At 36.8% G+C, this 144,179-nt stretch overlaps 1 protein-coding gene across 3 annotated transcripts; it reads right to left on the bottom strand.

The window, feature by feature from the left end:
- Positions 1-64,094: 64,094 nt before the first annotated feature.
- On the bottom strand, positions 64,095-127,724 carry GABRG2 (gamma-aminobutyric acid type A receptor subunit gamma2; the record flags this gene model as incomplete). Of its 3 annotated transcripts, XM_079320134.1 has the most annotated exons (10): positions 64,200-66,202; positions 67,651-67,674; positions 69,415-69,620; positions 71,151-71,303; positions 98,205-98,342; positions 99,031-99,113; positions 101,552-101,772; positions 102,476-102,543; positions 104,094-104,242; positions 126,886-126,992. In XM_079320134.1, the coding sequence occupies 10 exons, from the start codon at positions 126,990-126,992 to the stop codon at positions 65,927-65,929; spliced, it is 1,425 nt and encodes a 474-aa protein (XP_079176260.1). In that variant the 3' UTR covers positions 64,200-65,926. The 3 variants fall into 3 exon arrangements, with proteins under 3 accessions (XP_079176262.1, XP_079176261.1, XP_079176260.1); XM_079320136.1 differs by lacking the exon at positions 67,651-67,674 and having other exon boundaries at positions 64,095-66,202; positions 69,392-69,620; positions 126,886-127,724; XM_079320135.1 differs by lacking the exon at positions 67,651-67,674 and having other exon boundaries at positions 64,194-66,202; positions 126,886-127,010.
- Positions 127,725-144,179: the final 16,455 nt, after the last annotated feature.

The following is a 144,179-nucleotide window of genomic DNA, read 5'->3' as shown; positions in this document are numbered from 1 at the left end:
GCTTACCATGCAAACATTGTGTATGGAGAATATCTTTCAGAGAGACCTGCAAGGATGCATTTGAATATATCCAACCATCTTTTTATTTACATGTTCCATTTAAAGCTGCACATTACCATTCAAAGACTGGGATTTTGACTTAATTATTATGATCTCAAATGCTTCATTATGATTAAGTACTTTAAATGAAAGCTCTAAAACAGCAATAGATGTATTTAAAATTATATACAGATTCCAATATTGTACTTCTGATGAGAATTGCTTGCCACAGAAACTGGGATTACATAGAGTTTGGGGTAGCTGTTTGCTCTGATCTCACCTGCATTATCTCTGCTGCAGGTTAGGGTAACCTCTTGACCCACTTGCAACATTCTGTAGTGTGTTCTCTCTAGTAATTTCTGAAGTAACATACCTGAAACCTTTTTCACAACAATTTATATGCTGAGCCAAGGCTAGTAGAAGCCTGTAATAGTCAATTCTGTATCCAAAGAGCTTTTTGGTCAGCCAGAGAATTGTCAGCTAGCCATGTCTGACTGCATTTTTTCTGCTCATTTTCTGAGAGTATAAACTGATAACAGTATGAATTACCCCACTTTATTTTCTGTTTCTCAAACCTGTGGAAAATATCAGGTTTGCAATGCATCACAATCCTTTTTCTCACTCTAGCATGGCACTGACACAGGTCAGATACACAGATTATTGTCTTCACAGACAAGAGACCACTTTACCAGTAGCTGGATACCAAGCACAGTGTTACTGCATCTCTTAGATATGCAGCCTTTAAACAGAAAACTAATTTATAAAGGTGAGAGAATCATTCAATATAACATGTTTGCTTCCATAACAAAATAAATGCCAGTAGAAATTTTGGTAATGAGCAGTTTCTCTGAGAATTGCCTACCTCTTAATTAATAGCTCTACAGGCTGTATGGTAATCCACCTTAACAGGTGTAGCATATGTGGAACTGCTCCTCACAGCCTCTCAACAAAGTCTGAGGGGAAATGAACCAGATTAGCTGAAAAGTCTGTTCTAGTCACTAAACAAACACTCTGCAATTAGAGGCTCACATGTTGGTTTTAGAAAGACACTAGACAGGTGAAGTGACATTCAGACTGTACAACAGAGAGAAATGCAGATGTCATCTTTAGAAGCAAGAAAAATCCTAGTCCAAGAGCTGCAGAGGAACTTTACAAAGCTGTTAGTGCTCAGGAAAGATAAGTAAACAGGGAACTCAGTAAATTGCAGCAGTGTAAGTTGTACTTCACAAGGAGGGAACAAAGAGAAGATCAAATGGTACAGGGCTCTGCAAGATTAGAACAATTAAAATTGTTCTCTTTCTTCTCACAGCTTCATGCAGCACTGAGCAAGAACTGGGCAGCACCTCCTGGGGAGAGTCTCTTTGAGACAGTGCATTCATTATCAAATACTGGGGGGTTGTTGTTCTTTAAAATGACAGTACAGAAACTAACAGAAACCTTGAATGTACATGTTCTAACAGCACTGCTGGTAATTACAAGATACTAGTTTAAAACAGAGAGGGGCAGAACTAAAATAATGCAGCTTTTGTTTTCACCTGAATTTTTTTTTTTCCTTTTAGTGTTCCCCATCAAAAATATTGTTGACAATACTAAAACTACCTTTTTTATTTAAGATAAACAGGATTTGAGAATACCACAAGCCTTCTAGTTCTTTTATCTAGTTTTTAAAAGATATTTTAGATCTAGTTGTTGGTTTACCATCACTCATTTTATTGCAAACTGTCAGGTATTATTGTAGTTCAATGTCCAGTGTACCAGAAACTATGAAATTGAATATCCTTGCAAGCAGAGCACATTCTTACGACTTCTAAACTCACAGCTCTGTCTTCAGAAGAGAATAGGCACATAGAGCTGTGTCACTGCAGCTTTATTGAACAGCATAACTGATTTCATAACGGAAGTGCTGAATTAAAATGTGTTGGTTTTTAGTACCAAATTATTAGATATTTCAGAGTGTAATGTACTGGTCAGATGCTTGAGTATTTGTATTGAAAAAGCAGCATTTCTAGAGGGCAAATGCTGTTCATGAAACCTCACCTTGTTGAGACCTTGGTATGTTTAAGTTCCATTAAGAAAAAAAAAGCCTCCATTGTACATATCCTAGCACCAGGAAATTCTGGTAAGATACTGAGAATCCTGATTAGAATTCTTCTTCCAGTTGAAGAACATAATGGAAAGCAGGTAACGAGAATTCCTCTCTTGCATGTCACTGTCCCTCCTTTCAGTCTGTTTTCCATAAATGCATGAAAGAAATATCAGTAGGTGAGTTTGTTGTGGTAGAGAACTGGAACTATCAGCTAATAAAACCCTATGACTTGCATAAGTGTGAAAAACTTCCATTACAAAGTCCAAAAGTGCAATTTCACTCAGATTTGCAGAGCTATAGAAGGAACCAATACAGACCAATAAAGACTAGCACTTTTACTACCAACATTATTATTTTAAATACTTGACTATGATCAGTAGGAATCATAGTTGATCAACATATCTGAAAATAATGTACTTCTATTTGTATGCTTAAATATGATATCAATGTCTTTCATGACATTGAAAGAACTTAAATTTACAGGCAGGCTTTCAGTGTATTTCTCATATGTGCTTATGTAGCATTTATCTGCCTGTTTAAACACCTAATACTTGTAAAAATATGAATGTGTCTTTATGATGTAAATTCAGGGATCTCAGCAATTCTATAGGAGAAAAGCTCTGATTTTTCTGAAAAAAAGGAAGGGAAGTGCCAACTTGATTACTTGCATTGCCTCTAACCTGTAATTCATCTTAACCTGCACATCTTCAAACACAAATTATTTTGGTTATTTAACATATAACAGGTTCCTGTGCTAACAGAAAAACACAAAGTTGGACCATGGTGCTCCATGGAATCAGCAAATACTGTGTAGATGTTGACACATAATCTATTAAATTCAGTATTAAAGGCAGAGAGAATACAGAGTACCATACACAGGTGCTCAGTTTCAAGAAATAAGATTTCTTTAAGGGTCTGGGATTGTTCTGTCTCACTAGGTAGCATGGAGCATGTTTGAGTGAAGTGGTACAAGAGAGAGCTGCAGAGTGACTTGACAAAATAAAGGGATTGTTAAGGCACTTTTGAGCCTTGTCCCATCAGACCATTAAAACCACTGAAGTGGATCAAATGGTTACATAAAACAGTAGAACTAATGGAGTGATTTTATTTGTACTAGAGCAAGTCCACTACTGCATGCCCTTTGATTGCTTCTAAGTATCTGCATAACTTTATAGGAAAAGACATTTTCTAGCCCTAAAATGTCAAGTGCATGTTTTGTTTTTTTTTCCATATTTTATATCCAGGTTAATTCCTGCATCATTTTATTTTTTAAAAAAATGGAAAGAGTCCTGTATCTAAATTTTCTTAGTTCTAGTGAGTAGGGAAGCAATATTTGCAAAGGCAGCCCAGGGAATTTTATTTTCATTTTCCAGAACTAGGCATGGGTATGGCACCCAAGAGAGAATTGTGTGTATTTTTGAAACAAGTATCACATTGGACCTTGGCACAATAATAAGCAGCTGCCAGAAGGGCACTAACACAAGTAAGGGGATTTGTGCAATGTGAAGATTTCCTTGGAGTTCTGTACATTTTCAGCAAGGTCAGCTGTGCAGCCTCACCTGATGCTGGTTATAGTGGGCAGCAGGCTCCCTCCTGGGGAAATAGCTGTAATCCATTTATGTGAGCAGTGCAAAGTGACTTCTCTTTTCTGAAAGTACTGCCTAGAATGCCTCCCAGAGCTCTAGACTGAGGCCACCACCCTACAATTTTCCTTGAGAGGGATGATGCCAGCTGCTTTATCTCACTATAGTCACACTGTGTAAGTCAGCTTTACACCTTGCACATGGTGTAATACTCATCACTTTAAAAAAATTAACTCTATGAATATTTAGATCTTGATCCTCTTTCCATTGAAGTTACTTGAAATTTTGGTCACTGGAGCAGGTGTGGTTCTTAAAAGGGCATGGTCAGGCTTCAGAGAGTTGGAATTTACCTTGTAAAGACAAATTCTCAGTCCTAGCCCTGAATCTCTGGATGCTTATGGTGGATGCTTCCTGCTCATCAGTCTGTCAGGAACTGCTTTTTCCAAGATATTCCCCAGACAATGTCTGACCTCTTGAGGAATAATGATATGGGTGATTTATGGGGTGTTTCTGATGCATACAAATATTCTCCAATTTGTAAGTTAGAGGAACACCTATATGAGTTAATGGAAAGGGAGAGAATTTAGTATCCAGAATCCAAGATTATAAAAGAACAATATTTATTGCAGAGAAAAATGCAGAGAAAAATACTGATTTTCATGTAGGTCAATGTAGTCTATCTGTCTATCATCTATCTATCTATCTATCTATCTATCTATCTATCTATCTATCTATCTCTATAATATCTACATCTATATCTATAACTATATCTATATCATCTATATCTATATCTATATCTAATCTATATATAATCTATATCTATATCATCTATATTATATATATCTGATGTATATAAAAAAAAAAAAAAAACCACTTTCTCTCTCCTTTGCTTGTTATTTCTTTTAATTACATTCTTGTCTTTTATGGTAGTAGCAGCTTTGCTTGTTCTTCCAAAATGAACTCTTCATGTCATTGCCTGTTGGAACAGTGTTGAGATTTTTTGTGTGATTGAGGGATATTGCTGCTTTATTCTGTAGCATTAAAGATATAAACTATTTTTTATCACAGGTTTTTGGGAAATAAAATTGTAGATTGATGAGTTTTCTTTAGGTTATTATAAAAATTTCCATGCTAGAGGCCTTAAATATATTAACCCATATTTTTTTAGGAAAGAATTTTTATTAATTTTAGTAAAGTGATTAAAAAACTATTTTAAACATTCATGGAAAGGAAGCTAAATGAAGATATCTCATTAGAATGTAGCTTTTAGCTGGGAAAGGGTACCTTATATATACACCCTGGAGTTTTGAAGCTTAATTTGGACCATAAGCCTAGTTCTGAGTTTTGATGTATGAAATACAAGCACATATCACTAGAGGAGAGGTTATTCTTAAAATAAATTGTTTCTTCTTTGTGTTGAAGTACATTAGTGATGTTTTACTAGACATCAAAGCTTGGACAATGTGTTCTCTTATGCTGTGAGCTTGGCAACATTTCTATCAGGCTGGCACTTTGGCTTATTTAATTATTTTAAAAGGAAAAGCAGAAGAAAAATTTTAGCCTTTAAAATATAAATTTAAAAAACATTCTGAAATCTACAGAAGGCCATCAAACCTTGCACTGCTTTGTTGACTTCTGCTGACCCCTTTTGACAAAGCAAAACACCCTTAGGTTACTAAATATGTAGAACATTAAATAATTTAAGTTCTCAAGTTTACTATTCTAAAAAGAGCCAACACCTGCACTTTTTTTTTCTGAAAAGAAATGAAAGCAACAAATCTTTAACATAACTGACAGTAATTATAAAGGAAAAGAACATAATTTTCTTGCTGGAAGGTAGGACACCCTCTCCATGTTGCTGTGTATTGGTAAAAATTTACCAACTTGGATAGTGCTCTGCCAGAATTCTGTTTTGCCATCTGAGAAGCTGGCTTGACAATGCAATACAATGGATCATCAATTCAAGGCTCTCCCATCAAAAAAAGCATTTCTTAAAGTGCCTAAATACACAGAAAACTTCCTGCTATACACACCTCAGTAGTTTGTATTTATGTTTACATTCAGGGCTTGTCAATTTTATTCTTTTCTCTGGCAGTTATTCCTATGGACTGGAAAAGACCTTGTCTGTGTCCCCATGAAAACCCAAACCAGTTGTTAAGCCAGCAGACTATGACCATAACTTGCCTAAAAAAATTACATCAATTCACATACCAACTGTGAAAGCAGTAGTTATGCATTTACCAATGTCATAATCTAATTCGTTAGGACAAAACTTTTTCTTCATATTATCATGCAGTCTGCTTTTCCTCCAAATATGTAAAAATGAGTGGTTAGGTAGAGAACAGACCTACTCAGAGATAATGGTTTCTAGACAGCAGAATATAGCTTAAGCAGCATGTTTACTTCTTGAATCACAGATTTCATATACAAAGATGTTATTCCTTTATTTTATTCTATTTCAGGCACAAAAAGTAGAAATACAGATTTTGGAGTTGTGTGTGACAGTTCACAGATGCAGATGGTTAGTAACTAATTTTAGGGTGCATTTTCCATTCAGATGAACAGATTCTAATGTTAGAATGTTTTCATGATACATGAAGATATAGATAGAGTTTTCTTGAGAATCAAAAGTTATTTATAAAGTTGTAGATCTGCTTTGAATGGAGAAATGCAGAAACACTCTCTTTTCTCCATACTGGTGCCAACACACTAGGAAAAAGGATGTTTCAATTCCAATGCCACCAATGTCTGTGTCGTTGAACACCTGTTTTTACATGGTCCATTTGAAGATTAATTGTGTATTTTTCAATGAAAGCTTCTTGTCTGTAAAACCCCATCCCAAATGCTGCTTTTCCAGATCATTACCTATAATGTAACCACATATACAACCAACTGATTCTTGAGTAACCACATTTAAATACCACCACTCCCAAGGAAAAAAAAAAAAAAAAAAGTTGCTGTAATTATTCTGCACTCACTGTCATTGCTAAATTGACTGTGAAGTGTTTCTTTAATCTGCCACCCATTAGAGCTGATGTACAAATTTTAAGAAAGATGTAATGTAACATAAACACAAACTTCATTAACAACTACAGGACGTCTTGCACAAAAAAAGCCAAAATCTAGGAGGAAAACCAGGCAAATTATTAATTTGAATTTTTGCATTTTGCAGATGCATCACATGTATGTGATACCTTGGTTGCAGTATTTGTCATTACTCAGACAGATTTTTAAGTGCCAGAAGTTTGAGAGCATGATGGGACTGGCAGAGATAAGAACTGAAGGTTTGATTAGAGCAATTGTGATGATTTCAGAGCTTACAGAGAAAATGCAATGAATTTCTTGGCTTTGTCCTCTAAATATTTTCCCACGTGAAAACCTTTGCAGCCTCAAGCAGCTCCAAAAGCAGGAGATTTCTGTGCTCATGCTAAAGTCCTAATGAGAGCAGCCTGGAAGGACACAACTCCATCTGAATGCTGTAAACCTCAGCTGTGCAAAGCAGGCTGCACCAAACCAGTGAAAAGCACTTGAAGCATTTTTATTTCTGCACACTTAAGTGAAACTTTTATTTTTATTTACCTTTGTATCTAGGCTAAGCACAAAAGAAGCAAACTTATATTACCTGCAATGTACTATATTAGTGTGATCATAGTGCTGGCCAAATCTTTTGATCAAGATTGTGTAAAATCTATGTTGCATTATCATAGCAGTTTAGAGTAACATCACTATGTACAGTAATACTCAGTGGTTTTCCTTATGTAATGAAATATATATTAAACTTCTTTAATAAACCAATTGTTGTCCTCTACACTTAATAAAGACATGCAAATAATGCAGATCCTTGTTTGTGCTTTTCTTCTCAGTGTTCAGGTCTAGATATTTACACAGTGTTTCACACCCAGTAAAACACTTTATCAGCACCAAGAACTCAGTCAGACAGACTCTCATTTTAAAAGTTTCATGCTCCTTTTATGAGCATTTTAGGAATCTCACTGTGTCTAAAAAGTGAAGAAATCTTTGCTACTTTCACATCATATCTTTAATCCAGGCTGGATACTTGCTGAGAATTCTTCCCTTGTTTGTTTTCCTGACTACAAGATTTTCAGTCATTCATATTAAACTTTGCTGTGGAGCTCTGTGCCACACCAGGGCTGCAGTATCAAATGGTGAATATGAGAGATTGTCATCTTGGTTACAACATGAGATTACATTTGAAGTCATCTTTAGCTGCTAGTTGCTTTTCACTGAGTTCACTGAGTGGCAGAGCTGAATGTGTGATAGTGTCCTGGTCTGACACTGGCCAAACCCTGACACACACAAGAGTCGTGCTGGGCAGAGGAGAGAGAAAAAAATTAACAAAGGGCTCATGAGTTGAGATAAGGACTGGGACAAAAGCACTCTAAAGGCAAAATGGGTTCAAATATAAAGGTATAAGGTAAATTTATGATTAACAGAGTCAAAGGAGGATAATGAGAAGTAAAATAAGACTTTAAAACACCTTTTTCCCCCCCAGTCCCTCTCAGCACAGAACAGGGAGACAGGGCGGGGAGGTTTCAGTCAGTTTGTCGTTCAAGATCTTCTGTTTGCTCAGGGAGAGGAGTCTGTTCCCTGCCATGCTGTGAGTCCCTCCCACAGGCAAACAGCCAAAGCTGTTGTGCATGGGTCACTTGTCCATGGGGTGCAGTCTTTTAAGGACAGGCTGTTCTGGTTTGGAAGCAGGGCCCTCTCTCTGTGTGGGTCTCCCACTGGTTCACAGCTTTTCTCTGGCATCCACCTATTTTATGTAAAAAAGTTCCTTAGTTCATTCAAATGTGACAAAATAGTGTTTAAACACTTTTTTTTTCATTCGTGTTAGTGAGAATTAATACCAATTTCTGTTTTAGAATTTGGAGTCAATCTAAAACACACATCACATCCCACTAAAAGGAAATCTTAGAATATGGTTTGAAACACCTTTAAAGCTTATTTTCTGAATTCTTTTCTTTTGCCTATAATATGCTAAATGCTTTATAATTAAGGCATATTTAGTGCTTCTATAGTTACCATTCACCCACTCCTTTCTTCAAAATACCAAAACCAAGGAGCTGCTGCCATTGAAAGAATGGGGTCCCATCCTTCCCTTAATGGATCGTGACTTTTTAAAATTATATCCATTGTGGAATGAATTATAATTTTTCTTTTTAAAGAAAACAAACAAACCCCCTTACAGCAAGTGTTAAAACTTCTTTCATGCACAAGTCTTACATCAGCAACTTCTTCAGAGGTGGCAGTTGCCTTAATAAAATGAGACACTTTCTGCATGCTTCTTCTCTAAGTGGCATTGAATTGCTGGGATATTGGCAAACCTGTCCAGCAGAGACTCAGCTTCTCTTCCTCTGGTTCTAGTTCACTTCACCTCTGCTGAGTCTTCTGTTTTCTCTTGTCATTTGAGAATCCCCTATTCAATGAAAACCTCCTTTTGAGACTAATTAAAAACAAGCTAGATATTTTCTTTGAAGCAAACATGCTATAAAGAATTTCACTGTCTCATTAGTAATAAAGAGATGTCTGCCTTGCCAGCTGAGGTTTTTGCATCTGATTTTAGTGTAGTTATGGTATTTAACAAATGCATATATTGAAGATTATTTTTTGGTATTCTCCATGCTGCTTTTCTCTGCATACACCATTCCATACCTGTAATTACTGCTGTTCTGGTAAGGTGATGAACAGGTGCTTGACAGGTGCAGAAATGAACCCTTTCTCTTTTCTTACAATAGTTTAATATACACTAATAGGGCAACAACATACAGAATTTCATAGTCACATTCTGAGTTCCTGATGATGCCATGATACTGGGTGCTGCAGATGCACAGTACTTGCAGGTAGTTACTGTCTAGATTTCTTTGCCTTGTGCTCAAATGTTTAATTTTACTTTTCATTTTCTGGTTTTATGTGGTTTTTGTTTGTTTGTTTGTTTGTTTGGTGGTGTTTTTTTCTTTTTTGGTGGTTGTTTTTGTTGTGTATTTTTTTTTTTTAAAGGGGAGGCTTGTATTATTTTGTTTTACACTAACCTGTGACAAAAGAAAAAATTGCAATGACTGATAACCCACAAGACTGTGCAGGGAGACTGCTCAGCTTTCTTGCATTGCAAACCAACCTGCTTTATTTCCATTATCTCTACACCAAGGATGCAACTCTTTGTAACAGTGAGGTCAGAGGGGAGCTAGAATGTGTGGAGGGCTTCAGGAGACAAGTCACCATAATCTTTTGTTCATTGCAGTATTTCTAGTTGCACAATTTGCATTGCATTCCTTTCTGCTGGCCATTAGTCTAAAATTGCTTGTTCCTTTTGACAACTTGTGTGTGGTTCTTATGATTGCAAAACACTTCTTAGAGCCATTCTGAAAAAGAATTTTATCAATTCTCTGTTTCAGCTGCTGAGATGTTACTGCTAGCATTTTTTAGCAGTAGGAAATCTACATGAGGGAAAGAGGGATTCATATTTAGTAAAAAGTAAAATAAGTAGAAAATGTCAGTTTTTGAGGGAGGATAAACTTTTGAAGCCATGTAAAGCCTGTTCTGATTTGCTGGTTTCCTGAATTACTGTTCACAGAGTGAACAATGATGTGGCATATTTTACTCTAAATTATTCATCACAGTTGAAATGAAAATTCACTGCAAAAAGCTTGAGAGACACTAAGCAATAAGATTTAGTCAATAACAGTTGAGCAATAAACTTGGAGAAATCCTTAAGAAGCACCAAAATGGGCAGTAAATTCCTGTTACCAGACAAACCCAAGATCCCCATGCTGAAGTGCTGAACATGCTGGAGCAGCACTGAAAATACAAGAATATTAGACATTACCAGCTAAGTATATAGAAATAAAATTATTTATGCCACTTTTCTTATAGACAAGGAAAAAGCTTATATGTAATTATGTCAGAACATCTCCAAATTTAGCAAACATATTTTATAATGTTGCTATTTGTAGTTTTCTGATTTTTTTCACATGAAAGCCTGAGCTAACTTTTCCGTAATGGAATACCCTCCTGTTATCTCTCCTTTCCTCATCAGTTCTTCAAGTTTTTGCTGTAAACCTGTGCCTTCTGCCTTTTTATTTGTAAAGTATTTAATTTTTCAATCTACTTGGAACAATAGTTTTTATATGAGGGGCAGTTTGACACAGTGTGGCATTTTCTGCCAGATGGCATTATTCAGTCTCTGCTTTGATCCTGACAGCCTTCTGCAGGCAAAGATGTATTTAAGATGGAAATTTTTTTTAACATACTGAATAGAAGACTATAGTTGAGCAAGTTTAATTCATGCAGGTAAAGAAATCTCTCTTTCTGCTTGTGGTATTTTATGCACATTGGTATTTCCACTGGAGTTTACATATCAATACCTTTATCTGCTTCTTATCTCTAATACAAAAGGAGTTCATCCAGCATGCTTTAATTTGATGCATCATTACAAGTAAAAATCTTGGCAAGTTCATAAATCTGGCAAAGCACCACTCTTCAGGTTTGGAAAAGAATATTTTCCTCTCAACTTTTCGTTTGTAACCAATTAATCAATCTCTCTTGATGTTACAAACTAATGCAGTCTATGATCAGTGGTCCAGGTAACCCTCTTGAGGGAAGAAAGGTGCTGCAGTAATAACTGAACATTTACCTGGGTTAATGTTGCTGGTGACTGAATTCTGCAGTGATTACCATAACAGCAAACCTGCATGCATCCTGTTCTTCCCAACCACCACAATCTTGTCAGGGGAATGTGTTTATCATTCACTGAAGGATTCAGACTGGTTACACTGATTGACTGTAAGATGCTGTGACTAATGAATTCATGTACAGAGGTGTTGGTGCTAGGATGGAATGGGAGTGAGATGTCATGGCAATTCAAGAAGTGCACTTACATCACCAGTGTTTTCTGCATTTAACAGGGGAGACCTACTCCTTTTCTCCCAGCTGGTGTCAAACTCTGAATATTAACTTTATCTTTATGGATTATTAATTGTCACTGAGGGGTGGGCACGACATACAAAAAGGCACACTCCATTTATTACAAATCAACTGTCTTTTATACACTCCACAAAGTTTACACTTTATTCATTGGCTACAGTAGATCAACACAATATTTGTTGATGTAAAACCATCTATGCCTCTGTTTTCCACAAAACTTTTCTAAAAATACTTTTCCCAGCTCAGGTTTTCTTTCTTTTTATCTCCTTTTTCTCTTCTTGGTCTCCATGCCAACAGCCTTGGTCAGAGAATACTTCTCAAAACAAACCTCATTCATTAACCCTCTCTAGCCCACAGACCAGCTGTGGGTCCTACCATAATTAATTTTGTGGATCTGCACAGGTGTTTGTGGGGGATGCTATTGCAGGCCTGTGTTGTGCTGCTGGGGGAGATAAACCTTCCAGTTCTGAAGCTTTTAATTGTTGTGTCCAGCCTTGCAGCTTCCTGAGCTCTAGATCTTTGAATCTGCCTTTCATTTCAGCCTGAGGAGTTGCTGCATATTATATGTCTCTGTACTAATGCTGAATAAATAAGAGCCATTTTTCCTGTATCTGCTTGGATTCTACTTACCATTTTTGTTTCCTTCTCTTCTGAGTTTTCTAGAAAAGCAGAAAAGAGGGTTTATCTTTCCCCCCCAGTCAATGAAGATGCATTCCTACAGCAATGTAGGGTGTAATTAAGGTCAGAGTTGAGTCTTGAAACATCCTCCTATCTTGCCCTCAGTCTGTAGACCCCACTAATGAATGCTGTATTTGTGCAAGCCAGAGGAAGATGAGGAGGGAGCTGCCTGTTGCCCAAGGATGAGGGTCCCTCTCATCCATCTCCTCTGCAGGCTGAACAGGCTTCTCCTGGAGCTGGGCTGGGCTTGCAGTGACTCTTGGCCAGGACACCCATGACCCCAACACATTCAGAGCATGTCACTGATGTAAAAATGGGTGCAGGTAGGAAGAGAACTTTCCAAGTGCTGGACATAAGGTTGTTTTGCAAATACTTCCAAGACTAACACTAGACTTTGAAGGAGTGCTTAAAAACCAAGTGAAGTAACATGTGCACCAGCTGGCACTCATTGCTTTTTGAATTGAACAAGGCCAAAAAAAGACAATTTGCAGCAGACACTTGGCCACATTGTGCTGAGCTGAATGGCAAGTAGGTGGCAGCAGGACATACTGAAAGCAGCATGCCTGAAGGGGCTGGGACTTGGCTGGGTACCCCTTGTATAAATAGCCCTGTGGAGTGGCAGGCCACAAGAGAACATGCTTGTGTTAGAGAGCTTCCAAGTGTTCATTGCTTTTTAATGACTCAAATTTAAAAAAAATGGTTGTAGAAGTTAATATTTGTAGCTTTTCTATGGTGCAGTAACTAGTAGAAAAGCCCCCATGTGGCTAAAATTCCAGGGGGGTTATCTGTCAAGCTTTCTTGATAAATACTAGAGTTTAAAAAATGATCCACAGTGAATTGAAAAAATATAGAGGAAAGGAAGTGAGACTACACAGGTTTTTTAAATCATGTGCACTATTGCTAACCTTTTGGACTTTAGCAACATCTGCACTAAAGAGTCTGATTACTTCAGTTGGAGACTGGAGTCAAACAATGCTGCTTCAACATGAGATGCACAAATGCACACAGTCCATCCAGTCACTGCTTGTGACAGAAATGAAGTTCCACCTCACAGCTGGTCCTTTTGTCTCTGAGTTTGGCTTTAAATGTGTGATCTCTTTATCTTTTGTTATTCAATAGTACAGAGTCTCTATATGTGTCAGGATTAATATTCATAAAGTGCTCTAGGCAAATTAACAATCCACATCACCAAATTGTCATATCTGACTTGTTTCCCACCATTAAAAAGGAGAATTGAGTCCTCAAGATTCGACTCTCCTGAGTTCCTGCTTTGAAGTAATATGATGAACCTATTTACAAGTGGAAATGTTAAGTTTCTGACATACACAGGCACATCCATGTCTTTTTATTTTGTTATTCCCCATATATTACCCTTGTCTCTTTGATTCCTGTAAAATGCAGGCTGCTGGACCAAGATAATTGCTCTTAGACAACCTTGTTTTATTAACATGCACATCAGCACTGCAGTCCAGTCCTGCTGAGGCCTTGCTGCAGTATGTATGAGAGGTACAGAAAGAATAGCAGGAAAAATCCAAAAAGAAGAAGAATTCACATGCCTGTCAGCTTACTTTTTGGCTCTTTTCCTTTTTTTCCTTTTTTTTTTTTTTTTTTTTTTTTTGTTAGGCATGCATCAAAACTCTTCAGTTTACCAAGCAAATGTGAAGCCCTTAAGAGTAGAAGCCAGGGGTGAAAGGAGACTCTTGCACTAAGATTGTAGAAAGGATTTTCTGTTCTGCAGATTTTCTCATCCATGTACATTAGAGAACAGATGTTTTATCCTCTGCCATTGGCAAAGAAATCCACCCTGTTTAATCATATTTTTATCCTGTGACTCAGCAATGGCTGTGCTATTGTATCTCAGCATTCAGCTTGACATTGGCTGCTTAATCTCCAGCATAAAATTTAGCAAGTCTGGTAAGGTCAGCTCTTCTTAAATGAACTTGCTAGTTCTTACAAGTCTGTCTTGATGGGCCACAAGAAAGAGGTGGACCAAGAAAATAAGTTATTTTAACATCCTTTTGAGGGTCTTTCTCAGCTTCTCATTACAGACTTTTGATAAGAGTCTGGAAAAATGAGCACAGACTTACTCTTTATTGTTCTTTCAGATAGCATCAATCAATTAAATAGTCATATATCAGTATGTATCTATATTCTTAGTATGATAAATTTTAAAAAGCACAGATTTAAGAGATGTAATCAGGAGCACCAATAAGCACTTGTTCTGCAATGTTCAGACTGTGGAGAAACCTGCACTGCTGTTTCCTGCAGGATCTCACATGCAGAGCATATTCAAATGAAAGGACTGATTAGTTCAACCAGGATAAGAGTATTGGTCTTACAATGAATAATGGCAGTGAAACAGTATCCTAACATTATTTTTTCATTTCATTATGACCTTTGGCTCAAAATGGCAGTAGGTCTTAAACACACAGCTGGAAGCAACATAAATTTTAAGTGTGTGTGAGAGGGGTTTGTTTAAATTAGGGACTGATAAATATGTAAATCTGGGATCTGAACCTTTTAAAGTTCATATGAGCTCAATTAAAAGTTTGGCAACATTTCAGGTGTGAAATTTTGGTCTAGCTCTTTTTTCAGTGGAACTGCCTTACCAGTTTTTTGCTTTTTGGTTTTTTGTTGTTTTTTGTTTTTTTTTTAATGCTGCACAATGGAATTTAGTGAAAACTAATCCAGTCATTTTTTTCAGAAGTATCACACCTTAATATGGATTCTCTTGCTTTCTGTTAGTGTAGTATTTCTTCAAGTTTTTCTCTGAAATCAAATGTGTTAAAAATGTTTTGACCAAGTTTAAGACTAAGAATAGTGTGATACACAGATGTACCTGGAAAAATCAAAGTGTAAATTATGATTTAAAAAAAGGTATTATTACTCTATTCCCCACCCCAAGAAAGTGAAAAAAAAAAAACTATTTTACAGAGACACCAGCATGAACTGAGTGCCTAGAGAAAGGCAAAGCTTTACATGGTACTTGTAAAGTTCAAGGCTGCTTTGAAGGCTGAAATTTCTTTGATCTGTTGGTTTAGCAGGGAAAGCATTAGCAGCATGCCAGGGTCTGGACAGGCAGAAAGATTTTGTGGATATCAGCTGTACTTTTTAACACAAATTCACTTACTTGCAACTAAAAGAAGTGCCAAAAGACATTTGAGTTAAAGTTTATATTTATTTTAAAAGTTGGTAAAATTGCAGGCGCCTAAGATTTAAGAGCAATTAATGTTAGAACTACTTCCCTTAATCTAGTTCACTTTACTTAATCATGACTAGAAACAGTCACTGATTGTAGCAAATTGCAGTTTGCCAGCATAGTACTTTCAGTTTTGCTGAATCCCTTGTAGGCAGTAATTCCAGTTTTTACTGCAAGTATTTTAGCCATTTCAAAACAGACCTCAGAAAAGATTTCCTAGTTAAATTATATTAAATTATATTGCCTCCTTAATACTTTATATAAGCGAGTATAAATTAGTTGCCTCTTTATTTTATCTCTGTGAATGGTATTCCAAAATGTCTGTCTCTTTGCTTCAAAACCTTCTATTAATCTCATAACCAATGTGTATTAATTAATTTTTTTTTCTTTTAGTTTGGAGGATCTTCTGTCTTTTGCATGTTCTTTTCATTTTATTATACATTATTTATTATTTTCATTTAAGAGCGGCACTGAACTGCCAGCCTGCAGCTCTCTTTGCTTCTTTGTTTCTGCCTGGTAGAAGAAATTTCAGGTTATAGTTTGAGTTAACAGGCTTTTCTATTATAGTATTCAAGATTGTTGGTTTTTATGATTTCACCATTAATACCACTTTTTAATTTGTGGTACTTGTAATGCCCCTTACTCTGTATTTTGGTAGGTTGCCTAGATTTTGCTGACCTGGTCACAGTGAAAGCAGAAAGGGACACTATAGGCTAAAGTTGTCCCTGTAGCTGGTTTGATAATTCTCAGTAGCTCCATAGCTAAACCTGGTGGTACCTGCAGTATTTTGTCTCATGCTTCCTTAGTGTAACCTGATCCATACTTCTGACCAAAAAAGAAAAAAAAAAAAAGGTTTTCTGATGCAGAGGTAAAGACTGTGCTTGCCAAAGCCTGATAGAATGTCATGGATGCAAACAGATCTGCAAGTCTCACTCTGGGGCCAGTGTTTGCAATTCTGGCTGTGGTATCCATGTAGAATTCTTTGGATTTTTCATTCATTTTTAAATCATAAGGCTTGTCAGAGCAGAACACGAAGCTTGCTCAGGTCATGAGCTGTCACTGTGTGCATATGGTGCAATCCCATCTGCAATGCTATATGTGGTAATCACATTGTCACATGAACTGGAAATGATGAGTCCACAGAAAGTACATTCATGTGCTGGAAGGTTCTGATGATCTTGCCTTTTATTACCTTTCTCCTTCTGATGGGCACTGTTTATAAATAACTATGGAAGTTCTGCTTGATCCAGATTGTCATCTGGGTTGGGAAAAATTATTTGAAATGTTACTCAAAATTCAACATTCCTCATATCAAGATAGAAAACTATGCTAACAGTTCTTATTTGGTTTGATATGCCTAATTGCTTCTTTAATTTGTGAAGCTATTAGATGTTGCATTTGAGGCTATAGGAAAGCAGTGAAAAGGATAATGCAACAATTACACAGAACAATTTAGAGTGGCACACATAAGATAGCTGCACAGGGTTAGGTAACAGGTGATGTTTTGTCCTTGATTTACAAAACTAATGCAATTTGAATCTTTCTCATCTACTTTCAGTATGTGGTATTTTGTATGAATAAAAACTAAAATTTAAACCAGATGTTAGTCCAGAGTTAATCTGCACTTGGCTGCTGATTGTTTTATAATCATAGACCCTTTTCTTGTGCAATACTTTATCACCTTACTCCCTTCAAGCTCCACTCTGACACAATATCTTTGATTCAGAAAATGTGATAGAGTTCATCAGAGATATTCTGAATAATGAACAAATCACCTGGACTGATGATTTTAAAATATACTTGTTATCACCATACAATATAAAAACATATTTCTTTTCAGAGTGCTAAATGTAGTTTAGGTTTAGAGTAGAAGGGTAGTTGCTAGCACATCCTGACTGTGCTTAAGCACAAAAGAAACTTCACAGGCACAGTCCCTTAGAGCCTCTAACAAAATAACTCATCAAGAGGGCAAGTGAATCTGTCACAGATCTATAGGTCTCCCTGCACACAGTACCTGCCATAAAACTCATATAATGAATAAACTGGTGGAAATGATGGTCAGAACCCACTTGAAATAAATTTTAAGGGTTCTCACTCCACATGATTCATTGTTAACAATACAGGCCTATCCAGTTAGTGAGCTTTCATGTGAGGAAACAGATATTCTGCAGTAAATAAAATTTCAATTTATTCTTCAACTGGGTCAGTTCCTGGCTACAGGCAAAATGGGTTGATGTTCACTGTGTTGCTATTGTACAGAAGAAGCTGCAGGTTATTACAAATTGTCATATTTGCTCTTGACAGTGATCAGAACTTCATGCCTTATGATTTTGCAACCTACTAGTAAATAAATAAAAGTAGCTTCTTCTGGGTCATAAATTATCATCAAAGAAGGAACTTGTGACACTCCTGAGAAACAGGTAAAGAAGTCTTCACAGTCAAGTTCCTTAAAAAAGGTAGCTTAGTCCTAGATAGGGAAAAGTAACATGAGAAAAGGAGAAGATTGAAAAAAATATTCTTTGCTTATCTGGGCTGGATAGAGAATGAAAGGAAAAAGAAATGCCTGTTTTCATCCATGAGTCTGGGCCAGGTGTAGAAGAAACATTTAAGACTTCTAAAATTAATATACAAATGTAAAGGGCATAAATGCAGTGAAGTATTGCATGGATCCCAGACTGTCCCTGTACACATTTATAGGAAGGTGCTAAGGTTAAGATCCCTTGGTTTCAGAATGGGAGGTTTTCCCTACTAGTGCTTTGTTCTAAGCTCCAAAGATTTTCTAAAGCCAAATCATTCAGAATACCTTATCCACAGAGTGGGACATTCAATCTGGTGCAAGTCCAAAACCCAGATTTAAAGCAGTGATAATTTTAGGGTGGCAAGGGAGCAGAGATTTTCTTTCGAAAAATTTGATGTGTATAACATAAAGTTCTGACCAGGTTATGAGGACAAATTCGTGAGCTGTCATAGTAGATAATTTGTTGTTGGATATTTTCGAATGAGGAATTAGTTTTTATCTAAAAATCCCTCTAGTTATAAAAATTACATCAGAAAACTTTAGGGCCCTTTTATAATGGGATTATAAAATATTCTTTGTAAATCTGTAAATATTATTCTTATTGAATATTTTTATCCTAGAGTGTTTTTTTGTATATTTGATTCTTGATTTTTCCAAAGAAATTTCCTTCTTCATGTGTTTTATTATGTGCAAAAGGCACATTACTGTCTGCTATTTATTCTGTGTACAGTTTGATAGAGATTGGGGAACAGCTCACATGGAAAATGGACAGAACTTTTGCTGAAGTGAGTAAAATACAAAAAATTCTCATTTGTGTTTTTCTCTTGTGCTTTTACATTTACTAAAATGAGAAATGAAAATGTGACTAGTATGGTGTGAAAGCTTAGCAAAGGGTGTTTCAAACCAACTAATTAAGTTAAAGGATTTAATGCATCTGCATGAAAAGCCACCCTTCAGGTTCAATAGGAATTTAAATATGGAATAAAGAACACTCCTTGCTTGGAAAGTAACCTAAACAGATAGAATTATGAAATGAACTAAAATCCTAGGAAGCAAACTAAAATAAAGATACAATTTGGACTAAGAGGATAAAGATGTAATAAAAATATTAATTCAGGAAGATTATAATCTGTATGTTAGATAGAAAGCATGATCTGGTGATACAGAGCTTTTCTGGCCAATGGGATTGATATGGGAATGTGTTCTTAGTTTTGCCTCTATCTACAAGGTGGATGAGGCCTTTTTTTTCTGTCTTTCTTCTGTTACAGGCTGGTGGTAAAATACCAGCTGTAGAAAAATGTGCTGTGTCAAACAATGGATATTTCAGTGTAATGCCAGTAGTAATGTGGAATGAGACAATCAAATGATCTCACAGTGGAATAATTGAGAGAAACTGGGAAAATTTCAAGGGTCTCCAGAGAGACCAGCTTGCAAATTTCTTGCCACAGACCAAAAATAATCTTTTGATGGAGTAATGTGTGTTCCAAACCCATCCTCTACATTAGCAATACCTGAAAGTCATATTCATTTCACGTGGGACTGTCCAAGATCCTCAGCTGATGTTTGGCACCCCATGAAGATGATCTGGTGCCTCTGTTTAGGATTGCTCTCTAGAGAACAGAATGACTGCAGTTTAGCTGCAGTGAATAACATTTAAGTCAAAGCATCCTTTAAAGTAAAAGCAAAAATGGATTTATTTTCCTCCAGTGAAAAACTTACTAAAGCAGTTGTGTTTAGAGACTGTGATGCAGAGGAAAAAAATGAATACTTAGAGCTTTATGGCAGCCTGTAGCTTTTACTTTAAGATATTTTCTAGATTCTCTTCCATTACCTGATTGTCAAATTAAGCTAACTATAAAGATGTTTCACACAGCTCTTCTGGGGTTGGATCCACTTATTTCTAAAGCCCCAATCTTGAGATTCTTATCTGCAAAATAGATACCAACTTGTGATGAAATAGTCTCTTTTGCATTTCTTTTTCTGAGCTGTCTTTCTATTCAATACAAACTCATTCAGGTCCCTGCAACTAATTTAATGGAATCCTGAATTTATGTCCTGCCTGTTGGGTGCTGTCTGGTACACATTCCCAGCTGTCACATATTGGGTTCATATCTGATTAATCTATAAACAAAGCTACGTGCACAATGAAAATATACATCTTTGCTTGGAAAGGTTGATTTGAATGCTATTTGTATCACATCTGAGTGTATGACAGCTCATGTACATATAGGATTTAGGAAAAAGTGGACTTTAAAACTTTTATTTTAGCAAGATATAATTAAGCATATCCACAGGGTCTAGTCATATTAACAGACTAGTTCATTTGAGGATGTGTCTTGGTTTGAGAGAGAGGTGTCTGCTAAGGAAATCAGGAGCCTGTCTTGAAATGAAAAATGTAAACCCCCTCCATCCAAATAATTTTGGTTTTGACATAAAGGATATCTCAGGCAAAGATATGGAAATAGGAATAACAGTTCTTTACTAGGAAAATTAAAATAGAAATGCAGTATCACAAAGAACAAACCCAAAACCCTGCCAGAGTCAGAATCCAAGCTGACACCCATCAGTCAGTCAGGGTGGTGGCAGCAGTCCCATTCCATGGTGGCTGCATCCTCCTGCAGGGGCAGATGTGGTTCAGCTGGAGCAGTGCTCCTGGAGAAGGTGCAGTTTCCTCTGAAGATCCAGGGATGATGTGGAAGGGTCTGGTTTTCCTCTGGAATCTAGTGGAAAGAAGGTTCCTTGGTGTCCAAAATCTCAGTTTTTATCTGGGTAGGAAAGGCTTGGCTCCTGCCCTGGCTGGAGCATCTCCCAGTGGGATGATGGAATTTTATCAGTCATGCACTGGGACTCAATGGCCATGAACAGGAGATATCTCCTGGAGGGAGGATGGGCTGTGGGAAAGATAAAGATGATTGCCCAGCTGGTTTAACAGATGGTGATAGAATACAAAATTTTGGTTACATCCTGCACTGCAACCCAAGACAGGATGTCAAAATCATACACTGCTTGCTGAGTCCAGGGCTATTGTAAGGAATTAGCATTGCATAATTTCGGTTGTTTTCTCACTAAAACAAAAATTACCATCATTGTATTCCTTGTGTTCCAGTTTTGATAACAGGACAATATTACTTCCTCCTTCCAGGGAGTTCTCAAGGTAGTTCAAAAGTTATTATTTTGGTAAGAATTATTACTGCAGATTTATTACTTCAACCCTAAGTATTTCAGAGTTAGTGCAGCAGGATCAACTAACGTAAATTTTCCCTTTCTTTGTGCAAAATCTATAAAGAGATGTTTTGAAACCAGAACACAATCCAGCAGTATGGTCTCAAAAAAGACTCTGCTGATACACTGCTTTATTTTACTGCATTTATTACACCAGGAGCCATTACCCAGGTCACAAAGCCACTGCTAAATATTAACCTCTTGCATTACCTCTATCATACTACTCGTGCCCTGCTTATGAATGTCTATTACCTTTGACTAGACCCATTTCTTTTCTACAAATCATGGTGATATCTAGGAGGTTATTATGGTTATATGCTTTTATTCAGAAAGTCAAATTCCATTTAGAGAGTGCAACATTTATTGTTATAACACAAAGTAATTTATCTTTAAAGGATGTGGTGTGTCACTGTGAGCTTTCTGGCAACTCTAATGCTACCAGCTATGAAGAGTAAAAATTACTTTGGTGAAAGAAACTGAAAATATTTGTATAGCAAGCTTTAAAAAAGGTGCCCAGAAAATAGAAAAAAAATCAGAGTCTAATTTAAATTAATAGAGTAGAAATTTTGGACACATATATTAGATCAGTTTTTATATAAGTTTTTTGGGATCATGTATTGCACAGAGATTTTTTTCTGCTATATATCAAATTATATTTGCTACTCAGGTACATAACAGTAAATGCTATAAATGAGACCATAATCTTTAGCAAAGCTTTAAAAATATTTCTTCCTACCCCCACCCCTTCCAAATTAGTTTGACCTAGTTCTCAAAGCAGCTAGGAGAAAATGTCATCGTTAGAAATTATAATCTCTTCATTAAAGTCTCCAGGGAATATATTTTAAGAAAAACATTAGTTGAATAATTTATTAAAATTGCTTAACATTTATTTCATTTGGAGCAGAATTTGAAGTCTACAGTGTGCATGTGGAGACCTTTCTGTTATTTTATATTCCTTTTTTTTTTATTTAACTGAAAGAAGGAGAGGCAGGAAAAACTGGACCACATCCTTATCAGTACCTTGTCTTAAAGATGTTTGCAAGGTCTCTCAGTTGGGTACTCTCCAAGGGTGTTCTCTCTCACTTTCTTTTTCACATTGTGTAGCACTGGACACTACCAAAGAGTAGGGAACAAAATGTCCTTATAATAGATAGGAAACTATTTATAATGTGCACTCTCTTGGTTATTCTTTTACCCCTAAAGCAGAAAGAACTGAAGCCTTCAACTCCTATTTAAGAAAGTTTTTTAACTTTCTACAATTCTAAACAGAATCTACCAGAAGATTTCTCAGACGGTTTTCAAAATATTGACACTAATTCTGGAAGTTTTTTAGAAAAGAATCACTCTTGTAAGGTCTAGATGTATTTTTTATATGAAACAGAAGTGGAAACAAGTATTGTGGAGAATAAAACAGAGAGTACAATGGAATTGATAAAGGAGCTTGGTATCTTAGGGCTGATGGAGCAGAAACCATGGGAGACAAACACAGATAAATGCTCCCTGGGCAAGAAGTGACCAAGAAACTTGTTGTGAAAATTTGTGATAAGATAATATTACCAGATGATGTGATGTCATGAAGAATATGTAAGCAATGGGAAATCATTGCCAAAAAGTAGAACCCTTTAAAAATGCCACACAAGTAAAACCCTATATAAACACCTTGTATACTCAATAAAATTGGCTTCTGATCCAAACTCAGATGTCTCTGTCTCTCCATCACTGAAAATGTATTCATCAGCAAATCTCATAATGGGCAGTAAATAGTCCACGTGGTTGCTGTGGTGGAAACAATGAGTGAGGTCTGTCCCTCCCTCACTTAGAGAGATTTTGCAACTGAGAATAAGAGACACTAGACTCTGGAATTATCTAGCAGTAATGAGATTGAGAAAGTACCACTGTCATTTTCCTAAAATGTTTTTGCATTTATGCCATTAAAATGAAAAAGGGAAGGGAGCTTTCAAATGTGAATAAATTTAAAGGTCGTTTTCCATCCACTGCCAAAAACCAACTGCCCTTTTCTGATGTCTGTTGACTTTTAAGTTCTCTTGGCAAATTCCATTTCGAATTCAGTTTTCTTCACAAAGCATAAGAAAATTTCACATGTTATGTGGCATAATGAAACATTATTGTAGTTCTGACTTCTTATTACAGCCTGAAAGTAAATTTAGCCAAGGCAAGCAGGCAGAAATCATCACCATCTGATTGCTGCTAAAGGTCATGAATGACAGCCATAGGCATTCCTTTCATTAGAATAACATTGCAGTTGAACTAGAAAGTGCTTTATTTTAGTGCTTGAAAGAAGTATAAAATTCAAGTTGATAATACCTTGAGGACATGGAACAATAGTCCTTGTTCTGCAACTAAAACATCTTGATGAACTTCTGAGCTTCTCCAGCAAAATTCAAGATGTTCATATTTTCATTTTCACTAGCTAAACTTTTTCCTCTCCCACTCCTTTCCTGCAGTCCAAGCCCCTGCTAAAATACCCTATGCTTGACAAACATCATCACTTAAAACCTACTGTGCTGTTACAGGGCACCTTTCTAAACTATTGCAAATACTGTTGATGTTTTCATGCCAGACATTGAAAGTATTATGTTTATATTTTTGTTTTATAAGTGCTCCCAAAGAGCAGTTGACTGTCTCATGGAGTATGGGAAACAGAGATGACCCCTCACAGAGGATACAGAATTGATTATGATGAGATTTTAATTACTCTGCAGCTACTGGCTTTCTGAATCTCCACTGACAGTGAAATCAAGTCCTCATTGAGTAGGGTGAAGCTTCAGCTATTAGAATTTAATGACCACAATCTCTTCCCTTGTCTTTAAATTAAAATTGGTTTAATATTGATAACTTGAATTTTAAGTCTTTGCTCTGCACTGTACTACATTACTGCAAGTAGCACAAGGTGCCCTCTTTCTCCACTGCCCTTTTTATGGCTTTACTGATCTGAGGTGTTGGTTTGTCACCATGTTGGCCCAAACAACATGCTGGTTTTTTTTGGATAAAGACTTCTGTAGCAAAGCAGGCAGTTAAAAGCAAATTGAACTATTTTCCTGTGCCTGCTTTTTCTTTTCCTTAATGATCTTACATTTCTATTGTGTCTAGACCTATCCTAACTCAAGTTATCTTTGATTCAAGGAGAACTGAGCTTTCATTATTTGGTTTGAGTTTTTCTGGGGAGAGGTAGTGTTTCAATGTTTTGGGGTTTTTCTCCCCCACTATATTACATTAAAAGATTTTATGTAAGCTACATGTCTTATGAAAGAATAGACACATATGTCTTGTCTAAATGGAAAAGTCATGATTCTCTTTTTGAAAATGGGATGAAATTTTCTGTGTCACTCTTCCGTCCTGCCCACAACTCCACCTTGTCCAAAACCATTTGCCAAATACTGGACTCAGATTGAGCTATTAGAATAGCCACATATAAAGTTTTCTAAGAAAGTTTTGTCTGATAGGTCTTCACTGTTGTTAGTTTTCCACATAAAAGATTTCATTTAAAAATATGTAAGACACCTTCTCTTAAGATAGAAGTGATCTTGCTGGAAACTGTTTGCTCAGAACTCCAAGTGCCTTTTCTTTTCAGAGAAGTTTCATTGTGTAATAAGTGTAACACAGAACACTAAGACAATTATTTCAGTGTTATCAGACCTCTGGCATTTCATTCTGCTTTTGCTTGCTAGACATTACTTTTAAGTGCTATAACTGCTGTGAGGAAAGAGAAAAGAAGGGTCTTATGGGATGTTAAAATTCAGAAGAGGGAAACAAGCACAGTGTAATAGAGAAAATTCCACTCTTTCAACCTCCAGCTTGTGTGTACAGGAAAAGTCCACGAGGATTTTATTCCTGTGACTCTAGGCAATCATGTACTAAATTTTCTCTGTGCACTAAAGCATGGGGATGGCAGTCTGGAGTGTTTTGTTTTATGAGAGAAAGGGAATACAAAATGTTTTGAATTAAAATGGAGAGTTTGTGACAGGATGTCTAAATAGTTTCCCAGAAACACTGGGCAAGTAAGGTTAGATGAATTCTGTAGGATTCGACAGTATGAGTGCTAAGAGAAGTTATTTCTACTTGTCTTCTCATCCTATAGCAATGATTGGACAATTTTGCCAGCAAAACACAATTTTTGCAGCATAGAGTACAAAGAACACAGAATATTCTGTTCAGTTGTGTCAATCTGACTTTTCTGCCTAGATCTGAACTACAAAATAGATGGATTAATTTCTAACTACATATTTAACCTTTGGCAAAACGAAGATGGAATTGTCAAGTGGGCCATGTAAAGATCTTTTCTGAAGGTTAATTGCCTGCACTATATAACTTCCTGTTTTACTGTACCTTACACGGCTAACCTAAAATCTGAAAGGATTGATGAGCAAGTATAATAGCTTGGACACTAGAGGGGCTTTTTCAGTTTCTCTTCATTAGTGAGGATAATTAGGCTGACTTGGTCTTCCCTATGCTTGCTCCTTCCCTGTGGGGTTTGCCCAAGCAGTAACTGAAAACTTTCTGTCATTTGCTCAGCCACATGGAGAGCTAGTGCTGTACCTAGAGTATTGCTCATTCAGATTTTCTCTGGAGATGTCATGGGGTAGCTGCAGGTCAATAGAGTCCATTGAGCACCCAGATGCAAAAATCTCCAGAGCTTCAAAAGCAGAAAATGCTTTTTTCCTGCTTGCCCAAGGCATTACTTCTGTATGATGTTCACCTAATAAGGTCATCCCATTGGGGTTACTGCTCTCTGTAGAAATGTGTTTAAATTGCTATGGGTGATTCCTATCAGTAAAATCTCATGTAAAAATTCAGTTTCTCTGACTAAACTGTTTTGCATTCATCCTTGCTGCCAGAGAATCCAGTGCACCTACCACCTGGGGATTCTCCCTTGCCACTTTGTTTTTCAGACTCTGCACCTGGTCCCAGGTTGACTGCTAAAGTTTTGGTGTGCCCAGGCCCAGCCAGATGCAGGACTCAACATTTGTGTGCAATACATTTGCACACAAGAACACACCATCAAAATACAGCTGGATGCACAAAAAGGATATCTGCATTAACACACACCATACAGAATCTTAATCCTGGGTCTACAGGCTGATAATCATAGGAACACGGATATTCTGGATACCCCTGATCCTACTCAGTGGCCACAGCAACTTGAACTTCAGTCGAGCTCCCACACCTTCATGTGGGAGTCTGTGCTGGGGTGGATGGTCCTCAGGGACAAACTCAGGTGCTCTGTGTGTGCTGGTGTTAAAGTTGCAGGTTATTGTGAGTTTTGGGTGTACAGAGTCCTGCTAAGGGCTGCCAGCCACAGCCCAGAGTAGGACAGAGAGAGAATGGGGGTGAGAGAAAGGAGTGAGAGAGTGAGGTAAGGGAGGGGTGGTAACAGTGAGAGGTAAGAGCAAGAGCAAGAGAGCAATTTTCCATTTACAATACAATAAATTTTCTTCTATGTTGAATATTCTAGTTTCCACTAACCCATCTAACACAAAATACAAACTCTATAGCATTTACATACAGCCTATAAGAATCATTACATTACCATGGTGTGTTATACTTTAAACTCTACTCCTTGGACCCTAGCAGGGTCTTCTCTGGCTTTTGGACCTGCTCTCCAGCAGAAGGCATTGTTCTATCCAGAGGGGATTACTTTCAGCTGGCCATCCCATTGTCTTCTACTTATTTAGTAACTGAGGTTTGGTATCTCAAAGATGGCTTTCATTTCAATCTCACTCATGGTTTCTATATTCTCAGAATCTAAGCATTCATATTTGTAAGGTTTTCCTGGTTCATCCTTCCCAACACCTTCACACAGCAGCATCTCCCTGGTAGCTGCTCCCTGCCAGCAGCTGCCTCTTGCTCTTCAGACCCACCCTGCCCTGTCCCTGAGCTGCACTCAGAGCTCTGGTGCTCCTTCAACTCTTTTTTCTACTTCTGCTCTGAAGTTTTTGTGCTCAGACAACCTTGACGCTCATAAATCCATTAGATGCCAAGATCATATGAATAAATAAGCTTTGGCAGGCTGTCACCTGGAAGAGACATGATTAGTTTTATTGCTTTGCTTTGGCTTGCACTGAAATTGACCTTGAGTTTGTGGGTGGTTTGGGATACTAGATTCTGAGCCTATGGCTGAGAACAGACAATAAGAAGCTTAATGTGAATTCAACCCAAATTGTATATTAGTTTATGTAAGCAGTTCCCCAAACACTTAAGTTTCCTAGCATTCTGGTTCATCCCAAAATGACAGTTTTAAAGGGGTCTGTTCCATGCTTTGTTGACCAGAATATGCAACATGGTAGAGAAAATTCTCTTTGTTTTCCTTTCTGAGATCTGGATTTGCCAAGTAAATTCCTATTAATTTGCTTGACAGAAAGGGATACTTGAAGACAAAGCTCTGTATTACAGGATCTTATATCATTATGAGTAAAAGATTGACATAACTGGGACTGTTAATAACATAGCTAGATTTGCACTGAACTTAAAATCGTGACATGGGTCAGGCAGAGATGAAATATTTGCAGTTAAATGGAGGTTAGAATCACAACTTCTGAGGTCAAAAAGTATAACAATGCTGGTGGGATACTTCCCCTAGATTGTGAATGTGAGAAAGAAGAGAGTAGGTATCCAGGTGATGTTCTTGCTCACACTTGCTTAACTGAGGAACAGATTAAACCCCGTTAATCTGTGGAACAAAAATGTGTTTAGGCAGTCATATATACCTCTGGCAAATCTTTGTAAATCATTATTCCTAAGTATACAAGCACAGGAACTACCTTTATAAACTTCTCTTTCAGTGGGAGAATCATAATAAAAAACGTTGAGAGCCAGGTCCTCCAAACTGTTTGCTTTCCTATCAGCAAACTTGACTTCTTTATCCCCTTGGAATTACCTCATATAAAATGTGAACAGTTTAGTTCTCTTCAAACTCGACTCCATTAGTAGAACAGTATGAATTGCACAGAATTACCACTTACTGGAGCCAGAAGCATAACTGTGGCCATGGGTAAACTCCTGATTCCACTCAGCACCTTCACTGTATTGAAGGTCTTTCTGTAGATTGGTAAAAGTCTCTTAAAACAACTTTAGAAAGATCATTCACAGACACATTTTCCTTTGGCTCTGCTACAGTCTTCAGGCAGAGATTTTAGCCAAGAACTTCTGACCCCTACTGTTGCTGTGATGGCAATTTTGAAAGCTTTATTCAAGCCCTGGGTGTCTTTGGTTGCACTTAAGTTAATTATGGGCAACTACTGTGTGAAAAAAGATAATTTTCTTCCTTGTTTCTGCACAGCATTTATTGCTATGCCTGGGATGAGGACATGATGGCATATTGAGGTCACTTCCTTGACATAGCAGCTGTAAGCTTAACTTTTAAAAGTTTGACTTCAGCTATGAGTTTTTATTGGCAATTGACAGTAGCTAAAAAATATGATTAAGTTCTCACCCTCTGCCAGCTTGTCTTCCTTAATTTATACTTACTGAGATGAGTTGACAGCAGTTTAAATTCCAAAAAATGTGCTGTCTTGGAATTTCACACACAGTTCACTTAAAAGTGACCTGATTCTGAAAGACTTAATTTTTTGTTCAATGCTAATATCCCTTTTTCTGTCTCAAACTATTTTGCAGAGGTTTGTTTTTGTAGAAAGAAGTTACAACTATGTGTATATTTGGATCTAGTTCTATATTAGTATCCATATTATGATCAGCACATTCTGTTACTAAAACTGTAAAATTCCTAATGAAAAACAAACAAAACAAAAAACCAACAACAATTAATTCTAACCCCAGACATACTTAGTATGTTATATCCATTTTACACTGCTCTGATATTAGATGGTAAATTGAACAAACTCAGCTTTGGCAAGTGTAAGACACCTTGTGGCACCATTCACTAAATTTTCTGTTACAAATGAGCACTGCATATTTTTTATTGATGAAAAACTATTTTTTAATGTAGTGGCAAATATCTTGCAGGTCCCACATCCATGACAGTTGGTTCAATTCTTTTTACAATAGATAATGTATTTGTAATTTTTTTTCATTTACTAGGACAAGACAGTGAGAATGAGAAGAGCAAATACAAGTAACAGAATGCAGCTCTGAACAACAGAGCCCATGCATACAAATAGAAATGCACTATTTTCTGCAGGGCAGCCTTGAGTCATCCAGCAGATGTTGATTATGTACTGTCAGTGAGCAAATAGCAGAGCACTTTTAAAAACAAGTGTATTCTTTATAGTGCATAAAAAGTGCAGAATGTGAGATGAAAGAGAGCTGGGCAGAGAGAATGAAGAATAAACATATTTCTTATGGGATCTACGTGGTGCATTGCTCTTGTTACCTTGCAGGCTTCATTGTCTTGATTTTCTCAGAGACTGAGGGGCAAGAAGGGAGAGAAAACCAATTATTAAGTGGGAGTTGTTGGTAAAGGTGTGATTCTTGGTGTTTTGCAAGGAAGGGGAATTGAAGTAATGAAGGGACATGGCATGACCAGTAATTCAAGCCTCCAGTGAAGGCCCAGGTTTGTATCTCATCTATTTCAGATCAGCAGCCCATACCACACTGACTTTTTGTCAGAGGCTAGAAGGATTTTAGATCGAGTTTTTCACAGGGTAGCTGTAAGTGGAGCTAGGAGTTAGGAGCAAACATTAAGTTTTCAAAATCAAACAGGCTTTTTTTAGTGATGGCTGCCCTGAAGTCCTAGGAAACAGACTTTAGACACAGTGTGTAAGAAGTTTATTTCTAAAACTGGTAGGGTTGAATTCATTTTTAGTCATGTGGCATTAATGAATCCTATTAAATGTTGAGCAATTTGCAGATTCTAAGATAGGAGTAAGTGTTAATCCTCCAACTCAGATTAAGAAAAACAGCCAGGCTATTCAGGGCACCGGTGTCAAAATATGAAGATAAATGAGGATCATGGGCTAACCTAAAAGGGTTTTGCAGCAGGGGCTTGCACTGAACTGTGCACCACCAAGGCTTTGGCTCTGAGCAGCAGGTGTGGGCAGAGCTGCAGTCCACTGGCACTGGCCATTTTGCCTGGACTTGGTCTTCTGATTCTGGACATTTTCCATTCCTTGAGTAACCACTCCATGTTTTACTGCAGTGAACAGGCCTTAGTGCACAGACTGGTGTTGCTCTTTTCCCTTCTTTCTCTTCAAGCTCCCAAAGGTACTGCCTTTGATTCAGTTAGGCTCAAAGGAAATGTGATCTTTGGAAAAGTGCAAGCTCACCTTCCTGCAGCCTGAGCAGCACCTCCATTCAATTCTTAAGCCCTATGGTGACAATTCTTTGTGTCACACTCTTATCTATGTATTCTGTTACTTAGCTGCCAAGGGATTTGCATCATTTAAAAGAAAAACAATACAAATCTCAAAGCTTCTTTAAGACCATGGTGTCTTATCAATTATGCTCAGTAACTGTGTTCTAATTCTAAAGGCAGTTATTCTTCTTGTCTGTAATTCACTGCTTTCCATTATTATCAGTTTTGCTTATATCATTCCTCTGGAAAATGTTTAGTCATAAAATATTCATAATTATAACGTTGGTGCTATGATTAAAGTCACATTAATGCTTCTATTAATAAACCTTTCAATTGCAAGTGGTAAAGTTTATATTTAGCTATAATTTTTCATAACAAGATACAGACACGGAGGCAGCTTTGCAAAATGAAACATATTTTATATTAAAAGATGCTGCCAAGTGGTTTTTATTATTTAACTGTATCCTATAACCATGTCAGTGAGACATTGAGGAGTAGACAGTAGAATTAAACAGCTTTTCTTGTTAAAAGAATATTTTGTTTCTCTTTGAAAACACAATTTCAGAGGCTTAATCTTGGAATTCATTCTCATCTTGGAAAGTCTTTCTGTTTTGACCCTGAGAGTGGAAAGTTTCATGCAGTTCTGGACTCCGAAATTTATAGATAATTGCTATATCAAATGCCATGGTCATATCTGCAGAAGTTGTTTCTGGATTGGGGTACACCAACACACACTCTCACAGTTCTGTAAGATCTCACTACAATGGTCCTGACTATTTCTTGCCCTTCAGGTCTAGAATATCACACTTTGTGTGACCAGGGAATAGATACATTATGTGGCCATGAAGAATCTTTCTTATCAAGTTGGGGGTTTTGGATTTTTTTCTGCTTAAAACTCTGTTTTCCTTTGAAGTGCTTCTGAATAATTTCCTTTCATAACAGTCTATGGTATTAGATCAAATAATGGCTAGACTTTAGTACCATGTATTTCTTTATTTACTTCTGAAAACCCCCATTTGTTTTTCTGTTTCTTTTTCAGTGGCTACTTTGTCAATGGTTTGGAATTTTTGCATATGGAATGATTCATCCTGTGCTGCCTGCTCAGTCTCACACAGGTCTCTGTGATACCTGAGTCCTTCCCCATTAGACAGAGATGCTGAGAACTGGGATAGCCACACCACATTGCACAATTCCTGAAAGACACACAGAAATAACTTCTATGGCCAGAGATAAAAATGAGCATTCCAAAAGCTTCTTTACTAGGAAAAAAAAACCAGAACATAAGCACTAAACCATGTCCCTTTTTTGTGTTGAAAGTTTATTGGACTTGAATTATCCCAGTGCTTTCCACACTTCTGCTTTCACCAGCAGGGCCAGGTTCCTGAACTACTAGAGCTATTTTTTGACATTTCCAGGTATTTATTGACATACACTTATTCTGATATTTTGCTTTTATGTAACAGTGAATCTGCAATATTAAAACAACAGACCCAGGTTTAAATGATGACATAATTCATCATTTCTCTCATGGAAAGCTGCTTTCTGACCAAACAATGGCTACTGCAGTGAATGTGCAAAGTGATCATTATTATGAAATATTCTGGAGGGTAATCACTTTGATATGAGCAATAGGAGCCTGGCTGGTTTCTAGCAATTAATTAGTGCAACACCATATGTTAGCAGACACACAGCAGATGTGTGTGTGTGTGTGTGTACATGGCAGAACAGAGTAAAAAATTCTGCAGTTGGAGTTAAAGCAAGAGAAAAGACTAATATAAGGCAGAATCCAAGAATAGCAACTTGGATTTGTTTTCAAGCAGCTTTCTGAACACTTAAAATGTTTATATTTTTACTGTGTTTTTTCTTAGCTTGTTTCTATTTGTCTGACTTCTAATGTTACCCTGTTATGTGATATCTTTTCTAATTTCCACTGACTGGGGTTGCACATGCCAAAGTCATTGTGTCAGCAATTGTTCCATATGTGTGTCTACCACTTATACTAAGAAAGGAAATTGTCCCTTTAACCTAAGCACTAAAGCACTAAAATATGTTTATTCTCTATGTACTACTCTTAGAGTATTGCTAAACCATTGGTTCAAATGAGACTGTGTTTTTCTTGCTGTATCAAATGATTGTTAATATCTTCCTTTAAGCCTGAAATACTTGATTCTCAAAATGCTGATTATTATTATCTCATATCACCTCAAATACTGCCAAATCTAACTTGTTGAGACAGTCACTCAGTGCCAAGGCAGATCTAGCACCAAGATCAAGTTTAAATTATAAAAGGCGATAATATCACTATCATTCTATTTTGGAAACAGTCTTCATGAAGTGAGTTTTAAGGGATCCATAGGGTTTGTGAATGAATAATCACAGCTTGTGCATTGAGCTAATTGGCAGACTTTCAGCAATATTATTTTTATTTTATTAGAAGTCAGAATTTTAGTTCTCCTGGAAAATTTTAGTGTGTTTTAGGGTGAGGTGCATGGAACTTCCATGGAAGATGCAGTTCCCACAAATCTCTCAATTTATGTTAACCCAGGCAACTGGAAATCACAAGAGCAGGTTTGAAATGGGGACAGAGTATAAGAAAGCAAGTGGTTCATTTAAAGAACATTGATAACAGAACAGAACCTCATGTTCCTGAAATCTTATTCAGTATTCCTCAAATCTTATTCAATAGCTTTTGATATACTAGGTGTTTTTGTACCAGTAGATTTTATAAATTTAAATAAGCAACAGAAAAAGATATCTGAACTATGTGATTAGCATTTCATTTTCAAAAATGACTTGCAAGAATTTCCTGTGTTTAATAACACAGAGTTATGCCATCTCAGTTGATCTTTGGGAAAATTTTGCCTGTATGTTCATCCTGGTGTTGTCATGTTGTCTTACCATTCTGCAGTGAATCTCTTCTCCCTTGTCCCTACCTGGCCATTCCTTTCTCTTCTGTATCTGCCATTCAGCTCCTTCTACACCCTCAGTTGCTTTTCTTTGAAAAAAAACTTCTTGCATAAGTAGCACTGTTTAAGACTATGTAAAAATATGATTGATCTGGCATATAGAAAATTTTAAAGAATATAAGGGGTTTTTTGTCCTTCTTAAAACCAGAAATGGTGTATTTTTCTTAAGTTATTTTCTGGCAAGGTCAGAGAACCTGAATGTTTAATTTTTTGTCTCTTCTTCAAGGTGCCTGTTTATTCTGTTCTTCCTTGGGGGTCTTTTTTTGGTCTTTTTCTGTCAGTGGTGAGACACCAGCAGGGGTTACCTGCTCCCCAGTGTGACAGTGGCTCCCACTGAATGAGACACATCAGTGTTTGCTCAGGGGGTCTGAGGGGCACCAAGTGGGAGAGCAGAACATAATCACTGCATCCTCAGAAACCTGCAAGGAACTGCAAGGAACCAAAACCAGAATCTCTACCAGTGTACAAAGAGCAAGGGTGCTGTGCATGGAAGGGTTTGTGGTTAGTTATGAGTGTATCTTACATGGTTAAAATGACAAAAAAAAAAACAGATAATGCAGAACCACCCCAAGGATAGGGAGCTGCCATCACTTTTGTCACTCACTGAATGGAAATCTGAATGAAAGGGATGTGTGGTGTGGGGAGACTTTAATAAGAATTTTATAACAGAAGGTTAATATGTGTTTGCTGTGTCCTGTGGGATGCCATTGGAAGCAGCTAAATGTGCTGCAATATGGGGCAGGTACCAGCAGAGGCCATGGGAGCAGGAATAAAAGCATGGAAAAGGCTGATGGACTGACAGAAAAGTAATCTGTGAGGGGTAAAAGGTAAGGGCTGCAAGGGAAATCAGACCATCACAGAGACTGGAGTGCCAAGAAGAATGCAACAGCTCACAAGCCTGAATAATATACTGCACTAATCACAAACTTCATAAAAGTGTCACCTTTTCAGAGACAATCAAAGTCATAAATACAAGTTATAAGGTGCATCAAACTCCAGTGCAAAATTATCTGCTAATATAGTGTAACTAAATCATCTCTTGGATGAAAGAATAATTGGGAAGATGTTTAAAAAATTAAATTCAAAAGCAAAGTACCATTCATCCCAATAAGAAATGACAGATTTTTAATAAAGATCAAATTTATATTCAAAGAAAAGCACTCGATGAAGATAAATTAAATTTGGTTATTCAGGCTTCTCTTTGTTTAGTTTCAACATCTATGTATGTAAAATTTTCATGATCATATCTACTAAAATTGTTTTCATTTGGTTATTAACTTATATAGAAATTATTTCTGGAGATTGGGAAGGTTAAGTTTAATTATGAAGCATTTATATTCTATTTATTTATCAGGAGAAACTTTCAAAAGTCTGACTTGTGTAAATATAACAGACTGTATGCACTGTACCATTATTTTTATAGAGGCAAATAAAGATAGATAAGAAGAAGAGATTTCAAGTCAACTTGTTATTGTAAATACTTTGACAACACTTATACAAAAATGATGAGTTTTTACTAAAGTAATGGAGCTTGAACCAGAAAACAGGAATCAAAGAGGAAGAAGGAAAAGCTTACTCATACCTACCTGTGTGGTGTCTTTTTTTCTACACACACACACACACACAAAAAAAAAAAATATATATATATAAATCTCTATGATGTAAAACTGGAATACTTTTAAGTACCAAATGTAATACAGGGCAATTCTCCTAAAAGCCTTTTACATTTTAAATGATACTTGAATGATTTCTGTAAAATGAAGTCTAGCTCCTTTAGAGAAAAATCTTTAGTTTTTACTAAATCTGCTGGAAGAATTGAGCCTGAAAGAATTGAGCCAAACATTTAAATAATGCTCTCTATGTTTTTGGGGCCACATTTCTTTGTGCTTCTAGTTTGGGTAACATTATTTTCAGTCTTATTTACAAATATACGAATTTTATTTTTATTTTACTCATACCTGGAAATGAGAAGTTTGAGGTTTTGCCACATTTTAGTCAGTGATTAGTTGCTGACAAAAATAGTCCTCAATTTTTAATTTTAATAATAGCTAAAATAATATTTATTTTTGATGGAACTGAGGTTGTGAATAGGAAATCTGCATCATTAGAAGATCTTTAGTTATACTATAATAAATATGCTGTATTTTGCTGACACAAGGAAGAAAGGAAGAAAGGATCTAGCACTTCATTTCTACAGTATTTTTTTCAATATACCTGATCAGCCATAAGTGAAAATATACCAGGAGTGTAAAATGAGCAATGAAAATGATCCCTAGAAAACTATTAAAAATTTGTCCTCTGGAATCTGTCTTGTTGAGATAAAGATGGCAGGAGCAGAATGAATTGTAAGACCTTTCAGAAAAATGACAGATTTCAGAGATAAATATGAGTATCTGGAGGGTGGAGAAACTTTAAGTTAGAAAACTTAATTTCTAGCACTTCCTTTTCCTATCTGTGTAGGCAGTATTGGAGTGATGGCAGCTGTCATCAGGCTTGCATACTATAAGTGGCAAAATTTTATGAAAATTAGTATGTTCTGTGACTTCTAAGACTTCTGCTTGGTGTGTCTTTGATCCTAAGCTGTAATTGCAATTAATTATTTTTAAAGCTATACATTTTTAATTATTGCTTTTAAAAAAAAATAATTCAGTGCTTTTATAGTGAGATTCAAGGTGCTGTCTATCAGCACTTGCATAAAAATAATTCTGAGAAACTCAATTGTGTGTCTGGGAAAATAACCTGTAAGATGTGCACTGATAAGATCCAAAATTAAACTTTAGGTATTGCCCTGATCAAAAATCAAGCTTGTCAGCTATTTTAGAGGCAAATAAGTGATCCATTAAAAGGGTGATAAATTTGGCAGTGGTTGATGGAGCAAATCAGGGTGAGGGCAGCACCAAGAGTCCTTAGGGGCTCTGTCAGCTGCTCATGTTCAAGGATCTTTTTTTACTCCTGAAGTAAATAATGCTTTTGCATCCACATCATATGTATCAAAGACATTGTGAAGCAACCAGCTAATTCTCACTTGAATGAATTTTTTTGTGAATACCTATGTTAGGAAAAACAGTGAAGCATGAGGAATGCTGCCTGATAAACCTTGGAATGAGCAGTGGTCAGAGTGCTGTGACTGGAATTATTTTCAGTATCTGTGATGAGTGAGTGCACTCCCACTGCAGCATTACTACAATTCAGTGCAGTTAGTCAGAAGACAGAAATTATAGAAGAACCAGAAAAGTAATTGGAATGGTGAAGAGAAGTTGCACCTATATAAAATAGAGGGTAAATTTACAAACTGTGGATTTTAATTTTCTCCACAGAATTTCTGAGAACAATTTTTTTTCACAAAAGCTACAGTAAAGTACATTTCATGGTCTAAAAAATGTCAGTGAAAAAAATATTACTGCCAGAGAACTGTGACAGAACCTACTGAGATTTTGCAAGATAGATTTCCATCACATCTTGTGATAGTTTTTGGATATAAATTTGAGCAACTGACAAATAATCTATTAATATTAGGGATGTTATATCTGTCTCTCACTCAGAAAAGGTGGAGTCAGATAAAAGTCAGCTTTGATAGATAACATTTATTAGTTCCAGGGGAACCTGTGAGTAGAACCAGAAAAATAATTGGAATGGTGAAGTTGCACCTATTTAACATAGAGAGTAAATTTACAAGCTGTAAATTTTAATTTTCTCCAAAGAATTTCTGAGAACAATATTTTTCACAAAAGCTACAGTAATGATTGTTGCCTGGAACCAGTTGAAAGGATATTTTTTCATTACTTGGTTGGGAATTCTTGGGGAGATGATGGTTAAAAATTCCTTATCAGTTTGTCCTGCTTTGCACAAAGAATGAGTGTTCTCCTGCCTGCATGGTACCATACCCTCAGGGTAGGTTACTGCATGTTACCTTGTGAGGTGTATTCCACTAAATCTTTGTATTAAGGTGGGAAAATAGATTAATTTTGAAGAAAGGACTGTTGTTAGCTTGGAATTTCCCTTCTCTTTCCAGTGCAGCATTTAAAAATGGACCAATTTTGTCCATGCTAGCCAAAACCCTGATTGTGTTAGTGACCAGTAGTTAGTGAGTTCGATGTTACTGGTGAATTGAGCTGTAGAAAGAAGCTCAGATTACTCAGTGACTTAAATTTAAACAATGAAAGCAAGTACAATAAATTGAAGCAAAAGAAGAAAAGATCCACATCAAAGTGGGACGTGTAGCTTCACTTGGCTATTCCTGGAGTTAAAAACCTCCACCTAAACATTAAGGTGATATTTTTAAGGAGTTAAAATAATAGGAATGACAAAAGTACATAACAAGCCAGAGCTAGGCAATGGGAAAAGTAGAGGATCCACCCCAGAGGGGAATGAAATTGGTATGACTCAAATGTCTGATAAACTGAGCTTCGGTTTAAGCTCTAATTTTAATAGGGAAAACAATGACAAGAAGTTGAGCATTTAATCTGAAACATACTGACCTTGGCAAAATTATGCTTATTAATTTGAATGCATGCAGAATTAACCTTGTGAAAAAATAAACATAAGGACCTAAAAAAAGAAATGTGCATGAAATGTTGCCTGCCAGCCTGGTGATATGCAAATGAAGAGGATGGGACCTAGTTTATCAACTTACCATCTCTCTTTGCCACCCTTTTACTATTTAGATCCTTAGTTACCAGATATAATGAAGCAAATTTGTGCTTGAGAAATGAATATTGATGAGGAAATGACTCATGGTTTTTAACAATTTATAATAAACAGCATAGAGGAGGGTGCCTGATTTCACAGAGGAAAATCACACCTGCTCTTAAGAGCTTCTAGTGCTCCTAGTGCCTTTCTCCCTGTGTTTTCACTAAAGTCTAAACTCTGAAATTTAGTTTTTTTCCAGTTATCTATTTGTCAGCTTTGCACTACTTCTGCTTGAAGAAAATAAATAGAAGGATTAAACTTGATACTTGAATTTAATAGCAAAGGTGCTTTCCTTTTGGCTGCTTTGGAAGCAAGTTGTGTAGAAATCCTTCCTGCAATCTGAACAGAGCAAAGGCTTCCTAATACTAACACAGGTGGTGTTTGCAATATCCTGATAGAGTTATTTTTTTCTTATTGATTCTCTTTTTTTTTTTTCCCTTCTCAGGAAACAGCTTTTAAACTGATGTTGCTAAACAAGCAATAGCTTAACAAATTCTTTAACTTTTACCAGCAAGAAGGAAGGGAAAACGAAATTATTTCTTATAGAATCAGAATATATGCCTCTGTTTACCTTAACCCATGACTATGAAAATTCCTGTTATTGACCATTAACTCAAATTTATAGGGCAAACCCCTGGAAGTGAGCACTCATCCATGAAGCAGGCTACTTCCTACCTGACTCATAGTCTGACACAACTTGAAAAAAATCTGCCTTAACTTGGCTCCCTGTCAAATCTCTTGCTTTATCAACCATTTTAATATATATCTTCAAAGCATATTTAGTTTGCAAAGGAAACTGGTGTTGAATTTCTCTCTCAGGGCATTTTAAACCCATTGTTCTGTTCTGTGTGCTAATGTTTTCTATTGGTTATGACAGTCATTTATGTTCTATGAAGTGCTGCATTTATTTGCTTAATGCTATTCCAAATCTTCTCTAAACAGCCCTGACCCAGGCACGGGAGGCTGACTGCCTGGAATGCTGACAAATATCAATGTTCAGGGATGGTCAATGAGCTGTGCACCATCCTGTGTGGAACACACTGTATTTTTGAATGGCATGAGAACAAATATATTTCTCTTTCAGGTGTTCCAGAATGTGAAAGAAGATTTTTTGCTGGCAATAGCAGAAAAAGATTAATTGGCATGACAAATCCAAGCCACATTTTGCTTGAGCTTTGGGCAGGGGCAGAGCAGAACACAATAACTTGTTTTCTGACAGAAAACTCCTTTTGCACCACATAAATTAGTCAATTAAGGCTCACTGATAATGCACCAGAATATATAGGGGGTCTTGTATGCATTATACCTGCCCTACAGCACCATGACTCAACCTGGAATTGGGTAAACTGCTGCTTAACTGTTTATATAAAATTCTTCTTCTTTACTCATGTGAAAGTATTTCTTTGCTTCTTCATTGGTTTCTTTGACTGTTTTTACAGTTGCAGCTCTAATTTGTATTTTACTGGGCAGTGATGATGACTAAGAAATATTTTGTTAATATATTCATTTAATGAACTTTCAGGAGTACCTGGGACTAAAAATGGGTAATGAAGTAGATAATTTAAACTGATAATTTCCTCTGAGATGGTTAGTTAGGAATTTCCTGTGCTTGTCCTGATCAACTCACTGCTTAAAAAAAATCAATATAAAGTTTCTATCTAAAGATTTTTGAGAAAAAAAAAAAAGAAGAAAAATAGGTAAAATAAATTTTAAAATAATCAAATTTTATGAGTTGGCATAGTTGGCATGCACTGAAGCTTTGAGATCAGAATGGTTTGGGTTGCAAGGGACTTTTAGGATCACCTAGTTCCAAATCCCCTGCCATGGGCTGGGATTTCTTCCAGTAGATCAGGTTGCTCCAAGCCCTGTTCATGAAAACTTCCAGGGATCTGTTTCAACCATCAAGACACCAGAGCTCAATGCAGCTTAGAGCAGTCTTCTCCTTGAGAGCAGATGCTCCTAAAAAAAACAGAGAAGGCAGCAAAAGGCACTGGCATGATCAGGTGAAATGCCAACTTTATCCATCAAGTAGTGATGCAGTCAAGACCTGGGTTTGTCAGGGACAGAGGCCACTGAGCTGCACTCAGGGGTATTGGCTCAGCCTCAGAACCATGGGAGTGGCCCTTCACATACTAAATTATTCTCAAGATATCCAAGTTTAAACTAGCTTGCAGCAGGTAATTTTTTTTAAAAAAGAAAGGCTTATCGCTCTTACTATTATTTTTAGAAACACCTTATTGACTTTGCTGCAGGCAATAGGTAGCAGGTAACAGCACTGTGACTCAAGAAAGGATTGTTAGCAGTCAGTTAGAGTAAATGATTGCTGTTAGCATTCAGCTGGAATAAATGATTACTGCTAAGAGACAGCTATACTGCAAGCTCTTCAGCTGCTCTAGTTCAGTGTTGCTGCTTAGAGTTGATGAGCCTTCCAAAATCCTGTATTCAGTCTTCCAGAAGAGTTATCACAATGTGAGATTTCTGCTCTTCTTGGGGAATGAAGGGGGGAAAAAATAAGTCTGTGTTTAATGTTCAGCATAAGGAAAAGGCTGTAGTACCTGCAGCAGCCTGAGAAACACTCCATGCTCTAGATTGTTGCATTGTAAAGCTGCTATCACTTATATGTTGATTAGGGGATAAAAATAAGGTGAGAGGTTAAAGGAGACACATGTTTGCCTGTGAATTTTTGAATGTGATACCAAATGCAATTGGCCACCTACAGACAAAATTCATTAATACAGAATTTCATTTAATGTTGGAACTGCGGGAATTGACTGAACATAACTGGGGTAAAAAATCCAATCCATTTAACTTCTTTCACAAAAAATCTTTCTTCCAAAAGCTGCTATGAATTTAGGAAAAGTGTAGGCCTCATAGTCATATAATGGTGGCCTGTTTCTAGCAAAAAAATACAAAAGAACAAATTAGATCATACTATCATGAAGCTAGAGAGTCACTTTATGTTGTCTCATTTATGTGGAAAGATTCCAGTGAACACACAAAATGTAATCATGTGGCCCTTTCAGCTTCAATCACACAGGTAGAATGCACAGTCTTTTGCAAACTGAATTCTTGCTTCTCAAAACATCTACCTTTAGCTTGGCTTCTAGTGTAGGATTTAAGGAAAGGAAAGGCTGGACAAAGCCAGGGCTATTGAGAGTGGGAAGATGTTTTTCTGTGGAGAATGAACCTGATTTTTCCAGCAGTGTCACCTGCCCAAATAGTGTCCAGCTGCTGCTCATGCCCTGGTGCTGCAGGGCAGAGGCAGACCCAGAGCTTCTTCCCAGAGCTGGAGGGTTTCTGCTGCCCACAGGGCACCAAGGGCAGTGGGATTGTGCTGGAGCTGCAGGAGGAGCACGGAGCAATGCCCTGCTCTGATCTGGAGCCATTCACTGTCTAGCTTCTGTTTCTCCAGCTGTCTGAGCAGGCTGTGATCAAAAAACCTGTGCAGAGCCCTGGGAAGAACTGCAGTGACTTGAAAGATAATTTCATGTTGCAGGAGGAAAGATAGGAGCGAATAATGCAGGAAATCTTTAATAATGCAATACATAAAAACTTCAGTATATGTTTTGATCTAACAAGAATCTATCAAATTTGAGGATTTACAATTACCTCTAAGTGGTGTAATTATTCTTTTGAACTCTGCAAGGAAATAACTGTTAAGTTGTGGGCAGGAAAAAATAACTGTCAGTGTACATGCTCATTTCACCTTCCCTACAAAATAAAATTATACCAGTTACAGCTGTTGGTTTCACTGCTATTTCCCATCTTAATTTCCTGGGGTTTGCCATAAAAGGGGTTTACTTTATTTGAACTTTAAATTATTTTCTAGCCAAAATACCTTTTTAAAAAAAAAAATACAATGAATGTGCTTTTAAAGAATATGTTAATGTATATGGCTCCTTTCTGAAGCTCTGCAAGTATGAGAAAGCTGAACTTTTAGCTCTCATCTCATGCCAGCTCAAAAGCAGGAATAATATATAAAAGAAAAGGTAATAGTTCAAAGTTCAAAGGCCTTTGTGAATGTACAAAATGTGATACACACTTTGTCTTTTCCCACAAAGATATTTGCCAGTAATTCAGATTTAATTTTATGCCACAAGAAACGACCCTTGTTTTTTTATCCTAACAGATAAAAGAAAAAGAAAAGATCAAAGAAACCCCCAATGCAATCTATACTGGTGTGCCCTTCAATAGGTTTTGAGCCCAGCAATTGTTATGCTGAGTGTGTCCTAAGTTTATACCCATGAGCTGAGGAAAGGAGCTAGAGAATGGAAATGAGGAAAGGGTCACAGTTAACACTGGAACCCTTCTTTGTAGAGTCAATTACAGGTAGAAATCTTTTGCATCCTGAAGGCAAGACATCATGTTTGTAATGTGAAATTTAGAAAAAAAAAAAGTTATGGTTTTGTTTTTTTTAAGGTGATGAATTAATAGAAAACCCTCATAAAACCAAAGGTTATGTGGGCATGAAAAACACACTGTGCATTCTTAATGGAGAAATTTCCTGTTGGAATCCAAGTGTCCATTTGTATGTGGGGTCTGACAAAGCTGGCATGGGCATTTCTGGCTGTAGTGGTTGAGTGATCAATCCTGCTTGTGGTACAAACCCAGAACTATGTTAAGATCATACTCATATGATGATGACTAGCATGGCATAACTGATGAATTATCACATTTATTTCATCACTGTAAAAGCATTTTAGGAAGTCTTTCCAGGCCCACAGTTGGCAATGCTCTCTTTACACTGTTTTATGTTTTTATTTTCTTCTGTTTTTAAAGGGATACTGTGCAGTATAATTCACTTGCAATTTACATTTGCAGTGTTACAAAAGCTCATAGTTGTTTGATTTGAGAAAGATTGTACCATGTCCTGTCAAATTTTGTTTCCTGGTCTGTAACCTTCATGGTTGCTTGTTACACGTGGTGAAGCAAGACATTTGACATAAAGGGCAGCCCAAAACACAATGAATCTGACCTTATAAATTAATAAATAGAATACAGATACCAACATGACATCTGTGTGAAATTGTATTCCCAATTAAGAGACTGACTGTGATTTTTTTATTTGTATGTTTTCTATCATTTTCTGGTAGAGATTTTTTTTTAATCTGGAAGTTCTTCACAAATAATAGGTAAAGTCTTCTTGCAAATAAAGAGGAACACAAGCTGGAATGGCTACTGACTCACTTAAATAATCAAATACTGAGATCCAACATTGATAGTACTTTTGAAAACGTAAACTTTGTATTGAAGAGAAAATGTGCCAGCAGGAACTTTGCTGTTTTGGTATGGACAGCAAAATCTGTGAGTGACACATCTCTGCTTCCTCCTGTGCACATCATGAAATAACTTGTAAGAAGTGCCACAGCTTGTCTGTACATGCTCCACAGATATAGATGGGTAGGTGAGGTAAAAACATATAAATCAAAATATTCTAAAGCATCTATCATTTTAAACGAGTTTTTTTTTTTATTATTCAAGATAAAATACAGTGGGCAGGAAGCCTTCAACATTTTTATAAAACACTTCAACTTAATAATCATCTTGGACACAAACTTACTACAACGAATATTCCATTAAGCAGAAAAACTGTAAGCTCTAGAGTGAGATTTTTATAGTGACAAAGTGCACTTCCATTACTGACAAAATGAGAACTTGGCCCTGCCATTAAATCAAAATGTTCTGACTGTAGCAGTGGCCCCCATATTTAGTGAAAGGCTTTTAAGGGAAGTCAAAATAAGCTTTTAAGCAGTTTTCTTGTGTGTTAGTGTAAGGTATGCCCACATTTCAAATTAGATGATTCCATTCTGTTTCTCAAGACTGAATGGTTTTTAATTTTAATTTGATTGTGAAGTGTTTGGATTTAACTTGCCTAGAACACAGATGAGTCTTACAAGTGAGACCTTCAGTAAGGTAGGCTCCTTTCCAGTTTTTTTGAGATGTCTATGGACACTGCACCAGGCATAGATTTAGACCAACTCCATCTCATCTGTACCATCACAGGGTAAAGAATGATGGATATATAAGCTAAATGAGAAATGGCATAAACATGATCTTTTAAGTTGTATTCATATTAGGGGCAAGAGAGGAGAGTGAATATTTTGTTTCTTCACAGGACATTAAAAGAAAAACAATGGCTGAAAGCTTGCAACATCACAGATAAACTTCATGAGGCAGCTGAGAAAGAAAAGGTAGATGTGATTTGGCAGTGAGAGCAGTTCTGTTAGGGAGTTAATTATATACATAAATAGACAAATCCTTACTCTTACAGAGTATTTTATTTTAAAAATATCATTACCTTGTATTTTTCTAGAATAAAATTCTAAAAACTCTTAACAGAAGTAATGAGCTGGGACATAAATGGCTGTTAACTGCACAGCAGAGTTTTCATGTGACAGATATATTGCAAAATAGGGATGGTCCTGACCAAGCAGGATTTATAGCTGTGAAGGTCAGCAAATGTTGTAATAGTTTCTTTCTCATTTGAAGATTATTGTGCTTATCTAGATTGCTCTGACTTTCACATGGATTATAAATGGTACCACTCATTACCTCTTAGGATATTTTAGTGTTGTTAATAGAGGTGTAAAGCTATTACAAGATCAGTATTGAAGATTCTAGAATTTCCTTCCTCATCAATCCCAATACAGATTAAGAAGTCACTCTTTTTACAGAAAGCAGGAAGATCAGGAGGGCAAAACATGCATTGATTTGTTTGAGAGTGTTTATAATGTGTTTGCAATTGATAGTCTTGTTGGCAGCCAGGTTTCTCTCAGGAAATCACAGCCTCCAGTTGCTCTAAGCAGTTTAAAGAAAACCAACATCAAATTACTTATCTGACTGATTGATCAAAATACGAATTTGCATATGCTTCTAAAAGGACCTGCAAGTGGCTGCTTCTATAAGTAAGAAGCACCCAGATATTCTAACTCAGGGCATCACTGGTATCTGAGAATGGCAACTAATCTGCATATTGTTAAATCAGGAGATAAAATTAATCTGGCATGTCCAGATATTATCTCATTATACACCCCCAGGAAGCAGCTAAGGAAGTGCAGGATGCTCTGCTTTGCTTCTTTTGGGAAATTACTTTGTCTGCTGAAACTTTTTCTGCCACCACTGTCTCTAATGGATCAGAAAGAGTGTGGATTGTTGTACTAGCTTTGCCTGGGATGGAGTTAATTCTAACTGTGTTTTGGATTTGTGTTGAAAACACTTGCTATCACAGGGATGTTTCAGATACTGCTGAGCAGTGCTTGCACAGCATCAGGGCTTTTTCTCCTCTTCACCTACTGAGTTTTTTCACTTTTAGACTCCCACTGTCCCCCCTGTCCTGGGGGTGAAGGAGTGGCTGTGTGGTCCTTGGCTGCTGGCTGGGGTAAAACTCTAACAATTACACAGGGAACTGCACTGTGCAGGTTTTCCTTGGGATACTGAGAGCTTTTCTGTGTCCTCCTGCTGGCAGTGACCCGAGGAGCAATGATGACATTCAATCTGGCAACAGGCACATCACACTGCAGCTTTTGGCAGCCAAATCTGCTTGGACTTCCAGGGAATCCCACTGTCCTTAAATTAGGTGCCTGAAAACAGAGTCCAAACTTCTCATGTGTAACCCAGCAGTCTGTTAAGCACAGAACACTGTGACCTTATTCTTCCATTTGGAACATGGAAGATAATGAATTTAAAGACAGAAACGTTACGGTCAGTGTTAGAAGAAAACCTCAACCTAAAACTGTGGGAAAAATCTTTGAAGTCATGGTGAGCAAAAGGCTCACTCCCAAGATCCCCTGTTCAGTTATGTAGATTGCTTCTAGAAAGTTCTCAGTACTATTGATTACTTTTCACTGCAGAAATTATAATATTCTTAATCACTCTTTCCCATTGGAAAAGACCCTGCCTTAACCCCTCCCTGCACCCAAGGGTATAACTATCCCTGCTCTACCATGGACCCTGCTTTTTTCCAGTTCCTTCCTAGTACAGCACACTTCATTAAAGTTATTTTAAACTCTTAATGAGTTTTCACCTCATTAAATTTCTTTTTCTCAACAATCAGCTCAAAGCCATCTCTCTCCATCAAAGTAGCTGGAGCCATTTTATGGGGTAACCACCAGTCAGACTTTCTGGACTTGGACCAGGGGAGTTCACAGAATTATTTCATGATTGTGTAAAATAATGAGGCTTAATATCAGCTCATATAGAAAAAGTGATGGTCCTCCTGTAATTTCCCCAATATGTTTTACAAACAGGACAACTAATGGAGATATTACAATACCACATCATGAGTTATTTTGCTGGGTCTAGTAATTGCTCAGTTATGGCACTGGGATGGCAACAAAGCTGCTTCCTATTATGCATCACCTAAAGAAAAACAAGCAGACTTCTGTACTTGTACTTGATACTGCTTTTTATAAACACTGGAAATAGATTCCTTCCTTTAGAAAAGGATTTCAAGATTCCAGATATTGAATAAGCAGCATAAAACAAATAATACATCTTCACAAAGGATGCTGTTGCACATCAGTTCAGAAACACCCTTACACTTCTAGTGTAAAGTAAGAATCAATTCATCACCTGGAGCCAGCAGGGCTGCTGGTGCCTCGTGAGACTTAGCTCATACTTTTTCTTGCTTATTTTCTTATTTTATGAGAGATTAGTTCCAAATAGGTTCAACAAAATGCAATATTTAAGGCTTGTGACCCATAAACTGCAAGACAATTATAATTTGAATTTTACTGATCTGTTTTCCAAGCACTATGTGAGATAGAACATTTGTTTGTCTATTCCTCATTAGCAATATGAAAAATCTCCTTTTATTCACAATTACAGTCTGAGTTGCTGTACTGGTTATGGAACAGGAATCTTGATTTGTTGTGTGATAAAAACTGCAGCTCAGTAATGAAGTTGAGAAAAAAAGGAAAAAAGTAGAAGAATATTTGTACAAATGGAGTTCCATCTCTACTAGTATTGCTGTTAAAGCAGGAATAATTATATATTAATATTTTTTGAAGAACTGTACTTTTTCCCAGTATTCAGCATTTTTTCCACCCTTCAGTAAAGCAGAGAGGAAGGAATACAGGTAGAAATTGTGAACTAGAAGTGATGATAATGAGGAAGGATAAAGTTTCATACATTAAAATACTTAAAATAAAATGAAATAAATACTTTTCTAGTATGACTTTCCCAAATGACACAGAAAAAAAATTGCAGGATTTTGAGCAATGGAGCTTATTGGGTTACATGGGCTAGATCATTGCAAAGCAGCTCAGAAGTAAACACCTATACAAAGAATATCCCAGGAGTCTTCATGTGAAGTGAATGCACAACATTAAGTAGATTTGGACAAAATCTACTTATATGTAAGAAGCACTAATCCATTATAAGTTTTCTATCCTAAATTTCATTAAATAGGGGACAGTACATGAAAACACCAGAGTCTTATGGTTTGATCTGATCAAAATGTCAGAAAAAGTTACAGAAAAATATTTTTAGATCTTAATTTTTTGCATTTCGTATCTTGTAACTAAAGGTAGCTGTACAGCTGGAGCTCCAGTGGGAGTAGGTTTCTGAGAAAACAAACAAACAATCTGATCTCTGAGCATCCATAGGCAAGAAAACACACAACAAGTCAGTTGTTTTGGTGAGAAGCTTTTTCACTACAGGAAAAGCACAAAACCCAGCAGCTATGAATAACAGGAAGAAGAATAAATCATATTACAAGTTAAAATAGTGCAACTCTATCTGGAATTAGGGATTATACTGCTGTTATTATCTCAATTGGGAAAAAATAAAAATATCTTCTTAATTGGAATAGTTGCACTAGCAGAAAAGTTAGCAACTTTCCAGGAAGCTCCTATTTTTAATGCTTTTTTTTTGTACTTAGGTTTATTCCAGTGACAGTGTTGTATATTATAAATGCTTTATTTTGTTTCATTTCATTAGGTTGTTTTATAGAAAAGATATGCATTTTTATATAGGCCCTCATGAAGTAATTTCCTCAAATTCTTCAAATACCCAGGTTAGGAACCTCCATTGTAGTGAAATATTTAGAGATGAAGAATGACTGGAAAACTTGTTTTTTTCATTAAGCTGAAGGTAGCAGAGCAGGGGTGGGAAGGAAGAACTGAGTAAGCCACCCCTAGCCCTGTAAATAATCTCAATAAATATTAAGCAACAAACTGTTGGATTTTAACCACTTTGTGTTCTTGAATAAGAACAACTGAAAACTTATCTTGAAAGATTAACAAACCCAGAAATACCTCCTCATATTTTAAATTTTTACATGCTGTTTCTTTTTTTTCTGTTAGCTTTTCTCCAATATTCAAGGTAAGAAACTTACTCTATTCTTGTTAGATTAAAAGGCTAAGGCAAAAGTCCACAGAAATACATTTGCAATTGAAATGTAATTTGCAGCAAAAAGAATGCTCTCACTTGAAGCAGTATTGGTTATTTATATGAATCACCTAATCAGAATTTTTTTTAAAATTACATTGCATTACTTAGTTTATTAACACCTCATACATATTTTGAACATGAAGCACTTGTGATAACTGCTCCAAATTGTATTCATGGATTCAGAATTGTCTGCTAAGGGACAGGATAGAACATTTAAATTGATAAAGGGAGCAACAGGGAGCCTGAGAATGGAAAGAGGAAAAAGTAACTGACTACATAGTTCAAAACAGCTCTGCATCAATGGATGCAGATTCTGCACCACTGCCAATCTTTAGGGAAAATTAGATAAAAATTCATGGGAATATGTAGCTAGGCATATCTGAAGGCAGGAGAATAGTCCATTTAACTTAAAGGAATACCTTCTTCCCTGACTGCTAAAATTTTTTTCATTACTCTAACGTAGATTTATTCATTGTTTTCTTTGTTTTGTCTGCCTGAATGAGAGGAAACACACTGGAACATTTCCTACTTTTCTCTGTTCATGCTTAATCTAAACGATGAAATGCTTTTTCTGTTTGTGAACAGAGGCATATTTCTATTCAAGTTTAACAGAGGCTATTTGTCAGTGCTCTAATATCAAACTATAACTTTACAAAAAGGGTTATAAAAATATGTGTTTGTTCAAAGAATAAAGTGTTTAAATGCCTGCCATTGAACAGGTTCTATATAGTATGAAGATGTAGATGGTTTAAAAAGAGACAAATAGCATCCCCTCTTTCTATGAAATGGATAGTCATATTTATAAGACAATGGGGAAAAGATGCTTAGGCTTTCCTATTGATCTGTTTATTGCCAGTAAGTGCATTTTAATGCAAACACAACTGCTCTGCAGCTGGCAGCTGGCTGTCCATACCCTGCTCCAGCTGTGCTCACCTTGGCAGGGGTGGGGAGCTGTGAGTGCCCTGGCAGAAGCTTTTTCATTTGGTAATGAAGTGTAACAGCTTGAGAAAATGCCTTTCTGAGGAGTTGTCTGGACTGAAAACAAGCCAGGCACATCAAAGGACCTAAATCTCTGTCAAGGGGCTTGAAAAATAGGTCTGGGCACGCAGAGGAACAATAATGTGGCAAACATAGCAGGGAATTAAAGTCCCTTAGGACTATCCCATAGGATAATGTCCAAAAAAATGTTTGAGAATGGACACCTCTTTCTAGAATTCTGATATCACTTTGCTGAATATTTCACTTAGAGGGATTTCAGATATTTTCTGTCAACCATTCCTCCTACGCAGCTGCCACTTCATTTATTTCTGGTTTAAATGACTCTCTTAAAAAATACCTTTTGAGATTTAGATTGGGTTTTATTGTTTGCCACCTTCAAGAGAATAAAATCTTTTCATATGTCAGGAAAAGTAATAAAGGATGAAGGGTTTGATTTGGAAGACTGGCATATTTTTTCTTGTTTTCTTAGGAGACCTAAAAACCAGAGCAGATCTAAGTGGACAAGGAAACAAGTAGGAAGAGGTCCAGAGTAGGAAACTGTACTTTTTGAGAAAATAGCTCTAGTAAAATAATCAGAGATTTGGAATTTAGTACAATTTTTGATTAATGTTAGCACATCTTTGTCTATGAAAGCAGAAATGAGGAGCAATGTTTGAATTGAAAATATTGCAACTCTGGCAGTGCAATGAGGAAGACATCTAAATATGCCTCCCTCCTCAAAGTCAAGCTTTAGGAATTGTCTACTCCACATGACCTGGTTTTAAATCTATTTCATTTGCTTGTGCTAGCTCTGGAGAAGTTGAAAAACTAGTCAGAAAATTGACTTGCTGATTTTTGCAGTTGTTTTGATGTGGAGAGGCAAACAGGAGAACTCTCATTGCTAGTCCAGTACATTTTTTTTCAGCTTCCATTTAGATCTACAAGCCCTTTTCTGTCAGCAGCAGGTAGTGCTTTGTTTGTTTGTGCTGATGTTTAAGGGCATTGTATTTAGTTTAGGCAATACAATTTTAAACCAATCTTCTGCCTTTTTAAAGCTCTTTTTATTAAATATCCTCAATGCTTCTTTTCTTGCCTCCCAAAAATCATGCCCTATTCTTTTAATACAATTGTTTTTCAGCCACATCCATTACATTGTAAAAGTATTTTAGGCAACTTTCCAGAGACCTTTTGGGTTTATCTGGCAGTGCTTATTAGTCAAAATTTCTCCAGCATGTTCCTTTCTTCTGTCCTGCCTCAGCAGCAATATTTAATACCTAACTGCTACTGGGCACTTGGCCCAAAACTGGTTTTGGTTCACTTCTAATGACCTGAATTTCAAATGTGAAGGCAATAAAAGTTGTGGTGCTTCTAAGCTAAGACAAAAGCAGGTAACTTGAACATTATTGTCTTGGTCCTTTAGTTGCAAAGAGAATTTGAGTTTTGCATCTGAAGAGCCCTGCAGTGACTGATCTTTCTGGCCATGGTCTGTTTTGCAGTGTGAGTTCCAGGCAGGACCAGCAGAGTTTTCAACACTCTCCTGCCTTTTCCAGCTCACTGACAGCCCAAGAACTTGGGATTTTCAGTCCCTCTCCAACGGATTCATACACAGTTTATTAAAAAGGACCATTTTCCTGGGTTACAGCCAGAGTTTAAAGCTTTCTGAAAAACACTTTTCTGCAGGTATCTGAACTCCTTGCTCCCCAAAGGTGAGAACTGTGAAGTTTGCTGTTCATGCCCAGAGTATATGGTGGCAATGCCAATTTCTATAGGAGTAGCTTACATGAACCCTGGTGTGGAAGATCAGTCATTTGGAGTGAAATGTTAATTAAATGTCTTATACTATGGAGTCCTACTTTTTCTAATGATGGTGCTGATTTAGCTGCAAATTCAAATAAAGCTGCTGCCTGCAGCAGCACTTTCCAAGTATGTCCCTGCATTATCTTTCAGACATTCTGGAGTCAGATTCTTCTATTCACCTAGACTTATTTTTTTCAGTTTTCCAGTGCAAAGTTGCCTTTGAGTTTGAAATATTCCCACTCTAAAGAGGCATCTTGTGTCAGCAAAACACTGTCTGTAGTATGAATCAAGGAGAATACATGCTTAAAACCCTTTAAAATATAATTTTTGGCTTGAAAATGGAAAAGAAAATAGTAATAGATTCATATTCAGTTGTATTTAATTTCATAATAACTGTTTTGGAGATAGAAGACCAAACTGGCTATTCCCAGACCACTGGGTGTTTCATTAGCACCTGAAAAGTCTCTGCAGTGGGAACAAACAATTTGCAGAGAGCCAGAAAGAAGATTTTCCCAGGATAAACTGTTCCCCACTGATGAGTGTAATCCTTGAATAAATTATGATCTTAGTGTAACTCAATGCTGCTACTATCAAGCTACGAATTATGAATTCTCAGAAGATCCTTGTCTTGAACTTCTCCACTCTAAATCAGTCCCTGATATTTCATTTTTCCCAATTAATTAATAATCAGGAGACTCTAGGAGAAGAATACATTACAGAAAGCCTGCAAATGAGATCAGATGCTTTTCCTAAATTAATTCACTAATACATTTGAAATAATTTTTTTCAAAAGAAAGATGTCCTCATTTTCTTTCTTAAGGAAACTAAAAATAAAGAGAAAATGGAAAAACATCATGAGTTTTAAAATGAAACATTGCAAATTTTTCTTCAGAGGAAAATTGAAATGTACTTGAAGATTTGGGGTTAATTTTTAGTGTTGTAGTGCTTCAGAACAGATAAAAATGGGTATACAAAATGTTTAATAGTCACACTTATTGGAGGTCTAAAGTTACACATTGCATAAAAGAATGTACTCTAAATAGTTCACAGGCAGGGACTATACTTATTTACACTTTATATTTTGCTATCAATATAATTTGCAGAATTTCATCCTGAATAATCATAAAGAAAAAAAAAATCATCTTTGGGATTTGGACAAATTACTTCATTACAAAAGTTGGAAAATATTACCTCTTAGCCTTTAGAAAATATGTTTATTTGTTGTTCTCATCCTTTAAAAATTACATGTTTAAAAACTAGGAGGTTTTTTGTTTCACAACCATTTAGAGTCCCCACAGCTTTACAACCCTTGTTCTTAAATTTCTGAACAGCTGTTACAGTAGGAGAACTAGGAAAGAATTACAGTTTGGGGATTGATAATGAAGTCCTACAACTGAATAGGTTTTGTATTTCTGTATTTCTCCAGTCTAAACTTTTATATTTCAGAGGTTTCTAACAAAATTGACTAGTAGGGTAGAGAGGAATGGAAGATACCAGCTGCCTCCCTCCTTTTCTCTAGCACAGTTGCTGCTGTCCTGAAAAGGCACAAACCTCAGAGCAGGAAACAAGGGGTGCATTTCCCTTTCCAGAAAATGGAAACTTGGAGCTTCATGAGTGCAGCTGAAATGTAGAGGGGAAAATTAATTTTTAAATATGTAGACTTTTAACTAGAATACTATCTATATCTGCCATATTTACCCTTCATGTTTTGTTTTGTGTGAATGCTTTTTACCTGCAGTTTTTTATGTAGTACTGATATTTGTACAATCAAAACCCGATTTTAATAACTGGAAATAGTTATAAAGTTGAAATCAAACAATCAGGAACAGAATTAATCTAATCAGAGTTTGAAAAATTAGACAAAGACTGAACACTTGAATAGACAAAACACATTTTGAGAGCTCTCTATAGTCTGCAATGCATAGCATCTAATGGATTGATAAAATATAGAGAGTTTGAGTGAGAAAAAGGGTAAATCAAATTAATTCTCACATCCATGTTTGTGTATGGCTGTTCTGTTCATACTGTAAGTATGGAATTAATTTTATTAATAAGGAAAGAGGTGTATTTAAGGAAAGATGTTTTAAATTTTTTTTTCAGTTTTGATTTTTAGATGTTGCTCCACCAAGATTATAGAAGCTAAGGGAAAAAGGCTGTTGTGATTTAAGTAAATTAACTTATTTAAGAGTTCCAAGCAATCCACTGATGTGCAATACATGCAAATTTCTAGGTTACTCAAGAAATTTAGAGAAGTTAAATAGGGGTAGAGTGTTTCCAGATGCCAGAATAAGCAATATGGATATTTTAATGGGAGTTTGCTGCTAGAACACTGCTTGTTGGTACTGGATATTGGAAGTTAACAAAATAATTAATAATAATGTATAAAATTGTTTTATTGATTTATATTTAAAGTAGCAGCTGATGCCACTTGGTTGCAAGAGACTCAAAGGTTTAGACCCCTAATGGCAGAGCTGGAGGCTCAAAAAGGAGAAGCAGACAAAGCATAATCCACTCATGCTCCAAAATAGAAAGTTAAAAAGGTTTGCAAATTCACATGATGATCTTACTAATAGACCAGATTACTGTCCATGCTAAAAACTTTGAGATATATATGGTCTTTTAGTCTGTTTCCAATTATCCCATTGTAAGCTTAGGATGTTTTGGACTGTTGGAGAATGCTCTGTGTGCAGGGTGATGATTCAGGATCCTGTTTCAACCAGAGACCTGGAGGCACAAAGACATGTGAGTCAGACCACTCTACATTTACTGGTTCAAAATACAATATAATGGAGCAATGGTTGTGACTTGCTGACATTTTGCTCAAGAGAAAACTGAAATCAACTATGTCTGTGCTGTTAGAAACTGATGTCAAACTTCAGGGAGCTGCAGAAATACAATAAGAGAGAATAAAGTAAAACAAAAACCACAGTGTGATCTTGGGATCTTTAGAATTGTCACTTTCAAAATGGAAAGTAGTATTTGAGTAAAAATGGAAGTAGTATTTGAGACAGTGATGGCTAACAAGGTTTTTTCCTGGTTACAGGAGTTTGTGACCCCAATTAGGTGGACAACACAGTGCAACATGTTTTCAAATTCCTGTGGAAGAACGGGAGGGAATGTTCCATGGATCTCAGGCAGCAGCTATGGTTTATTAAGAAAATCTAGCCCTGGGATGCAGTAGAATCCAAACAGTCAGCCTTGCCACCTCTCATCACCCCTGGAGTTTTGTTTTAAAGTGAAGAAACAGCCTGCAGGACCCACTGCTTGGGAAGTGGTGAATTAAATTCACTGCAGACAGAAAATGTTGGCTTGTGAGAACTCAGCTTTTACATTGTGTGGTCACAGCACACGAGTGCCACTTTTATCCACAATAAAACCCCTCTTCTCCATTCCTGCATAATTTGTTAGAGTTCTGTATGACTTTCTAAGAGTAGTCCCAGGGAAAATTACAGGGCCTGCAGAATTTGATAAAAACAACTAATTTATTCAGGAGTATTTGCAGAAAATATTTACTGATCTTCTGTGAGGGATAGTGAGATTTTTCACATATTTCTTATTAAACTGAAAACTTCTGTGTTTGCATAATAGACTGCTTTGCTTGCTTGGTTGCATACTAGTTTTGCTCTTTCTAATTATTTCTATTCTTATGCAAGAATCCTTTTCACCTTCTCTTTGCTCTAAGCAGTTTGTTGTTGTTCACAGTTGTATTTTCCTTGACAGCTTGCTTTGCTGTGTTTTCAGTGCATAAAGAGCAAAACATACACTTCAGTCTCAATGGCTTTCATTTTAGATTAGGAAAGTTGAAATACACAGTGAGAACAAATATAAAATCTTCATGAGAGAGAGAGCAAAGAATCTATAGATCTGCAGTTTAAAAACCTCTGTAAACCTTTTATGTTTAATCCTATTATAATGCTGCCACTGGCTGACAGGCAGGTGGGGAGATTTCCCATTTTATGGCACAGAAAGGACAGGTTTGTGATTAAGGCATAGATTTGGTTTCAAAGGATTCTAGTTCAGTTTACATCTTTTGATATAAACTTTGTACAAGTGTCAGTTTAGACTTCACATTGCCTATATCTTTTTTTCTTTTTTCCTTTTCTCTGTAAGCATAGCAGTCCTCTGTCTACCTAGATGTCATAGTACCAAAAATGTTGTCTTTTGCAGCGGAGCTTTAAATTTTGCTGTAATCTGAAATTTAGGTCTCCAGTTCAGGGATGCAGTGTGCCTAATTCCTGTGGGAAGCCAGACTAACAGAGTATTCAGTGTGTCTCCATACACCCATCTGGTGCTGAAGAAGGAACACATATCAGAGGAATTCAATGCATCAAACAATGCAATATGAAATTGCAAAGAGCAATATGAAATTTGCATAGTACAAATGTTCAGCAAATTTCTGTGTTGGGGATATGCTTATTGCTAACCCTGTACATGCAAAAATGAATATTCATCTTTTTGGTGCTGCACTGGATATTTAAAGGGCAGCTTCAGGAGAGTTTGAAATGCATATCAAAATTTTAAAACACTCTTATTGGAAGCTATTACTTCATTTGCACTTACACTATTAGTCAAGCAAAGATTTCTACACTAACAAAATAAATGAATTTGTTATGCTTTGTCAAGCAAGACTTTTTCCAAGTAGTGAAACTATAAAGTTATTTTTTAATTGCACATCAAGAAACCTTATATGGCTCATAGAGAGCCATCTGATGTCCTTTGCTTACAATTTTAATATTTACAAGAAAGGTGAATTGTGTCTCTTAGTGTTTTCTCACTTTTTCCACAGTCTGTAAAATAGGTCAAGGAGGAAAAAAATCAACTGAAAGAATGGAAAAGTGAGAAGAGACTTGAACAAATGGCCCTTGCATTCACCACTACTCCCAATAGCAGTATCATCAGAAAAGTTCTTGTTAGGAATAATTGCTTGGCAGTGTGAGCCAATTTATCCTGGTTTGGCTTGCAGATCATGGAGACAGAGCACTGTAGGTGGAAATTTCTGTGCAGGTGTCCGGGATTGCTGCAGTCTCTGTCTCCCTGGGACTTCTGTCATTTTGTCCTAGTCAATGCAGAAACTATCCAGTAGATTTACATTCATTTCCTCCTTTTATTCTTCTTCAAAGACAGCTTTCAGAAATACATTTTTTGTTCCTCATTGCCTCCAAATATGTATTTCAGTCATAAATGAATTAAACTCAAGGTATGGGTGTAGAGTCCACATCCTTGGTTTCTATGGTAGCAAACAGAATTTATTCCAAGACTGCCTGCATGAGTTAATGTGAGGTACAATTGTGGGGTGATCACCTAGAGGAGGATTCTGGTTTCTTGAAACTGGAAAACCTTAATTTTATGTAACATCAGTCAATGATTAGGGAATAGTATGGGGACAGAGAACTAAATCCTGGGGTTTACACTGCCCACAAGTGCCCTGCTCTGACATGTGAGATCATATTTTCCTGCTGCTGGTAAGGAACTAAGGTGAATAATTTCATAAGGTTAATAAATAAGCTGAAAGAGCCTGAATGTTGGCTAGAGATCGCTATAGTCTTTGTTAACTTGAGGTAAAGAGACATTTTAGATTCAAAATAGAAGCAATAATGTGGTATATCTTTATATGTCATCCCCCAACCTACACAAAAACACCCAAACTGAAAATCCCTTGAGACAAATGGGTCTGCTTCTGTCTAGAGGGACATTCATAGTGCCTCCCTCCCTAATGGGGCTGGGCAGTTTGCTAGACAGCTTAATAATGCAAACAAAGCTTCACCTGCTCTCCAGGCAGTGTGATACTTCACAAAGAACATTTGGGTGATGTTTATGAATATCATAAAATGGTTCACTTTCTTGTTTTCAATATTTACTGTAAAATATGGTTAAACTGAAGATTACCTTGGTATCCCCAGCTGGTACTTTAAACATTTAGTGGTAGAGAAAACATATTAAAGGTATGAGTGAGATACACATTAATGAATGTTATTGACTCTTTATGCACCTTAATATTTAGATCTATATAAAAAAGTGAACAAAGAGATGATGTATCACTGATGTGATAAGTTTGTAAAATTCTGGATGCACAACCTGAGGAAAAAATATTTATTAATGTCCCTCTTTGGTTCCTCCACCTTACAAGGAGGGATTGCAAATACTGGCATGTCACAGGAAGCAGCTCTGTCCTGTGTCAGTTTAAAGGCCATTTCCCTTGTGTTTTACAGCATACATCAAAGAAATGTCAGCTTTTTCTCTGTATAAGACCAGGAGGAAAAGTGCAGATATGAATTCTGAAGTTCCTATAGATAACTAAGTCATAACTTGCCAAGTTACTTTTTTTTTTTTTTTGGTGAACTTCTCTCCTTAGGATTTAACTGTCCAAATATACTAATGACAGGTGGCATGTGATTTATATTTTTAAAAATTGTGCAAAGAAGGCTTTTGAAAAAAATTGGTATCTTGTGCTGAACAAGAGGAAAAATGCAGATCTACGGAGCTAATTGAAGATCTAATTGCAGATGGTAACTTTACTTTCAGGTGAGGATGTATTCATTGCTAGTTGGGACATAACTATCCATTCTGATTTTTGAATAATAATGTATTCCAAATTAGTGGAAAAATGCAAACTTTAGAATGTTAATTCTTAAAATGCATCTAATAAGTTTTTAATTTATGCTTTCCATTATTTAACCATATTTTCAGGGCTATAGTTCTTTTGACTGCTTTCTTTTTACTTTCATTTCCTATGTAATTATTTTAATTTTTTTCTTAATAAATAACATATTCCTTCAATATTTTAACTCTTTGAAAAGCATGTTTCTTATAACTGGTCGTAATTGCAGAACACCTTTAGAAACTGTTGCTATTTAGAATTAAATTCATTCTGTTCCACTGTGACATGAATGATTTTGATTAGCATGCTGATTAATATTTTGCCTGCTACCTATGAATTGAAAAGAACTTTTCAAGTTAGTTAGATTTTTATTACTAAACCTGAGACAGGGGTACTTTCCTTTTCTGTTTCAAAATGTTCATTGTGTACATTTTCTAGACAACATCAGAATGTCAATCCATTTATTGGAACTGTGGTAAGTGACTCAGGATATAATTATTAAATTTTACTAGTAATCAAAATTACGTAGGGATCTGGTAGTGAATGGTCATAACAAGACCAACAATAATTTGCTAAATAACTATAGTTTGAATTTTTCCAAGATGATTAGAAACACAAATAGAGAACAGAAAATAAGCTGCCAATACTTGTCTCTTTCTGTACCTAGAAAAGTTCATTGCAAAGTAATTTAGAGTTTTTATTTTTTAAAACTTCTGCCCAAATACTACTTTTTAGTTCTATGGTTTTTTTTCTTTGAAGAGGAGCATCTTTTCCCCTTGTACTTTTCCTTTCCACCATGTAGGAATTCAAGAGTACTGAGATCTCATTTCTTCTGGATGCCAGGGAGAGTGGGAGGGAAGGCAGAAGGAGCAATAACAGAGTACTTAGCATTTATTTGGCAAAATCCCCAGAAGAATTTTTACAATTCTCTCAGATGTACATGGGATGTGAACTTGAGCCTGTTTGCATAATCAAAACCCGTGTGTCTGCATTAACTCAGAGTGTTGGCTCTTCCCCTTTGTGCAGCTAGGAAAAACATCCTCTGGACACTAAACTGCATGCTCATGCAATGAGCCGGTATTCAGCTTATCCCCTAGGAAATCTTATCCCCACAGCAAATCTTACTTCAGGTTTGGGATGGATTTTAGTCTTAAATTCTGTTTTATCTTTAAATTCCCTGTAAAGGACAAAGTCGCCAACACAGAAAATAAAATGTTGATCAGATTATTTTCAAATTTCAGAGATTTTGAACAAGGTCATCCATTTCACTATTTTCCCAGACAAGCATCTTGTAGTTTTGTTCACTCTCAATATCTCTAAATTATGCAATTACAGAAGAATTGTGTCATTTACACTTGGGCAATGTTTGATCCCATCTGCTGATACCAATGCTAAAAGAAATTGTCAGAAAAATGTAAAGAAAAGGAAAAAAACCTTCTGTTTAGTGTTATTTTAGGTTTTTTTGGTTGGTTTTGGTCCTTTTTTTTCCTGTGGTATATTTGTATCTGTAGAAATAAAAGGGGAAAAAAAATCCTTTTGTATGACTACATGACTGTTTAAGTGTGTTTTGCAGCAGTTTAATTTTGTGTTTTCATTTTTTAGACTTATTTCTTCTATATGCCAAATGTTTGAGCTGAAGAACAAATGTTTTATCTTCTTTCAAACATAACATGTAATAAATTACCTTCTGTCATGCCCTTATGGTCCCTACCAGTGACTCTTTGATGCTGAGAATCTCCCAAGGGCCATCCAGGATATATTGTCCAGTGTATAAACCTCCAACAGAACTGCTGAAGACTCCTAAGAAACTTGGCAAAGGTACTGGAACCAGCCAAAACTGTTAAGGAAGTGTTACCTGGGGTTTGAAATAATTAATGATGTATTTTTTGGCATGACCATTGTCTTTGCTCTCCAGAAATACTTGGGGAGCTTCAGCAGCATCCTCAGGTGCTTGAAGGCAGCAGGACAAGAGCAGGGCATGGTTTGGGTGACGTTTGTGCCACACCTGGATGTTGTCAAGGGCTGCAGATGGTGCCAGTGTGGAGCAATTATATCTTTTTTAGAAGTAACAGTTTTCAAATTGCAATATTTTTTCAGTGTTGCAATGGAATCACTGATTTTGCAATGGAATCACTGATTCAGGTGAAACTGTGGGGTGGTGATTTTGGGGACAGAAGCATTTGTGCAAGGAAGATCCTGAGCTGCTAAATCAGCAGGAAGCTGTCAAATTCAGGTGAATGTAGCTGAGGGCAAAGGAATTGGAAAGAGCACAAGGAGAGTGCTCTCTTCCATAAGAAATCTCACTGTGGCAGCAGATTAAGAGTTGTGATACAAGCAGAACAAGAATGAGAAGCAGAAAAGCTTTTGAAGTTGGAATCAGTTTGTGACATTGTAGAAGTGCTAAAACTATGTCTAGTCTTTCCCTTCTAATCCTAGGGAAAGCACTGAAATGAATTCTGAGAGTTTATGGATATGCATTGTTTTGTCAATACAAACATGGAGACCTTAAAAAAAAAAAAAAAAAAAAAAAAAGCATGGTAAATTTACATGGGATTTTTTTGTTCTTTAATACAGCAAAGTATCCAGCTATGCTAAATCCTCTCCAGCAGGTGCAAGGCTGTCTGACTTTCAAGCAGTTTATAACATGATTTACTATTTTTATAGACATCTTGTAAATATATTAGATGTGTGGATACCTCTGTGCTTCTGTTTCATTTTAGGAATGAAATAAGTCTTGACTTGGAGCATTTTTGGGGAAGGTTGGTGGCATTTTTGTGGGGTTTTGGGTTTTGTTCCTTTTTTTTTTTCCTATGGGTAAATTAAGATGAGGCTTCTCACAGTAAAACTGAATCTATAGTTATCTACAGGCTTATAGCATATGCTTGGAAATTCTAAAGAGAGTGATGGCAGATTAAATCTCATCAGATATAGGTTTCAATATGCCAGTATTAAAAAGCATGTTTCTGGTGGAAAGATCAATATTTCTAATGTTTTTCATACTGGCTGAATTAAAGCAATATTAATATTTTCTTATTTACTTTTCTCATTTTGATAATCAATATGAATTTCATGTGAATCCAAATGAGAATGCCTAATCCCATCTAATATGCTGTGGTCTGGGTATTTTCCCCACGAGAAAGACAACCTTTTTAAATGTATTTTTGTGAAATAATTTGACATTCTGGCATGAATTATTCAAATGTGTTTTCTGACTTGTAAGCAAGCTTTTAGTTCATGTCTGTTATTCAAGATCTTTTAAAGGTCATCAGCTTTCTTTTACATATTCAACAGGTATGTTTTCCATTGTAAATCTTGACTTTAAAAAAAAGCCCCACAGTGATGTGTAAGTAGGAAGTTTAAATCTTTTCATCTACAGAATCCTCATAAATAAGGAGGGGAAAGTGCACTGGCTTTTAATTTTTATAAATGGAACAATAGCTCTCTCATGAATATAATAAACTGATTTATCTGTGAAACTTTCCATGAGATTTAATTAAATTCTCAGCAAAGCAACTGAAATTTTGTTTAAAAGCCAATACTTACTTTTTAAAATATTATTTTGTCCCCTGGGCTGTAATTAGGTTGTGTTTAGATGGATTCTTCACATTTTACTTTTCTTCTTTTCTTCACTCTTACTACTGGGTTGGCTTTGGATGATGCCTTAGTTTAAGATAACAGGCTTTAATCCTTCAATTGCAGAAACCCACAGACAGCCTTTATTTTTCATGAGGACCTCATCCTGTAGCTGCTAATTTCCAAATAGCATTAGCTTCCTGCCATGGCATTGCTGGAATCTGATCCTTCATGCATGTAGATGAAGCCTGAATCCCCAAGGTACTCTATTAAAAGTTCAGAGAGCTGCAACCTTCATTATTTTAGCCTCGAAAATTATTTTCTGTAGATCATTTTGCCTCTAATTTGCCTTCCTAGCTTGTTGTTCTGGGCTGCCACTGTAGTCCCTTAATGTACAAATTCTTTTTCTTTCTTTTCTACCTCACTTCTCAGCTGCAGCCTGGATAGAGCAGATCAGTTTAATTTGACTTCAGCCTCTGTGCCATATCCAAGCCTCAGTTTCTCCCACATTCTTTTTCCACATTGTCCTGCTTTTTGCTCTGCAGCATGAGAAACTCTTCAGCAAACCTGGAAATGTCCTTTCAATCCTTTTTTTCAGCTCATCTCTACTATGGTCCTACAAACCCCGGATTTGGTAATAAGGCAGATAATCCAAAATAATATTTTCCAAAATATTTTTTTTTCCCTATAAAAAAAAAATGGTATCCACTAAAATTTGTGCAACTAACAGAACTTTCTTGTTCAATTTCTGACATTATTCACTTGCCTAATTATTTTATATCTTTTTCTTCTTCTACATGGTTTAATACTGAACAGCTTTGGGGGCAAGGACAACTTTGGTGGAAGGAGTGTAAATATTTGGGCCTCCAATAGCTGTTGCAATAGCTGTGTCATTGGAACTGGATTTTAAAAGAGACTCCTTGTTCACCTTTTCAGTGTGTGATTTTCTTTATTTATTTATTTTGTTTTGTTTTGTTTTGTTTTTTGTTATTCAGAGGCTAAAATTTTTCCATATTGCTTGGCAAAATATATATTTTTGGGGCTGGCTAACATAAAAAATAGAACTGTTGTTGAGTCATATGATCTCCCTCAATACTAGCTCTTTATTTACAGTCTGGTTTTGTAAATGTTATAAATGTATAAAGATTTATAAATGCTTTGAAAGTGTCCTGTTTTAGTATAATCCCTGGGACAACAGTGTCTTGTCTTGGTCAGGATATTACATGCTCTTGGAATATAAATAGCAAGTAAATAATTGTGCCACTAGAGTATACTTGATAAAACTTCCAATGCCAATCAGAACATCCTCAGACACATACCAGAGCAGTAATATTTATTTGCATTGTGATGAGCTTGAAAACATCTCAGCAGGCCTGGTGCATCAGGAGAGAGTTTCTTCCCTGAAATACAACTGGGAGAGTAAGTGTGTATAATGTATATATTAGCATAATGTTTTCTAGACTATGTACACATAAATGTGTCTCTATAGATGGGTTTCTGGGCATTTTTATTCTGAATAATAGCACTTATTATTCAGAAATTATTTTGCCTACTGTTTTCTTCAGTGTGGTGACAATCTGGCTTTACAATACAAAGGTTTGTTTCTCTACTGAATAGCTAAAATAATCCCTGTTAGAGGAACACTTACTTAGCACTAGATTGCAGTTTGGTGTCAACTTCTTACTGGGAATTATATGTTTCTTCATGAACCATCCTTTTGAATTTCTTCCTTTTCCCCCAGGAGGAAATTACAAATCTACTCAGTACACATGGCAGGAGGTTTTGGGTAATGACTGATTAGAATCTTATTTCCTTTACTTTGTGTAGTGACACATGGTGAGCAAAGTTCACTCACCTCCTTAAGGCAGATGTGGCACACTTTTCCAGTTTGTTTTGCATTATTGAGATGAGGATATATAAATTCTTAACTCCTCTCTTGCTGGAAGGAGAAGTCAAACTTACACAAGTGAGGGATGGGATCATTTGCTCCTCATTATTACATCTGATTAATCAGAACTGCAGGTTTTCTGAGGCACAGGTAACCTGATGGCTGGACTAGAGTAAAGTGCTTAGTGTCACATTAATTCCACAGATCATGACTAAAAAAAATTCTGTATATGCTAACCAAAATGCACTTGGAGTGAGGGCATTAAAGGGTTGGTTTGGGCTGAGTTTCATAGTGATATACATAAAACCTATATGGGAACAGGGAAAAATTGAAACTTTAAGTGTAAAACATTAGTCACTCTTATTAATTGGAAGAAAATAGAAGAAAGATCTTAAATAATTGACTACTGGGAAAAAAAATAGAGATCAGTCTGGTGCCAGTTGAAACACCTTCACATGTGAAAGGTGATTGGCACTAACTCAGATAGTGGAGACTCTCTAACCAGATAAGGGAAGGTTATTTCTCTTTAGAGTATTTCCATTTCAATGATGTTGGTGGTTTTTTTTGGTTTTGTTTTTTTTTTTTTTAAATAAGATAACCTTCAAAAGAGTTAGTCCCCATTCTTGAAAGTTATGTGTGAGCCATTTGACTACAAAATGAGACAATGCAGAGGATTACAAGGATTATATTCACTTATATTTAGGTAGCTGATTAATCCAACTGGTCAAGCAGTCTAGTTCTCAAGCAGGCTTTTAACAAACTCATCACAGAAAAAGTAGAGTTGAGTGCAGCAGTTTTATTGAAAAAGTCCACAGTTGTGTGCAATTCCTTTATTAAAATGTTTCCAAATACATTGGAATAGGAGCAACTGATGATCAAGAGATATTCCTTTTTCAAACATTTTTATTTCCAAAATTATACAAACATTGGAAAACTTTCCTTTTCCTCCATTTCAATTAATAATAGTTCTGTAGTGATTAGTTAGAGGTCTCCCTTTTCAAGCTGAAAGCCCACTTTTCTGTAGGTGGCATTTTGCATCTTTGACAATTTAAAAAAAAACAACAAACCATCAGTCATATTTACATGTGCTTAAGGTTGCATAATTGAGCATCATACAGGTTCTGAAAACCAGTAGTTTTCAAGACTCACCCAGGTGGGTTGAAGGTTTTAAATACATACATAACTGCATACATGTGATTTAGTAGCCAAGACACCCTCTGCTCCCTTTTATTTTCAAGGCTATAACCTCTGTGCTAACCATGGCAAAGGTTTGTTCTAGTAAAGGTACTCACTGAGTGAAAGCAGCACTGACAACAGCTATTGCTGATTGAGGACATGAATGGGCAGAGAACTGTGAGTGTATATACAATAGAAGGACTAATGTTTCAAAATTAACTAGAAGCTCTTATGTAAAAATAATGTCTAGAATAAGCACTATTTCCTGTACTGGATTAAAGAATAAAAGTCCCACAAACACTTGTGTAAGGAAAAAAGTGGAGCTCAACGTGGGAAAAGAACAATAGTAGAAGCACATGGATTGAATTCAGAAGCTGGTCTTGCAATGTATAATTACTGGAGATTCAATTGAAATATAGGAACATTATCAATGGGAAATGAAGGTTACAACTGCAGAGGACACATACATTACACTTTATGAGCTATTATATTGGCCATACAGATTTGTCTATGTTATTTAGTTGAATCCTTAAGGCTTCTCTAATATCTTGCATGACAGTGGTGTCTGCTTGGATCTTCCATGCATGAGGGAGAGGGGCAATTTTTCAAGAAAAAAAGAAAATCGGGTTTGTCCACATTTCAATTACAATAGCACATCCAGAGACACAAAATAAAAGACAAAACTTTATGGTACCTTTTTTCATTATTTTGGCCTCCAAAAGATGCATGCACTAGGCTTTATGTACTATAACTTATTATAATATTTACAGCATTGTACATGTTACAGCTCTTAAAGGGATGGCAAAGGGTAAGGTCTGTTTTCTTCTTGGTGGGAGTAGAAGTTAATTTTCCTTGCTTAATAATACCTATTCAAAGTGAGAGATGACTCTTCCAGAAAGAAAAGCCCACAAGAATAAAGCTATGACATAATTATAGCCAATGTTAATAAACTGTACAGCACTTTACCTGGGAATTCTCCTCTCTCACTCCTGCTTGGAATCACAGGACTGATTCCAAATATCAACTGTTAAGTGATGCTGCTACGCTCCCCTTGCTCTGTCTGCCCAGTTTCTCTCTATTCCAGCAGGTATAGGTGTATATTACCTATTGACATGTTTCATTTTTAAATTATTTTGGCATGTGGAATGGACATGTAACTCACAATAACCTGATGTCAATTTTTGGACAAACGATATGACCGATATTTACGGGATTATGGCACTAAAGAATTCAGGTCACTAAAAAGCGCATCGTAAATACTTCAAGTGGAGTTAGGAAACCATCTCTCTAAGCAATTCAGCGAGTAAGGCTGGTATCACTGACTTCCCACTGCTTTTAGAGGTACAGGTATGACACCCAGTAGACCAGGTTGAACAAGCAGAAGGCGGTGGGGAAGAAGATGCGGGCGTAGGAGTCCATTTTGGCGATGCGGATGTGTATCCTGCCGTGCCGCCACGCCCCCGTCCGACAATCCTCAAAGCAGCAGAAAAAACTGGCACAGTCCTTGCCATCCAGACACTCATAGCCATACTCCTCATCCCTTTCTTGGAGGTGTGTGGCATTGTTCATTTGAATGGTAGCTGATCGCGGGCGGATGTCGATGGTGGGTGCCTAAGGTGGAGTGGCCAAAAAGGAAAAGGTGGTAGAGGGAGAAATTGTTATTATCACCAGCTGGGGGATGATGGTCAACATGTGAATGATGGTTTTGCTACATGGGGAAATGCTGACCTGTTCTAATGGCAATATTACCTTGAACTCTTTAAAATCAGTTGCATCATACCCTTTAGAGGACAGCAACACAAATCAATCTAAAGTTAACAGCTATGGGCAATTAGCAAAGATAAACTGAGTAAACACGAGAGGTTAAATGAGATTGTAATTGTAATCTAGGAATATAATTCATGGTGTTTTGAATTTTTGTTTTTTAGTTTACATAGCTGCTTGATATCTGAAGGCAATTTGTGTATTGCACATGAAAGGAGCTGCATCAGTTGTAAATGCAGGATTTTAAAAGCAGTGGTTCATGTTGAGAAAAATGCAAATATGTATACACAGGAAAAAGGCAGAAACTAGGTCTTTTGAATAAGATTAGGAGAATCTCTATAATACTCTCCAATTATTTGAATATATGCAGCTCACCACCTACTGATGTTCACCAGCTAGAAGGTTCAACATGTTCCACATTTTATATAGTAGCTGTACATGTATATATATATACATATATTTAGAATGAATTGAACAAGTTGAGCATTTAAAGGACATTTAAGCACTGGGTGAATGCTGGGATGATAGGCATTGAAATTTCATGCTGATAGTTATTAGGGAAACATAACATTCCATTCCATAAGTATGGAAATTTAATGTCACTTATTTGGTTTGGTTTCTTCCCTCCCTACCCCCCTGCCTTTAATTTTTTTTTTTTTTTTTTTTTTTTTTTTAATAAAATCTCTGCATTTCTGAATGGAGTTAAGGTTTTGATGTGGAACACAGCTGGATACATTTGCTAATTTTCTAAGTGTGTTGATCCAGTGACAACATTAAAAATCTATATGCATCTTAAACCCTTTAAAAACTCAGATTTTTTTCATAACGAACAGCATTTGATTAATTGATGGTGACACCGAGGTTTTTTTCAGGTCAACATCAGAATAGTTTTGGGTTTACAATTAGGAGTGAAACCACAAAGGTTAAAAATCCAGGGTCAGAGCTGAGTTCTAAAAGGGTGTGTTGGAAGTTTTTAGGATGGCTGGTGCTATTGGATCCCATGGTAAATTGAGAGAGAAGAATCAAAGTGTTTTAACATTAAACTCTCTTAATTTATATGATCCAATAATGTTGGTCACTCTTGAACTTTCAGAACCACAGTGCATTGGTATTTGGGCTGCTCAATCAACTCTACAAATTGTTTAGAAATTTATAACCATTCTACTTAATTAGCAAGTAGCTAATTAAAGGTCTCATTAATTAAAAGACCAAACAAAACACCACTCTCATCTAAGCTCAAATAGTTAAATTCAGCAGTTGCATGCAGTGAATTTCCATTCCAAAAAACATTATACCTTGAAGGAAAACATCCGAAGGAGCTTTCATTTTGTAGACAGAAAAGAGAATCAGAGGGTTGTGGTTTAAATTAAAGAAAGGAAAGAAAGAGACAAAAATAATGCAAATTAAAAATATGTTTCTAAAACATGATAAGTCAAAAATAACTACAATTATAGAAAGATTGTGATTACAGCAATTGAAACAAGTATCTGTAACATAAAATTCCCCACATTTTCAACTTGTCACTGTCTTGTTTACATTTGGGCCAAAGACATAAGATATCAAACTCCTGGTAGATTTTCATATCCTGAGGGGATTCTAATCTTTTGTGCTGGACTGTTTTGAAAGAGACCATTTACAATCTACAGAAACACTTTTTAGAAAGACTTTTTACCTGCAGACTGTGCCTGAACACTCTACTTTTAAGCTTTTTAGACTCTGTGATTAGTATTCAGGCAAACATTTATAGTTCTTTTTCTTCCCAGATGCTCATAGATGAGCAATATAAATAACAAGTTATTTGTCTTTATATGGACAATGTAAAGTGAAACAATTAGGTACATTTAGTTTTGCTCCTTTACCTGACTGCATAAGACCCAAATACCCACAGACAATTTTATTTCCATCTAATACAGGACACATCACTTTATCATTTTACTTTTTTTTTTTAGTCTACCTCTCAGCAGCTTTTAAACTTGAAATTAGAGGAATAGTATGTAGTGAAAGGTTCCTTAATTGCTATTTTTTCTATATTGATTTTTGTGATGCCTTTTAAAACTAAAAGAGAATATCATCAAAAGTCCTTGAATATTTTAGCAGAGCAAATCCAAATTACCTTATTCTTTGTTAGATGCCTGAAATAGAGAGGAAAATACTCTATTAATGTATAACATTTTTCCTTCACATTTTTCCTTTGCTTGGTTGGTTTAAGGGTGTTTTTGTGGTTTCCTTGTTTGTTTGTTTGTTTGTTTTTGTTTATGGGGGTGTTTTGGGTTTGGGGGTTTTTGGGGTTTATTTGGTAGATGATTAGATTAAATGTTTTAGAGATTCTAGACAACACATTAGTCAGTTCAGTTGCCAAAGGCAAGGAAAATTCTGTCCTGTACGAAATAAGTATCAATTTTTTTCCTTTGTGGGCAACAGCCCAAATCACTGCTGAGGGTATTTCCAGAATTTTGTAATTGTTGCTATTATATACATTATTTTTACTACTGGGGAGACTATATCCATAAGTATCATTATAAACTACTGTGAAATCACTTGCTAAGGCAGAGAAGCATGTAAATAAGGTAAGAAATACAAGAAAAAGAATTTAAGGAAACAATGTAAAAGAAACAGATGCTTAAGGGGAAGTTGGAAAAAGCACACACCAAAGTTTTAATATAGAAGTTTAACTGTAGTCCTGATAAGCAAGATAGTCATGTCAACATAAGGTAATGCCATAGAATATTGCTAATATTGCTAATTAGGACGGAGAAACAGATATTTTCTATAAAGAGGTCTATATAGCATAAATAATGGCTTTGATAGTTGTGGTTTGCAGAACACTTCGGTTAAAAAGATCTTTATCCTAAGAAATTAGTTTACCTGGCATCCAGAGAACTGTAATAAATGAGCTTTTGATACTCAAAGTGAATGTTTGCATTCCTATTCTTATGAAGGATGGGTATATATGTAATAGAACATTATGAAAAAAAGAGACAGTTATAAAGAGGGATTTAAATGCTCTCTCTCAGAAAAACTAATTAAATTTTAGACCTTGCTGGTAGAAAGATACATACTGGGTTTTTCTTCTTTTTGTCTTTATCCTTGCTTGGTTTTCTGTTGCTGACAAAGTAATGCAAAGTTCCATATTCCACCAGTGCAGAGAACACAAAAATAAAGCAGACTGACACAAAAAGATCCATTGCTGTCACATAGGAGACCTTGGGAAGAGATTTACGAGCAATTGTGCTTAGGGTGGTCATTGTCAGGACAGTTGTAATTCCTGGTAGGTAGATAGAAAACAACAGAAATAATATTACTCCAAGTAGCAAACTGATTTTCCAGTTACCTCTCTCTGATTGGTTTTGAAGTGTGCCTGGACTTTAAACATACAGCAATGATATTCAGTAGCACATTCTGGCAGTGAAATCCCAATTCAGTGGGAGTTTAGGGGATTAACAGGGGTAAGGTGACATTTTTGCATGGTCACTGACTGTGCTGCTTAGCAGAGTTCTTCAGTTAGATGAATTCTAAGAAATTTTATATAAGGTTTTCGTTTTGTAGTTTACCTCTGGGGAGTCTTTATTTTTATTGAAATTGAATTTTAGGGTTTATGTGCTCAAATGCTTAGAGCAAGAGAAAGATCTACAAAAAATTACTCTGACATGCCTCACCATCCCTTCCCTTTCAGAACATTATTGCATGTACTGTGGTGTGAAAAATGTTAAAAATGCATCAGAACAGTTGAAATCTACCACACTTTTTATGGCAGATTTCATACCATTGGTTTTACCTTCTTAGTGGTGCAAACAGACTAATTCTCAACAGAGGGACAAGTCTGTTTTGTGTATCTAGGTAAAATTTAAAATAACATCTGAATGTCTTTAATAATTTTGTTCTTCTTTAAAGCAGATTTTATAACCTCTTTTTAAAGAGGATGTGAAAAAACTAAAAACAATTAAATGTTTAAAGCATTTTCTTATGGAAGCCACTAGTCCTCTGCAGTTATGTTTATTCTAGTTAGTCTGTAATGAAAATTTTGTCCCCTATTTTACACTCCAGTGCTCTGTGCTATGGTTCTGTGAAGAAATGAAAACACAGAAGGAAAAACTGAAATAATTCTCACTTGGGTGGATTGAATATAGAAGTAGAAAAGGTGTTAAAGTTTCTCTAGCTGAATGCTTCTGCTTTGTTTCTTACTGTTACAGCTGCTTTGCACAAGTGAGATTAATTTGGTCTCTGTTTGTGGGGCAGTTGCTTCTGTAGAAATTTCTAATTCTGATTCATTGTATGTCACATTTTCATGTATAATGTTTGGGTACCACCAAATTAAGTTGATTTTTTTGCCTGAAGTCTGCATTTGATTGTTGGTCTCTAAAGTGGTCATGGTGGTGCATTCTCCCCTTGTTACCCCTTGGACACACAGCCAGATATGTGGATTCCTTCTTGGTAATTATTTAATTTGTGTTCCAGTCACTGTGATATGGAAGCAGAACAAGCAAAAATGACACATCCTGCCTCTAATCCAGTTGTGTGTCCCCATTGTCTTGATGTTTATAAAAAATACTGCTGCAATCAGAAAAAATGCAAAAGCTTTTATTGTTGACAATCTACAATAGTCAGAATCTGGCACTGTCAAAAGGAAGAGATGCAAATAAAGCTCAGTCTGTGTTATTCCTTGGAAGTTACTGCATTGCTCTAAATGAGGAGAGTTCATGTGAAGTTGTCTGTTCTCATATTTACAAGCTGGTGATCTGCAGAGGTGTCAGTTAAACATCATAATGCCTGAAGAAAACAGGAAATATAAACTTACCCAGTGATGTTCTGGCTGGAACTGCATCCTTATTAATCCAGAAAGAGACCCAGGACAAGACAACAATAAGTGTGCAGGGAATGTAGGTCTGAATGGTGAAATAGCCCATTCTCCTGCTCAAGTTAAAGAAAACTGACATGACTACATAGTCTCCTGTAAAACAAAAGCAGATCAAGAGAGAATAATATGTTAGAAAACCAATATAAAATGTGTATGTAAGAGCTAGGGGTTTCCTATTTCACATCTGGGGGTTGTGTGCATAATTATTAAACAGATACACAGGTGACAAATATATGCATCCATCTTCTTCAACTCAGCTGGAGCTCAAGGACTGGTGAATTTTCCACACTAGGAAAATGTTAACAGATTCACTCAGGAAACTTTGCTGTATGATTTCCAGGGTGACCTGCTTTGCATAGCATGAGTTCTACCCAAGCCATTCCTCATAACCAGACCTGCGTGGAGTCATCTGCTTGCAGCAGCCCAGGGTGTGGAGAGTTTTTTTATTTTCCTGAAGATCTTCTGTTGTATTTTTCTCCCCTAAAATGATTTGAATTTACATTTCCTAAGTGACCTCAAAAGCTGGGCTGGAAGTTACTCAGGTGTGCATAACACATCATTTTTATTCAGTTTGTGATTGTCTTTTCAGGTTCTTTTCCCCTCTCAAATTATTAGGTAAATTCCATCTGGGTTCAAGGACATAGCAAAGCTTCAGGTTTTGATGTGGTTTCTTTCTTATTGGTATGGTTTTTTTGTTTTGTTTTGTTTTTCTTTTAGTTTTTTGTTTGGTTGATTGTTTTATTGTTGTTGGTTGGTAGTTTTTGTGAGGTTTTTTGTTTTTCTTGGAGCTTTTTGTTGCTGTTGTTTTTGGTCGCGGTGTCTTTTTATCTTAACTAAAAAAAAAAACCAAACCCCCCTAGTTCTTATCTTTCATTCAGATTACAACACTCCTGAGAAAAATCTAAATAGAGAGGACCTAGACCAAGGCACAGTGCAAGCCCTCCCTCACACACTCTCCTTATTCAAGAGCTGTGTGTGCAAACCCAGCCCAAAGGTGCTGTGGATAGAATATAAATATACATCTGTGTGTGTGAGAGAGAGAGTATCCTCAGTTCTTCCATTTTATGGACCATTTCCAAATAATTTTCTTTTTTTTTTTTTTTTGGTTGGTTTTAGTGGTGATCCCCTGCTGTCTATGGAGACTTGGCTGGATTTTTCCCTTAACCCAAGGAATGCTTTTTATGCAGTAAACTATTACAGTAATGTTTTTACAATATTGTATGCATTATTTAAATTTTTTTTGTTGCTGTTCATATTGTAATCTGTGTAAGACCTTTTAAAACATAAACCAACTTGTAAAAGCCTTAGTCCAATCACTGGAAGTGAAACAGAACTTTGAATTCTCTGTCATCTTGAAGATACTTCAAAAGACAATTCATTCCCATAGAGCATTAGCAGTGTCCACGGGACATTTACTACACAAACTGGAGACACTCTAGTTGTGTCATCCAATCAAACACAACTCCCTCTGCTTTTCTTTTTTCTTTTACTTTTCCCTCTGCTTTTTTTTTTTTTTTTTTTTTTTTTAATTCATGACTTCATAAGCAATTATGTTTAGAAAGAACATCTCCCTGCTAACAGGTTCCAAAAGTTAAAAGCTGACATAATTGAAGGATTTTTCAACCCTCACAGATACTATTGCATATTCCTTTATGCAAAAACTTCCTTAGTTGATACTTGCATTCAAAAAATCCAAAATACTCCAGAATTATATTTGTAGGAAACTCTATGAGTTTCTGATATTTAAAAGACTGCAACATTGTTCTGGCAGACCTTATTTCTCATGCATTGTAGAATTGGAAATGTTTTACTGAAAGCTCAAGGAAATTACATATATATATATGAGAGGTAAGAAATAAGATATATATATATCCCATATACATATATATGCATATATATAGACACGTATATATATATATATATATATATATATATATATATATATATATATATATACAAACATATATAGATTTTATATGAATTTCTACTAATTGAGAAGTTAAATGAGAGGAAGTAAAAACTTCAGTGTCAACTATAACTTGCCAGGCAGTCTGGAATTGAGCAATATAAAGAGTCATTCAGGGATGCATAAATTCTTTTAAATTACATCTTACTTTCTCATCTGAAAGCCTGCTGATGCTGCAGACACTGTTGTGTTATGGAACACTTCACATCCTTACAAAAGAAAGGAATAATATTAATATTTTACCTTGCTTTCTTGGGATTTTGGGAATTGAGACGTACAGATGACTCTTTTTTGAGGTAAAAGTAGGAAAAACAAATGGAATTTAGGAATTGCCAAGACAAAGCAAGTCAATAATTCTGTAATGTACCTAATATCTCTTCTACCCTTGCAGTAATATGTTGTGGCTTTGTCTGGGACAGTGTGCATTTTCTTCTGAGTAGCTGGCACAGGGCTGTGCTTTCATTCAGCATGGGAAGGATGTTGATGCCATACTGATGTTTGTTGTTGCTAAGCAGCTCTTAACCTAAGTTAAGGAGTTTTCTGTCTCCTGCTGTGCAGGTGAGAAGTGGCAGGAAAAGCTGGGAGGATGCAGAGCCAGGACATCTGACCCAAACTGGCCCAAGGGATATTCCATACCCAAGGGTGACCTGCTCAGTGCATAAATGGGCTGGGAGCTGCCAGTGCCTGCTCAGGGACAGGCTGGGCATGTCAGTGTTTGCTTGTGACCAACTGCATCCCCTGCTTCTCTTGGGCTCTGCCACTCTCCCCTTATTGTCACAGTTAGTGTTATTTGCATATTTCTAATAGTAGTAATATTTTGCTTTAATTATTAAGTTGTTCCTGCCTCAGCCCATGAAGTTTACCTTTCCTTCTGATTCTCTTCCCCACTGGGGAGGGGTGGTGGGTAGGGAGTGAATGAAAAGCCATCTGTGCTCAATTGCCAGCCAGGGAAAATTCACAAAAATGAGACAAGGAAAACAGGACTAAGTGCTGGAATGCTCCAGAGAAATATCTTGCTGGGATTGCCAAATTTGCTTAAGTGATGTTGGAATGTTATAACATCAGGTCTTCTGAGATTTTGAATAACAAAAGTACTCTGAACATACAAAATAATGTGAGACCTTGGATGTGAAGTTTAGTACTCAGTCTCAGCTGTCAACACACATACATCCAAAATGTCAAATGCATTAAGTCCCCTGTGGAACATGGACATGACAGTACTCTGCTTTAATCACACCTCTCCTGATGGAATCTCGCCTCAGCCCTGTTTTTATCCAGATTAGGTTTATTGTCTGATTATTTATTCACTTCTCATCTCTTTAGCTGAGACCAGCTTAAATACTCTGTTATTTTCAGATTATATCTGTGCCTCAGGTAATGTTTCAGTCCTGGTGTGATGCCTGCATGTGAAGCTGTAATGTGAAGCACTAGTTTAGTGAAAAATGGCTAGACTTGATGCTCAGCACAATGTCATTTATTAGTCCTCACTTGGCAAATGGACAATTTTTTCATTATTCATCCTCTTTCCCTGAGCTCTGGCTCTTGTTTGTCCAATATTGTCTGCTGCAGCAAGAAAGCTTCTCAGACTGCCAGATTGCTGTTTGGAGCACTAATACACTTTTGGAGTTATCTAGAAATGAATGGTAGTGCAACCTGGCAATATCTTTGTAAGACAACATACTTAAGCATTTGGCATCCTAATTAGAAGATTTAGCCTTTCATCAGAGACCATACATTCCTATCTTCCATTCTGAGGTACATTTCTATTACATGTGTCTAGAAAGTAACACCACTATAATTTTCCATTTTTCCCTGGAAAAAATAATCTTATTACACCAAGGAACATAATAATTGATCCTTCATATATTTAGACCCTTCTTTTCTTTCTCTGAATACACACATTTCTCCTATTCCTCAGTAGCCAGCTGTGTTTCTATCTGCATATAGACAGACATAGTCCTTTTCATCTGAAGATACAATAGCAAGTTAACCAGTTTCTTCATTGACATGTATTTAAATCAGAACACAATCCCTCAGGAAAATGGTATCCAGGTCATATTTATCCTCATGTATAAATGCTCATATCATATTTTCTACTAAGTGCATATTCCTCCCAGTTGTGTTTGGAGGATGAAGAGAAAGATTAAGAGATGCAGAGCAGTGTTCTGAGTGGGGACACAGCATCTTCAAGCTGCCACACTGAATGGGAAGCTGAATATTTCTCTTGGGGCACACAGAGGAAGTGCATGGTTCTTAAAGTCATTTCCAGAGGAGATAATTTGAAAATTAGATTCATGCATCATTATTCAGTGCTTGTGACCTTAGCAAACCCTTGAAAAAGGTTTTATTTCTAGCAATCCTGTTCCATCCTAATTTACACAGACTCACAGCAGTCTGTATGAACTTTATTATGGTTTTCCTCCTACCCTACACTTGTGTGACACAGTGCTTGGAATACTAGGATTCAGGCTCTGTTAGACAGTAGGGGAAGTGAATCCCTGATTTGAGGAACCATCTGTGCATATGTCCCAAAGGTTCCATAAAGGAATTAGCTGTGTCAGGAAGCATAGCCAGGGGAAATGTACACTGTACTTAAGTGATTTAATCAGCACAGTGGGTGTGATCCTTCATTGCTTCCTGCTTGAAGAGTTTATACCTGTGCAGAGTGAATGGGGAATTACACCCATTACTGCTCTCTTTATGCATGTTTAAGTGACGGTGCAAAGTATAAGGTACTGAGGGAAAAAACCTCTAATTTGTATTCAGAAGTGATTTGGAAGGTAGTCCAAATGCAAGAGTGAAGAATGGATTGATAACACCACCAGAAATTGGTGTCTTAATTATAGTTCAGGTAGCAACACTTAGAGCTAAGATTGTCTCACACTTGGTGCTATGAGATTCTTTCAGTTGTTTGAAACACTGCTGGATTTAAATAATTGAAAGAACTGCAACAGAGCTTCAAAAATCATATATTGGCCAGATGGTCAAGTTACTTGCATGTGTTACTTCAGCTCATTCTCAGATGGTTTTTGAGTGGGGAAAATTCAGTTTTTCATGTCTGTTAAGGATATGGAGTTTTGAACAGGGAAATTCAATTAGGTGAAGAGCTGCCTTGTTATGGGTTCACATCATTAAGTCATTCATGGCTAACTTAAAAGCTTTGGAAAACAATGAATGTGTGCATGGACATGTCCATATGAATTAGATTTTTGAGAGTTTATAAGATTTTATTTCTTTCTCTGTTTCTTACAAAGCTACACACCACTCTGAATACCACTGCAGAAACAGATGGACAGTAGAAATGGTTCTCTTATCCTCAAAGTGTGTTTGTTTCTTTATACATTCCACTACCTAAAATCTCCAGGATTTCTCTGTGTTGCTGGGAGTTTACAGCACATGAGCTCATCACCTCATGCTGACTCATATGGGCTCAGGAGTTTCATTGTGGAGCTCTTCTCCCCTAATAATGACAAGCTTTCTATCAGGGTCAGAACAGGATTTTTTTGTGTATTTAGTTACCTTAAATATTTTTGTCAATGTTTAGTATTATAAAAATCAATGTCTGCTTGAGTAATTCTGATGATGTTTATAATGTAGAGCATTTTGTGCTTAAAATTTTAAAATCTGTGGGAAAAATAAATTATGTAGGAGAACATTGGTAAATTAATCAATAATTGCCAGAAAAAGCTACCAAATATCTTTATTATATTCTTTTAAAATTCAAAGTTTTTCTCTACTACGTGAATTTGTTAAACTGCCAAAAACAAGTCAGATAGGAGAAGAGTAATGCATTATCCAAACTTCCCCAGAATTTCTAGCCATCATTTTCTCCTTAAGGACAGATCAAATGACTAAAAACTGGGATTGATGTAAATTACAGATTATGTGGTGTGTAATAGGCACAGTTTTGTTAGTGCAGCAAATAACAACCACATGGTTGTTACCAACCACATCCTACAGACACAGAGATGCACCAGCTGTCCAGATTCCTAATAGGCTTTTATCCCCTGAATTTACACAGAAACCAGAAAGAGAAGAGCAAGCACTTTTTAAAATATTTGTTTAAAAAGACATGTAAAAATATAGATAGAAATGGAAACGTTTCTCAAAATTACTTCATGTAAACAAGTATATAAGTAGATGGCATGCTTCTAGATGGGAAACCCCATCCAGCTCACCTTTCTGGATGGAGTATATATAGGGGAAAAAGCAAATGAAAAATCTCGTGCCACAGGAGGGCACTGTCACCTCAGAAGAGAAATAAGAAAAGCTTGCAAGTCTGCCAGTGGAAAATTGAATCTTAAAAATTTCTAATTATTCTTGCCATTTAGTGTTTATACAGACACTGAAATGGCACAACTGACTTGTGTGGGTCTGTTATTAGAGGAGCACTTTTAAAGACTAAACCAACTCTTGTGTGATAGAAATATCCCCAAAGTAGTATCACCTTTGTGCTACAAGTAATGAGTATAAACTGCATCAATTGTTAATGAAGAACAACTGTGGTGGCAGAATTTATCTTCTTTTCCTCATAAATAGCTAATAGATACATCCTTGTTCTGTCTCTCTTTTACTGTCAGCTTGGCCAGTCTCCTTTTCTGTTAGGCAGAGAACACAGCTACTACTCTTGGTTTATTTTAAAAGAAGGAATAGATGAATGGTAGTTTGATGGAATAGATATGTTTTCTTGGGTTTAGTCATGGTATGTGGAAATACCATTAAAACAGTGGTGTATGATGTCTCTGAACGTCTAAAGGAGCTTCTTAAAAAGTTGTTCTATTAGTATAGACTATAAAAATAATGGTAAATGGGGCAAAAAGGATTATTTTGAATCCTTTTTACATCCTTCTTCATAAAAGAATCGAGTTTGGTGCCATTTTTAGACAGATATTCTGCAGTAATAGAAAATAACAAGTTGGTAAACTTGTGGGGCATTTTTTGTAAAGCAGCTGATTTCCTTCCCACTGTGTCCCCTCCTGTCACACTGAAGGGCAGTGAGGTTACCCTTAAGATGCTGCAAGTGGAGAGAAAATGAAAGAAAAAGAAAATAATATGGACAAGCCTTTTCTCTTTTGTGTCAATTCAGCTGCTGGTACCAGAGCTCTGGTGTATGCTCTGCTCAGCAGGGGCTGGAGGCAGATCCTTCCCCCAGAAAAGGCTGGAAAAGGGGAGAGTGGGAGACAGGATCAAACCTCTCCAGCAAATCAAGCAAGTATCAGACTGTGGATTATATTGTACAGTGCAGCTCTAATCTAGGATGAAAAGTCAAGTAAATAGCTTAAGATTGGTGGATTTGTCCTGATGATCTTCATTTGGCTCTTGTGCCCATCTCTTCTCTTGCCTTGACAGTGTCTATATTTGTAGTTTTTCTGGCATTTACTGTCTTGGTGAGGGTAATGAGTCAGCTGCAGATACAGTGAGATGTCTTAAACTGTTACAGTGGCATAAAGAAAATATATGATATTTGTTCTAAACACACAGTCTTCTATGAGAATTCAGATTTAATCTATTCTAATAATTATCTTGTGTGAAACCTAAAGTGACCTATTTTTATTTTCATTTTCCAACAGATCAGAAATTTCCTAAGTCTGTCAAGTTCAGTAGCAATATACTTCTAAACTGGTCTTTTGTCACGTAGAATAATTATATTCCCTCTTACTATGCAATGTTTATACATATATGGCAGGAAAATAATTTTGGCTGAAGTATTTGTTCACTAGGCACATGACTGAATTCATTTTCATAAAGACAGGACAGAAATTTAATCACGGTACTCATAATAAGCTGATGTGTATGAGATTTATTTGTTCCCACAGCCAGAAATGAAAAGTCCAGGGAAAAGGTAAAACCAGAGGGGAACACTGTTCCCTAGGAATCTGACCATGAGACCTTCTCCTTATCTCATTCTTTTCCAAATGCCCTTTCATTGGTTCTGTCCTTCAGCTTTTTTTTTTCTTTCATTGACATTTTTAGACTGCATAAGGGCCAGAGCATTAAAAAAAACCCAAAAAACAATGAGTCTTCTCCTTTCCAAAAATGCTCAATAATCTCTTTCCCTCTGAGATTTATGACACTAATTGTGTCATAGAGAAGTCATGATGCAAAATAAAATGGTGTAAATATTTAGCCTTTAGGAAAAAGAATGAAAATATGTCATGGCATTGCAGTTATTTGCTTTTGACAAATTTGCACATGGAAGCAGTGCCATTCCCTACCTGATTCCTGGCATTACATAAAGAGTGGGGTGAGCCATGGTCATAGGACAGCACAGCAACACAGTGATTTCCCCAAAATATCTAATAACAGAAATTCTTATTATCCATTTCTAAGCTGTGATTATAGTTTGATTATGTAATGAGGTAAAGCAATATTAAGATTTTTACAAAGTTTGCATCATAGTCCATTTATATAAGATTATCTCTGGGGTTCAGATAGCTGCAAGCCTGGTTTTCAATTTACATTCCAAGGGATGAATCCTAACTTCATTGCACAGTTGGATGGAGGGCTGGGGAGAGGAGGAGGTCTGCTCTTTTTTTTCTTTTTTCTTTTTTTTCTTTTTTTTTTTTTTTGGTGCAGTTTTTAAAAAGTGAGGAAGGTGTATTTCTCTGTGTTAATATGCCTGACAATAAACACCTTGATTTCTTGTGGGACCAGGCAGAAGAGAGCTGCAATTAGTTCATGTTTGTGAAATGACAATCTCAACTGATGAAACTTCTGCAAAATGAGATGAATCATTACACTCATCCAAGCAAATGAAATTTCTTTATGTATGACATGACTTTCTGCCCAACAGTTCTGAATTTTGTTTGGTGCTTGGGCACTCATTGCACTTGAAGTGCTGTTTCTCAGTTCATTTGGCAGAATGTGTGTCATATCTCATTAGTTTCTAATTATAGGAGGAAAGAATGTAATGACACTAGGCAGTAATTAAAATCTATTACTTTTGTCTGCACCTTCTCTTTGAAATTACAAAGCCAAGATTTAGCCTGAGAATTTTTTGTTGCTGAAAGATGTCAGTATGTGGAAATGTATTGAAGGATTAAATATAAACTTAGGTGTGTTTGTTTCTAAGGTTTCATCTGTGAGTGCCAGAAGTCTGAAAGGAAAATGAACATTACTAACTCCATATTTTGCTCCTGATATGATTTTTTCCTGGCTTGTGACATAATTACAAACAAGGGGTTGTTTTGCTTGGTGCATAAGCTATTGCATTAGCCAGCACAGAAGGGTTTTCAGAGTGCAGGATTGTATTCAGATGTGACAGCAGCAAGAGTTGCAACCCATTATGCTCTAGTCTGCAAATAATCTTCAGATTACAGAACCTTCTGCTTTCTCTCCTGTTCCCCCCTTGCCTAGGAAGCATCAGCCAACATCTCATCTCTGAATGCTCAGGAGTCATTCTGGTTCTAAGGAACCTGTTTGACTCACTGTGCTGACAAGTCCATCCAGTTCAGGGATGAGAAAATGTGAGGATGACAGTAAATCTCAAGTATGGAGGAAAAGTAGAGAGTCATAATTTCCAGGCAGCAGCACCAGCTGAGGTGCTGTTCTCTCAGGAACTTTTCTATGCCTGACACATCCTGTGTCCTTGGCTGTTTTGGATATCTGTTCATTATCTAAATACCACAAGAAAAGTTCAAGAAAATTGTGGACCTACAGCAGGACTCTGTACATATTTAAAATAATGACTTGCTTAATTTTGATTATTAAACCTATTGCCATAATAATACAGGTTTTGATATAATGCAATCACCAACATAAACAACTAAAATATGTTTTATTATATTGCATTATTTCAAGGTATCCAGATGGTATAACCACTTTCTGACAACATTCAAATCTGTCTGCTGCAGGGAAAACTGGAAATAACTTTTGTTCCTGTACTTCATGAAGAACAACATATCCCTGGGACTTTAGGTCAAATACATTATCAGAATTATGAAAAGGAGTGGAATGAGGATTGTCAAAATTATGTGAATTTTATCATGGTGAAATTTTCAGCAGTTGGTGTCTGAGAAAGAAAGCACAAAATGGTGAATGTTTTTGTTTTATGGGGTGGCAAAGCACAAGATTGATACCATACCATGGGTCAACATATTTGGATTTTCTAGGAGACTCTGCAAAGGATTTGTCTGAAAAGAGAGTCTGGCCAAGTCCAGGGGTAATAAGAGAAATGCAAGATGTAAAAATGGGAATTCAATAAATGTGACACTCTGAGGTCTAGGTTAAAAACTGCTAATAAAATTTAGATGCAGGCCTATTTGTTGAATGTAATAAGCAAAAAAAAAAAAGTATTTAATAATTTTGGTCTAAACAACAAGTCTTACAGGTGTGTTGGAGAACTCCCTTGAAATTTCCTGAGCTTTGTGCAAGGCCTGGTTGCTGAAACAATTGCACATGACTAATGTGGTTCATAAACACCCCTTCTCAGATTTGTTTTATGTCTTTATGAATTGTCTTACACAGCAGAGGTCATTCTTGAATTCCTCTGAATGCCTTCCATTGGAGGAGAAAAGGAGTTTGAGGATTCAGTACATTTAATCTTTGGTTTGATGTTTTCAGGGCCAGTAGCTCATAACCTGAGGCTGCAATAAAACTTGATGCTTCCTTCTACTTCCTCTCCAGAGGGAAGAAGGTGTGACTGCATGGAGGAAATGTTCTGCAGGGGAGCCACAGATCTCACAGACTCATTCTGTCTGAACACCCCAGCAGAAGAAATATTTATAGAAGGGAGTACCAGTCAAACACCAGCACCTTGCTTGCAGTGGGTGTAGAGGGAGACAGCTGGGAAGACAGTGCCATAAACAAAGAGCCCAAGAGCACTGGGAGGGAGGGATGCATCTGCCTTTATTGCTCAGCTTCCATCACTAGAGAGGCTTTTTTCCTCAGTGTTTCACTTCCATATAATTTTAGCTTCTGTTAAATATTGCATCAGTGGCTATTTAGTTTAAAACCCCCAGGGAACCAATTCAACTAACCAAGAAAAGACTAAATTTCACTTGAGTATCAGACCCTGGGAGGCAAAACATCAAAGAGCAAAAGTTACATAGATCAGACCCAATGCACTCTGGTCACCTACCAAATGTTGGGGGCTCCAGAGAGCTCAGTAAGAAAAGAAAATGTCTTTGAGCACAAGAACCCAACAAAGATACATGGTAAAATGCAAATTGTCCTGTTGGGAAACATCATAGCCAAAACCATGTCAGATAATCAGTGTGGATTATTGACCAGCACACTGAAGCAAGGCAAGAGATCTCAGGTCTAGACCTGATACCTAGTGCCACTTCCAGGATGGACCAGCTGCAGGACAGCTGTTTCTCTTAGCCCATGAAAATCATTTGGAACACATGCACACTGTGTTCCAACATCTGGAGATTCCAAATTTATGTGGGAAAATATAACATGAATAGATGAAAATGGGAAAGCAAGAAAATGATGTAATTACATAACATTACATAACTACAGTCTGAGTAAGTGTATAAACCAGGTAGAGATTACACCATTGAGAGAGACAGTCCACAGTTTTCTGGTTTTTTTTTAAAGTGGCAGATACAGGTGGCAGCAAAACCAAAACACATTTTTAACTTCTTTTACTTGCCTCTGTTGAATCTTGATTTAAAATGAAATCACATAGCAAAGAAATTCAGTTGCTTAAAAATTAATGGGATTAAAAGCTTGAAGAAATCTGCAAGGAATTATCCCAATTAGCTTTCCATGGCTACTTGTTGATGTATTAAGTTCTTCAGAAACCAGTGGTTTACCCAGGTAGGGAGCATGTTCACACACCTTTCTGAGTTCCAATGCTAATTTCCTGTGTAGGGATTCCAGTGGCTATCTTGGTGTTCATCTTCACTAGCAAGTGGACTTGGAAACTGGGTGCATAAGGAGGAGCTGCTGTTTGAATGTAAACATTTCTGTGTATGTATATTTCATGTAACAAAGAAAGGAGAAGACAAACATTTTTGTGAAGCTTCACTATGCATAGATTTGTTGAGGTAGTGTTGTGTTGTTGTTTTGTTTATTAGTTTTTAATTATATTTTCATTGCCATGGTAACCTCAGTACCTGTGTGTAGCAACTTATGGTCCCTTTAAATACCAGGAGAGATATTACCTGACACCCTTCTGAACACACAGCCCAGTGGAGCTCCTCTCAGCATCCCAGCATCACTGCACACTTACAAGCCAGGTTCTCTCTCTTCTCCACTTATATATAATGACATGGGACTGTTTAGGAATGGAATGATTACTTTTCCTCAGACACAGACTCTGTGAATGGCCCTTAGAAACATTTGCCTGACAAAAGCATTCATTTCTTGGGCTATCAAGTACAAGGAAGTTTCCCACCTATGCCTGCAGCCTGCAGTGTGCTGCAGTTTTGAGTTCCTGCCCAGATGCTTTATGCTGACAGTGATGACAGGTCTGTGTAGATGATCTTAGTGTCTTTTTAAAGGTGGATGAAAGTGCACTTGTTTTCCTCTAACTATTAATATATGGCTGCCAAAAGTTGATGTTGAGAGAGCTGTGATAGTTTTTAGCTCCAACAGGCTTCTACAGTACTCAAAAGAACAAAACTATTGCCTTTAATTTGCATGGTCTGCCCAAGGCATGTGAAGCAATACCTTCTTTCTCAGTCACTGCCTGCCTCCTTTGTGAGCAGGACGTGCTGCCTCTCCCAGGTGCATTCACTCCCACATGAGCTGTGCTTTTCTCCTGCTGGATGTGCAAAAGGCTACACAGGAGGAGGCTGCTCCCATTAATGGGCATAACTCAAGAAGGCTTGTAGGATTTAGAGCTGTAGATACATTTTTCCATGAACTGGACTTAATAAAAGGAATACAAATGTTATGTACTTATGTATACTACAGAAATAAATTATGTGCTACATATATTACATACAGCCATACACACATGACTTCTGCTCTTAAAATACCACAAATCCTACAGACAAAAGCTCAGAATGAAAGGAAAATATTTTTCTTAGGATCAGTTGGATCTGTGTTTAGGTTGACTTGTTTGAAATTTACTCATTTATAGCCAACATTTTTGTAAGCATCTAAAATCTGTTAAAACTGTACTTTAAAACCGTAACATATAAAGAGATTACCAAACTCCCTGGAAGAGTTCACATCTGTAGCTATTAAAAAAATATCATTCTTATTGTTGGTCTTTAGAACTACTTAGAACAATTTTTGATAAAAATACAATAAATGTATTTTTTCATTTGAGGCATTCTTCTAGAAGAGACTATTGTGGACTAGTATTTGAGAGGTAAACAATTTTTTTCCTGCTATCAGTTTGCCTGAGGACAAGGCCTGCTCTGTGTGCAGACTCCAAATTGTTTCTGGTTTATTAAGCATTTTGTCTTGCAGAAGCCAGGTGCAAACCTTCAGCAATGTGCAAATTAATCTTGTTCACAATCACAGGTAGCAGCAGTAACATCACTGACAAGGGTAGTGTTGCAAAATTGTCTAAGGTGAGGAAATGAAATGGGAAAAAAAACTAGTTCAAATAGAACAGTTACTGAAATGGAAAAAACCCTAACTCAAATAAAACAGTTACTTATACACTAAAAAAGGAGATGGCAAATGTGTATGGGTATGTTTTTAACCTCTTGAGCTTTTTAGGAGGATATTACTGACATCAGGTTGAAAGTAAAAGTGTTGAAGAAAACAAAAAGCCTTTAAAACCATGATCTCTTTAGCTACTAGAAGGGGGAAATAAAGGATTTCTGAAAGCAGAGAAGAAATAGACACTGAAGCAAAAGGAACTAGGTTATTATAAAAATAGTAAATAAGTGTAGAGTTTAAGAAACATAAAAGGTGTTCAAGAAACTAAAAAAGAAACTATGAAAAATGGCAAACAATGAGAAGATCTAAAAGTACACTTAATATCAAGAGCAAGGGCACAGGCCTGCATGCAACAGGCCTGAAGGGAGGAGCAGAGATAAAGAGGATGCTTGGTTTGAAGATCATCTCTCAAAAGAGACAGCTAGGAATCCTGAATAATTTATACCCAGTACTGCCATTTGAAGTCAAACAGATCAAGCTTAGGACATGAAAAATATCTCTAAAGACTACAGATAAGCATCTTGAAGCTTCAGTTATCAGCTTCACAGGTACAGGTAGAGCTTCTAGGCATTTGTAATCACCGTAGTCCAAATCCTACAAGGTATTTAAATGGCTCCCTCTTTTCAAGAGGAGACCTTTGAAAAACTATTTATTTCTGAAATGGACATAACCAGGATAAAAATTCACAGCTACTACAAAACAGGCTCCCATGGGAGTCCCTGTTCCATGTCTCAGTGTGTATTGCCATCACACTGTATGTTTTCAGGCCTGAAAGTGCAACTTCTTAAAAGTGAGGATACAACAATGTGAATCCCAAGGGTAATATCATTTTAGGATTTTTTTTTGCTTTAACATTTGAAAGCTTTTAAAAATGAACTGGCAATTCTGGATCCAGAGCACTGTGTCATACAGAGAGGGATGCATTGGGAGTCCCACAGGTGGGAGAGCTGTGGATCGAGCTGTACCATGTAGGCTGGGTACACCCTGCATGTCACAATGGAATGTGACTTCACTGGAAGATCTCTGTGGGATCTCCTATATTATTTTTTTTTTTTGACATTTGAGTTCTGTGTTTGTAAAAGAGAAGTAAGGGTGCAAACAAGTGACAGGCATCAGAAAAGATTGATATGCTCAAAAGAGACTTTCAAAGTGTTTTGCATTTATCTTTCTAAGAGGTTACCAGACATCAGGGTGACAGGTTGGATGCAGAAATAACCCAATAGTCATTCACTCTCTGGGACAATCATGCTATCACCTCAGATGCCAAAAAGAGAGAAGGCTACTCAAAGCCCAAGCGGGAAAGCAATAAAATTGCAGACATCAACTCCTCCCACCTAACAAGATATTTGCTTTGAAGGGGCTCATGAGTTTCCAGGAAGGGATGTAGGTATGGAAATGCTATCCATTCCTTCAGGAGACCAAGACTGCCACCAGGCAAATGCAGCACTACTCCTCCCTGGTGCCATGCAGGGTCAGCTCCTGGCTTAGCCCTGCTGGCCACATTCCCCAGGCAGCACTTTGCTGCTCATGTGCAAATACTGCAGCTATGACAGAGTAGCCAAAAGAGCATTTAAAATACTGCTTTACTCTCTTTCACTCTATGAACTCATAGGCTTAATTTTAAACACAACTTTCAGGTTTTAATGTGTCAATGATAGTGATGTTTTTCCCAGCAGCTCACAGGAAGATCAATTTTAAATATTTTTATAATTTCTACAAGTTCAAAAGAAGATGATTTGTTGCAGCTGGCAAGATAGACACAGCTGGCACCATCACCAGCCCCTTATTAAAACCTTTTTATGCCTTCTCTCAGTGGACTTCTCACACAGCTCCACTGGTTCTTCTGCATGACTGGCTAAGCCCAGCTGCCTCACCTGCCTGTGCCCCACACAACATCATCTTCCCTTCTCTGTGCCTTGCACAGCTGCAGGTCCCTTCCTCCCCACAGCACAGCCAGCAGACTCCATCCCAAACTCCAGCTGCTGGCCAGCTAACCCACCCTTTTATAACACCATCTTCATTGGACAGAAAGGCTGTTTCCACTCCTCAGTAATCACTACAGCTATAATTCATTTAGGAAAATTGCCTTCTGCACTATCCTTACAAACCATCCTCCTACAATCACTGATGGCAGTTTTTGAAAAATACATGTTTTATTGATGTAGTTTCCTCCTAACATCTCTATGAGAGCACATTTTAAAGCCAACTGAATGTTGGAAAACATGAATACAAGTGTAAACAATGTTCTTCAAGTAGCTCTGAACACAAAAAAAAAATTTGTTTGTTGTTCATTTCTATTTCCTTGATCTAGAAACCTTGATTGTGGAATTCAATTCTGCTATCATAAGAATTTTATCTCAGAGAAAAAGTGTTTGTATCTCCCAAGTTAACATTTTGAGAGGAAATGGATTAAATGTCATAAAATTAATACTCTTCATTGCCCTTTTCTGAAAAGGTACTTTTTCCTTTAAATTGATTTTTATATTGTATTGTAAGTTGGTTTTTTTCTTGGACCTCTGCAGCACTGTGTTCAGATAGGCATACTAATGATTATCATACACTTCTTTTTGATTTTAGCTTTTTACTTTTTGCACTATTCTCTAATAACAAATTCTTTTGATTAAACTTTTTACTTTTCTTGTCACCAGAGGTAAATTTTTTTTCTCTTAAAATGGAAGGATATCCAAAGGTTTTCCTATGCCTATACTTGAAAGTATGCTAGCCTTTCTCTAAATATGGTCATAGAGTTATTGAAATAATCCTTGTTTTTCAAAATAATATTGGAAGAAAATTAATTTTCTTCATATTCAATAATATTTTTGCTTCCCCCAGAATTTAATAATATAATAGAATTACTCAAGGCTTAGCACTAGAGCAAACTGGAGTGGCAGTATGCTCTCATGAATGCCCTGGTTATTGCTCTTGCATTTGTTAACCAAAGCCAACATCTGCAGTTAGAAAATCCTGCTGTTTCACCTTAGGATTCTGCAGCAGGGACAATGTACTAGCTCTGTTTCCAACCAGAGAGCAACAGATTTGCTACTGTAAGATAAAGGAAATTCTGATGAACTACAAGGATGGTTGGAAGCATTCAAACCTGTTTTCTTCTGGTTTTGCATAAGTATTACAGGGCAGCAGCAGAAGAATATCAAATCAATGCTTAGTCTTTGTTGACTGTGTGTTTCTGTATTTTGCATAAGTAGAGGAGGAGTGTTAAGGTCAAATAGTTATTGCTCTCTGTAATTTGAATGGTCAACAATCAACAAGAGCACATTATTTGCCTTAGTCAAAACTTTTCATAATTTTCTCAATTCTTGGAACAACAGACAAGAAAGAAAAAATAGCAATTACTGGCTAGTTTCATAAACATTTCTAGTCTCTAGCATTAAGACACACAAAGGGTGTTGTGGCACTTTACACATTAAATCTTGAAAAATATTTTCAAATTCTCCTATGTAGGGCATGGTACAAGAAAGTATTATTACATAAATTTCATCCTGCAGCTCTTTAGCCTTAATTATGCAATCTTCTTGAGAGTAGCAAAGAACTCACTTAATAGACTGTATCACTTTTTGAGATAAGTGGCTTATTTTTAGCATCTGTAATGTACATTGAAATGAGGGCAATTATGCCTTGTTTCAAAAGGCAATGTGAAAACACACTATTTACAATTCAGAATTTGTTTGAACAATGCAAAATGAGGGAGTTAATGTTTGAGAAATATACAATGATGGTGACAGCTATTTGAACATTATGACCATGCTTAGTGTTAGGCTATATTATGCTAGAGTACATATTCCTCTGGGAGAATGTGTTGTCAGCATTGCAGGATGGGATTTGGAATTGTAGGTAGCAACTATCTAAAAACATAAGTAAAATATTTTGTGATCATAAGTTGCAGCAGAGTGCTTCAGTAGTTTGTACATCATGTACACCTTTTCATCCAACACCCCAGTGTCTTTTCTTTTTGCTTCTCCCATTTTATTCAATAAAAATAATTAAGAATTAAGCTTGCTGTGAAGGTCACTTCAAAGTTAGTGATGTTAATTTAGTTTTATTTCCTCTTTACATGTATTTTTTAACATATGGCTGGGTTTGAGTATTATTAGCTGCCATAGATGCTGCTTGGCTCTTTTTACATGTGACACAGCCTTATTGTCTTATTTCCAACCAGCCTTTCAATTATATCTATTCAAATACAGTGACAACAGCAAAACAGCATCTTAGATAAGTAGGTTACTAAAAATGCAATGTAATGACAGGGGTTAGAGAAACTAGAAACTACACTTGAAAAATGAAGGGATTTAACTGTGTAAGAACAGCCTTAGAGGAATATGTTTATTATTTAGGACATATATGTGCCTCAGGCAAAATTAAACCTATTTCAAATGAACTATCCCTACTCTATACACATTATGAACAGTAAGATGTCCTCATCTTCCAGCATCTTAATGAATTAATTTTTCTCCACTGAGAAAGGAGGAAGATGGTGAATAATAAAATAAGGCCAAGGGAATTCTCTTATAATCATTGTACTGCAACGTTTTTTGACATAAAAAGGGTCTGGAAGTGAAACCTCAGTACAGAAATTGACAGTCAGTCCTCCACTGCTCAGTTTGTAGGCTGCAGAGATTATAGATGAAAGGATGAAGAGATGCAGATGAAAGGATTAAGTACTCAGGAACCTTCCAGTTTTTCACAGGATTGCTTTAACTTTAGTTATTTGAACAGTGCACTAAAAGAATATTTATTTATGGCAGTGATTTAAACATGCTTATTACCTATTGTAAAAATGCTTAATATTCAGATTTATTTAAATTTTAAAGCAATTGTGACTATACATTGTTCTTCCACTACTACATTACCTGGTCTGATCCTTTTGGACCAAAGATTTCTCCCTGCAATTCATTATAATTCAATCTAGCTGCTACTGGCAAGAATGACATTACAATGATTTTCTCTTGAGATGTTTCTGAAAGTCACTCAGTGGTTGGAGCAGGATGACTTCATTGCCAAACAGGAATTATAGAAGAGAGTTGGGATAATATGCTTTGTCTCAATGAGTCACCACTACTTATGAAATATATTCATAGGGGCATAGCAAGAATTTTTATCTTACTTATGTTCAGGAAGTGTTTCAAAATATAGACTCACCCTCTTAACTTGCTGATTTTATCATAAAATTAAAACCCATCAATTTTTTTTCTTTCCTTTTAGTAATTCAAATAATCTAAAAGATCTAATTATTTTCTTGCTATTAAATGAACAAATATTATTTAAAGGCAGTGTTCTATCATATCTACACAACTATATTTAATGCAAAATCAATCTTGCTTGTATCATCTGTGTTCTGGTAATTACCTAGCAATAAGTTCAGTGAAAATGCTTGTAAGATCCCACATTATCCCTTGTTCTCTGGTTACTTGTATATTACAAGTATATTACTTGTATACAATTCTTTTTATCCTGATCCGATGTTTCTGAAGCTGTTTCAGCTCCAGCAAACCATGCTTTCAGATATGGAAAATCTTACAAAAGAAAGACTCAAAAAAAACCCCTTGACACTCAAGAATCTTTGTTCAGTTGGGGAGTCATTTACAAGGAGGATTTCAGGCCTCAATAACACTTTTCCTCAGTGACAGTCATGATTTTGTTTGGCTAAGGTGAGTTAGTTGGCATAGGAAAAACTGAGTGGAAAAAAAAGGCTGAATTAATATCACTGGAATTTGAAGAAAGTCTTCAACCTCTCACAAAAGATATAAAGTAATCACCAAAGAGCCTTTCAACTTTTTATATGATTAGGTAGAAGCAGGTGGATTTGAATGCCTAAACCTGAATCTCTATAGATACAAATCTGAACAGAAAAGTCAGATTCTCTCGGTCTGTGAGAATTTTAAACATATCAATTCCCCAGGATTAGTGTTCATTTTTTTCCTGCCTATTAAACCAAAAGGATCTAACCCATCACTGTGAAAGAGGTTTCAAAGTGAAGGAGTCTGTGCTCTGCTGTGGGAGTCAGCCTGCTCTGTATTCCAGGTCAGGCAACCATTAAAGAAGACCTGTACCCCAACTGACACCTTTGGAGGCATTTGTTGAGTTGTGGTGATCCCAGAAGGGAAAGTCCCAAGCAGTTATGGGATTGCCCATGTTAATGCCTCATACATATTCCCAACCCTCCTTTTCCAGCTGATCATCACCATTCCCAGTCCCTAGAATGTTCTCCCTTCCTTTATCCCATTGCCCCAGCTGATGCAGTCCCACCAGCCACCCCCACTGCACCCTGCCTTCCCTTACCCCACCTCTGCACCACTTTCCCCTGGACCCACTGCACCCAAACCCCAACTCCCCCCCTCCCCTGCCCCACATTTACACCCTGGACCTCCCTGCACCTTGGCCTTTGACCACCAACTCCTACAAAGACCTTGTCCCCTTGGTTAGTGTGCTCAGATTTTTGGGCCTCATCCCACATTTACTTTCACTCTTATTAAAGTGTTTTATGTTGCTAAGTCATGGTCATCACACTGCTCTTCTTTTATTTTCCCCACGATTGCCCTGATATGAGAAGAACTCCAAAAGTATTTTCAGGGACCACCCTCACCCCTGACACCCTGGGTGTTTTTGCCCTAACTCCACGGGGTGATGTCCCTGCAGTGCAGTCGTGGCTCCAAGGCTGCTGCTGAGGCTGGGTGTCCCTCCCTGCTCCCATCCAGATCCTTCCAAGGAGTCCAACAGTAGGGTGATGGGAATGTGTGTGCAACCACCCTGCCACAGAAACTGGCAAGGTAATTTTATTATGGTCTTACCTGAACACAGAACTGAAACCAGGCAAATCCTGGCTATTAATTATCTGTCTTGCTTGGACCCACAGGCTTTTTGGTTTAATATGTGTTAAATTCCATGGCCTGTGCTGTTAAGATCACCTTGATTTTCCTATTGCTCTGCTGCCACAGGATGGGTCCATAGTGATTTAAAGATGAGCTAGAGAGCAAAGCATGAACAGAGAGGTGTTTGAACAAATAAAGAAGTGTGAAGGCAACTGTGTAGATTTTTAGCCAGGGGTTGAAATAGCCCAGAAGAGACTCAAATGTATGTGCCCTGAGTCCTTCCCAGCCATTCCAGGTCAGGCTCTGTCCTGTCCTCTCTTCATTGTCTGGTGTCCTGGAAGCCTTTGCTTTGTCCCTGTATTCTTGTCTGTCTCTACAGGGATTGTATAGGGATAAATGGTACTAAAGAGTTCTGATTTTGCAGTTCTAAAAAAGATCTTGGGAGTCTGCATGACAGGGAGGATTCAAAATGCCTGTTTACTGAATTAGTTGTTTATTTAAACACGTAAATTTTTATGGATATTATTTGCCACACAACTAACCAATTGAAAAAAAATGTACAATATGCAAAAGGTAGGGAAGTAATTGAATTGTACTTCACTTTTGCTCTTTGAAGATACGATCCTGAAATGTAGGTTATTTTCAGTGAACCAATTATTCAAGTTAAACTTTAGTAAATATTCATTCATTAATATGGTTTGATACATGACTGACCAGGAGGAATATGTGGATTATTTTAGGAAAAAATTGTTGCTCATATTTTAGAAATATCTCTGATCCATTATTCTCCAAAAGAATATATAAGTGTAGCTACCTTACACTATTTTTTGTGCCATAAGAGCAATATCAATCTGTTGTAAGCTGCCACCATAGCTGAATTCCTGCTCACAGAAAGTGTCTATAACCCTTTTCCACGGTATTATATGAAAGTCAGATAATTCAGCTCCTCTTGTGTTTTCTTTCAAATGATGATATTTGGATGCAGTAATGTGGTGGTTCATGCCAGTTGAAATAAGTGAGGATTTTAATAAAGAAAAAGCATTTATAATCAGAAATAATCCCTGTTGACTCTCTTACTAGGATAGCTGGCTATTCATAATGGAATTAAAATCTTAAGGTGTTGTTATTAAGGTGTTTTGAGGTTATCTTAAGGATATTGATTTAGAATTGAGGATTTCTATTAAGGCAGTAAACATAAAAATAGATCTTTCAGTCTTGTGTCTGCCTTCTTCTTTAAATGTTTCACTGTCCTACAGAGACAGTATTCTTTTAGCAAGCATGTTTAAGGAAATAATTTAATATAGCTCTTTCAAAAATAAGGATATTGAGATAAATATCTTCCCATACCATAAAGAGAACAATAACAACACACAACACTTTAATAGTCATCTGTCTTTCAGCTTACAACATTTGCTCCTCTGTAAAGTGGAAACAAATGTGTTTAAATTCTGCCAAAAGCAAGATGCAGCTGGTAGTGCCTTGTTCCCATTCACTAGATCAAAATCTTTAGATAGAAAATGTTTTGTGTTCTCAGATGGATCTCCCTGGCAGGGCCATATGCTATACTGAACCCATCCTAGAACCTGAGGCTGTGTGTGGGGCTGGCAGGGATTTCTAGGTGCAGTGGCAATCCACTTGTGCCCATTTTTAATGTCAGGACTGTTTTCCAATACAGATCTACAAATCTGATTTGCAGCTGTCATATTTTGCCTTAATGAAGAAGCAGAAGAAGACTCCTGGGGTTTTTTGAGCATTATGAAACCTCTGGAGACTGCATATCTGCCAACTGTTCAATTCATTAGGGTATGATATTGAAATAAAGTATAAGAGCCTGAAAATACATTCTCTCCTACAAAATAATAGTCCTGGCTGTATTTTCCTGATAGAACAGAAACCAGATCCAGATTTACTTATGTGATTTAATGGAAGTATAGCAAGATGAATGTTTAATTACCACTTTGTTTATCAATTATGAGCAATGCAGTCTCTATTGCATATCTCTGATTAGCTCTCTAAAACATAGAAAAGGAAGAAAATAGAAAGTATTTATAAATGGTGCCTGACCAGTCTTGCTGCTCCTGTGCAGCTTGTCGAATTGCTATTTATTAATCTTGTAATGCCTTTGTATCTACTTAAAAATTCAGGACAGGCTCTGTAAATAATCAGTAGACAATGTCTGGTCTAAGAAAAGGAACTACCCAGTCATAGAAATGAACTGGGAATACCAGAAAATCCATCTGTCCTGAATAATTACACATTCACAAACTGTTTTGCATAGTACAATATTTTCTATGTTCAAAACAACTGGAATAGTGAGTAGAAGTGCAATTTATCTAGGAGCTGTATGAAATTCATGGAAGCCTATTGATAGAAAGTATTTCAAGATTTAAGCTACTCCTTTCATCTAACTCTGTGATATGATTTCATAAACTCTCTGATTTTATTTTCCTAAATACTCTCTATCAATGTTGATCATTGTTATGGTTTAAAAACAGCATAGATGTTTTTACTCCTTTGATCATCAATAATATTTTCTTCCAGACTTGTTCCTTATTTCCAAATATTTCTATAAGTCATGTTTTCTAAACACTTTTCTTGTTATATTCCCCTGCACTACCCTGTCTTTCTCAAAACATTGCACTTAAAAGTGAGTTTTTTATTAATCAAGCAGAATGCAGCAACCATTTGACATAAATTTTTCATAGAGCAGCACAGTGAATATTTCTCCCAGGTTTACACACAGTGTTGAGTAATACATCCCAGAGGCAGCTTTTTGCAATAATATCATGTTCTATGTCCTTGGTGGACTACTACAGTCCCTCAATTTTTTTTTTGCAAAACTACTGATATTTTTATATTTGTGCAGCTGATTATTTCCTTCCGACAATCTTTCCCTCTTGAATTACCTAATTACAAATTTTGAAATATCCTGTTTTCCTGTTCCCAAAGTGCAACATGTCCTTCCTGATATAATCCATGTGTGCATTATATTTTGCAAATCTTATACTTCTGTATCACTTGTTGCTTTCTTTGTAAGTACTACTGGTATCAGCATGCATCCAAATTTTGCAAGTTGGTGAATCTTTGTTCTCAAGACCTTTACAACAGTTTATCCCATTTTTATTGGAGAATCTCATTGCCATTCAGTGGAAGGGGCCTTACACTGTGAGTAAAAAGGTCACACACAAGAAATGGTAGTTTTTTAATAAGATATGCACTCTGAGCAGTTATTATTGACATACATCAAGAATACAAAATATCTTAAACCCATCTTAGTTTCTAATTGTGTGAATTCAACTGTAATAGTTTATTTAATTCAGATAATAATAAGTCTCAACATGTACTCTATGGGAAATAATCTAAACTAAACCAATGCTGGTTACACAAGGTAGATTTTAGTGAAAAAGCAAAAAATCTATGCAGGTAATGAATATTGACTCTTTAGTTATTTTAATAAAATGTCCATGGACAGAAGGGTTAACTTTTTTTAAGAGTCCTCACTATTACTGGATGGTGGATTCCATTTGCTACATTATTTCTTACTGCTTAGTCAGTGACTTAGGAAGAAAATTGGGGGAAGTTGCATGTAAATGCTCAGTTTGGAGAGAAACAAGCTGGTTAATTCAGGATGACTTACTTCAGACAAGAGAAATGGTTTGTAACATTCCAGCTGGTTTTTTCAGCTGTTACTGGGATTTGCTGGGATTTGCTAGCTAAGGGACAGAATTCTGACATATGGCCCTTTGAGTTAATCTTGTATTCCTGCAGTGTGTGCAAAGGAAGAGCAGTATATAAATGTATTTATCTCAGCATGGCCCTCAGGTCTTGGGAAGCCTACACTGAAACAAGCCTTGTGCTTCTCTGCCCATGACCCAGCCCACAGCTCAAAGGTTCAGCTTTGACATGACAGAGTAGTGGAGTCCAATGGCCAATCTCAGCCATCCTGGTTCCTTCTCCAGACATAAAGCAAGCATAGCCCTCAGGGGTGAGAAGGTGTTGGTTGATGGGAGGTACAAAGATAGAAACAATAATTTGTTTTGAAATTGAGTAAATAAAGACATTTGAAACTTAATCCCAGTTTCAAATGCCTTAACACTAGCCCCAAGATCCTGTTGCTCTCTAATTGTTCAATTTTTTTGTATTTTCTAACACCCCTTCTTGTGCTCTGGTTTCTCTGGAGTTTTTTTCACCCAAATTTAACTTTAGGAAAGATTTTGTGGGAGTGTAGCCCTCTTCCCAAGATCTCATTTACTTTCCATTGCCTCTTCCACTGTACCTCAGATTCTATCCCTACCACAGCATTGGCATTAGTTTGTACTGAAATTCTGCGTTGGAAAGTAATGGCATAAAGCATCAAGATTATTTTAGCTGTATGGGTACTCAAACATTTAACCAGGATACTCAGGCTCCACCTAGGTTGCTAATAAACTTGGAATCCTTTTTATCTTTACTGTTCATGAAACCATTGAAAATATGCACATGCTAAGAGTGTAATTACAGGTAGAGTGTGGGTCTGGCTGAGGAATACTGGATTAATGTAGTTGCCAGCATGCTAATAAGACCCTTTAGCCTCTCCTGGCTTTAAGAAAACACCTGTAGGAAATAGACCAGATTCATGTCAACTGCTATGTTGTTGGTTTTTCCCCCCAATTAGTTAGATGCCATACATAGATCAAAATAAAATCTACTTTCGTATACCTGTGGTTATAAAAACAAGAGGAGTAAGGAAAATAAAACACAGGGTAACTGCAGCAGAAGAAATATATATACAGGATATTTTTCCAAATTTTTATACACAGCAAACCTGTGAAAGCAGCAGCAGCAGGCTGAGTAGGTTTCATGTGTTTTTTGACTTACGAATTGAGTGATGACTTTTCACTGCTTTAAAGTGCATGCTAGCTGCTAATTATTTTAATGCAAATAAAATTGACTGGATTGTGTCATCATATAAAAACTATGGATGCTAAATTATGGGAGTACTCCAGGTGACTACTAAAAGCTTGAATGAATATAAACTGAAAAAAGAAATGTTTTCTTTGCATGAGAAAAAAGAGCAAAAACATCCCTGTGTTTTACTGTTTATTTGCCAGTATGCACCTTGTTCACATTAGCAGAACATTAGAGAATGCTTTTGAGTCACCAGGGCTCTCAATCAGGGTGTAGGAAGTTTGTAGCATGTTAAGATTTCATTATTTTCTATCTCTGGTCAAAAATAAAAAGGGTTGACTAGAGAATGGCTCAAGCAGAAAATTAAAGAAAACAGCAAATAGAAGAAACTCAAATTAAGGTGAAATATAGCTAGTTTTCAACGTGGGCAGGATGAGACTGGAAGCACATTCTGGTGCCACCCTGCATTTGTGCTGTCTGAGGGGAGATGTATTCACTGCTGTTTATATTTTTGCTTTGAGAGCCCTGGGTATTGGCAGCTGTGCCTTGCAAACATGCAGTTCTCATGTCCTCTTTTGCACCTTTATGTTTGTTTTCCTGAGAAAATGAAATAAGTTAAATGCTTTCTTCAATAGTTGACTTGACTTGGCTAAAATGGCAAAAGGCTCCATGAGGCACACATTGCTCCATTCTGGCTTTGCCCTGCTCATGAGAGTAAACACTTCATTGATACTTAATGTCCAGTGACTCAGGAGTTGGAATTTGAATTAATTCTCCATCTCTTTGCTTGTTCTCCTGTGTAATGTACAGCAGGCCTCTCTCAACTCTGATGCATCTCACTTTCCTTTTTTGAATATAACAGCAATTCTAGACTTTTAAAAATAAAATGGGTGGGGGGCTTTCTGAAGTCAGAATAAACACAGATGCCTGAATTTAAATTAAGATATTTGCCAGAACTATAAAGTTAGGTAAAAATTGGAAGCAGCCTAATAAAACCCCAGCCTGCTTACATTTCATTGTTCTTTTTGAAAATAAGAAATAAAAGACAAGAGATATCATGCATGTACAAGAATATTAGTATGCAGTTCCTCTTTACATCCCTCCTCATAGTCACTGGTTTTATTTCCACTGAGAAATAAAACAATATATGTGTATAAAAATATAATTTTTGTTTAGTTAGCAGGATTAAAAATGCATTTTTATTAAGCACTGAGTACTTCTGCTTCCTCATTTATCATTCTAAATTCCATTGCTTGTTTCCAAGGAGATAGAAATACGAAGGGAAGCCATCTGAGACTGATTTGTAAGGCTGCTCTCTTTAGTGAGAGTTGAATGTGCCTTATTTTAAGGAACAAAATAAACTTGGAGCCCCTGTAGTAAAGAGGTTGGGACTCTGAGTTTCATTTCTGTGCAGGCTTACTTTCAGTGTCTGGTAGTGGGATTGTAAAATGTTCAGTGCAGTGTTAGATCATTCTCTAGTGGCTCAGTTCTTTTGTTTTCTGCACTGAAGCACTGCAAGTCCCCTTTATAGTAGTGGCTTTCTCCTGACAGTCAGAGGTTTTTTTGGAGGACAAGAATGAACAGTAGACAATGATGAGTTTTTCTGCCCCTGGGGAGTTCAGAAATGCCAAAGCTGCCATTGCTCAGCGCGCTGTAAATGCAAAGTTCCAATCAGAGATACCTTCCTTGGTTTAGTTCTGTTAGTAAAATCCCAACTGAACCTGGAGGAGAACCCTTCAGTTGTCTTACCTGAAGTAGTCTTCACCACCTCAGTTGTGTTTCTGAGTCCTGTGAAGGCGAACTGGTAGAGCCTCCAGGAGCGGGTGTCCCCCACCTCCACCGAGCTGCGCTTCCACTGGTAAATGATCTCCTCCCTGGGGTACCCATCTTATGGCATGGAAAATACAGAATGCTTGTTTCAGACACACTGCTAGGGTGCTTTGGGGAGCAAAAATACTACTGCCTATTTCTGGAAAAAACTGGAGAAGCATATGGCAAGTAAATTATAGATATGTTTATCTCAAGTTACTTACTACTGCCCTTTATTTAATGTTGGATTCTATTATAAATTATAATAAAAATTTAAATAAATTTTTCAAAAATAGGTTTTCCACTTCTGTTGACCTAATAGGATGCAATTTTGCCCACCCTCCAGACCCATCTGCAGCTGGACCAGGAATTCACACCTTTATTTAACCTCAAAATGTCAAACTCTTGACTCCAACTAGCACAAGAGTAAAACACCCTTGCATAGAGAGAACATAGAAGACCAGGACACCTTGATGCTGAAAGTAAAAGTTTCCTGATTTTTGGTCAGATATAAGCATAAATTTATCACATAGGGTCCAGATATTTCAGATATTTTTCTTTTTTTTTTTTAATTAGCAGTCCTTAATGATATTTGTGAACATATATGATACACATGGTGAAAAAAAATCAAAATAAAAGAAAAAAACAATGGGATATGTCTAATTAAGAACATAACCTTCACTGACTCTAAGTATGGAAAAATAAATTTATAATAAGAAGTTCAGTGTGGGTCAAAAAAAGGAATCTTTGTAAGTATGTTACTTACAGCTTGAAAATTCCAGTGGGCAGGAATGGACATCCATTGGGAAGTTGTGTAACTGTAGCTGACACTCAGCATCAATTGTCAGCCTGAGAAGAAAAAAGATCAGTATATAGGAAATATGCTTGAGAAGTTTGTCCTGAAAACAAAGCAAGATTCCTACCTATATTTTTTTTTTTTTTATATGTATATATATATATATATATATATATATATATCTTTTTAGGTTCATAGACCCTGATCATCTATTTTCTGGACTCTGTAATGGAACAAGGTATTAAAGTTCTGTTCCTGTGCATCTGAAATGGCAGCATTACTCATGACTGACAAATCCATGGGTAGGTAGATATACAGGTCATCTCATGAGCAGTGACAAATCTTTGTGTCACAATATGCCTTAGTGCACTAAAAGTATTTTATGTGACAGAGATTCTATTTCAGAAATGATGGATAGGACTCCAAATTTAGGCATCTGCATCCAAGACAGCCATCTAGACTCCTTTCACAGCTAGTGCAGAGGTGCTCTGAGGATACACTTCCTCTCACTCCAAAATAAGACATGTAAATTTAATCAGAAGGAAAATGTACCAGAAGGTGTTTGTCTCCACTGATTATTAGGAGAGGCTCCATGATAACTCAGTAGCATAGGTGCTAAGCTCAGGTAAAGACATTTACTTTTAGAAATCCCAACTAAGAGGAAATGTACCCTCTGCTAAAAACTCTACCATTTTTCATTCACTCCCAGCCCAAACACGAGCTGCTGGATACTTGGACTTGGAAGAAAGGGAAGAGATGGAAAACAGAAAAGGATGGGGTAAAATGTTTGTTCCACAAGGTCTCTAGGAAAGCTGTTGGTTTCTGGTCTTTGCTGATTCTGGGATGTCTAAATGATGAGCCCTGGTTTGTCTCCAGGTTCCTGAATGAAGGTGTTATGGGCAAATGGCCCTGAGTCTCATCCTGGGGGATGCAGAGACCAGAGACCACCAAGGTAATGGAGTCCAAAGGCAACCTTTCTTCATCAGGGATCTGGGAAGAAATCTGATTTTCATCATCTTCAGAACCGCAGATATTTGATTTCCTGCTGGGTAGGGTGGTTCTTAAACCTAGGGGAGGTGACTGAGAAAAATCTACTAGTCCTTCTGGATCCCTCTTCAGGACAGAATCCCAGCTGTGTGATACTATCACATTTCATTTCTGGATTACTAGAGTTTGAATCCTTGGTGCTTGCTGTGGCTCACCAGCATAACCAAATATACAAGATACATCACTTTCTTGTAGGATAAACCAAAGATTTTGAAAAGAAAGGTTATAAAATCCAAAAGACAGTAGTGTAGCCAAGTACACATTTAATATTTAAAAAGTGGATCTAGGCTCATTTTTCTCAGACTAAGTTTGATTTGCATTGGGTTTCAATTCTGATTATTCTATTATCCCTTCTGGAGATGCAATATGCAATATATTTAAAATACCTATGAAATAAAACTCCTTTTTGTAATTCAGACTGTTGCAACATTAAAAGGTTGTCTTATCCAAAGCTTCATATCAATTAATTAAAATTATGTGTGCTTTTCTTCAAAACTTCATTTTTTGCACCAAATAAAGTAAAAGCAAAAAAATTAACCTCACAAAACACAGTTTAAAACTCAGATAATCTTATTTCTATCATCTTTGATTCTATATACTCATTTGCAAAAATGCTGTGTTTATCTATATTTTACATAAACCAGAATGTTATATCACATGCAAGAAAAAGTATAAAAAGCCTCCACAGAATTTTCACATTTAGGAAGTATCTTATCATCATTTGGAATATCATATTTGAACTGTTATATATGGAATATGCATAACTTAATTATTGTAAAGATTATTTGTCTTAAAAGAAAAACTATATAGGTAATTGAGGAACCTGGACAGGTTGAGCTTATCAAGTTCAGAACCACGAATATTTTGGTGTAATGGGGCATATCCATAGGTTTGAGTTAAATATTCAGTGCTGGGATGGCAAAACCTTATTTGCCTAAGATATTTAAGGAATAAATTGATTTCAAGGTGGAATTTCATCTGGTTAAATTGTAACCAATTCAGAATAATAGGCATTTGATATATAACTCCTTTTATACCATCTACTTAATTCAAGGATATTTCACATTTATCAGTTCAGAACAATAAAAAAGTAAAAGGGAACAAGCCAAAGACAAACAATAAAGCATACCTGAAAATGAAGACTAATTATTATAAAAATGCCTATATTAATGTTAATATGGGAAGGTGAATATTGTAGAGCAAGATAGCACAATCTGTAAGAAGAAATAAAACCTCTTATTGTGCCAATATAAAATAAATTCCATACAATTGATGTCTTCCAAATTCTAAATTCTCAACCCTTTTTAAGGGTTGTTTTCATAAATATGTAGGAAAACCCAGTATTTTCTTCCTTCAGGTTAGTGTCAAATGACCTGAATTCACATGATTTTTCTCTTTGTGGCTTTCCTTAGAAAAAAATGAAATTAAAGTCAGGTATAAATACCTCAATGTGTACAAGACTCTGCCATCATTCCAGATCCTGAGCATCCTGTTAGGAGTTGTTATCCAATGAGCATCAGCCTTCTTGGAATTTCGGAAAAACGTGTCTGGTATCCAGATCTTCCCAACCATGTTGCTGTTTAATCTGAGCACCTTTATGGTGCTGTTGAACTTCAGACGTCTGTCATACCACGTTTGGGCGAAAAATATATCAATTGTATATTCCTGTTGTGTTAACCAGAAATACTGATGAAAAGACAGCACTCAGCATTCCACATAACTCCTGATATGCTTTCCTTAATTTCATATGAAAAAACTGTGAGCTACAGAACTGATAAAACCAACCTCTTTTGGTTAAGTTTTGAGGCATGTTTTACAAAAGATTATTGTTTTAAAACAATTTATTATTTTACCATTGAGGGTAAAACTAATCGAGTGTTATGTAACTCTGTAACACCTCAGCCTGCACCTGCTCAGGTCAGGCTACAATTACTTATTTCCTTGGACCTAGGACAGGAAAAGCTTTAGCTGACTTAATTGCCTTTGCCCTTTGGTTATTCTCAGAAATGGGAAAGTCTCTGTAAGAGTTCTAGGCCTTTTATTTATTATCACTTGGTGGCAAGAGTGGTAATATTAATGGTTTTCTGGATTTTGTAACAGTCTGGAAGCTTGGTTTTACTGGAGTTAAATTGTTGCAAAGCATTTGAAAGCAGAGCACATAAAAATGTTAAAACTATTATTTTCACATATTTTCAGCCCAGTTTTCTGCCTGGTACAGATTTATAGCTCAGAGAGTCCTCCCATCCATAATTAAAATGAGATTTTAAAAATAATATGCTATGCCACAACATTAAGAACTAATGAAAGCTTTGTAATGTAGGAATGATGGAGACTTTGCAACAAGAAAAATGGGCAATCCTTTACCTACCATATTGATAGCATTCACAGGGCCAATGCTATTTACGTACATGTCAGTGTGAATTATTGTCGGTTTAACTGCAAGAGAAACAACAAGAATCAGTTACCAATGAAGGTCAAAATCAACTACATGAAAGTCAAGCACAAGCATGTTACTATGGTATCTCTCCTCTGTGGTTACCCCACATTTATATGTGCATATAAAATAAATACAAATTTACAACAATGTCTTCAGCTTGAAATCAGTTGGAGATATTTTGAGACAAATTCATTTATTCCATCAAAACAAATTCCCTTATGCTATGAGAACAAATACTGAAACCAGTGCTGATAGCTTAGAGAGGCTCATCTGACTGAGAGGATCTACATTTTTTGTCAGGTCACAGCAACACATCAAATCAAAACACTATCAACAAAAGGAAACTTATTTCTCTTATGATGCCTTACATCACTTGTTTTACATTATAATGCCAAATACAACATGACTACTGTTGTCTGCATAGGTGGCTGTAGATAAGTAATAATTTTTTAAGCCCAAAGACAAAATACTTAAGGCTCTAAGGCAGAAATTAATAATAGTTGTTACATTGACTTATTTTGAAATTACTCCATTTCAGCTTTATTCTTCTTAGATACCTTGGCTGCAGCATGATTGTTTTTTTCACCAGATTATTTAGGAATGCCTTACTTCTTTCTGTTTCTAAGAATATAAGTGGTATAAGTGAAGACAAATTCCTCTGCTAATTTACACTGTATACATACACTGTAGGTTAATGACTCATGTTATCCCCCAGTGTGAAAAATTCCTTAGTTTATAAGCCTCTATAAACTTGTTAGCTGCCTTCATTAACCTTGCTGCTCTCTGCTCTCCCCTGTCTGCCTCATCCATGAAATCTGTGCCTTTTTCTATAATCCTATTACTTCTGTATCCTTGTCTGCCTGCTCTGTGCACTCATGGGGCTTCTCAGACTGACTTGCAGAAATTCAGGGAGATTTTTCCCTTCAAGTTACCTCAGTAATCAGAGGAGAGGAAGATTCCTCCAAAATGTGATTCTGTCCAATAAGACTTCCATTCTGAGTCTGGGCTTGGCTCTATACACTCGTTTTTGCTGTGGGGATCATCTGGACAGATGGGCTTTGCTTGACTGCAGTCACCTTTTGTGAACTCTTGCTCTGTGCCCTGGTCTGTCACCTCCTGCCCTGCTGTGTGAGCAAGAGCCCAGGCTGCATCATCTGCTGCTGTTGGAGGCTCTCTATCCATCACATCATTACCAGGATTAGGCTGTATCTTTTTGGGCTTTCTTTCCAATGTATTATTTGTGATTCTCTAACAGCACCTCTTAGGTACAAAAAGAAGAGAAAAACTTGCTTTTTCATTCCCCAGAAGCTGCCTTATTCAGCAAATTATATCATTCTTATTAGATATCTTCAGATAGATTCAGCAATCTTAATTTATGTCAGCTTCCAAAATCATGGCTACTTTACATGCCTCTGATGTTTTTCTGCATTGCATTTTATTCCTGTAACTACTTTGAATGGATTCTGCTTCCTGAATAACATAATATGACATGACAATTCTTTCTCTTCACTGCTTATTCAAAAGTGGTATAAAAACAAAACCAACATACCTCCTATGTCAGGTCTCAATTTGTTGTCATATCCTTCCAGCAAGCCATTTAAAATAAGAGTCACATCACTCTCATGGACTTTGGGAGTCAAAACCCAAGTCTTATTTGTAGTGTAATCTTCATAATCATCATCTCCCTTTTGGGTGGAACTATTAATGAAACAAAAATGAAGAAAATAACAGCCTTGAAAAATACTAATTTGGTGGTATCTTCTTGGGAAAACAGCACACACACATTTTAGATTTTAATAATACTGTAAAAACATTTTAAAAATTTCCCATTTTCAAAATTGGACTCCCAATAAAGATGCCAAATAACAGTTGAGGTTGCAGTTCACTTTATCAGCATTTCCTTTTAATATGGTTGAGATCGCATTCTGTCTGTTCAGAGGAACATCAGTGCTTATCACCTTTGTCATAGCTATTTTTTCTCTCATTGACTCAGGTGGGACCTGTTATGAAACAAATCTGTCACTTAGCTTATGCAACTCTCCACCAAAATATCACTCATTATGTACACACTGTTGTTGATTTACTTCTATCAGAGAGAACAATTTGATGGAACACATTACTGACAAGACCAATAAATAGATCTGCTCAGACAAACTTCTCATGCAGCTTTTGTCCACTCTGATGAACTTGAGTTTATTGTGCATTTGGAAAGCTGAGCACAATTTTTTGCCAAGGGTTTTCATTTTCTCTTTTGCTCACCAGAACCCACAGAAGATAAAAAGTCTGTCTGCTGGGGTTTTTCTGCTACTCAGAAGTATGACAGCAGATCTAATTCAACCTGCTTAGCACAGTAAAAAAAGCAAGTTCGGAGTCAGAAATGTGTAGACTAGTCTTAATGGATGTTTTGTTTTCTCAAAATCAGTGCCTCCAGTTCTAGAGAGGAACATTGAAACTACTTTAGAATATGACATAATCAGATATTTTCATTTCAGAATGTTAGTGGTAATCAGCTCTACAGTGCTAGGCAACTGTGGGTTTTTTGCATAATATGCCAGTGTTCTTCTCTCCTGTCCTGCTTCTGTGACAAAGTCAGAATACTGCTGGCTAGATAGGGCAAATCTTAATGATACTACAAATGTCTTAAGCCAGTGGATAGAGTTTGTATACGAATGGGTGAAAAGCAGAAAAAATAATGATTTTCCAGGTCCAGCCAGAATCTGAAAAGGAGTGGGGAAGAGCCCAGAGAAGCAGATTGTCAGGGGGGCTGGATCCTCTGTGTGGCACACAAGATTAAAAGAGGCACAGCTGGTCATGGCCATGGGTGCAGCAGTGGATGACTTGTCCCAGAGCATGAGAGAACCATTTCACTAACAGCAATCTTTGCCCATCTGAGCCTGTGCCTGCTCTCCTGTACAGTGCTCTCTAAATAAAGTCTTTGCAAACAGAAGGCAGTAGATTATATGTTTTCAAACTATGCAAAGCAAATGAATAAAAATAGCTTTATTTATAAAAAAAAACCCTTATTCCTGTTTTATAGACAATTAAACAACCATTCTCCGAAAAAGAATCTTTTTCTGAATGAAAAAGAAAAATAAATCAAATGTATTTTTTTCACAAAGGCAACATGTTAGTGAATATCAGTGCAATGAGAAAACTTCAAAACTCAAACCAACTAATTAGTAGAGTCTGGTCTGCTAGACAGTGCAAGATTAGAAATATGTTTGTCTAGAAGTTTTCTCAGATCTACAGCAATCTTATTGAACAGCAGCCCACAGTAACTGAAACTTCCATTCCATCATGGAAATTATTTGTATGACAGAAATAGCTGTTTGTTTGCTCATCTCTCATCTCAAGTCATTTTGGCACTCCACATCTCCAAAACCAGCAAATGCTTTATGAATTTTGTGGGAGACAGAGGAGAGAAAACACAGCCAATGTAGCAGGGGAAAAATGCAGCTGAATTCCAGCTTTTATAAGAATTCCACAAGGATCACAAGTTAGCATAGGTATGCAATTGTCTGTCTGTGTAAACCCACATTCCAGCCAGAAAAATCAAAGGTGCTTCTCTCTCTAAATGAGCAGAGCTTTAGTCATGCAATGCCATTAATACAATGAAAATGATAATGACAAAACCCTTTTCATCTCCTTAAGACTTTCAGATCAGTCCTTCTCATTATATGGCTGAAATTTTGCAAGTGCTTTTAACATCCAACCCAAATTTGTTAAAGCCTGGATTATACCCAAATGCATATTGAAATCTATTTTTATTTTTCTGACTGCTAGAAATTTTCAAATCTAGTAATATAGATATGAAAAGAAACATATATTTTCCTATTTGCAGATTAAACTATAATTTTATGAAGGTTCATCTTTCAGACACTGATAAAAAATCTCACCATTTGAGATATTCCCACTGTGATATTAATGCCACTGCAAGATATCTGCAACACTGCTTTACATAAATCCATAAATCCATACATTTCCTTAGCTGGAAAAGAGATTACTAAAGAGGGTCAGAACCCAAGCTTGAAATTTCAAACCATAGAGTAATTAAATTTTGAAGGCACTTTTGGAGGTCATCTGCTCCAGTCCCTTCTCAGTTTGCCAGCTGAGTCTGCATGTGGTGGCTCTGATGGTAATCACTTATATATATATATATATATATAAATCAGGAAGAGGGCAGAAATGACTGGTGCTAATAAGCATTAATTAATTTAAATGTGATTTTCTTCATAATATATGCAAATATCTATAAAATGGTATCTCACTCTACAATTACATAAAAACCTCATTGTGCCAGTGAGATTTTTACTGTGTCAGGGGTTAAAAGGGTTAAATGTTTTTTATCTTTCTTCCTAAAACAAACACAAACTAATCCTAATCCTGCATTGAAGTTGCTACTTGATTTATAACATTTTCATGGCTCTTTTGAATGCTCATTGGTGAGGAGTAACTTTAGCACAAACTGAGGTTGATATACACTAAGTGTTCAGGAATTTATTCTTCAGATTTTAGCCAGTGCATTTGATCCATGCATTTCTTTGCAGTACTCTCTGGGCAGCATTTAATCATTCTTGGTGCAAGTGTAATCCCTGTGGGCAGAGGTGAGCACTGCAGGGGGAGCTGGGGTCACCAGCCAAGGGAAAAAGGATTAATGGAATGATGTCACTTCCATTGTTATAGTCTCCTGTATGGGCCCCTCAGCACTAAAGGCATTATATCTATACTGGAAATACCATTAAAATTGTAGAAAAGGATATCTCTGGAAAATTACTGCTGCACTAGGAAAACAATTTTCATCCAACTTATTGATCTTTCTTCAGAAGACATGGTCAAACTCATTACTTAAATGTTTCATTAATGTGATGTTACACCATTTTCTTAGCTACCCAAAGGCACAGAATTGCACCTTATGGTTTGGTTATTTTTTAAAAAAATTTAAATAGATTCAGCATGATTCTTTTCTGTTTTATGTTTTCATTTCCCTGGAAATGCTTATGTAAAAATAATCTGCACTTTAGTAAACCTTAACAAATAATTATATTCATGGTATATAACTGTCTAACATTATTACACGTTAAGCCTTTTGGCTTAAATTCTTTAGTTCAAAAATTAGTATAAAGCAAAGGTTACCCATTTCAAAACTGCTGTGTTTTAGTTAATTGTTAACATAAAGTCAATACCATAGCTTTGGATGATCTCTGCTGTCATCTCTATATCAAGACACTGTAATGTGATTTCCAGGAGAATCTAATGCTTCTTGCAAAGACACTACCATGTGTTGGTAGAAATAGACCATGCATTATTTGATATCACAGACAGCAGCATTAATTTTGCAGTCTAAACTGGGGGACAGATTTGGCACATCTTTTTTAAGTGGTGAGCAATAACTCACAAAGTTTGAAATAAGATTATTTCCTAGTCCACAAGAACATGATTTTCACAACTTGTTACAAGGAATAGGAGGGAAAGGATACTCTTCTCTGGCAAAAAAACCCTTCCATGGCTGGTCAGTCTTTCAGCCTTCAGATATGAGGTCATATATTAATTTGTGAAAATCTCTGTAATTCTGGTGACTTTAAATGATTGATGCCAGTTTGTACCTGCTGTGGCTCTGTCCTCTAATTTTTCTAAATGTACAAAATTAGTTTTGACCACTACCAAGAATTTTGTTGTGAAGCTTTAGCTAAGAGTGAGTTGCTAATATTGCATTGTTGTTTATAAGCAGAACCAGAGTAGCTACTAAGTGCCTAAAGGGAGAGACCTGTAGCAGCACTGAATAGCTAAAGAATAAATAATTTAAATCTAATTAAAATCTTAATTTTATTTATCAAAAAATTTGGGCAATTTCATCTTTTATACAGAGCAAGCTATAGAGCTTCCAGCAAAGATTTAACAAGCTGCTTGAACATAAACTGATTTTTCCATTGAAAACACCAATATTTTCTACCTCTTAGGGAAGAACTGAAATAAGGCTTGCCAATTCAGCTAACACTTTAACTAGCAGTGTTTAATTAAATGAAGTCAGGTTCAATTCATTTTCTGATGTGCATAAAAAATTACCCTAATCTACAGGTGATACATCATTCATGGTGATAATAATGTCAGTGGGAAGGAAATATGTATTCCAGGCTCCCACTATGGATACAGAGATGCTGTATGCAGATGGGATGTATGAAAATGTGGAGATAGCAGATGTGGAAGAAAATACAGTGTCTGGATACCTAAGAGAGTCTAAATTCTCCCTTGTTGACTCAAAGATATCTTGATTGAAGCAGAAAATGATTTCACAAAGCTGTGCCATGGATTCTCTTGTCCTGTTTGGTTTTGTTTCTGTTCTGTGGATTTGTGTTGTTTAAATCCCAAGGCTATGCACAGGACAGAGTTTCTGTTCTTGCCACAAAAATGGGCACCTATTTTCTCTTTTACTACTAAATGTTCATCACAAATCATTTTATTAGGACTGCAAATCTTATAATGCAAAGATTAATCTCTTCCCAAATCATTTCCCACATCAAAGATGGAAATTTAGATGCTTTTCTTAAAGAGGAGAAGATCCAGTCAGTCATCAGAAGTTCTATAACAGAAAATGAAGTTGAAAAATTTATACCAAGAAATCACTGAGAAACTGTCTTCAGTCCTACTCCTTCACCTAGAATTGTGGTGCTGTTGCAAGTACAATTCTGGATGAAAGTATAAGTTCCAGAAAAGCCTGAAATCCTGGATTCACAGAGTTTTCAGCTAAGCTTGTATTTCTCGTGGCCACAAGGGTGTATAAGCTGTATTTTGGGCATTTGTTGTAGCCATGTAGTAAGGGGGCCTGAGGAAAGAAAGAGGAAAGAAATACAGTTTTGACCTCTATTCAGTGGTTTGGGTGGGGTGAATTTTAGGTAGGTCACCTGTAGAAGATTATTTCCTAGGCACTGCTTCTGTTGCAGATATCATTCCATGTACTACTCAAATCATGTAATGTAGTTAAAATCTTGGCATGAAATGATTATTTAAAACAAAGCAAAGCTAAATTTTTCTGGCATCCCTAAGTCACAGAGGGACTGAAGTGCATATGAAAATAATTATTAAAATAATATTAATGTTCTCATAAATAAACAGGTCCAGCTGAAAGAGGTTGTGGGACTGAGCACACAAGTCTCAAAATGGTTTTTTAAGAGGCAAAAATTACTAGAGGAGCACAAATGAATTCTGCTAGCAATGACTTCTCAGTCATCTTTACTGAACATGGAGGTCCCAAACTGCCAGCAATCACTTATTTCTGAAAACTGTCCCTGCCCTGAGATTTAAAGGCTGTCTGGATTTCTGTAAACATTTACACTGTGTTCCCCTAAAGATACAACAGCTGGCAGCACCTATGGATCATGCTATGGATTTTGCAAGCTTTCCTCTAGTCATTCAGCAACTTCCAGCAACCTCACAGGTGTTTCTCAGCCATTTTGAGTAAAGCAGTCCAGTTCTTAAACCTCTTCACAGACTTCTAAAATATTGGCAGTGGTGGTTTTGTATTAGTGTCTTTTAAACTGTCCATCATAACAGACTGGTATCTTACAGTTCTTCTACATCTTGCCCAAAACATGCACTCACATTACTGCACTGAACTATTATTAAAGCATCTATTTTCCATATTTTCAAATTCACCTGAATTTGGCTTCAGCAAGAGTTTGTAAAAAAGGTATAAAATGAAAAAATTAACATGGTTTATATTTTTTTCATTCCTGTCAGCTCATGAAAACACTTTTTAAAAATGCCCTTTGGAGTGTATTTATTGAGAGTGCTAACAATAAAATTTCTGATTAGCAGTATTTACAGTGTTTTCTAGCCCACTCTGCCAAAAAATTGTAGTGCCATTTTTGCATTGCACAACTGCTTGTGTTGAAGTCATGAGTTACCATGAGAGTTGTTGTCCCTCTTAAAATATTTCTAGTTGCAACAAAATGGGCTCACAGCCAATTGCCACAAAAATTACCAGAAACAGAGAAGAACCAAAAGCTGAAATGTAGCACCCAGTCTAGAATCTGTTTCTTCAGCAAAACATTGAGGTATATTGTTCAATAAGTTCATAAGGGATATACATGCCCAGTTCTATCAGAACAGATTGGTGTTATTAACCAAAGCTGAATTACAGAACTGATGCCTAGAAAGGGTGATGTGGAACAGAGACTAGACAGAGTTAAAAGGAATAAAATAGGTATTTACTGAAAGGCCTTAAAAGGATGAACTTTGGGCAGTATAAGAACCTGGCCAGGGCTGTATCCGGGTTGAATCCAAGATGGATCTGTCACAAGTTTTTCACTTTTATAGGTTTTGGATCATCTACAAATTGGGGGCAGTTTTCCAATTACAGCCCCAGGTTATGATGTCTCAACCCCCTGGCTTGCCCCCTCGACATTGCTTCTGCTTTTTGAGTAAGGGTTGTCCTTGATTCTCTGTCTGGGAAGGGATTGCTTTGTCTGACTCCCCTGTGAAGAGAACTTACTAACACCTAATATCAAGTGGCAGAGTTACACACCAAGCAGCAGAGAATCTGAAGAATATAAAAGCTAAAACCCACGGCATCATTTCCCCCTTTAGAGGCTTTACAAGGCATTTACCTTTACAAGGCTTCACCACAATATAGAACTTGTGGGTGTGGAGAGGAATTGCATGTTACCCTGAGGGATGATAGCAAAGTATACAGAGATGAAGGAAACTTTAGGCCACTAAGGAATAGAAAGATAATTATAGAAACAAGCATAGATCATTCATTTTGAACACTCTGAGCTTGAACTGCAGCATTTATAGTTACTAGAGTTCTGGAGGAGTCTAAGATGTGATCAGGTGATTCAGATAATCCTCCATAACTTAAGATGATTATTTAATTTTTATTTTTTTTTAGCTGGAATTTTGTATGACTATGCTTCTTTATATTTTATTTACTGGAGGTTACATAATCTACTTCTGTATCTGTTTTCACTGTGGTTATGGATATTCATGTTAGCAGTGAGCAAAAGCATTAGAAACAAACAGAAAAGGGAGAAATAGCTATAGCTATTCTTCTGCATCAATCATAGGGTTAGCTTCAGTTGATCTGCTTTATTTGAAACCTAAGTGTAAAAGATTTAATCTTGGAATTATGCAAACCTCAGAAGGTTTGGTTTTTGTTTTACATTCTTCTTTTTGTCATTCCTCTCCTCTCCCATCCCCATCTCTCCTTTTAAATTTTTTTAACCATTCTGTGAATCTCTGAATGTGAAATCTAAGGCACTTGGAGCATGATTTTTGCCTGTTGCTATTACCCAGCTCCTGCAGATTTCCACTATAGCTAGCAAATCTCAAGAGAAAACTACTATTACTGAAATGTGATTTGACTAGGTATGTTTTAACTTGAACTCTCTTCATTTTTTCTGGCAATGTTTTATTGTATATAATTGTCATCTGTTAGTATTCCATGTGATATCTCTTCCCCAATGATGTGCATTGCTTTTATGAATTATAAAATCTTACGATAAATTAAAAAGTTCAATTCTCTTCTTGAGAAAGATTAGGAAAACATAGATGCCCTCCAGCCCTCTATTTAGACAACATTAACCCAAAATCTGCAATCCTATTGCTTAATTAGACCTGACAAATTAAGAAATAGGCCCTTGTTCTGTAATATCTTATGAGGCACTCATATTTGTGGTTTTACAAAATTCTTGCACAATTTTTTTCTCTATTTTGTCTGAATGGTAATTTCACCCAGAAGGAAGTCACTTCTGGAATGAATCACTCATGATGTAGTCATCTTCTCATCACTATCTGTCAGTGTTTAAAAACAAACATGTGAGGTGCTAGAAATGTCAGCAGTTTTGCTTATTGAGTAACACTCCTGAGCATTTTTTTTTAATTTAAAATACTTTGCTTTTTTTTTTTTTTAATTAGTCTACCAGTGTGATCTATAAATTCCAGTTAGGCTGAACATAAATTCAAGTTCAGCTGAATATAAATCCTTGTTTGAATTCAATCAGGGAATGTTTTCATTCTCATCTTCTACATCTCAGTGCACAGAAGAGCACTATAATGAAGTGTTCTGGTGTTGGGCCAGGAGCCAGCAGCATGGAATGCTTACTCCAGCTAAGGGACTAGTGTCCTACTTGCTGTGCTAAGCCAAGTGGTATTTTCTCTGCATCTAAATGTAAACCATTTTTACATCATCAATAAGCACATAAACGTCCCTTATTATTTGTGTTTGATGAAGACTGGGTATGATGTTAAACCATCTCATGATGGAGGAGGAAACAATCCCTAACCATTCCTTAGGGGATGACTTTGCACTGTTCTTACCAGCAAAATTAAAGCCCATATTATTGATAAAGCAAGTGGGTCAGATGAGTCCTCAGTGTTCAGGGAGCCAGTTAAAAATAAATGTGAAACTAGTGTAGGTTTGTTCTGAGTGTATTAGTAATTCTTATTTCTCTCAGATCATGGAAGTATCAATACTGGAATATGCATAGAAATGCATCTGAAAAAGGAGCAGAATGAACAGAAAATAGCTGCTCAATACACATCTTTAATTACATCATGACGTGGCCAACTCATTCACAAAATAAGAGTAAGCAAATGGTGAAAATTAAACTTTTTTGTTATTTCTTTTTTAAACAATGCTTCTGATTTAGCTTCATTTTTAATGCATGGTAACCAATAGTAACCCATGTGTTCCCACATAAACCAACTTATATCATGCAAGACGCTGTTTGCACTCATGCTCATAAAACAGACTGTGCAGGGGTGGATGTGGAATTTACTTCTGATAACAAGGTAGATGTGTGATACACTAAGAATGTAAGTGGCAAACTGAAGTCTCTATGTCAGCTGAGCAGGAAAATCGTCAGCAAGTGTTCTGCAATTCCCCTATGGAAATTATTTGTTTTGATGGACGTTCTTGGGTGGTTAATACTATCAGGATGCTTCAGGGTCTCCTTAATCCCGTGGGACATAAAAGCATGCCAGATTCTGGGTAAGACTGTCAGCACCTCTGCTCTAAACTGCACCCAGGCAGGATCCTCAACTCACCCCACGACAGTTTAACCTGAAGAAAAGGAGCTTTTCATTCCCTCCATCCCCCTGGTGTAGATTGTAGCCAGGTGGGGGGGTCAATCTCTTCAGGGACAGCACAAGAGGATACAGCCTCAGGCTGCTCCAGGGGAGGTTTAGGCTGGATGTTGGGAATCTTCACAGGGAAGGGTGTCAGTTGTTGGAACAGACTGCCCAGGGAAGTGCTGGAGTCACCAGTCTGGAGTATTCAAGCCTTGTGGATGTGACACTTGGGGACATGGTTTAGTGGTGAATGTGGCAGTGTGGGGTTAATGATAGGACTCAGTGATTTTTTAAGACTTCTTCAGCCTTAATGATTCCATGATTCTGTGCTTTACCCTGCTGTGCTGTGTTCTATTGCTCAGTGCCTCTGCTGTTGTAGTAGCCTTCTATTTCTCTGTACTGCACAGTGATGTCAGTAACTCATTCCCCATGGAGTCATGGCTTGTTACTATTTTCTAAATAAAACTGGTTGCACCATACAAAAAGTCAAATAAATTAGCCATAGATGTCTGATCAATTAGATAAATGGCTGTGGCAGCTAAACCAAGTAAAGCAAAGCTGTGGGCAGGTCAAGAGGAGTTCAGACTCTGACAAGCCTCTGTCCTGAGGCCCTGCAGGCTCAGTGCAAAGCAGAGGCTGGGCTGGGTTGCTGGGCTGCAGCTGCACTTTGCACATGGTGCTTCCAAAAAACATCACGTAAATTGTGATGCAAAGCTGCTACATCTTATTTACCTATTTATGCCCCCCTTTTCCAGAGGCAATTTCAAAAAGAAATTAACATTTCAGGGGTCCTGAGCATTTTCTAAAAAGCTTACTTTGGATATCTAGTCCATAGAAAGAAAATCTCACAATTCAACTGTATTCAGCTATCTCACTATATCCAGCTTTATATGCAAGAATTTCAGAACCCTTTTTTCTGAAGAAATGGTCATTTGCTTTAAAGGTCCTAACTAATAAATATTACAGTGATGCAGTAATTTATTTTAGTGAGAGCGAACTGTGTATGGGCTCACTCGGTGTCTTATCTGTTTTCTTTTTCTGTCAATCTCCAATAAGTAAAATGTAAGGCACATAACATGCAAATTCTACCTAGCTCTGAAGTTTTTGACGTTTGAGTGGGCTAGGCATAATGATCACTGCAAAGCCTATCTCCCCATCCCTTGCATTTCAATGTGACTATTAAGGCTCGTCAAAACACCAGGAAAGTAGGAGCAATTTCTATTCCATACAAATACAAACATCTATCTCCCAGAATTTTCTTTTTTCCCCTGCAAATATTTTGGCATGCCTTTTTTTATACTCATCGGCATTGTAGAATTTAACTTTATAAATTGTCATTGCTCTGATTATGGTCAGAGAAGTTTTTCCTTGTAAAAGGAATGAAAGATACTAGAAAGTTCTTTTATAAGTAGATATTATTCAGGGCTAGAAGCTGGATGCCTCATGTCTGTAAAAGAGAGCAAGAATAAGAACAATAACAAATAGAAGCTGTGAGTGGGTTTGATTAATGTGTATAACTGTCTACAAGGGTCAGAAGTAGCATGGATCTAACCACAGACATATTCCAAAAGCATTATTTTGAAACACTGCTTTGGGAGCCAAGTTTATCCAGCACTATTATCAGTTTATTTCTGAATTTTCTGGAGAGAAGAAACCATATTAAAAGCCACTGAAGTAAAACTTTGCATACAATTTATCCCCTTGAGATCCTGGGGAATTTGGCAAACACACCTCAGGATAATTTGTTTAATAAGAAACAGGTGCTATTCTAAGCCCTACAGTTTGCCAGGACAGATTACCAAAGAAACAATTTAGAAGAGAGGACATAAATGGAATACATTTGCTGGCAAACATTGCATTTTTAGCTTATATCTGTCAGATTTTCCAGGATTATGCTTTCTGTACTGCCAGCTGCTCAGTATTCTGACCCTTGTGCAGAAAACCTTGTTGATAAACATTTAAACACAAATGAAAGTATTTTCCTGGATAAAGGCTTGAATGCTCAAAGCCTTGCAAAACTGAAGCCCAGCTTAGCTGCCTCAGCCTGTTTTTCAAGGTGTCACTGCAGACATGGCATCTTTTTTAAAGAAATATATTGTTTACATACCATTCGGAATCATTGCTCATTAACTAAAATGAAAGGTCCTATTTAAAATACACACTGTTTATGATTTGAGGTAATTTTACTATTAAGCTTCAGGGCTTTTCATGAAATCCTTTCATAACTATTTTATTGAGAAGATCAGAACATTGCATATGCAAGTAATGATTGCAGATAACAAATGTTTCTGATTTTTTAGTCTGTATATGTGTTGCATTGAATTTACTCACATCTGTGCTTGTCTACTATAGAGAGATGAAGACAGATAAAGCCTTGGGGATAGTAACAAAAGAATTTATTTCACAGATATATTTCCTCTTTCTTCTCTCTTTTTTTTTTTTTTTTTTTTTTGCCTTCCTTAACAAATGCATAATTAAAGCTGCTAACAATTTTCTCTTCTACTATTCTCCATGAGCCTTCACATATTCAGAACTTTTTCAAAGTTACCATAAGAGCTGAATTTCTTGGTTTCTGGCCAAAGATTAATTTCATTTCAAAGCCTTAAATAAAATCCCCTTTTCAAAATCAGTAAGGCTGAAATAATTCCTATTCCCTTTTAATATCAAATATATATAGGGGTTGTTTTCCCACATATATTCCCTAGATGACAGAATAGTAAATTTTAGAAATAATCCTTAGTAAGAGGTATGTATACCAGAGTAAAAGTAGTTGCCTATTAAGTGCTTAAAATGCATTAGGTGAGTAAAACAGTGATTGAAAGTGGTTTGATATTAATACCAGGTAATTTGGAATTGCTTAATTTAATTTCAGAGCAATGAACTGTCCCTGGAGGGGCTGGTGGCATGTGCTGGGAGGAAAGATACACTGTCCTCACCCGAACAAAATAGCAGTACCTGAGATTTATAACCTCTTGGCATCAAGGAGGCAGAGCTGTGGAACTGCATCACAATAACCAGTGCAAAGAGTATTTTCACCATTTATTCTTCCATATGGGTTTACAAGCCTTGTTAGTTGTGCTGGACATGGAATTTAGGAATTTGGCCCAAAGGATTTGTCATGACTTTAATCTCATGTGCTACATTACAGCCTTATTAAGGTTTTAAGTAATTTTCAGTGCATGCTATAAGTCTTTAAAGCAGCTTAGTGGGGTTTTTTAGCATTTCCTTTAGAAAACAGAAAATAAAATGAGAAAATTCATTGTTAATGTATTGTTGATTTCGCCCCAAAGAGCTTACAAATATCCAATATGTTTATTCAATACAATGTGGTCTGTGATACTGGTTAATTATTTGGATTCAGTAAAAGAGTAGCAATATTTGTAATTGTATTCTAAGGACCTCCAAGTATTTTACAGCTGGTAACCTTCCCCTCTTCCAAATCCTCACCTTCCCAGAAAATAGTGACTTCTTTACTCCATTACAAAACAAAATTTTAATATTCAAACACCTTTGAGCTCTCACAGGGTAGAGGAGCAGAATGCATCATTTAAGTTACATATAAAGAAGCCAAAAGATGTCTTTTCAGTGTTCAAGTTCAGCTACTAAGACAGTTCTTGGCAGTGTATATATTATTACATGGGTCACATGCCCCATCTTCTTTCTGAAGCCACTCTCAGTTTTCTCACTTGTGTTCTTCTTCAAGTGTGGAATGTCTCTGGTCTCTGGCTCCCAAAACACACCCAGGCTGTCTTCACTTCATGCAAATGGTTGCTTTGCATTTCTCACCTTTGTTAATCTGAACACAATAACTCATTTTACCAATCCCTTCACTTGTTTTCTCTTTGAAACATAGCAGCTTTTTGTCACTATGTTAAAAATGTTGCATAATTCTGGTCTTCATAATTCACTTCCAGATCAGGCTCAGTTCTGCCTCTTATTCATAGCAAGTGTACAACCTTCCTGGACTCATGGCTGAAGTCCTTACTCCTTGAATTAAGTAACTCTAAGGGCTATCAGTAATTCATCAGGTGAACCTGACTGTAATTTAAATTATCTATAAATTATTTTGTGGTATTCTTCATTCACTGACATTTGTGTGCCTGTTTGCCTTTCATTTGTTTTATCTATTTGGGCCATGGTATCACCGTTGTCTTGAAAATATTGTCCATTCCTAAAAATAAGAATGAGCTAATGATTTACATATAGAATTATGTTATTGATTTTTAGGGGGTCAGGTGATTATTTTTCTGCACTGAGAGTCAGTTCAAAAGCTTAAATTTTGGAAGAATGGCTCTTAGGGCAGAGGCATTGATCAGGGTAACAGAGGGGAAAAGCAGTTGTAGACTCCTTGATCAACTGTTTTGTTTTGCCTGCTTCAGTATCCACTCAATTGAAGCCCTTTTAATATTAATTCCTAGTGTGAAGTTTTTTGTGTCTTCAGCAATTTTTGGAGAGGAAAAGCAGAGTACAAGCTCTACCACTCTTCCCTGGGATGTACACAAAATGTCCAGGAGATAACTGATCATTGTGTCTGATTATCATGGGCACATCTCATTCTGCTCTGGTGACATTCCCCACCTTTAGCAAATATATGTGCAGCTCAGTAGGTCCCAGAGGTGCATCACTTAATAACATATTGACTCATACATTGATTAGTTTAGTAAGGCTTTCTAGCATTATCTGATTAATTGCTCTTGATGATTCTCTTTCTTGTTCTTTCTCCTGCTATCTCTTTTTCTCTCTCTTGAAAAATAATCTAAGGGAATTAAATGAAAGTGGAATTTAGTGGATAATCCTCAATCTGTTGCAGCAGACAGAGTTCTATTTGGATCTGAAGATATCTTGCTGCAGATTAACAAAAGCTTCATATGACCAGACCATGCTATTTGTGTTACACGGTATAACATTGAGTCACTAGTGAAGAAAACCCTCATTTTCTCATGTCATCCACTTCTTTGGGGGCAGGAATTCTGGCAGAAGATTATTATGGGTATGTATGAGATCCCCCTTAAGCATTTCTCATCAATGTATAGAATCATAAGTATTTTTCAGCAGAACATAGAGCATTCAAAAATTGAAGAAGATAAATAATAGCTCAGAAAGAAAGGTAGCCTTTCATCTCAAAGGTTCACATTAAAGTCCAAGGTGACATTCAATAAAAAATACAATTTCATACATGACTGCATCATACCTGCATCATTTGGAAAGACTTAATGCAAGCATAAAAATAAATAACTTCTTATTCCATTCCTTCCAAAAGTAAATTATAATATTTTATTTATTTAAATAGCTTTTTTACATATATTGAGATTTTATTTCTGGTAATGATTTATGCATGTCAGTTTGGGTATGGTATAAATGATATTTCTTTAATGTGTTGCTGGCTGTCTGCAAACAGATGAAAGTTCTATCTTGTAAGACTAACATTTAGTTTCATGCACAATGGCCAGATTTCACAGCTAGGCCTACACATTGTGTTGTTCTTTACTGAATATGTGTGAAAATGTCCTTCCACTAGATCTGAAAAAAGAGAACTAATCCTGAAGATACAAAAATCTGTTTCAAACAATAGTTATTTTCTTATTAGTGGTGACCTCTTGCACTAAGATTCTTGTATGATTTACCAAATTTCTATTGCCTGCTATCACTTTGCAGTAACCATAGCATAGTCATTACCCTGGGTCACATCAGTGGTGTTTTGTGTCATGTATTTTGCATCTGGCAGCTGCCAATAGCAGAGGATAAGAGCAAAAGATAAGGACAGAAATGTCACTGATAAAATCTCTGCTTTTCCAGAAACATGCAGCTAGAGATTTCCTATCACTGAGTTTAATGGATTTGAAAATATTTTTCTTATCTTTGAATCTATATAAATATTTGGGCTCTGTATCACCCCACTTATTAAAAAAAAAGCATTTTCATAAGTTGTCAGCCAGGGATAATATCATTGCATGCTCAATGCCCTTTATGTAAGAGAGAACAAGTAAAGCTGCTGTAGTCAACTATTTCCATGTTGCTTAGCACATCACATGAAAAAACATTATGCAGCTGAGGTAGTCATTTACATGGGTAGGTATTTCTTACATTTCTGCTCCTCTTATGCAGTCACTGGTGGTTTTCATCAGCATTAAAGCCTCCTTTTTTTGACAGCAGTTGTGTTAAAAATATTACTGTTATATAAATAAGAGGATATCACTGTGTCGCAGGCTGAATACTCAATATTCAGTCTGACAAGACTCACATATTAATTTCCTGTCACAACTATACAAATACCCCAGAATCACACTAGATATAATCCTCAGTATTCTCTCAATAGTGTTCTCCAACCTACTACCTTCACCCCTCTTTTACCTCAGCTTGTCTGAGCCAGTTGGCAGGTGTTGGAACTTCTGAAAATATGTATCTCCCTCTACCCACTCTTTTTTCATGTGGATGAAAAAAATATATAATTCTTTTGTAAATTTCTCACATTGAAGTAGATGGGTACACATTCTGATATAAATTAGGTGCTCACCACTTCATATGAAAAGGTTAAAAGCAAGTTATATTATTTTTTGTTTTGCTATTTCCTTTAGTTTTTGGATCAATGCAAAACTAAATTTCTTTTTAATTAGAAGAATCAAATAAGCAGGTTACTTCTGGACATTAAAATAGGAAACCAGACCAAATTCAAACAGCAAAGCTCCTACTTACAGCATCAGAGCTCTCCTGAGGGAGATGCTCACCTAAATAAAATGCCTGTGAAGACATTACACCTCCACAAGTATATACTCCAGGTGAATTCAGAATCTCACACTCTGCTTTTACAGCATCATGACAATTTAGGCCATAATCCATTACCACAAGGAAGCATGCAGTGAATGCTAAGTTTAAAGTTATCAGAAGTCACTCACCAAACTGAGTCTAAAAAGATCAGTACATCTAAAACAGACACTTTATACTGTTCCTTTGTCTTCTCTCCATCACCTAAAGTATCTCTTCACCCTCCTTTTTGTGTGCTGGACATTTTCCCCAGGGGCAGTTGTAGTCTCTGACTTCATGCTCAATGAGTTTTAGTCCCATTCTATGAGAAAGGATCTTCCTTACCAAATAATAGTTATATTTACCTGACCATGGTAATGGGCTTTTTTTTTTTTTTTCCTGGAATTTATGGCTTTTTATTTGTACTTTCTGAAATCTTTTCATTCATTGCATAAGGAATGCATCTTGTTCTAAGTAAACAGCTTCCTGCTTTGAGCCCAGAAAGTTTACATCTACTTCCAGTGAAGTAATCTGGATGTCCATTTCTAAAATGAAAAGGAATACATCTGTTTCTCCTATATCGTCAAAAAGAGTCGCTGGTGCTTGTTCAGAACTTCCATTCACAGAAAACAGCTCATTTTCTAGAATGGAGAAATTCCTTTTTGTCCAGAGGGCCAGAAAAAGACTTATGTGCTATTTAAGACCAATTTACATTACAGTCTGTGGAGTGAAGTGGAGTATAAAGTTTTATCTGTATAGAATAAAAAAGAAAAAAATGAAGGAAAAAATATTTAGAGGTACTGTGAATCAGGTAGCTAGAATTTAGATTGAGAGCTTTCTGCAAAAGCATTATGCAGTGTAGGAAACACTTTCTGAAGATCTTTACTGAGTTATAATTTAACTTTGGGTGATTTCCCAGTTCTTAGATGAGTACAAAATTACCTGTAAGGATCTAGACTGGGTAAGCCCTGGCTTTTCCTCCTGCAATGACATCAGTGGAACAGGGGTTACTGAGAGGATAAAATGTGGCCTGTCATGTGAGAAGATTCCCAGAACTGCTGAGATTTTCAGCATTAGGTGCTGGATATGATATTTGCTTTTTAGCAGGCAAAACTGGGAAAATGGACAATTATATCTTATCATTCAAGGTAAAAGAAATTTGTATTACAATAGAAATCTGTTTTTAAAAGTACAATACTAAATATGCTATGGAGCACAACAATGAAAGAAACCTCTTCAGTTCTACCATCCTGTGTAAGGTTTTGGGGGTGGTTTCTTAATCTCTGTATTTATATATATGTGTCCAGACCCTTTTAAGTGATGCCCAGCGATAGGACAAGGAATTATGGCCATAAACAGAAACACAAGAGGTTCCACCTCAACACACAGTAGAACTTCCTCATGTTAAGGGTGGCAGAGACCTAGAACAGCTGACCAGGGAGGTTCCAGAGTCTCCCTCTCTGGAGACATCCCAAACCCACCTGGACACATTCCTGTGTCACCTGCTCCAGGTGATCCTGCCTGGGAGGGGGGCTGGACTGGATGATCTCCAGAGATCTTTTCCAACCCTAATGTTTCAGTGATTCTGTGATTTTCCAAGCTTGAATTCACATAAGTTAATCCCCCAGCTTCTGCTTTGTTTTTCACTTTCAATCTTACACAAGTCACTGCCAGTTTCACACAAGCCACCTCTGTTTTTGCATTAGAGTTTTCTGTGAATGGGCTGCAGGTACAACAGTTTGCAAAGCTGCAGTTCAGGCTGCACCAACAGAGAACCCCAGCACACTCCAGTTATCCTGATGAATGCTAAAAAATAAGTAATCAAATTATCAGTCTAATAGAATGTAGGAATATATATGTATGAATATGTATAAAGTTGACAGCTGGAGTAGCTGACAGTCACTGTAACAAGGGGAAGGCTAAAGGGTACTGAGGCAGCTTCAAATGAGCCAGTGCATCTCTGCAGCACAGGGCCAGGTAGAGCTATTGACCTTAAAACTGCCTCTGCTTTGGAGTGTACTTGAATGTGTGTCTACCAGGTACTGTGAAAAATCAACCATCCTGTAAATAAATATGTGCATCTGTTACTTGTCACCTGTGTCTAATGCTTTTTCTAGTAATTTCATTATTCATTATTCATTTCACATGTGAATTCATTATTCAGTTCACAATTCAGTTCTCTGTTGGAGAGAGTGGTGGTCATTAAGTATATAGGAGTTTAATTGTACTGGGACTGACACTTGGAAAGAGTTCCCCTTGACAAGACATTTTCTTCTTTTCATCCATTCACTCCTATTCTTCCCTTTAAAATTTTTGTGCAACTGTTACAGGATTAGTGACACATATCAATATAACAAATGTAGCATAAATGAAAACAATGTAAACAAGTGCAAATCAACAAGATAATTTTTCCAGATTACCATTAATTGTGAACATTTTAAACCCTAAGTACCTTAAAACATGGTTTGGATGGTCATGAAGAAGACATATAATATGAATAATATAGGAAATATTACATTAAAAGAGCAGATTCATTTCCTAATATATTTTTACTGTAGTTCGTTTCTATAGCTTTTTATAACCAGCTTTCACATTTTAGATTTTCAAAGATTCAAACTTTCTGAGAGACAACTAACATGGCTTTCCATACTGGAATATTTTGGAATACATGAGTTTTGGCATGCAGGTTTAGGTGGTTTAGTCACTACAGCAGAAGTTAGTTAAAGCATTTCATCCATATTTCTAAATCATATCTTTTCAAGAAGGGAAAGAGTGACTGTAGTTTTTTTTGCTCCCTATTCCAGTAATGGGACCTCTGGCTCAGTGTGAGTGTCATAGACTGTGTGAAAGTAATGGAAGTTTATGAATTACTAGAGCTGCAGAATTAACACCAAACTGATATTAGCAAGTTTTACAATAATTATAAGTGACTGTCCATCTGAAGGATATTATTTTCATCCTTGTTTTTAAAACTCATCACTTTAGAAGAGTAAAAGAATTTTATTTACACCCATGTTCATCAATTTACTGATGAAAATACATGTACTCACTTAGACACCAGATTATTTTGATGCTATAATGATTGCTTTATTTATGGGGTTTTTTTGATGAGTCTTGAATGTCTTCAATTTTAGGCACATAGCTGAGCATAAAAACATTGCTCTGAAACTACTTGGGCACAAACAAATGAAAAAAAGAAGTCCCACATTTCTCATTTGAATAATAATTTCCACTGTATTATGTAGCTTTTGCTGGCAATTTATTAAAGCTCTGCAAAAATGTCTGATTAAACCCCTTACACAAATAGTGTGCACAGAACAGCTTTAAATAATTTTGAAACTTTGCTGGTGAGTTCTATTACATGTAATGTTTTAAATACGTTATATTTTCAATAAGGACAATAAAATAATTAGTTCCTATTAAACCACATCAGGTGTAAAAATATATATTTTTTTAAATCTTTTACAATTGTCTCTTGATTCAAAGATTTTTTTAAATGTGCCATTTTCAGAAACTGGAAGCTTGATCTGACTAATTTTCACTGAACACAGTTCCAAGTCCATGTGGTGGGCTGCACACACACTGCTCTTGCACTAACCTGAGGGGTAAGATGAGGAGGGAATTTCATGCAAGAAGTTTGAAGTCTAGTCATGAATGTCAACAAACCAACTGGAAGAAGGCACTTCCTTAAACTTTAGTGTGCCCAGTTGTAAGGATGTACTTTGTACATCTAATAAAAGTGATAAAAATTCTGTAAAGCTAAAATACCTCAGTGTTGTAAAATGACATTTTTTCAGAATGAATTCATTATTTACTGAAGTCAATGGTAGAATTTTAGCTACTTCCACTAATGCCTGAGTGTCTAAACTTTCCTCTTCTTTCTTCAGTCTTCTAAATATTAATGATTTTGCAACAATAAATTTCTCTATATAGTAATTTTTCTATTAATAAGGTTCAAACTTCTGCACAGTAATGGTAATCATCACTTTGATCAGATTCTGCAAATACTTAAACTTCTGTGTGTATTCTGGTTGGTTGACATCAACACATTTATTCAGATGTATAACCCAGAGCACCTTTGTTAGTGTTCAGTTGGTCCTTCAGAATTTCAGTGACACACAATGCAATAATATTCCCCTCCTTCTGAAGTGTTTGATAAGTTTTTAACAAAGAAAATCTTTCATCTTGGCTATAAACAAACGGTATGTAAGTTCAACTTTTATAACTCTGTCTTGGTCCTTGAGTTTCCAAAACTAATAGCAAGGTTTCTTCCACAACGAGGAGCAAAATGCCCTGATTGTTAGAATTAAAATCATATGTGCATATTGACTCACTTAAATATTTCTGTAAAGTACTAAGAAAAACTTTGACTTTACTTGTAGCTATTATTTCTCAGTCTATGATTTTTTATTTAAAAATATGAGGTCAGGAAGCTGTCAGAGGAAACCATCTTGGCTATCACATAGCTACAAACAGAATACAGACCTTTTTGCTGAGAAAAACTTTATGTTGTATTATGAAGAGATGCTTTTAAAGCTGATGAAATAATTTTGGCAAATTTAGGCAATGCTTTTCTGAAAGATGAGTGAAAAGAAGGGAGTGTGCTAAAATAAGTATCTGGGACTATTTTAGTGGAAGTTTTATGTCAAAATGATATGAAAGCCCGTGTCATAAGATCCTGTAAAAACTGAATTTTCTATTTCTGTATTCAGGTAGTAACCATAATATAACCATATATACCTCAGACCTGTCTTACTTCCTACACCAAATACCCTCATGGTAGGCTCATAGTTTTATCTCATTTTCTACTCAACTTCCAACCGTTTTTAGTTTCTTCTCAGAGGAATTCTTTACAAAATCCTTTCTGTGTGAAAAAAGTTACTCGAAAACCTAGCAACATTTCATTTCCCCAGCCAATCTTTATGGCCTTTTATTTGGCTTAGAACTAAGATCTTATAATTGCAGGTATGAAGTCTGATTTTTCTTAAATAAAAAGAAAAATTAAAAAAAAATAAACAAAAACAAAACAAAACAGAACAAAACCACAGCAAGAACCCAGTTTTTGGTATGTTATTGTCCAGGTAAATGGAAGGAAGGAGAAAGAAGGTAAATTGGAGGAGCTTGTGTGAATCCAGCACAGTGACAGCAAAGAGAGTGGCACTAACATCTCGAAGGTATTAGTGACAACATGGCTCATGTGGGGAGCAGTCTGTTGTCACCTGAAAGGCCACACACTTCACCGAGCAGAGCTATTTTCTGATCTAACTTGTTAAACGCACCGTGCACCCATTTCTGCAGGGATGTTTGCTCCAGCACAAAGCTTGGCACTGCAGCAATTCTCCCGCCCTCCACTTTCTGCTCATCCACATATGAACTCCTGCTTCCTGTGCTGCTGGGATTTTTACCCCTTTCCATTTAGGCGCATGATGCACGTATGCAGCACACACGGGGTGTCTGCCGGCAGGACGCGCCGGGAAACGCTGCTGGAAGCATTCAGCTCATGAGAACCCGAAAATGATCGCATCCCTGGGGAGGGGTGTGCGGGTCCGGGGCTGTGAGGGGCCATGGGGCTGTGAGGGGCCATGGGGCTGTGAGGGGCTATGGGGGTGTGAGGGGCCCAGAACGGCTCTGAGGGAGCCAGAAAGGATGTGAGAGACCCGGGGGAATGTGAGTGGCCCAGGAGGGATCTGAGAGCCCCGCGGGGATGTGAGGGGCCCAGGAGGGCTGTAAGGGACCCGGGGGCCTGTGAGAGCCCCGCGGGAGCCGCCCGGAGCCGTGAGGGGCCCGGGGGGGCTGTGAGAGCCCCGGGGGCATGTGAGGGGCCCGGGGGGGCTGTGAGAGCTCCGCGGGAGCCGCCCGGAGCCGTGAGGGCCCCAGGGGGGCTGTGAGAGCCCCGGGGGGATGTGAGGGGCCCGGGGGGGCTGTGAGAGCCCCGGGGGGATGTGAGGGGCCCGGGGGGGCTGTGAGAGCCCCGCGGGGATGTGAGGGGCCCGGGGGGGCTGTGAGAGCCCCGCGGGAGCCGCCCGGAGCCGTGAGGGCCCCAGGGGGGCTGTGAGAGCCCCGCGGGAGCCGCCCGCAGCCGAGCGGACCCGCATCCCTGTCCTTGGTGCTGAGCCCTGCCCGCGCTCGCCGCCGCGCTCAGCCATGATGGGGCTGCCCGCTCGGAAAACAAGCGGGATCGCGCGGACATTCTGCCGCAAAACACAGCTCGCCCTACAACTCCATGCACCCGAGCAAGCGATTAATGCAGAGATAAAAGGCTTCATTAACATGGCACCAAATTCCATGAGCACCCCGGCATGTACCACCATCACAGGCACCCGCCGCTCACCCTCCCCGTCCCTGTCAGAGCGACAACAATTGTAAGAGAAATAAAACATTCTAAGATCTCAGCTGCTAGACGCAGATGAATGCGATGCCACTATCCAAACCTCTGGCATTCTCACGACAGCTCAGCAAATTTGCAGATTCTTCACCCCCCAGCCCTCCCTCTCCCCCCACCCTCCCAAACAGAATCAGAAAGCACATCTTACCACTGGATGAGAGAGAGGAACAGAAGTGCCCACACCATCATTTTGAGAGAAAATGCAGGATTCAAGAATGCAGTGCTCCCCAGGATTGTTGGATTTGGAGGAATCATCTCTATTCCAGCCCCCCCACCCCCCCCACCCCAGCTTTTTTTCCCCCTTTCCTCTTGGTTGCAGATGGATCCGTCCCCTTCCTTAATTTTTTTTTTTTTTTTTTTTTTTTTGGTAGTAGTTCTCCCTCCTCCCTACCAGGTCCCGTCAGTGAGATGAGACATTGCGCCCAGCTGCGGGAATTAATATGCAGGGGGAGAGAAATTAGATCTGCACAAGCCCTTTGCAGATATAATCAGAAAACGTCAGCTCAGGCAGCAGGCAGCAGCTTCCAAATCTAGGGAAATAATATAATTGGGAGAAAAGGAAAAAAAATGAAACCCAAACAAAAAGCGAAAATCGCAGACACTCACAGAATAAAAACAGTCAAGGAAAGAAGCACATACACATTTACGGAACTGCTGACACACATGCAGCAAAATCTAAACAAAAATAAAGCAACAAAGAGCAAATGGGAGGGGAAAAAATGCAAGAATAAAGCAATGGAGATTCTGCCCGAATGCAGATTAACTCTGAGGTCAAAGTGGAAATGATGCACTCTGCTGCAGCACAGATTAACACATGCGTGGTGTCAGCCAGGGTGCTTTTTAACCTTTGATTACACATATGCAGGCAGCCTGGATTTTCATTTTGGAGCTGAGAAGGATTTGGCAGGCATAAAAAAGGAGGTTGGAATGAAAAGCTTGCCCTATGCTGCTGAGCATCCTCATTTTTCTAAACAGTGTGGAAATCGTGATGGCAAAGGGGGAAAAAAAAATGAAAGGTGGGATGGGGGAGTGGAAAAGGGAGGGAGTGTTGTTGCTAAGTAACTCAGGAAATGGGGAAAGCAGCATTGGTGGAGTCAGTATGAATGAGGTGATGTAGTGTGTGATAGGATTAGGGGGAATATGCAAGGTTTTTTATCTCCCCTCCCCCTGATAAAACGAGGCTACACAGACACAGGAAACACTTCCTGGCCAGAGGGGAAACACTAGAGGACTACGGAAGATGGATGCTGCCAAATTTTGGAACCAGAATCCCAAGCTCCATTGTCCAAAAATGCAATTTAGCAACTACTAGTGGAGTAAAAAATTCAGGGAGTCTCATGCTTTCCTGAAGTATGAGCACTTTAGTCTAAAATAGGTACTTGGAATATGGCCTACAATAACATCTTTTTTACCTCCCCTATTTTTTCTGTCTAGATCAAAGTAAATATAGACAGTACCCAGCTTACCCAATTACATTTATGAACTGGGAGAATTTAATCATCAGTTTCAAGCCCATTTTTCTAAAACTTAAGGAAGAAATAAATAGATAATTATCGTAAAGAAAACTTAATTGATGGGAAAGTGAAATGTTCCCAATAAAATAAAAGCATCAAAATTTCCCTCTAGTCTAGTTTGAGCCAAATTTGACACTTGGATTTTGCCCAAACCTTCTGATACACTTGGACAATTGGTTAGTTCCCAATGTTCAAAAGCAGAATGAAATTGATCCATCAGAATTACATACAGTAGTTGCTGTCTCAGAGTCTCTGAAAACATAGATCCAGCCCTCAGCCATCAAGTTAATTTTTTCTGTTTCAAAACCAATGCGTTTGACTTTAACAGTAATCAATAGATCAATATTATTAGTTGAATTAAATACATTTTGGTTCCTGGATAGTTCAATGATTATTGGAGTCCGTATCTAACACAGTCACTATATTTTTATCAGATTTTATGAACAACATTGTAAACTTGTTACTTAATATTTCCAGTCAATGGTCTTATTGTTAATTAATTTATTTCACCACTTTGTGAAATACAGCCTCTTCAGTGATAGAAAGCTATAAAATATTTTAAATACTCTCCCCATATCTCTCTTCCTCTTAGTGTTTATATATATATATATATATATATATATATATGTATCTATAATATATATATGTGTGTATATATATGCATGTTTAAATATCAACACTTGATCATGGTTGAATTCATTATCTGCAAACATGAAACTTATTCAACATTCCTCTGAAGGATGAAAATGCTGTGTATATTTCGGTGAGGGAATCAAAATTGTTGATAGGAGAGAATTTGAACTGTACAAACATTTATTCTCTTGGCTACAGCAGATATGTCTGCACAAGCATGGCAGCTTTACTCTGCACTATTTTTTTACTGAAAATGTGTTCCATTAGCAAAATCTTCTTGTCTGAAAAGAGCTCCTGGACTTCCTACAGAATCCTTACATACTTTGATTCCAGAGGGTCAGCTTGTTATTCTTTCTAAGAGAGGCAAGAGGTCTGTAACAGAAAAATAATCTGTGGGTGTCAAAGCTTGAGAGAGTATTCGAGGCTTCCCATCACACAGATGGTATGTCAAAGAGAATTGGGTACTGCAATACTAATCCTGAATTGCTCTCAGGTTATTAAGATGTAGAGACCATGGATAATATTATTCCTGTAGGTACTTTATTAACTGTAACTTCTATTCACATTGTTAATTGGTTATCAGTGGGTTTTGATGGACAAGCATACTCTGAAGGTTGTGTAGATTTTTCTGCATATTAAAATTTACATCACCATATTATGGTCAATTTTTCATCCCAGACACTTCAACTTCTCTTTAGTTTCAGCTGCCTACAACTGACATTTAAGCATTGACTTGAGTGTAGTGGGAATTAGGATCTTTGGCCTCTGATACAGTCAGTGGACAATGGCCAAGTCATGTTTTTGAATGCTCCTAGATAAGATCATTTCACTGTTAAAATACTTGACCCCAATACATAAAACTTATCCACCAATAATGAAGCAATATAAATTTTGGCTCTAAGTGATTTTAAATGCAAATTTGTCCTTGCAGTTCTTTGCAACCTCAGTCTGAAGGAAGGGAAAGCAAATGCACATTTTACGCTTAAAGAATTTCATTATTATATTATACTTATAACCTCTGCTAGGAAGAGCTGCTGTAGAAAACAAAAACGTGCCTGGCTGTTTTCTCTCTGAACACACATTATCTCTGAAGCACAGTTTTTTTTCTGTGCCCACAAGCTCTATCAGACACTGATGTTTTAGGATTCCTTCATAATAAATTTTCACAAAGGATCAAATTTACATGAGGACAATGCTTAGTATGCAATGTTTTCCTGACACTTTTGTGTGATAAACCAATCCCACACAGTAACGTGTCCCTGGGCACAAATGTGGTATCTTCACAACAAATAATTTCAAGCTTTGGAAAAAAAAAAAAACCTCTTATGAATAATAATTAAACACAGAAGTCATTTTTCCAAAAAGCTGCATTCTGTATCAGACTAGAATATTATAAGAGCACCTTAGTTAATTTGGCAAGCACCTTGCTCATTAACAAGAGGGTTCTCAGCTCCTGTGATTTCCCTATGTGTCTGTACCCTTAAGCCCAAGGAAAACATGGCTTTTCCTCATCCTAAAATTATTCATTTTCTATGTATCAAATATTAGATCACACATCAGAAAGGAAGAAGAAAAAGACACACGTAATAAAGCAAATGCAAAAGTAGGTGTTACAAAATATGCATAAAGTGAAAAAAAGGACTCTGTCAATGTCAATATCTTGCCAGATTGTCTTTTATCACATGTTCCTATCTGGAAGTTCTTTCTGTTTCAACTTGTTGTTCCTTGACTTGCTTTAGAAAAAACAAACAAGCAAACCACCAAAAATGAAGTGCAAATATCACTCTGTCTGAAATGACACATGATTTGGGTAGAGGTAACTGGTTTATGTGGGTCATGTTGAGGATGATTTCTTAAAGCCATAAGGAGTAAATATCTAGGTAATTAAAATTTCTATAATTATGTTTTTGAGACTATTTATTACATATCAAGTATTGTTTTGATGCTTATAAAAATACATTAAAAAACACTATTTCAAATTATTCTTATTCTGAAAAAAAAATATCCTAGTTATAAAAAAAAACCTTTTGAACTACATGAATCAACATATTTATAAAAATGGCTTGTATAAATCTACACATAAATCCATATTTTATAATGATAGTTATAACTTTGATAACATTTTGCTTTTTCAGAGATTCTCCTAGCATATTTTAGCCTGGGAATATCTTAATTCTGAATTCTTGAGGAAAACAGTACCCAATATAAAGCAATTTTTGGATGGAATTCTAGGATTCAATATAATCTCTCTTTTTTTTTCCAATCCACGATCTATCTTCTAACACTTTTTCTGGTCATGAATAGGTATATAAATGTATATTAAAGCATGGAAAACCTAGAAATCAATCTTGGAATATTTCTAGGAGAAAGGTGGGTCATGGTTTTACATATTTTTTACTGTACATGTGTGTTCATGGTTGTGCATGGGAGGATTTAATTTAGAACACGCAGACACCTAGTTCTCTTTTAATCCATGTGCTCAAAATACTGTGAAGGAGTGGTGTGGAGGTGGGCTGAACAAAAACTGCACTAGATAAGTGCTAGACTAAACCATAGTTTAGAGATGATTATTGACTGAATCAACATGAAATCTGGACCTATCAAAGAGCTTTGTAAACCAAGCCCAATACCATTAGTGCATCTACACAAATACATACATTCATGTCAGTACCGAGGAGATTAATTCAAAAGTATAGTGCACATTGTATCCAAATATAAGTCTGTCTATTTTGCCAAATGTAACCTAAATATAACTGTTGTAGGATTAAAAAATAGTCCCATCTTAATATTGAATCTCACTGCTACTTTTTTCTGGTAAATATTGCATGGAGTCAGAAATATTGCCTATCATTGTGTTGAATATGGATGCCACAGAATTTCAAATTAGAACTCAATGATATATTTCATTATTTAACTGAAAAAGTATTGTTTAAGTATTGTTTCAGTCTGTTTATATGGAAGATGATTCACTTAAAGTGTCAGAATAAAAGAAAAAGAAAATACTATAGAGGTTAAAAATAGTAATTCTTTCAAGAAACCTTTCAAGCTGAAGCCTCCTCCTTAGAGTATTCAACCTACTGCATTTTTTAAAAAGCCAAAATCTTGTGCTACTTGGAAAATATTTTCAAATAATTACTTTAAAACTTAGAGATTAAAATTGAGAAGTGTTTCCTAAGACAGACATACAATGGTATTTCAGGATTTAACATAAAGTGAACGTTTTTACAGATTGATATTATTCAATCTGTATAACCAGGCTGCTATTCAAAGCAAGTATTTGACTTAAAAGAAAAACTTCTAGTAGCCTAATACAACCAAAACACAACCCTAAAATACTCTGTTTGCTTATGTGCTTTGATCTTGTGCTAGAACAGTGAAGAAAACAAGTTGTTGGCTAACAGCTCTCTCACTGTGCTCAGATTTACAAGCTTCTGCCAGGAACACACTTACCAAATGCTATTTTGAACTGTAAACATCTAAGATCCCGTTGTCACAAAACTCTTGGAGCAAACTGCATTCCCCATCTCCCTGCTACTGACCTGATTAAGCTCCCTTACCCTGTCACATTACCTAGAGGGTCCAGTTCCTCCACACTAAATTCTTATGGGAAGAAACCAATGCTGAGGTACTTTCTGAGAAATATATTATTTTTTTCATCTGAATATTTTTATAAATGACTAGGAGAAGTTTCTGCTTCACAAGAACTTTGAAGAAGCACGATTTTGGGGAGTCATTTATTGATATGTATTCACATATATCAGTCTTGTGCACAATATTCCACACAGTTTATACTAACAGCTTAGATCTAACCCCTATGTTCAAGCTACAGCTTCCTCCCCACACTTGTCTTGGGCTGAATCTCTAAGTTTAAGACCATTTTGAAACCATTCCTGGAAGCCAGACTCTGCTTCCTGTACTCAAGCACCAGCCAAAGGGGAAAGAAGAATGCTGGAGGTGTCCATCTCTCCCTCCTGGGGTTGAGAGAGGGTGGGCAATGCTGGGCTTTTTTCTGGGGTGATGACAGAACCTCTAGATGAAGGAACCTTTTTACCCTTTAAACATAATTTGCCTTTTTTTACCCTTTTTACATAATTTGCACTTTCAGTGGGACAAGTGGAATTCTATTGTTCATAAATATGAATTATTACCCATGACCATTCAACCTACTTGCATTTTGTTTTGGATATTTACCTGCATGTAATTTATAATTGTATATTTTGTCTATTTAGCAATGGCAAAGGAAGAAATACCATGTGCACAGTCAGCACTAAACATCAAAGGGTATTTTGACTCTTTTCAGCACTATGAAGCTCTCAGAACTAGGACAGAGAACACAAAATCTCTCTGAAAACTTGTCATAGAAAATTGTAACTTCACCAGGCTGAGGCCTGGGTACATGGTTGGGATGTACACAGGGAGTCAGATGGGCAGAAAGGGATGGCATGATATCTGTCATCCAGCTCCTAGTCAAAAGAGGTGCCAGTGCTGATTGCATTTAAACCAGACCTTGCTGTTCAGGTCTAGAAAAGCATCAAGGCTAGAGATTTCACATCCTCTCTGTGCAATTCATTCCAATCTTTAATTGTGCTGAGAGTGAGTCATTTGTTCCCCCCCTTTGATTAATGACCCTTATCTCTGGCACTGCCTTCTGCCCCCCTCCTGGCCCAGGGAGCTGCTCTGTGTGCAGCCACTTCCATGGTCCTCTGGGGGCTCACTTATGTTTACCAGCTGAATAACTACAATTTCTTGTCTTGAAACCCCCAAAAAGGACACAATGGTCCAGATGTGGCCTGATGAAGGCCAGGTAAGGGTGAGTGATGACCTCCCCAGGTTTGCCTTCATCCCTGCCATGACTCCTTTTTCCCGGCCAGTTCAGTCCCCAGCACTGTTTGGAGAGGGATTAGTCCATTCCATATGCAGTACTTTATAGCTATTCATACTGAATTTCATATTTTTATTCCAAATGAAGGCTCTCTGAATGGCAGCCCTGCTCACAAGCACACTGACACCATGCCCTAGCTGCTGTCACCCACAAACTTGATGGGGCTGCATCCAGTTTCCTTTAGTGCACAATTTTATAAACAACAAAATGTCAAATCTAAAGGCTCTAGCTTAACTACATGGATAATAGCTATGTTAATTTTCCTTTCACACTAAAAAATTAAAGGTAAAAAAAATTACTGCAAATTACCATCCCTGGGAGCTTCCCAGGAGTATATTTTAGTTTACTTATTTGTGCCTGCTTTGAATGCTACCTGTTTGTGCAACTTCTCATGAAAAAAATATTTAAAATAATTAATCTTAAATGCCTTTATTTTCAAAATATGGTCATTTAGTTTCCTGGTTCTTTTACACAAAAGGCTTTATTATCAGAGGGCCTGTTACAACTAATGAGACCATAAAGTGTTATGCTCATGTTTCAACATAATCCCATTAGCACTTCATCAAATTAAACTGCATTTTGAAGCAAAAATAACTGAAAAAAAATTCAAATAAATTTAAACATATAAAACATTGAACACATAATCAGGTAAAGTTACATATTATTATTGCAATGATAATTATTAAAAATCATGGTATTATTAAAGTCGATCATGTGATAATCATGATGAGGCAGCATTGTCTGCTTTGAAATGATGTGTGCACCATAATTCTAGGGACTTGGATTAAACTAAAAATTAATGTATATATTAATTATCAGGAGGTTAAAATTACAAGAGAAAGGGTAACTGAGAGACATTTTAAAAGAGTTTATTGCCTCATGGTGTGATTCTCATGGAAGGGTGAGACATTAAAGGTGTTACATCCAATGCCTAAATATCAGAAGCTGCTTGATTCTTAGTTACAATGCCTTATGTTAGTTTTTTAGCTAAACAAATACTGCTACAAAGCTTGCTAACATCTTTTTATACCAATCATTAATTGCTTTGCTTTTCGTGGCTTTACCACAATGCATAATTTTTCAACCAATCATATAACACTTCACAAATATCGATACTTCTTAAGCTTCTAACTTTCTAACAGATTCTATTGCTAAACTTTAAAATCTTTTGCTATCTTACAACGTATTGCTTTGCATACATAAGACATATTTGTTTGCTTAAAACATATTTCTACTTAAACTACAAATTTCTATTCTTGTTTTATGTCTGTTTCACTTTTAGTGCTCTAATTCTCCAAGCTCTCTCCAAGGTCTTAGGTCAAATATCGTCTCCATCTCTGCCTCTGATCCTGTATGCACAAGGCCCTGAGATTTCTCTGTGCCTGCATTTCCCACATTAACAACAAAGCAAATTAAGAAAAAATTAATTAAACCAAATACTATAAGAAAGCTTCATTTTGAATTTTCCTGTGTCTATTATCTCTGTCAGATATATAGGATCAGGTAGAAAATAAATTAGGAGAATCCAAAATGCATCCACTTGAAAACAAGGTGTCCCCTACTCTGACATGTCAGTGAATCCACCAGTGAATTGGAATAGAAGGAGACCATTCAAAGCAGACTTTCAAGTGCTTTTTAATTGCTGATTTGATGTTAAACATTCCTCTTTATTTAGAATAATATCTCAGAAGCTGTAAACCAAGATTTATTTTACTGAAACTTCTAATCTTCTTCCATTCAGCAAATATTGATTTAATCTTTCATACTCCTCCTAAAGAAAGAGCCAAGAAACTAATGGATGCACACCTTGATCTTTGTCAGTTGATGTCAACATCAGTGAGTGTCAGGGTAAATCCAGAAACAGAGGTTAACCTGCTGCTTTTCTGCCTGGAAGTTTAACAGTGGGCATCTGGTCCATCATTTAAGCTAGAAGTCAAATGAAGATTAAATCAGTTGGGTTTTTAAGAGATACTTAACTAAGTTTTATATTGTTTCATAGCAATCCTGAGGAAAAATAAAAGAATCCACTTTTTTATGCCTCCTAGTTAACAAGTTTGCATAATCACAAGCAAAACATTATTTATGTGTTATTCATCAGGGTCTATGTTACAGGTTATAGGAATACAGAGAGGTGTGGTGAATATTGCACGTTTAGAATCAAAACTGAAATTGCCCAGAGCAGATACGGGCAATAAAAAATTCAGAAATTTTAACTTGTTTTAAATCTGATTATCCTACTGGCCATCTTGAAATAGATGAGCTCACTCCACTGTGCAGAGTTTGAAATGCTCAGGAAGGGAAAGATGCACCTGCTCCAGCATTTGTGTGTCATTGGGGAATGGCAGGAGTGCAGGCACAGGGAACAGGGCACTCTTTGGGATTATGAGTATTATGTCCTATAATGTAAGATCACTCTTCCCTTCAGTTAAACAAATGTTCTTTGAACCTGCAGCACTCAGTTGCACTTCCTAGGTGTTCATTCCATGCTGCTGCTGAACAGCAGGAATGGGATATGTGAACAGCTTTTTTCCAGGGAGGCAAAATACTACTTAACAGCATTTAAAAGAGACAACAGATGGGAGACTGTTTCTCGAAATAATCTTCCCTAATGGAAATTGCAGTGACAATCCTGCAGAAAGAAGGAGGAGAAAAAATTTCTGCAGCATCTGTGAAAGGAAATCCTGGAAAAACAAATAAATTAGGCTCTTTTAAACAGGCAAATGACTGCCTGTAGTTATTTATGCACAGCAACATTTTTTTAGTTACTTCCTTCCATTTTGTTTATGGATGGTTTAGCTGAATTTTCAGATGGGTTCTGTCAGATAATATTCCCAGATCTGCTTCTTTTCCACAGCTTCAAAGTATGAGCAGAAATTTGCTTAAGCAGCTGGGGAATTCTTGGCATCAGAATCCCAAAGGTAATGCCAGCCAAGGTGATGCCATGCTTTTAGCCACATTTTCTTGTCCTTCTCACCAATATGGAAAGCAACATGGTGAGAGAATTCTCCCTTTTCTTGCTTCCAACACCATCCACATATGCAGATATATCTCATCACTTCTGTTCTTCTGGCAGTGAATAAACTATTAATATGTAAATCTTCACAGATTTCTAGTGCTTTTCTCAATTTGTTTTTAATGTAACTAAAACATATTTTCTTTATTCTATTTGTTGATCTGAGCAGTGACTCTTATATTCCTTTGTAGAGTCCAGAGCCACTGCTTGTTCTATGCAATATCCATTACAACTGCTCTCTAACATTTTGGTTCTGTTTTTATATGTAGACTGTTTTCTCTTTTTTCACTGCTATTTTTCAAAAATCTTGCTATTTTTGGAACTTGCATATTCATTGTTTGATTTGGTCGATTAAATTTTATGGAAATAAACATGGATTTTCCCTGTAGCAAAATGTCACAGAATGAGCTCCAGTACTGCTAAAATCAGTTTAACTAAGGGAATGAAACAGAAAAAAAAAAAAAAAAAAAAAAAAAAAAAGGAGTGGGCTGGAAACAGGAATAAGAACAGATGGCCTAAGTTAGCATTTTTAGATATTATATTACATAAAGTGGTAGGAGGGAAACTAAAAAGGTAAATACCAACCTTTTTAATAGTAGAAGTGTTCTGTTGATACTCTCTCTGTATTGTATGGATATGAAAACTGAAAACCACACTGCTAAATAGTACAAATTTCAACATTAAGCTGGTTAATTGGTTAAACTGGAAATGTAAGGATACTACAACAATTATGAGTATCTCTGTGGTTTATTAAGACTTTTGTATTTCTTTGAAAGGAAACATTTATTATTTTATGTGATGAGAGCTGTACAGCTGATTTGCAAATTAAATGCACAATAATATTCTTCAGAGTCATTCTGCCACAATGTGTCTTCAAAGGAGTGTCTGCAGTTTCTGCCTTGAAGGTGTCTACCACACTTCATGTGTGAATTCTCCAATGTCTGATTCTTTATTTAGGAGCTCAGTTGCTACCCAAACTTTTGTAACATTGCCAAGAAACTAAAGTTAAGAAATAATGGGAGAAAGTTGTTGAATTATTGATTAGTGGGAGTGTGTGTCCATCTGTTGGAAGGGAGGAGGGCTCTGCAGAGACACTGGAAGGGTTGGGTGGATGGGCAGAGCCCAGTAAGATGCAGTTTAATGAGTCCAAGTGCTGAATTTTGCATTTTGGCCACAATAACCCCCTGCAGTGTTCCAGCCTGGGGATGGTGGGGCTGGGCAGTGCCCAGGCACAAAGGGACCTGGGGCTGCAGGTCAGCAGCCAGCTGAACACGAGCCAGTGTGTGCCTGGTGGCCAAGAAGGCCACTGGCCCTGGCCTGGGTCAGGAATGGTGTGGCAGCAGCAGCAGGGAGCTCATTCTGCCCCTGTGCTTGGCACTGCTGAGGCCACACCCTGAGTGCTGTGCCCAGCTCTGGCCCCTCAGTTCAGGAAGGACATTGAGACACTTGAGCACGTCCAGAGGAGGCAACGAGGGGCTGGAGCACAAACTGTGAGGAACAGCTGAGGGAGCTGGGGCTGTTCAGCCTGGAGAAAAGGAGACTCAGGGTGAGCTGATCACTCTCTGCAGCTCCCTGAAAGGTGGCTGTGCTCAGCTGGGCTTGGTCTCTTTCTCCAGGCAGCACTGACAGAACCAGAGGACACAGTCTTTAGCTGCACCAAGGGAAAGGTTGGATATTAGGAAACTTACATGTGAATGCTGGCAGTACTTATTCTATTGTGTGAAAAGAAAAACAAGAGTATATTTCACTTTTTTTTTCAGAGAAAGGTTGTTCAGCATACTGGCTGGGACAAGACAAAAGCTTTGTGTGTATGTGGAACCCGGATACATCCTCAGGGGATTGTTAAATTATCATTGGCATCATATTAGAACACAACTATATATATAAGATTAAAGAATATAGGTCATGTCTGAAAGTGTAAAGGAGAGTGCCATAGTTGGAATGTTTCTGAAAATGGTCTGGCAGAGTGATTAATCATCCCATCATTGCTGAGAAAGTAGCTACCTAAAACTCTATGGTATTTTTAAGTACTCAGTATTTAGACAACAGGTCAGGGTATGATCTTCGGAAGTATGCAATGTAGATTTCAATTTAATTAGGTACAAGAGGCCTTGAATCTGTAGCAGAAATGAATTGCTAAAGCTAGAGTATTTTAATGTTGGAGAAGAAATTAGTCATATCTGAGATTTGTCAAAACACCCTTCCCCACTTGTGCCCCAAACTCATTTACCAGTGTGATAACCCAGGATAAGAGCAGGATATAAAGTGCTGCTTCTGAGGATGCTTAGGAGGAGCAGGGACAGCCTGGTCAGCATGGTCCAAACAGGCACAGGGAGCAAAAGCAGAACCAGAAGAAGCATCAGGAATCTCCTGCTGACAGCATCTGAGCCCCACCCCAACCACAAGGAGCAGAATGACTGCTGTCAACTGCCAACCACCAAAAACACCTAAAATCAAAGCTCCTTCAAGGTCCTTGAATCCTTTTACCAGTCTGACAAAATACACAGAAGATATAATTAAGAACAGAAGACAAAGAAAAGGTAAAATTTAAAAAGGGTAGTTCAATGACAAGCATATACCTACCAATGGTTGAGCATTTAGTGAATCCATTAAGGCCCAAAACACAAGTTACATCTTTACATGGCAAACTTAGTATTGAAGTCAGATGTTCTTCACTAATTTATTAGCTAAGAAACTTTTTCTACTAATTAATCTAAGACATTCTGTCTCTCTATTTCTGTCTAAAGCAATTTTTGATACAAGTATTAAACACATTTCACTGAACCAATCTGTCTGGCCACAATGCATCTTTCCAGTTACATAATACCTGAATAGCTGGTCAGAATTTTGCCATAATCCTTTTTATGACTGTACCTATTTCATATCAAAAATCAGATAGTGGCATTATATTCATGGCAATGAACAAAGTAATGCTTTCCTACATTATAAAAAGTAATTTTCCTTTACCTTTTGATGTCTCTGCCTTTCCAAGAATTTGTCATTTGCAATGATAGTCAGAATATCATGGAAATCAAAGTACTTTTGTGAGCAGCTCTGTTGGGTCATGTCCATCTGTGCAATGAGAATGAATGCATAAATGATTTATTTATATCACTTCATATTTTGTTTTTTTAATTATGTTTAATATAATGCTTTTATTATATATCTTCCAAGAAGTATTTTCAAATAGATAATGAGTAATAAAATTAAATAATTTCTTAAGATAACATGATTCTAATGAGTGCTGTGAATGAGGCTCATCATTAACATTTCTTGTTGCCCAGAGAAACTGTCTCTTCTTTTAGAAGCTTTCTCTATAACAGGAAAAAATTTAAAAGTCATTTCCTCTGTGTTTGCTTCCATTTATGCCATTTGTGTAAAGCAGAGGCAAACATTGATAAGAGCATGATTGAGATAAAACATAGACAAAGGGGTTTATCTAGATTAAGTATATATATTCATTGGTTTATTTAGTAGAATAAAACATTAAATAACTAAATTTAAATACATTATAAAATAAAGCTTTACTCTAGCAGCCAAAAACCAGGGCCTTGCTTCAGCTGAACCTTGTGTTTCTAAGCTTTAGCACAGTAAAAGCAGGATATTTCAGATTTCCAAGCAGTTTTTAGCTGTCTTTCACAGTATCCATAATCTTTTCATTGGCCTTTTGCCTACTCACTGAAAGAGTTCTGCTGGTGAGTGCAGAGCAAGAGCTTCACTTTCACCAGTGACTTTCTGGATTATAATTATGCAGTAAATTCTGTTTTTCTCCCTAAAGCTTTCTCTGAATATTCTACTATCTTAAGACTAGGCAAGAATCTGTAAAAAGTAGCCATCCAGACAAAACCCAGCACATCATGAATTTCTGGGAGGATTTACGTTGCATCAGAGGCATCATATGAAGAAATGAACCTTTCAAAGTACACCACTCACTCCCTAAATTCAACCAAAGATTTTTTTATTCTTTGCAGCTTTTTTGAAAGCTTCTCTTTCTATACTCACTGTCACTTTGTTATACAGAACGGTACTGAAGCATTTAAATATCTCTTCTTTATCAGTGATGTCTCAGAGTGATCAAATTTATTCAAATGCAAATAAATCTGACCATAATAAATTTTTGTAGGAGTTAAATGTTTTTTCACATCTGCATGCCATATTTATTTTATTTTATTGTTGCTACTGTTTTATAACACTAATATATCATAATTAAAACAAATATATTTTTTCAACTATTCTTTTATCTACACATGCTCCCCTCCTAGAAGGCCATAATAATGCTAATGACTTATTTCCAGGGAGGCCAATTTTATTTTGTTGCAAATGATTCCTATTTAGGCTAGTGGTAGAGGAGAAAACTGAAGTCAAGACACAATAATTTTCCCATAGCAATTGAACAAAATAACACTATCTGTGAAATATAACTGATTTGTATTTAAATGTTCCCATAAAATTTGTTCAGGCTTTGTTGAGCCTGCAAAATTTATTAATCCTATCAGAGGGAGAAAAACACCTGTGGAAATACAATAAACAAGCCTTAAGGCAAGGTGAAGAATCTACCATTATATTATGGATCCAGCAGTGGCTCTGGGAATAAAATGAGCTTTAACTGGTTAGTTATCATCCACAGAGTTACCATCTGAATTGTGATAGTTATTGTAGGTGTATTTTTCTTTTTGAAAAGAGCACTTGTCATAGACCATTCTTACCTTGTTTTTAAAATAATATTCAAAGTTCTTTTAAAAATTCTTTTATAGTTTAGGAACCATACACTATATTCTTTAATTTTAGTTAAGTTTATTCCCTTTGATTGGATAGGCATTGCAAGAAAAGTGATAAAATAAAACTGGGTAAAAAGCATGCCATTAAGTTTTTTAATATTGAGTATATTTGGTTCCTGTGGTCCTAAAACATTTAAAACATTTTTGCTGTGTGCAAATCCATCAAATAGCTGCTGGAGTCACAAATCTCTCTTCTGCCAAATCAACTCCTTTCTTCTTTTCAGTCATGGGTGATGTTTAAAAAAAATTATAAGCATAATGTGAAAGTAGGATAGATGAACAGGGAAAAAAGTACTGTAAATTATTTAACAGATGAATGTTTTATATCAACTCACATGTTCCCTTGTATTCATTGTGAATATTTCATGTTAATATTGATTTAGATTTGGCTCATAAAGTATTCTGATGCCTAAAATCTTAGCAGTATGTAGGAATATTTTTTCTTGAAACATATGACTTGTCATGAAAATTTCTGTAGCAAATTTTTCTTCCCAATCATAAAAGAATGCATTTATTACAAGTTTATTCACATTGCAAGTTTATTCATGTTACCAATTTTTTAGAATTGTGATTTAGTGTACCTTAAAGTGTTCTGAAACTTTCCATTCTGACCCTACTGCACAGAATCAGTCATTGGCATTGTAATTGCTAATGGAGTTCATGTGAGAAATAATGGGAGAAAGTTGTTGAATTATTGATTAGTGGGAGTGTGTGTCCATCTGTTGGAAGGGAGGAGGGCTCTGCAGAGACACTGGAAGGGTTGGGTGGATGGGCAGAGCCCAGTAAGATGCAGTTTAATGAGTCCAAGTGCTGAATTTTGCATTTTGGCCACAATAACCCCCTGCAGTGTTCCAGCCTGGGGATGGTGGGGCTGGGCAGTGCCCAGGCACAAAGGGACCTGGGGCTGCAGGTCAGCAGCCAGCTGAACACGAGCCAGTGTGTGCCTGGTGGCCAAGAAGGCCACTGGCCCTGGCCTGGGTCAGGAATGGTGTGGCAGCAGCAGCAGGGAGCTCATTCTGCCCCTGTGCTTGGCACTGCTGAGGCCACACCCTGAGTGCTGTGCCCAGCTCTGGCCCCTCAGTTCAGGAAGGACATTGAGACACTTGAGCACGTCCAGAGGAGGCAACGAGGGGCTGGAGCACAAACTGTGAGGAACAGCTGAGGGAGCTGGGGCTGTTCAGCCTGGAGAAAAGGAGACTCAGGGTGAGCTGATCACTCTCTGCAGCTCCCTGAAAGGTGGCTGTGCTCAGCTGGGCTTGGTCTCTTTCTCCAGGCAGCACTGACAGAACCAGAGCTCACAGTCTTTAGCTGCACCAAGGGAAAGGTTGGATATTAGGAAAAAGTTTTTCATGGAAAGTGATAAAGTACTGGAATTGTCTGCCTGGGGAGGTGGTGGAGTCACCATCCCTGGATGTGTTTAAAAAGACTGGTTGTGTCACTCGGTGCCATGGTCTAGTTGAGATGTTAGGGCATGGATTGGACTTAATGATCTTGAAGGTCTCTCCCAACCTTGTGATTCTGTGGTTCTGTGTGTGATGCTTATGAACTACATGTGCCAGTTGTGTTCTCACTCATGAGTCCTATTGCAATAGAGATAAATTAAACAGCAGGAAATTAAATAAGATTAGGCTTATAAATGCCATAGAAATCTTTGTTAACCATCTGAGTTTTCCTCCTGTGCTTTGGATGCCACTGGCTCTCCCTTAAGCTCAAAATCAAGCTGGATCCTGTTAATAACACTATGACATCATGGAGTTACTGTATGCAGATTTGCCACTTATAATCAAATCACCATTTCCTCTATCAGTTTGGTTGCATTATTAAGTGACACTTAAAAGTAATTTTGATGATTAAATGAGCTCTTCTTCACAACAAGCACGTAATTTTCTTTTTTCCATGAAGCTTTCAAATCAAGACATAATATTCTTTACTTGGCACATCTATGCCAGGTGTAAGAAAATTCATCTGGAGTTTTACTTCCTTCTTTATCTGCTAAAAAGATGTTTCCATCACCTGTAGTATGTGTTTCTCTGTGGTTTTATTTGCAGTGAGGAATTATTTTGCTCCCAGAGGCAATTCTGACAACAACTGTGAATAATTATTTTTAGAAGTCAGACCAGAAGAAAATTAAGGTGAATGTGCTGAGAAAGTTTGTGGTCTTGGTTCTTTTTGGAGTTATCAACCATCATTGTGATATCAGGTGATATTTAAATTTTTAAAAATTTATTCTAAAAGCCTCCTATGAGAAAACAGTAGATTTTTTTTCACTCAGGTCTCAGACTCAGATGTTTCTCACACTAAATTAAATTCCATTCAGTGTAAGAAAAGCCTACCTTGTTACCCCTCTTCTTCAATCTGATTGAAGATCTTAAGAAAATATAAGAGGCAATTGATATTATGCTATCTCTAATAAATCTTTATATTACTAGTTTTAATTAAACTCTTAACCCTCTTAGTAACAGGCTTGTGTGAGAAATAGCAGCAACTCAGATTATGAAGGACATTTCAAGCACAAATTAATTTGTTTTTCTCTGATGCAAGAGAGTTGAATTTTACTTTCTGCAAATAAACAGCTGTAGCTGCTACGATGATAAATTCCCTTTATTAATTTGACAGGTAAGA

This window comes from Erithacus rubecula, assembly GCF_903797595.1.
Source record: "Erithacus rubecula genome assembly, chromosome: 16".
Lineage (NCBI taxonomy): Eukaryota > Metazoa > Chordata > Aves > Passeriformes > Muscicapidae > Erithacus > Erithacus rubecula.
The sequence above is the reverse complement of the archived record's forward strand: the minus strand, read 5'-3'. Positions and strand labels throughout refer to the sequence as shown.